General features: G+C 45.1%; 3 protein-coding genes and 1 long non-coding RNA gene across 5 annotated transcripts in view; 3 read left to right on the top strand and 1 right to left on the bottom strand.

The window, feature by feature from the left end:
• FAM149A (family with sequence similarity 149 member A) overlaps positions 1-27069 on the top strand; it is a 37559-nt gene extending 10490 nt beyond the window's left edge. The window contains exons 5-14 of the mRNA XM_054990507.1: positions 583-708; positions 5167-5343; positions 13794-13984; positions 14424-14578; positions 18186-18289; positions 18535-18759; positions 20020-20140; positions 23589-23717; positions 25260-25338; positions 26682-27069. Coding sequence (XP_054846482.1) covers positions 583-708; positions 5167-5343; positions 13794-13984; positions 14424-14578; positions 18186-18289; positions 18535-18759; positions 20020-20140; positions 23589-23717; positions 25260-25338; positions 26682-26755 — 1381 coding nt within the window. The 3' untranslated portion in view covers positions 26756-27069. The remainder of the gene's footprint in view (positions 1-582; positions 709-5166; positions 5344-13793; positions 13985-14423; positions 14579-18185; positions 18290-18534; positions 18760-20019; positions 20141-23588; positions 23718-25259; positions 25339-26681) is intronic.
• A 6083-nt stretch (positions 27070-33152) lies between these two features.
• LOC129337111 (uncharacterized) lies at positions 33153-46461 on the bottom strand. The gene is made up of 3 exons (XR_008597775.1): positions 46416-46461; positions 40297-40369; positions 33153-33471 (listed from the first exon to the last, which is right to left on the bottom strand). It is a non-coding gene; the product is annotated as an uncharacterized LOC129337111 (long non-coding RNA).
• Positions 46462-49921: 3460 nt separating this feature from the next.
• LOC129336663 (cytochrome P450 4V2) lies at positions 49922-85634 on the top strand. The gene is made up of 11 exons (XM_054989930.1): positions 49922-50168; positions 59968-60080; positions 65398-65483; positions 67184-67374; positions 68358-68427; positions 76136-76262; positions 76478-76657; positions 77252-77354; positions 80453-80587; positions 80676-80855; positions 84316-85634. Exons 1-11 carry the CDS (start codon positions 49958-49960, stop codon positions 84486-84488), a joined length of 1569 nt encoding a protein of 522 aa, XP_054845905.1. The 5' UTR covers positions 49922-49957; the 3' UTR covers positions 84489-85634.
• A 4534-nt stretch (positions 85635-90168) lies between these two features.
• Positions 90169-129870, top strand: KLKB1 (kallikrein B1). Of its 2 annotated transcripts, XM_054989933.1 has the most exons (15): positions 90327-90413; positions 91752-91810; positions 106892-107054; positions 107895-107998; positions 110891-111053; positions 113919-114028; positions 115218-115377; positions 118800-118909; positions 119490-119649; positions 119753-119868; positions 122680-122854; positions 125501-125676; positions 125857-125958; positions 127721-127860; positions 128766-129870. In XM_054989933.1, exons 2-15 carry the CDS (start codon positions 91753-91755, stop codon positions 128919-128921), a joined length of 1893 nt encoding a protein of 630 aa, XP_054845908.1. In that variant the 5' UTR covers positions 90327-90413; position 91752; the 3' UTR covers positions 128922-129870. The 2 variants fall into 2 exon arrangements, with proteins under 2 accessions (XP_054845907.1, XP_054845908.1); XM_054989932.1 differs by lacking the exon at positions 91752-91810 and having other exon boundaries at positions 90169-90413.
• Positions 129871-144179: the final 14309 nt, after the last annotated feature.

Here is a 144179-nt window from a genome sequence, read left to right as displayed (position 1 = left end):
TTATTTTACCTATTTTGTTGTGTGGACTGTTACTTTCTAAAGGTATTTACCCTCAAACATGTAGGTAGCTTGCTTGTTTGTTCATGGACTGAGACAGTGAGCATCATAGTCACTGAACTGAATTCCAGTAAAAATCCTAGTCAACCAATTGAATTCCAGCATTCAAATTCTTGGCTTGTATCTACCTTGGGCAGATTCCCTGGAGAGGCCGCAATAAACATTTCTAAATAAAGAAATAATTCTGTGTTGCTGCGTGTTAATATATATATGTCTGCATCAGGGCTTTTTTTCAGCTGGAACACGGTGGGACGGAGTTCCGGCACCTCTTGAAAATGGTCACATGGCTGGTGGCCCCGCCCCCTGATCTCCAGACAGAGGGGAGTTGAGATTGCCCTCCGCGCCGCTGAGCGGCGCGGAGGGCCATCTAAACTCCCCTCTGTCTGGAGATCAGGGGGTGGGGCCACCAGCCATGTGACCATTTTCTCCGAGGGCAACCCACTGAGTTCCACCACCTCTTTTCCCAGAAAAAAAGCCCTGATCTGCATATATCCCATCATTAATCCTTAATTGCGTCTTTTGCAGGGTCTTGGGAAAGCAGCTCCTTCTTCCTAACGAGGAGGGCTTTCAGCATTACCAGAGAAGAAATGCCAACTCTGTATGTTCCAAATCCTTACCTAGCTTGAGTGAAATGACCAGCGGTATGAAAGAGTAGGTTGACCTTTTGATTTGAACTGTTGCTTAATCCTTATTATGCTTGGAAGTGACATAAGTTTTAACAGGGCTTTTTTCTGGGAAAAGAGGTGGTGGAAATCAGTGGGTTGCCCTTGGAGAAAATGGTCACATGACTGGTGGCCCCACCCCCTGATCTCCAGACAGAGGGGAGTTGAGATTGTCCTCCGCGCCGCTGAGAGGCACGGAGAGCAATCTTAACTCCCCTCTGTCTGGAGATCAGGGGGCGGGGCCACCAACCATGTGACCATTTTCAAGAGGTTTCAGAACTCCATTCCACTGCGTTCCTGCTGAAAAAAAGCCCTGAGTTTTAAGCATAGAAGTATGAAATGTAGTGCAGTGAACAAATGCATAGTGAAGCAACTCATTTCTCCTAATATTGTACAAGTAATCAAAAGTTAATAGTACTGATAGACAGATGATAATCTGGAGATTCCTTAAGGAACATAGAAAGAAGTAGTTAGTTAATTAATAATTATTATAATAACAACTGTGTTTATCTATCACCCTTCTGGACAGATTAGAGCGGTGAACAAAGTCAGTGTTATTATTATTCCCCCACCATGCATTTGGGGAGGTGGGGCTGAGAAAAGTGGCTTACCCAAGGCCACCTGCAGAGCTCATGGCAGTAGTGGGATTCGAACTAGCAGAGTCCTTATTTGCAGCCCAACTATTTAACCACTATGCTACAGTAGTTCTGATAAACAGTAAATATGGGCAGTTTATAAAAGTAATGGTACAGAATTTATTATTATTACTGAAACAATGAGGCTGATGTGGAAAAATAAATAGTGTTTCTTGTAGATGAAGTATTAATAGAAAGTATATATATTCTTGGTTAAATAACATGTTGGGTGCAGAGTTTTGAGAATCAGGGCCGGATGTCCATTGGGCATCTATCCTAGTGAATCAGAATAATGTTTATTGCAGGCAGCCAAAGGCCATCACAGTTCAGCAAATAAAACATGTAAGCAAAACATGAATGATAAACGATAAAACTATCATGTGAAAAGCACATAAAAGTACATTAAAGCACATTAGTACCTTTGTTATACTCACGTGAAAGAGTGTCAACTGTTAAGCACAGCTCGAACCCAGATTTTCTTAGCTGACAGAACAAACTATACTACTCTATACAAGACATATATATCCAAATTGAAAAGAAGAGGGTTGGTTTTTCTACTACAGGTGAAGAATTTATGTCTTTTAAGCATAGCATGAAGTGAGAGTTGGGAAATCATAGAACTAGAGTGTCAAGAGTAATGGACAGAATATCCCAAACATTTTCTGTGCTTTGGGGTTTTAAGAGTTTAAGTGGAATGTAAACATTAATACAAAGGAGAGAACCAATATTTTGGCCTTGGGTCAATAGGACCAGCATATAATCCCGAGGCCCACCTTTCAGGGTCTGTACATCAACATTAAGATCGGCAGATACGAACAGTACTAGACTTCCGCTTCCTCATCCCTCGACACAAGTTTTGACAGCTGTTACTGCAGTGGCACGGTAACTCTGAAGAGCAGGGGGATTGGACCATGGCCCTCCCCCTGCCGAAACGTCGCGCGTCAAATGCAAAATATCGCGTTTTCTCGCGCGAGTTTTGTGCGACATTGCGCAAAACTCGCATGAGAAAACGCGATATTTCGCGTTTTCCGCACAACGACGCGCGACGTTTCGGCGGGCGGAGGGCCGTCTGGAATTGGCCCATGTTTCCTGCAGACATCGTATATCAAACTAATACAGGCATGAGAAAAATTCAGGGCCATGGAGTTTATTCCCTCACCCTCAGAGGTTCCAAGACAGCAGGTGTAATTGTCAAATGGACCTCTCTGTTCCATCCAGCTCCTCCTGAAGACTGCAGCTGTTTTTGAGGGAAGACACCTGATGTGGATCAGGGGATTTAACAACTACATTCTGAGCCAGAGTCTCTATTATTCCCAGCTCAGAGGAAACGGTTAGGTATCACCTCATTACCCTCACCTCTATTGGGGGATGGGTATAGATGTATTCTTTGGGAGAGGGAAGCACACTGTCTACAAGCCCTGCTTCCAGGTGAATCACTTGTTCCCTGGGTAATTCCACTCCTGTAACCCTGGTAGGGATCCTAGCTTGTGTCAGTGCTGCCTCCGCAGTGCCGAGCCCACACCGTCTGGCAGGGTCTTTATGGTAGGTTGTTAGGTCCCCTGGGTCATTGGGGTTTCCCCATGGTCGAATAACTCACCATTGTGCAAGTGGTCTCGTTCGTGGTTCCAGTCCCAGAGGAAAATAGGACTTCTGCCAAAATGTCAGTCCCTGGCAGTTAGGTCCCCAAGTTCTCCACAGTTGACATGCAGGTGTTCCAGTTGAAGTAACTTTATTAGAGATCCATTCAGTACAAGGTGCATCGACAGTTGAAATTGGCAGAAGTGACGTATATGGGGCTAGCAGTGTTAGATATAGGGACTCTTTCCGCCAAGGGAAAGTGTGTATTGAGACGTTGTTTTAGAGCAGACAGTGAAAAAATGAACTTATCTTTGGTTCTCAGAAGGAGCGCCCTATGAGCCATTTTCGGCTGGCTGTCAAGGACACTGGCTCTGCGAGTGAGAAAGAGAAAGTAAACATTTGTAACATTTGTAAGATAATCCACTGACATGGAGCAATAAAGAACTTCCTACACTTTCAGAATCTAGAGGCTGAACTCATACACATTCATGGCAGGTATATGGGCGGCATACGTGACAGGTGCCTCCATAAATCAAAGGAAGGTTGGGCTACAGCTGGCTTTATCAGAACCACCTTAGTACCTACCACTCTGCGGAGGAGGTCTGAGGCATTCATAATGGTCATCCCTCTTTCATTTCCAAAAGTCTAGACCTCAATTGTTCCAATCTGTTGGGGATTACCGTCTGCTCTGAAGCTGGGAGAGCAGTCAAAGAATTTATTAAATCCTCCTCCAGAGCATCATTAAGAGGAGAGCTCTCTGCCTTAGTTTCTGCGTTGGTCTCTGAGCAAGCAGGACGGTCGTTCCAGTTGATCAGGGCCGATTCCAGATGGGCACAAATAGAGCGAGTGCTTTCGCTTTTTCAGCAACCTCACTCGTAAAAACCCGCAATTTCCCGTCCCAGCTTACCTGTGGTCCATGGCGCTCAGTTGCGCTCTATAAGCGGACGGTGTGAACGCAGTATTGCGGGTTTGCACACTTCTGGATGCTTCATCGCCGCGGAGAGGCCCTCCCCTTTCCCTTCTTCCTTTGCTGGCCAGCTGGCAACAATATTCCCTTAATTTTTTTTTTAAAACCGGGCGCCATTTGCGCAGTCGCACATTTGTGCACATCGAACTGCGCAAATGTGCACAAACGCACAAAAGCGCACAAAAGTCAATGCATATTCGCATACTTGCACATTTGCGCATTTGCACAAAACACATAAAAAAATTTTTTAAAAAAACCGAAATGCGAACCAATGAAGGCCCCCAACGTCAACTGTGACGGGGAGGAAACAACCAATCCCGGGTACCTCAGTTGGCCGTGTGAACATCCGGAAGCAGGACGGCACGGCACGCTACGAGACAAAGCGGATGGAGACGAAAGTGAACGCGTGGCCGATAAGCGATTATTTCCGCAGAAAAACCGCAATTTCTGGCCATCTGGAATCGGCCCAGGTCATAGTGTGAAGCGCTGACCAGTCCTCCCTTCAGGTGCTTATCTTCAGCTGGGGAGCTAATGAGGTGTGGTGTTTTCCAGTTGAAAAGTGGAGATTGTATTGTGTTCATAAAAACCTGTGTTGGGAGCATTCCTTGTGATTTTAGGAAAGTCTTTCTGACAAATTAATAATGAAGGGGCAGCTGGGATATCGAATGTTAGTAATACTTTACAGCCTGGTGAGAGTGATTAGGCAGCTCAACTGAGAAGACCACATTCTGTGGCTAAACGAATTTCTCAGGTGCTGCTGGGCATGGAATTTTGTATTCCAAAGTGGGGTTGTAGCCACTGATTTGGCAGATGTTCAAGCAAACCTTGTGAGGCTGGAGAACTAAATGTCACAAACCTCCCCTACTATCAGATAGAGAAAAGCTGGAATAGCTCCCACAATCTTTTGGTACTTCCCCTTGGTGTCTCTCCACCTGTTGTCTGCTCAGTACTCCTCGATTACTATCCAGTGTATGTTGATGCTTAGGAGTGTTGCACCTATAAGTCTCTTCCCCCCAGACTCTTAGAGCTGGCAAAGTTATGACTCATCCTCTTGGAGCAACTGTAAAAGGTATATGTGGCAAGAGAGGCAAGTAAATTAAGGTATTCACCATTCAGAGTACACTAATAGAGAGGAAAGAACAGGCTTCATTACTTTGTCATTCTTCCTTTTGGGTCACAAATCACAACGTAAGTTGCTCATTCTGAACAACATCTCATTCACGTCTGATATGGCAGTTTTTTCTTGTATCTGTTAAAATGTATTTAGGCTATGCATTTCGGGCTCTAAACTGATCCCGGCAGCTTCTCCAGCACACAAGGCATTCCACTCTGATATACCAGGGATTCCTGTAGCTGAGTCATCTGTATATTCATTTCTGGAAGAAGAAATCTATGATGCGGAGGGCAAAATCGAAGAGTATCTTGCATTTGACAACAAGGAACTGTAAGTACTCACTTTTCAAAAGGAATTTAATGAAAAACAATTGTGATATGTTTAGGAAAAAGTCAAGCTTCTCTGTACAAGCTGTTTTGTTTATTCAGGGCTTTTTCTGGGAAAAGAGGTGGTGGAACTCAGTGGGCTGCCCTCGGAGAAAATGGTCACATGGCTGGTGGCCCCGCCCCCTGATCTCCAGACAGAGGGGAGTTGAGATTGCCCTATGCGCCGCTGAGCAGCACGGAGGGCAATCTCAACTCCCCTCTGTCTGGAGATCAGGGGGCGGGGCCACCAGCCATGTGACCATTTTCAAGAGGTTCCGGAACTCCGTTCCCCTTGAAAAAAAGCCCTGTGTTTATTGCAAGGCCACTGTGTGTATCGATGTAAAGGAGTTGAAGTCAGTTTCTATGATACATGTAGACAGAAAAACATTTGCAGAAAAATATTTGCCATGCTCATACAGTTCTACAGGCTCATACAAGTAAAATACTTGGATGTAAGTATAACAAGGTAATGTCTGAAGGATTGCTACGTCTCAGTAGGATTTAAATATGAAATAGTTGCTCAGTTTTAGGCAAATCCATTAGGACAATATGATGTCCCTCCCCTTCACTCCCCAGTGTGATGTAGATTTTCCCGCCAAAATACAGTTCTACATTGCCTGAGCAGCCCCAAGTAGCGTGTTATTATTTGAGTTTTTTAAAAAATTATTTATTTAAAACACCAATAGAAACAAAATGGCTATCTTACAGGGCATATTACCATACTTCCGTATACAAATCTTAATCGTTAAGTTAACAAAATGTAATTGAAGTAACGATGATTGTGGAAGGAATACGGAGAAGCTTCGTTCTTTAAAAGTTTTTCCAGTACCGAGTACCATTTATTTAGGAAATTTGGTTCTGACGTAAGATACTCGTATGACCTCCTAACATCTGCTATTTTGTTAAAAATTATATAGTCCCACAGGCACATGTACAACTCCTTTATCTCTGGCAATTGGGAGCCTTCCAATGAGAGGCAATTACTTTTTGAAAGTCTATTTGTTCCACCCTGATAAGCAGTTATAATTTTTGCCCAGAGTGAGTGCGTGCACCCCAGACTGCGTGATGACATCACTGCGTGTGACATCATTACGCAGCAAGCCAGCCCCATTGTTGAGGCAGGCAGCTGGGATGGTGAGGGGAGGCGGCTCGCACTCCCAGTTGGACGCAGCGGATGGCTGGGGAGGTGCACGTGTGTCTTCCCAGCCCTCCCGCTCCGTTGTTCTGCACGCCAGCCTGGATGCCTGCTGTGCCTGGCCCACAGCTGCTGCGGCCAGCTGGGGGGGGGTGTTGGCAGTGGCAGCAGCACGGGGTGGGAGGGCTGGCAGACTGCAGCACCTGTAGGCCAGACTTGGTAGGCGGCCGGGGCAGCACGCGGGCCACTTCCCCTCCCTCCCACTCAGCAGCCAGTGCTGCCGTCGCCAGCTCCGTGGCACGCGCCCCTGCGGCCGGCGCCCCATCCGGCGCCCCCTTTGGTGCCTCAGCACTCAAGGCGGGGCCCAGACCTGCCTCAGTGGGCACGCTGGCCCTGATTTCAATGGACTTAAATTGACGCAACTCTCCTTAGGATTGTACTGTTAGTTACAGCAACAGTGATTCTTCACAAAGTTTCCTATGACAGATTAGGTTTCCTGGAGTTAGATTAAAAATGTTTTTTCTTCACAACAGACGTGGAGTTCTCCTCAGAGCTGAACTCCATTCAGAAGATATAACCCTCCTTCTTTTGGTTTGAAAGGGAGTCTCAACCCACTACCCAATCGTTTGCCAAAACATAATTCCAGTTCTCTCATGTATGTGTAAAATGGGCTTCAACTTATGCTAACATTTATACTTTGAATTCCTAAATAAAATTCTTCCACAGAACAGTAATGTTACAGTTAAGACAAAAGATTTATCTTCCCATACTCCAGAGAGGAACCTGTCTGACCTTCCCTGTCAGATTCTCACACACTCTCTGAACAATCCTGTCAGAAAATCAACCGACTGCCTTCAGCTTGGTTCTAACTGACGAATCAGAGAGGAGGGAGTGGCCTTCCATTCAAGCTCTCCATTCCAGACACTATGTGAGGCCCCGCCCCGCCCCCAACCGCACCCTCCTCGTGCTCCGCCGTCCCTTCCTTTGCCTCCAGGGGGAGGGGTGAGTTCCCTCTGCCTCAGACTGGGCTGGGACCGTGGCTGCTCCAGCAGCCTCTGTCTCCAGCTAGCTGTCTCCGAGAACTTCTCCTTCCCTCTCTCTGTGCCACCTCTCAGTCAGCTACTCCTCCTCCTCGGCGTCATCGGGACCTCCCCCTTTATAGCGGCTCTCCTCCCCGCCTCTGGACCCGTCACCAATCCCTGTGCGTGCCACCTCCACCCTCTGCTCTCCCTCGGTTTCCCCCCCCCTTCCCTTTGGTCACCGTGCCCGTCCATCATCCTCCCTCCTCACTTCTTCCTTGTCCCGCCAGCTGTCTCCTCTTCCCCGTTGATGGCTCGCCGGTGCTGGCCCTGCGCCAATCCCTGCCCGTGGCTCACACCGGCGAGCCCTCCCAGGAGCCGTCCAGCCAGTCAGGGGATGGCGTGGCTGGCTCTCCGTCCCGCCCCCTCGCCCCGCTGCCGGCCAGGCCCACTCCTGCGCCTCCGACCCGGACGGTGCGGGCGGCCGCCTCGGCGTTTCCTGGGCCGCAGCCCTTCCCCTCGTCGGAGCGGCTTCCCTCGGCGCGGCGGCCGTCCATGCCGGCCCGTGCGGCTCTGCTGACAGGGGCGGCGGCGCGGGTGAGCGCTTCCTTGTTTCGGCCCGGCTCGCCGTGCGCCCCGTCCATGCTCCCCGCAGGTAGGGGGTCCCCGAGGGGTGTGGGGGGTGTGTGGGGGGTGCGCGGGATTGGGGAGGGGAGTTCCGTGGGTGGGGAGGGGAGCTTCGCAGGTGGGGGGGAGCTCCGCGGGCGGCAGGGAGGCCGGCGTGCGCGCCCAGTCCGGGGCAGGAGGAGCCTGCTCCGGACACACCCCCTCCCTGGGGTTGGGCGCCTCCTGGTCCGCTGTCTCCTCGTGGACCCGCGACATGTAATCCGCATTCAGATGGAGACGCCCTGGCCGGTGCCGTAGTTGGAAGCTGAAAGGGAGCAGAGAGAGATACCATCTGAGGATCCGTGGGTTATGGTCCTTCATGCGGGCCATCCAGAGCAGGGGAGCGTGGTCCGTGACCAGGGTGAAGGGGTTGTTGGAGAGGTAGAATTGGAGGGCCCCCACGGCCCACTTCACCGCCAGGGCCTCCTTCTCCACCGTGGCGTATTTGACCTCGGCTGGTTGCAGCTTCCTACTGATGAACAACACTGGATGTTCTTGGCCCTCTACTTCTTGGGACAGGACTGCTCCAAGCCCCACGTCCGATGCGTCCGTTTGGACGAGGAAGGGTCGGTTGAAGTCGGGGTTCCTGAGGACGGGGGCCGCGGACAAGGCTTTGCGCAGAGCCTCGAAGGCTTGTACTCGTTCGGGGCGCCATTGGATTGTGGAGGGCTGGTCCTTCCGCAGGCAGTCGGAAAGGGGGCTGGCTTGGCTGGCAAAATGGGGGATGAATTTGCTGTAGTAGCCAACCAGCCCCAGGAAGCGCCTCATCTGGCGCTTGGTCCGGGGTCGCGGGCTTTGTTCTAGCGTGGTCACCTTGTCGGGCACTGGGCGGAGCACCCCATGCCCCACTTGGTACCCGAGGTAGGTGAGCTCCCGGAACCCGATCCGGCTCTTGCTCGGGTTGGCTCGCAAGCCTGCTGCCGCCAACGCCTTCAACACCGTGTCCAGGTGCCGGAGGTGGGACGACCAATCGGGGCTGAATATGATGATGTCGTCAATATAGGCACGGGCGAATCCCTGGCAATGGGCCAACACGTGGTCGACGAGCCGCTGGAAGGTCGCTGCGGCCCCATGGAGACCGAATGGCATGACTCGGAACTGGAATAACCCCTGTGGGGTGGCGAAGGCTGTCTTCTCCCGGTCTTCTGGAACCATGGGGATCTGCCAGTACCCCTTTGTGAGGTCCAGGGCAGATAGGTACTGGGCGGTTCCCAGCTGATCTACCAGCACGTCGGCCCGCGGCATAGGGTAGGCGTCAAAACTTGCGATCGCATTGACCTGGCGGTAGTCCACGCAGAAGCGGACAGAGCCATCTGGCTTGCCCACTAGCACAATAGGACTCCGCCAGGCGCTGCGGGACGGCTCTATCACCCCGAGGCGGAGCATGTCGTCTACCTCCCGGGCCACGATTTCCCAGCGCTTCAGAGGTAGTGGCCTCCAGGGCGCACGGGCCACCTGCCCTGGCGGGGTGGAGATGGAATGGGTGATCACCGTGGTCTGCCCCGGCTGCCGAGAGAAAAGGCCCGGGTTCTCCTGGAGCACCTGCCGCACTTGGGCCCGCTGGTCCCCCGTGAGCGCGGGGTCAAGGACCGGTTCCTCATCCGGGGGTCCGGCTGGGGTCCAAGGCAGCTCCCCGGCTGGGAGCTCGAGAGGTTCGGGGGACAGGTTGCACTGAAGGGGCTCTGCCTCGTGCCAGGCTTTCAAGTCATTAACATGGAGGCGTTTCCGCTGCCGGGGCGTCGCGCCGCACTGGACCTCGTAGGACCAAGGCCCCCGAACCTTGGTAATGCGATAGGGACCTCGCCAGGGGTCCCCCGGGCCCGGCCCCATGACTCGGTGGTGGACCAAGACCTTTTCTCCGACCTGGAACCTTCGGGCCGCTGTTCCCCGGTCGTAATAAGCCTTCTGGGATTGTTGGGCTGCCTGGAGCCTCTGCCGGGCCTCGGCCCGACAGGCCTCGAGGCGCGCTCGGAGCTCCTGCACGTATGTGGGGACCGGGCGGGCCTCCGAGGCGGTCGGGGGGGCCCATTGTTCCTCCACCAGCCCCAGTATCCCGCGGGGGCGCCGGCCATACAGGAGCTCAAAGGGGGCGAATCCCGTGGAGGCCTGGGGTGTCTCGCGTACTGCGAACAGTAGGGGGTCAACATACAGGTCCCACTGCTTGGGCCGGTCGTGGGCCATCTTATGGAGCATGGTCTTCAGGGTCTGGTTGAACCTCTCCACCAGGCCGTCGGTCTGGGGGTGGTAGATGCTAGTGAAGATCTGTCGGACGTGCAGCGTTCGGCATAGGTGTCGGGTGATCTGGGCCGTGAAGGGTTTCCCACAATCCGACAGCAGTTCCCTGGGTAGCCCCACCTGTGCAAAGAACCTTACCAGCGCCCGGGCTACCCCTGGGGCCTTCATGTCGCGGAGAGGGACGGCCTCCGGGTACCGTGTGGCATAGTCCATCAGGACCAGGAGGTAGCGTGCCCCGCGGGGGGTGCGGGGTAAAGGTCCTACGAAGTCCATGGCCACCCGGGAGAAGGGTTCCTCGATGACCGGCAGGGGAGCCAAGGGGGCCCTGGCGGGACGGCGGCCGACCAGCCGCTGGCACAGGGGGCAGGCTTGGCAATAGCGCTTGGCCTCCTTAACTAAGCCTGGCCAGAAGAAGTGGGCCTCGATCCGGGCGGTCGTGCCCCGGGCTCCCTGGTGCCCGGCCCACGGGTGGTCGTGGGCGGCCTTCAAGACCTCCGGTCGGAAGGCGGTGGGGACTAGGAGTTGACGGATCTCTCTGCCTCTCTCCTTCACCAGGCGATACCAACGGCCCCCCTCCTGGATGACCCGTGGCCACCGGTTGGCTCGGCGGGGATCTAAGACTCGCCCGTTACTTACTGCGGTCGCCCGTCGCAAGCTCTCCAACGAGGGGTCTTCCGTCTGGGCAGTGGCAAACCGTGGCTCCCTATTCCATCCCTGGAGTAGCTGCATCGAGGCCCCTTCTGCCCCCTCTCCCTCGTCTGGTTCCGATGGGTCGCTCACCGACGCTCCGGCCAGTGTCTCATCGCCGTCCACCGGCTCCGGGGGAAGGGCGGTCCGCATGGCTAGCCGGAAGTGGGGGGCGTCCCTCCCCAAGAGGACGGGGTAGGGCAGGGCGTTCACTCGAGCCAAGTGCGTCTCAAGGGTTTGGCCACGGTAGGTCACGGGCACCTGGACCACTGGGCACTCCTCGACGTGGTGATGCACGCAGGCAATGGTGGCTTGGCGGACTACGGGCAGGTCGGGCGGCAGGAGATGGGTCCTGACCATAGACACCGAACTCCCGCTATCAAGCAAGGCGGTCAATCGCCTCCCGGCCAGTGACACCAAGATCAGCATGGGTGGCGGCCTAGAGGACCGGGCGGTGGTTGGCAGGGCGGTGTCCCAACCCAAGTCGCACTCCATAAGGGGGCACTCCCTCTTCCAGTGTCCGCGCTGCCCACAGGTGAAGCAGGGCCCCTTGTCGCTGGGGTCCCGGCTCGCTCCGGCCGGCTTGGTAGGTGGGGTGGTGGGCGGAGGGAAGGTCCACCGAGGTCCCTGGGGAGGCCCGGCGGCTGGCCGACCGGCGTTGAGCGGGGTGGGTGGGCGAGGCCCGGACCGGGCCCGGCCACCCCTCCCGCCGGGACCTTGGCCCCCTTCGCCACCCAGACGAGCTTCTGCCTTCGGGGGGTCTCGAGCCTCCACGGCCATCACGTTTTCCCAGAGGGTGGTGGCCTCCTTCAGGGTGCCGGGCTTATTGTAGGCCACCCAGTTTCTGGCTCGGGCGGGAATCACCTGCAGCAGCTGCTCGAGGACCACCTGGTCCACAATCCTCCGCCCCTCGTCTGTGGTGGGCCTTAGCCATCGGTACGCCGTATCTTGGAGGGCGGTTACCAGCGTGCGGGGGCGGTCTGACTTTTGGAAGGTGATGGCCCGAAACCTCTGGCGGTAGGTTTCCGGCGTTATCTCATAGCGGTCGAGGACCGCCTCTTTGAGTTTGACGTAGTCGGCACTCTCGGCCTTGGGGAGGGCCTTCAGGGCGGCTTGGGCCTCTCCGGTCAAGTAAGGGCCAATGATGAAGGCCCACTGGGCCTGCGGCCAGCCTGCCGCCTCCGCCGTGCGTTCAAAGGCCTCCAAAAAGGCATCTACGTCGTCTTCTGGCCCTAACTTGGCCAGGTGAAAGGGCGGGCGGGGGTTGGCGCCTCCCCCGCCCCCGCCGGCACCGGCCCCTGCCTGGGCCAGGGTCTGTTGGAGTCCCCGGATCAGGGCCGCCTGAGCGTCTTGCTGCTGGCGGGCGAGAGCGGCCTGGGCATCCAGCTGCTGCTGGGCCACCTCCTTCAGCAGCTGGCCCTGATGCTCCGTGAGCCACTGCCCGAACTGGGTGAGATCCATGGCAGGGCTGGCCGGGGGTGTCTCTCCGCTCGGCTTCTGCAGCACTGCCGGGCGTATAAGGGTACGGGAGCTGCTCCAGCCTGCGGGGGTGGGTAGGTGCGGAAGCGGGTGCCTCACGGGTCCGCCGGTGCCTGCTTTCTCCACCAGTTTGTGAGGCCCCGCCCCGCCCCCAACCGCACCCTCCTCGTGCTCCGCCGTCCCTTCCTTTGCCTCCAGGGGGAGGGGTGAGTTCCCTCTGCCTCAGACTGGGCTGGGACCGTGGCTGCTCCAGCAGCCTCTGTCTCCAGCTAGCTGTCTCCGAGAACTTCTCCTTCCCTCTCTCTGTGCCACCTCTCAGTCAGCTACTCCTCCTCCTCGGCGTCATCGGGACCTCCCCCTTTATAGCGGCTCTCCTCCCCGCCTCTGGACCCGTCACCAATCCCTGTGCGTGCCACCTCCACCCTCTGCTCTCCCTCGGTTTCCCCCCCCTTCCCTTTGGTCACCGTGCCCGTCCATCATCCTCCCTCCTCACTTCTTCCTTGTCCCGCCAGCTGTCTCCTCTTCCCCGTTGATGGCTCGCCGGTGCTGGCCCTGCGCCAATCCCTGCCCGTGGCTCACACCGGCGAGCCCTCCCAGGAGCCGTCCAGCCAGTCAGGGGATGGCGTGGCTGGCTCTCCGTCCCGCCCCCTCGCCCCGCTGCCGGCCAGGCCCACTCCTGCGCCTCCGACCCGGACGGTGCGGGCGGCCGCCTCGGCGTTTCCTGGGCCGCAGCCCTTCCCCTCGTCGGAGCGGCTTCCCTCGGCGCGGCGGCCGTCCATGCCGGCCCGTGCGGCTCTGCTGACAGGGGCGGCGGCGCAGGTGAGCGCTTCCTTGTTTCGGCCCGGCTCGCCGTGCGCCCCGTCCATGCTCCCCGCAGGTAGGGGGTCCCCGAGGGGTGTGGGGGGGTGTGTGGGGGGTGCGCGGGATTGGGGAGGGGAGTTCCGTGGGTGGGGAGGGGAGCTTCGCAGGTGGGGGGGGAGCTCCGCGGGCGGCAGGGAGGCCGGCGTGCGCGCCCAGTCCGGGGCAGGAGGAGCCTGCTCCGGACACACTAGTTAACTTTCTCTCCCAGCTCTCTGATGTTGCTGCACTTAGGAAACCTGCTTTTAAACAGCAGTTCAATCACAGATCCAATAGGCAGTTTATTAATAAAAACGGATAATGTTTGTTAATAAAGATATAATTTTCTTGAATTAGTGATGATGAGAGTTTGGAACAAAAGAAATCTCAGCTTATTCAAAAGAGGACTAAGAATGGCATTCCTCCTGTTTCCCCCAACGCCTGTATCAAAGAGACCGTCACTGCGGAGATATTTGATCAAGTCTGGAAGAGCATAATTAAAGTACTAGAAGAACTCATAAGAAAAAACTGGGAATCATCTATTGCAGGTAATTGGAATGTTTATGGAAAAAACAGTTCTAGAAGTATTCTTAAAGCTATTACTTAATTTCTGTATGTGACCCGAAATTCAGACCATTCTAATTGTGGTTGAGAAATAAACAGTTAGTCTTTGCTAAAATATCCTTCTGAATCACTCAGGCCTTGCTTCTGTATGTTTGTGGTCCAGTGCAGATATAAGGCTGGCGACTGTGGCTTGAATTAGCTCTGGTTTGTACTGGTGCATATGCAAAACAAAATCACAGTTAAAACTGGGAAGTGAGAGAGAGAGAAATTGTTCTGGAGGTGAGGTGGAAAAGGGAACATGAAATCCTGAGGCTGGATTTGGTTTACCAGGAGTCAGAGTTACTTTTAGTCTGGTCCTGTAATGTTGCACATCACTGCTAATTCATATATATGTCTGATTCATTTTTTAAAATGATGGTCTAGAGAATGACAAACAGATGGAGAAACTGAAAGCAAGTGGGAACAAATTGCCTCATCTGCCGGTATCTCGTGTTACAATAGATGTGTCAAGCGTACCCCCATCAAGAGGGTTAGACTCTCGAGGATCATCTTTTGGCTTTCACTTTGTCCCATCACAGGTAAATAAATTCAGAATATGTAGTTCAGCCTATAAAGTCCAGCTGTTTTCGCCAGCAGTAGACAGCTACTTGTGTCCTTATATCTCTCACATTCCCCGTCTTCTTGAGTTCGTCAGCTGCTTCTCCCTGTCTCTCTACTTAGGTACTTCTGAGATACAAAGCAGTTCTCAGCTGGCCTTTCCTTTTCAGGATTTAGGTTTACCGACAGGTTAATGGATATTTTTTGTAAAACATGCGTCTACATGTGTGTTTTCATTACGTGCACACAAACACACAGATACACAAGGCAAACAAAACTCTGATTCCACTTAGCCTCTGCTCTGACAGGGAAGCAAAACTATGCGATGCTCTGTATTTTAAGTGAGCTTAGTCGTACATGTACGCACACCCTTAATGGTTTAGCAAGCTTGTAGAATCCAGGACTGAAGCCAGTGGTTGGCAGCATATGATTAACAGGCAACCATGAAAGCTAACTGCAAGCAGTCAAGGAATTGTCAGAAATAATTAATGCTGTGTGTGTGTGTGTGTGTGTGTGTGTGTGTGTGTGTGTGTGTGTGTGTTTAGTAAAGTGCAAGGAGGAATAAATATATTTGTTTTAAATAAATATGTATGATTTTTGTACAATAATTTCATTAGTCACAATACTCAGTTCCACAGATCTCATTTACAATAGAAAATAGACAGATACAAATCAGTGCTAAATAACAGAAAACCTCAAGCTTCTATAAATATCCCAACTGTAGCAGGGAATTTTTACTTTATTTAAAGTGTTAGTGCCAGTGAATCCATTCATAACTTAATTTCAAAAACCATTAACAAAATCCTGCTATGTAAGAAATAATCCAAAGGGCCCAAGAGTGACTTGAAGGCGATCCAGTCCATCTGTGACTATGACAGGAATCCAGCCGTTGTCCCGTTTCCACAGAGCTTTTTCAGAATAGTCAAGACAATGGATTATCTCATGTTCAGATTAATTCCTTCCTTCTAAGTCATGACAAAGAGGTTGATAGCACAGCAAAGAGGCGCCTTGAGGCGCTGGGTTGATTTGTTATTTCCCAATGGGAAAAATACCTGGTGAAATTTTTTTTTAAAAAAAGATTTTGTGTTCTTCTGAAAGCTTTCAGGGACACAAAGAAATGCTTAGTCTTTTTTCGAGCAAACTGAGATTTCTTCTGCTCCAAAATCTCCTCATCACAAATTGAAGCAAAATGAATTTTCTTACCAAACATTATCAGCTTTACTGCAGGCATCCCTCCCTGCTGGCCCAGAGTGTCTGGAGGGATACTCTCGTTTCCTGGAGGGAAAAGTGCTAGAGCCAGCAGAGCAACAACTCTTTCCTGTTCCTCTTAGATATGCTGGCACTGATGAGGCTGAGGGCCAAGCTACAAGTGACAAATGACACTTGAACAGCAAGTGAACAGACTCACGTGTATTCCTCCCTGCTTACTTGCGCTTCACTTGCGCTCTACTTGATCACATAGTGGAGTGCAAGTGAAGCGCAAGTGAATGGAGGAATACACGTGACTCTGTTCACTTGTCGTTCAAGTGTCATTCTTCACTTGTAGCTTGGCCCTCATTATGTGATCAAGTGGAGCGCAAGTGAACAGGGAGGAATACACGTGAGCCTGTTCACTTGCCATTCAACTGTCATTCGTCACTTGTAGCTTGGCCCTCACTACGTGATCAAGTGGAGCACAAGTGAACAGGGAGGAATACACTTGAGTCTGTTCACTTGCCGTTCAAGTGTCATTCGTCCCTTGTAGCTTGGCTCTAAAATGTGAGTAAGGCAAATCATACTCCCTCCAGTGTAACTAGGATTGGGTGGGGAGAAGTGGAGGGTCCGTAAGAATTGCATCTGGTCTTGCAGAAGCCCATATTTAAGAAAGAACAGCATTTGATTTCCCTCTGCATCCCTTCCACAGCCTGCATACTCCTTTTGAGTTTGTTGCTAAATCAGTTTGCTCTGTTGGTGAATTCCCCAACCTAATGGAAGCTTTTACTGGTTTAGTTGGGAATTCATTAGATATGTTCACGCAGCTGACATGGCATGGCATTCTACAGGGTCTTAACGAAATTACATACAATGTATTAAAAACTAGTATTGCTTGATGGGCAAGAGAAGACCTTCTATAGATCATACTTTTGTACAGAGATTGGTTAAAAAGTTAAGGAGAAATAACTCCCATAAATGTTGCTAAAATCTTTAAGACTAACCAACTTTATTGTAGCTTAAGCTTTTGAGAACCACCACTCTCTTTGTCCGATGCATCTGACGAAGCGAACTGTGATTCTCGAAAGCTTATGCTACAATAAAGTTGGTTAGTCTTAAAGGTGCTACTGGACTCTTTTTGATTTTAATTTATTATTATTATATTTATATTCCGCCCTCCCCGCTTTCGCAGGTTCAGACTAACACGGCTAACTCCTCTGCAGCTAAAACCTTTATGACATCTAAAATACAGTTGTTTTCATAAAGTACAACAAAAATAGGTGTTTGTTTGATGTCTTTATTTATGTTTACAACATTTATATTTATTTGATTTATGTCATTAATAGTTTGCCTTTCTCATTGACACTCAAGGCGGATTACATAGTGTGATATTAGTACAGTCAATATCAAGGACATTTCGATAAACAATGCCCTAGGATAAATAAATGCAAGTTTATAAAGACATAAGAGTAGCAAAAATCCAAGACAGAGTTGTAGAAATGCTGAAACAGAGCATCAGCAATTCTAGAACTCGCAGTAGACAACAGAACTACACAATAGGGTCATACTTAAAACAACAGGTAGTACATAGGAGCACATACTTAAAGCAACCGATAGCAACATATTTGTTGCCTTTCCACCCACCCTATGTAGTGGGCAATTAGATGGTTTACTTCATTTATACCCTGCTTTTCTCCCCATTGGAGACCCCATCGCAGCTTACATCATTCTCGTCTCTTCTGTTTAATCGTCACAACAACCCTGTGGGGTAGAGTAGGCAGAGTGTGAGTGACTGGCCCAAGGTAACCTAGCAAGGTTCCACGACAGAGTGGGAATTTGAACCTGGGTCTCCCAGCTACTGGTCCAGCACTCTAACCACTGTACAACACTACACTAAAATCACAGGTATGTTGCCCTGGTCCCAGAGGCACCTCAATGCAAGCACCACTGTCCTATCTGCTGCCATGTGTGGGAAGCACCTCTGAGATCCAGGTAACTCTCATCATGCAGCCTGTAGTCAACCAGAGGGGAACTACATTATAAAAATAATGTGCATACTGGACTTCAGAGAGGTCAGTAAAATCTTAGAATATTTATTTGTAAAAATGCCTCAACCATTAAACAATGTACATGTGGATAATTCTTTAAACAGGGAAGTATTCTTTAAACATCAGTTACTAAATGAATTCCTGCTCTTCAAAAATGTTAATATGAACACTTTTTTAACACGTATTTTTAATGTGGGATGGAATTCCCTTCAAAATCTGTATGGGATTCTTTTAGGCATAATCTATTTTTTTAGCTGTGCGGGTTTTTCCAAATATTCTGCACGTATTTTCTGTCTTTCTGGCATGACCCTGAAGAGGTTAATACAGTCGCTTCTATTGCTTTTGTTAGCTGCATCGCCTTCCCAGCAGTTTGTACAGCGATCTAAATGGTGTCATGACAATTCAAGCTAAACCACTGCAACAGAGGCACGCAGGCTTGGCCGAAAAGACTCAGTAAGTGTTGGAAAGACTTACGAAATCATGTTTCACTCTGGCAGCAAAGGATTTTATTTTAAAAAATTATCCTGCCGCATGGTTCCATGGATTCTTTATGGTGCTACATTTTGTAATTTTGCCTGTGCAAAAATTGTATTTTCTTTGAAAGATATCATCAGTGCATCATATTCTGTTTTGGAGTAGTGGTAAACTAGTCCTAAGCAGGCGGCAGTCAGCTTTCTGAAGTGGCCTCTCCTTTTCAGGAATGAACATGAAGACAAGCCACAGCCTCTTGGTACCAGCGTTAACTCGGTGCGAAATCGGCTGGGGCGGATTACTGACAGCAGTGTTCTTTCATCCTCTCGGGTGTTGCAAGGATCCTCTAGGAAAACAACAAGCCATCGTAGGCTACCATCTGTCATCCCCGATCCACTGCGCTCAAAACCCACCAATGTTTACAGCGATGAAGTCCTTAGGGGCACAAAACTGTAAGGCATCGTTTCCTTTCGTTGCTAGTACTATGTCTTATCAGTCTGCTTAGCCTAAGGGATATGGGGCTTAATCTGGGCTATTCCGCTATTTTGATACAGTATCATAAAAGTACACAAAACTGGCAGTAGGAGCAGAATTCTGCATTCTGAGAATCACCGAGATTTTTGTGTTACGTTGTGTTATCATGAAAGCTGTCACGGTGAAAATATGTCTGCAGTGCCTGGTAACCAATTTAGAAGTCAGAGGAGGATAATATCAGGTGCAAATTTAGCCATTCTGGCACTGAAGTATGATTTATTTATTTAGAATATTTATATCCCACGTTATCTCTGTAGACTCCAGGTGGCTTACAGGGCAACAACAAGTTGCAGGACACAAAATAACCAGCATAACAATCTATCAACAAGATCAAAATAACACATAGGCCAAAATTACACAGATTTGATTTGAAGCAGATATATTTATTTTCTAGCTCCTAGCGTATACAGTTCTGCTTTGGCGCCTTATTGCCGATGACTTGAGATATAATCATTAGATGTTTGAAAGGGTTTACCTGAGAATTAGACGGAAATAAAATATACACAGTCAATAGCCAGTGTGAGTAGCGGGTCTAGCCCTGTGAGCAGTCAGTAGATGCGTTCAAGTGCATTGTCAAATGGTATATGAGTATTTATTTATTTATTTTATTTTACTTATATCCCGCTCTCCCCACGAGTGGGCTCAGGGCGGCTCACATCATCATTAAAACACAATAAATTAATAGTCAACTTTAAAAACAGATTTAAAAACTTATATTAAAATACTCCAGCGCCATTATACATAGGCTACTTTGGATACTAATAAAAGACCTGCGTAGGTCATAGCTGTGGGTAAAACGCATAACCGAGGGCAGTCATAGAAGAGGCAGCGATCTTAGATAGGATAAGGGGGGGACACCCGCTGGTCCTCAACCAAAGGCCTGGTGGAACATCTCTGTTTTACAGGCCCTGTGGAACTGTAATAGGTCCTGCAGGGCCCGGATCTCCAGCGGGAGAGTGTCCCACCAGGCTGGGGCCAGGGCAGAAAAAGCCCTGGCCCTGGTTGAGGCCAAACGGATGTTCCTCGGGCCGGGGACCACCAGGAGTTGTATCTTGCAAATAGACGAAATAGATATTCTATCACTTGTGTATTACCTTAGATTAAGGAGAACAATTCCTGCAGTAAGTGAAGGAACTGAAAAATGCATAATTGTGCTGATCCACATTGCTTTCCCCCAGGTGTACCGCCTTAGATCGCGTGTCCTCTCCACTACCACCTGCAACCCGGAACAAGTTGCCACCCATACATTCAGAAGTTGTTGATCAATATTTTTCCGTTTCAGGATCCCGGCAAGGCTTTGTAAGAAAAGTCATTCACTTTTTTATAGCGTTATACCTTCAGCTGAAATTTAGAAAGAACTGTGTTGTCGCTATTTTAAGCATAAATGAGTCTTTGAAGGCTTTGCAGTGGTTAGAGCACCCAGCTTGGATCTGAGTAATCAACAGTGCCGTCCTAAACAGTTACACTTTTGCAAGCTCATATACTTTGGTGGACTTAGAATGGTGCAACTCTGCTTCAGGTGCAGCTGTAAGGCTCAAGTCTCTGTTCGGTTATGAAGCTGAACTGAAAGCTCTTTTCTCTGCCTAGCTGTCAGGGTTGTTCTGTGACTAAAGCAGATGTAACAAATACATATATGTGCACTAGATCCAGGGGAGTCCAGGAGCACCTTTAAGACTAACCAACTTTATTGTAGCAGAAGCTTTCGAGAATCACAGTTCTCTTTGTCAGATGCATGGAGGGCAAGAAGAAACTGGTCAGATATATAGGTGGAGAGGGGAGGGCGGAGTAGATGCTAACAGTAGCTTCTGATATGGAGATCAGTTTGCTTCTGTTAAGGAACTCAGTTACTTCTGATAATGAGATAACCATTCATAGTCTCTAGATCCAGGGGAGTTAGCCGTGTTAGTCTGTAGTAGCAAAACAGTAAAGAGTCCAGGAGCACCTTTAAGACTAACCAACTTTATTGTAGCGCAAACTTTCAAGAACCATTTGTCAGATGCATCAGACGATGCATCTGACAAAGAGAGCTGTGGTTCTTGAAAGTTTGTTACAATAAAGTTGCATCTGACAAAGAGAGCTGTGGCTCTCAAAAGATTATGCTACAATAAAGTTGGTTAGTCTTAAAGGTGCTACTGGACTCTTTACTATATATATGCACTGTCAAAGGACAAGAAGCGGATATTTTGGAAAGGTGTTTTCTTCAGTAACCTGTTTATTTCTGTAACTTTGAAAGGAACTTGTTTCAGTTCACAGCTGCATCGGCACCTTCCCACTTTTACTTGTAGTTACTACATCGGATTCTGTTCCCTTTTATTTTAGCAATTTCACTTCTGTACCTGCTGCATGTGCCTTGTTTTAGCAATTTGTGTGGGGTTTTTTCTTCCTCTTTAATTTTCTGTAGGAGGCGGGGGGGGGGGGGGTAAGGTAGAGGTTTGCATTTCCTGCACTGGTTTCATATCACCAAATATTAGAAGACTTGACAAGCACCACGGATATGATAAGTCTTGATCATCACTACAGATGTGAGGTTACTTAGTTTGGCTATGGGGCATCTAACAAGGCAAGCAAAGAGCTGCCCAGCTTCATGATCTTAGAAGGGCGGGGGGGGGGGGGCACAGAAGAGCCTGGCATTGCTCACTTTTCAATTTCACATGGGGAAAAGGGTACCAAAAAAAGTGCAGGAAGAAGCATATCCACTTCAGTCTATTATATAAAGTTCACAAATTTTCTGGAGAATAAAAAAATAAAGTGCCAAAAGAGACGATTTCTCCCCAACACAGATGGTCCGCATTAGGAATAGCCTAGTGTGAGCTGGACAGAAATGAAATAATACGGTCTTCTTTTTGGAGAGGTGGAATAAAAATGCGTAGATAAGGCAGACCCTTGCCATTTGTCTCTTTGGGATGCACAGTTTCACTTCAGAGCCGTGTTAAGTCTGTTCGTCAGATGCATCTGACGAAGAGTGCTGTGGTTCTCGAAAGCTTTATGCTACAAATAAGCTGGTTAGTCTCAAAGATGCTCCTGGACTCTTTACAGTTTCACTTACTTCCAACCTGTGATGCCGTTTCCAGCCCACCTGTTTTTGCTTCCATGGCACCATCGTGGTAATCATTGCATCGTTCTGTGGAATACTTGGCTGTTTTGGTATTGGGCGGCCACAGCTCCTGGCCATTCACAGATACCCCAGTATGGTAAAGGTCTCCTGTGTTCCTTCCAAAAATTGCAGTGAAGAACAGGTGATAGGTGGTCTTCCAAAAATAGGTCAGTTGCTCACCAACCAGTGGACCTCCCGTCTATTTTCTACACCTGCTTGGTCTAATATTACAGTTGCCAGGAGCTGGTAAGGCTCTGCCTTCATTTTGCCTCCCTTTCTGCTTCTGCCTCCTGTCTGAATTCATTACAAGCTTGTGTGTTTGACTTTAGCAGTGGGCAGTGCTCTAAAGGTGGCCTTTAATATGGCGACCTCTTCACAATGTTTCTCAAGTCTGTTGCAGCAAAAACAAAAAGGAATCTTGGGACATGAAACAATTTCTATTGTAGCATTTAACTTTTGAGGACTGGAGTGTTCTTCATTGTCAAGTCTTTAGCTGGAGAAATAAACACACACAACGGACAGAGAAACGGAAATAACAACATTCAGTTTATATACCATTCTGCAGGACAACTTAACACCCACTCAGAGTGGTTTACAAAGTGTGTTATTATTATCCCCACAACAATCACCCTGTAAGGTGGGTGGGGCTGAGAGAGCTCCGAGAGAGCTGTGACTGACCCAAGGTCACCCAGCTGGCTTCAAGCAGAGGAGTGGGGAATCGAACCCGGCCTGCCACTCCTAACTACTACACCAAACTGTAAACAGTGTGATCAAAAGGCAGTGAAATGCTCTGAATAGAGCCGGCAATGTATTGATGCCAGGCACAATGCTTGTAAGATATGATCAGGGTTAAGGTTAGATAAGAAGTACAAGTATGCACATTTATGACTCACCTGAGATTTAAGCCAGGGAAGAAGTCCAGACACCATCTTAGTCCCCACAGCCATTCAGGCAACACTATATAATAGATGTTTAGCACAGAGGAAATCTATTACAAACATAATGAAAACATAATTATGATAAATTGTTAAGGAAATGGTTTCATAAAGGAGGATACATTTATTTACCGGGCTTTTTTTCAGCTGGAACGCAGTGGAACAGAGTTCCGGAACCTCTTGAAAGTGGTCCCATGGCTGGTGGCCCCTGATCTCCAGACAGAGGGGAGTTTAGAGTGCCCTCCGCATCGCTGAGTGGCACGGAGGGCAATCTAAGCTCCCCTCTGCCTGAAGATCAGGGGGCAGGGCCACCAGCCATGTGACCATTTTCAAGAGGTTCCAGAACTCTGTTTCACCGCATTCCAGCTGAAAAAAAGCCCTGGTTAGGAGTATCCCAGCATCTGGGAGCCCCAGTTGCGAATCTTTTCTGTGCCATGGAAGTTTACTTGGTGACCGGGGGCCAGTCACACACTCTCAGCCTAACCTACCTCACAGGGTTGTTGTGAGGGCAAAATGGAAGAGAATGGTGTATGACACTTTGATTCCCCTTCGGGGAGAAAATGTGTAATTTTAGAAGCTCTTATCTCAGTGCTTGTAGTCTAGCTGAAAGTTAGCTCTATTTTTCAAGTGGATCCATTAAAGCTAAAGCATTCTTATTTTAACCTAGTAATTGCAGTATTCCAGTGAACTAACGGGTTCCCCCCTCTTATCTTTTCAGCACAGAGGAAGATATCCTAACAGCAGAATATCCAGTGCAGTGCCTGACGCTGCTGAACGGCGGCCTCTTCGAGAGCGCACGGTCGTAATAGACCAATTTTCAAGACCTAATACTACTCACACATTCCGAGTAAGTATTTGAAACTCTGCAAACTTCAGAAAAAGAAAACAAAACTGGAAGCAGAGTATGGAAGAAACTACTTTAGCACAAACTGTGCAACTGTGGAAGCTTACTCTTGTGTGATCAGTCCTGCCGGTTTGGGATCGTAGCGGCTGTTTCTCCTTCCAGAGACTGTAGTATCAGAAGCATAACTTGGTAGAGTGGGCCATGCTTAATGCTATATCTTTTTTCTACTATGTCCTGTGCTGTGAACCCATGGCTTTGGTTTCTAAGACGTTTTGATGGCTTACGTGTAGCACAGTGCAGTCCTAAGAACACTTTTCTGGGAGTAAGCCCCATAGAATAGCCCTGAGTAGGACTCCGAAGACATCTACTTAGGATTGCTCTTACATTGTCCCCAATACCAGCTGCTGTCAATATGGCTGCCAGCTCAATTTCCCCATTATGGCTTATTTTATTTATTTATGTCATTTATAGTCCGCCTTTCTCACTGAGACTCAAGGCGGATTACACAGTGTGAGATTAGTACAGTCAATTTCAAGGACATTTCCATAAATAATGCCATAGGGTAAATAAACACAAGTTTACAAAGACAGAGCATTAGCAAGAATCCAATACAGAGTTGGAGAAATGTTGAAACAGAACATAAACAATTCTAGGGCTGACGTTAGACCACATGAAGCACAGGTAGCTCATAGGAGCATATATTTAACATACAGATAGTACATAAGGCAACAGAGTGGTGAAGTCCGTGGTCCTTAACTCATTAACAAAGCATCTGACAGCCCCTCCCTACAATACAAAAGCCTTTTTGAATAATTCGGTTTTGCATCGTTTGCAGAAAGCTAGGAATTAAAAAAACAACAATACAAGAACCTCTACTGCTGTACCTTGTTTCACAGGGTGACCATCCAGGGTACAGAGACTACATGTTAGTCTGTGTACCCTGGTTGCTTCCTAGTGCTGGTTAAGCCAGTTTGGTGTAGTGGTTAAGACCGTGGGACTCTAATCTGGAGAACCGGGTTTAATTCCTCACTCCTCCGCTTGAAGCCAGCTGGGTGACCTTGGGTCAGTCACGGCTTCTTGAGCTCTCTCAGCCCCACCCACCTCACAGGGTGTTTTGTTGTGGGGATAATAACAACATACTTTGTAAACCACTCTGAGTGAGTGTTAAGTCATCCTGAAGGGCAGTATATAAATTGAATGTTGTTGTTGTTATTATTTAGAAGGATTGTTGCCACTGAGTATGTCATTCTGGTTAATAACTAGTAAAGGAAATTTTATGTGGAAAACCAAATCTCCCTTTAAAGCCAACTAAACTTACTGCCACCATTACTTTCTGTGGCAGTGAAGTCCACAAATTAATGACCTCTTGGGTAAACTACACATGTATTGCTACACTTGAAAGTGGTTTTGACCACTCTTCAGATGTTTCTTATGAAACAGTTATATCCCCATAACTTGCGGTTCATGTCCTAGTCAACGTCTAGCCTTGATTTACTTTTTTTTTATACAACCTGTAATGGATAAAAATCTGTGTATCTCTTTCAGTTGGATACTGTTCATAAAAGGTCATTTACTTCTATGGACTTTGCTAATCACATGTGGACAGGCCAGGGAGTATTGACAGGTAAGATTTTGATTTTATTCAGAAAAAAGAGAGAGAACTGTCATCCCCATCGAAATGCCCAATTGACCCAAGCATCGTATAGAATGATGACTTTCATGTCGTCTGCGTTCACAGCACATTTCTGTTTGTGATGGGTGCAGGCATGGGTTGTGTGACAGGCCTGAGCAAGTTGGAGTCTGTCTGACTTCCCACAAGCTGGGATTCTAAACTGGGCTTAAATGATGATGTAGAACTCCAGTTTATGGGGTGAAGCAAACTCCAGGTGCCAGCATTCAGATGTAAGGGAAGACTGGAACTTGACTGAAGGTTTCTCGAGTGACAAAACTTTCTGTTGTGCTTCATGCATGAGGAAAGAGGGGAAAGAAGTGTGCAGGGATGGAAAACAAGTGGTATCTTTTCCTGTTGGGAACAAACAGAGGATCGTCATGACATCTGAATGCTGCCACTAAATTGATGGGGTTTCATGTATTCTCTAGATGCCATGCCACCTAAACCCATTGAAATAAATGGGCTTAGACTGGATTATCTCAGCATCAGATTGCATGATAGTAGTCTTCACTCATTTGAGATGTAATAATCTAGATATAGTTTCTATTGTGCTAATGTGTGTCCATTTGCACAGGGGCATTTGTGCAATAAGGAGGAACAAAAGGTGGTTTCTTATCATTGGTGCTTGTAGAAACGTTCCTGCAATGTCACGAAGGAACCAGCAGAGGGCAGCCCTCTCAACAGAAAGCATCAATGAAGCGCTTTGCTTTCTCCCCACAAAATTCTCCATTGCTTTTTAAAAATCTCATAAACTCAGTCACGTGTCATTCTATACTTTATAGGGCAGGCGCATTGTCATCAGTTGCCCCATTGTTAATGAAATGTATATCCAAAAGTGTTATTCAAAGTAAAAAAAGGGGGGGGGAGGAAATAAAAGAAGCTGGGATAGTTTGGCAATGGAGGTCACACAGGCTGAATGGAGGTCAGCAGGAGGCTGAATTTTGCATAGTGATCTGAAACACTGACAGGCTTATCAAAAGTGTATGAGGAGTTCTTTCCAAATTTTAGCATAATCAGATAGCAGAGTCAGGTTTAGTCAGGCAAAGTCAGAGATTGCACTCTTGCTCCCAAGGCTAAAGAGCAGATAATTTCTGCTCAATATGCAACCTTTATTACTGGCTCCACCTTATATAGCATTTTCTCGGCCTCCTGTGATGTAAAATAGCATTGCTCCCATTTTATAAAGGAGGAATTGAGACTGAAAACAAGGCTGTCCATTGAAAGGATTTCAGCATATGTTTTCCTTGTGCACATAAACTGTATTGCTGGAAGCTCAATGCTGTTTTTGCTTACAGGTTCACAATTCCATGTCAGATCATTTCAGAGAAATTCATCCATCTCTCGGAAGAGATTTCAGGTTGCTTCCTAACTTGGCAGAGGACAACAAGCTGATCAGTACTTGGTGGAAAAATACAATAATCAGCCTAAAGTCAAGAAGAATGAAGAACAAGTCCTGGGATTTTGTGAATTAGTATTCTGAGCCTCTGCATATGGACTTACTTTAAAAGTTGCTTCATCAAAGCATAAAGAACATTAACAAAAGCAAATGAAGGCAGTGGCTTATGTCTGAAATGCAGAATAAATGTTAGTGATACATGCTTTCTAAGGGCATGTGCTAACTTCTGTAGGAAAGTGCCTTCCTGGTTTTGATGTGGACCAATACCAGTAAAAAACTAGAACTGAGCCAAATTTTCCCCATGAGCTTTGGTTTTCATCTCAAAACTTGTAGATTCAAGTTTCACCTTTCGTTTAACTGTTTAAGCAGATTGCATGGAAATGAAAAAAATGTTTCCTTGCTTTTCATCCAAATGTTTTGCCTGTGTCAAAGATCAGATAAAGCTTGCAAAGTTTTGTCCAGCCATCTGTGCTAATCCACATGAAACAGGTCAGAAAGGTCCTGAGCCTCAGCAGCAAAGGAGTTGTGTAATTCCTTATCTTATTTGACTAAGCTCAGGAAAGAACCTGCCTAAGTTAAAGATAATGCAGTGTGCTTTTAACCAGGGCTTTTTTTCAGCGGGAACGCAGTGGAACGGAGTTCCGGAACCTCTTGAAAATGGTCACATGGCCAGTGGCCCCGCCCCCTGATCTCCAGACAGAGGGGAGTTGAGATTGCTGGCGCGGAGTGCAATCTAAACTCCCCTCTGTCTGGAGATCGGGGGCGGGGCCACCAGCCATGTGACCATTTTCTCCGCGAGCAGCCCACTGAGTTCCACCACCTATTTTCCCAGAAAAAAAAGCCCTGCCTTTAACTATACCCTCTCTTCCCTCTCTTTGCCTCATGTGACATGTAACAGGCCTATACCAATCATGCCTCTCGTGTTCACGTTAAAGGACTTAAAAGCCAGCTTTTTGAATACATATAGTATCCAAGATTACAATGAAAAACAGAACGAAAGAAACTGAAGCAAAGAGCCAAACTATATATAATGATAGAAGATCTGTGGTTGTGTTTCTTGCTGTTTTATAAAGCTTATGTTGGACTCAGAGGAAGGAAGCAGTTTAACTCCCATATCGCCTTTTTTGTAATCTAAATCATCCCTAGGGCTGCCATTGTGTCCACTGGGGAAAACAGGCACGTATATCTGTTTGTTTCTTTCCCTTTTTGTACAGTGTTTTACTTATTACGCATCAATGTGTACAGGGGACCTGTAAAGAAGAAGGTATAAATTGACAGGTGCATCAAAATTGTGTGCATGTGGGAAAGCAATCCTAAGCAGTCTATTTGGAAGTAAGTCCAGTTTTATTCAGCCTTACTCCCAGGAAAGCGTTTTTTTAGGATTGCAGCTTACATCTTCTAAATCAAGTCAAGATATCTAAAGCAGAAGAACAGTATATAGTTATTCATCAATACCACTTTCCAAATAAGATGAGGTACCTTAGAATCCAAACGTCCATAGAGGGGTTTGGATGGGGAGAATTTTGTAAATATCCTTAGCTGGCACTTCCCCAGAGTAGTCCACATATGTCCAACGTTTCAGGCAGTATGCTTATTGATTAAGTACAGATTAGGGGTGTGTATAATGGGAAAAAATGAGCTTAAATTACAGATCTCACTGGTTTGGCTTGTTAAAGCAGCTTCCAGAATGCCGAACAAAACTAGTAAATTAAATTGAAATGAGTACCTCCCACTAAAAAGTCTGGGTGTTTTGTTTCGTTTAATACCTTTGGCACTGGGCAAGCTCACCTCCCAGGGCAGTGCAGCATCTTATTTTCCTAAACAGCATCAATCAGATCCCACGGGGGGGGGGGGATGTTACATTATTGACTCTGTTGGCAGAAAAGAGAATGAGACCCATGTGCTTGAATGCATCGCCAATTGAGTCCTTGCAAGGGGAGGCCCCTCCCCTCCTATCAGCCTTGAAAACGTTTGGAAGGGAAACTTCAATCATAGGCTGCAATTTGAAAGACACTTCCCTGGGAGTAAGCATCATTGAATAACATGGGACTTGCATTTGAGTAGACCTGTTTAGGATTGTCGTAACCCCCTCCCCCGTGAGCCATTCGACTACTCTGCCCTTTCAAAAACAATCCCGCTCGCCAATCCCCCACACCAAAAGGAAAACTAATGGGGGAAACATAGGTAAGTTTGTGTGTGTGGGGGGGGGGGATTCAGCCAATCAATCTGCCTACCTGTGTGTGGGTGGTGGAGATGATCGGTAGCGAGGACGCCCTGTTTTACAGAGGAACGTTGCGCTCCAGAAGGAAGGTTTTGGATTCAGCCATCATTGTGGGAATAAAGCACAAGGATGCATGAAACCAACAGGCAACAGCCAAATGCAAAGGTAACAGGTTATTGGGACTTTAGAAAAAGAAACAACTGAACATGAAGCAGGACACTCACTTTGTACAAGTCCATCATGTGTGTGAGCCAAGCTACAAGTGACACCTTACACAGGTTGGACACTTGTCAGCTTCCCTCAAGTTTTGATGGGAAATGTAGGCGTCCTGGTTTTACAGCTTGGCTCTCCATTACAGCTGCAAGACCAGGATGCCTACATTTCCCATCAAAACTTGAGGGAAGCTGACAAGTGTCCAACCTGTGTCAGGCGTCACTTGTAGCTTGGCTCTCAGTGTGTTACTTTCCTTGAGGAAAAACTCAGAGCCAAGCTGCAAGTGACGAATTATCCTTGAATGGCAAGTGAACAGACTCACATGTGTTCCTCCCTGTTCACTTGTGTGCCACTCGATCACACAGCTCTCCATCCCGTGTCTGTGCTTGAACGGGTTCTATGTGATCGCGTGGAGTGCAAGTGAACAGGGAGGAACACACGCGAGTCTGTTCAAGGGTAATTTGTCACTTGCCGCTTGGCTCTCAGTGAATCAGTAGTTTAGGAGGGCGACTAATAGTTGATGCTGTTTTGGGTTACGCACAAAAAACAGCTGCCCCAGAGCCTTGTTTTCCCACCCCACCCTGAAAAAAACCCCTCTGCGCTTGCACATGTACAACCAAAGTGCGCACAACGAACAGAAACAAAACAAAAAACCCCAAATGGATTAATTCCAAGCCAGCTGGAACAAACTAGTAATGAAACGGGATTGTTCTGCAGCCCCCAGAACGGAAACGGAAACTTTCTAGACGCACACCCCCAGTACAGATTTCACATTCTTATGCCCTTCTCCTTTGTTTAAAAAGTATTGTCTTGCCTTTCCCTGGCTTCACTTAGCGTCACTTCTTTGGAGTGTGATTAGAGGTCCGGACTTCATTCTTTGCCAGTAATTAATGCACCATGTGCTCCATAACAGCTCCAGTAGATTTATTCTGTGGAAAAGAAGATGGCTCCCTCCAGCAGAATTATAGTTGTCAGGATCTGAGCCTGCTTTCTGGATTATGCATAATAGTCCCAAGTATGGAATTTTTCCAGCACTTTTAGAAACATCACATGCTAATATAATCCGTTCTTTTCAACTACCATTTTAGCAAATTGATTAAAGTGTTTGCTTCACAAGCCAAAGCATCATTTCATACTGTTGGCACTGCAGAAATTTGTCTAGAATTGTTTTGAAAATTCTGCTGTTTCTATTACATTAGAGACCTCAATAGACCACTCAGCCAAACTACAGCCTTGAGTCTGGGTACAGAATACAACTGGAAAGATTATTCTTTTCTTAAAGAACTATGGACTGACAATACAAAAGCCTCATTTGAAAGGAACACCTAAATGGATCATAGACCAGGACAGCAAAAAGATAGTTTGGCAGTCGGGCCTGCCTCTTCCTCCAAGGAGTCCAAAGCCGCGTTCACAGGGCTTGCCTCTTCCTCTGTTGATAGCAGCCCAGTAAGGCTGAGAAATAGTGGCTGACCCACGGTCACCAGGGTGTTTCATGATTAAACAGGGATGTGAAACTGGTGTGCTGAAACCATAGCCGTGGCCTAGAATAGCAGCATCTCCTTGCTCACAAGCCACTGCCTTCGCAAGCAGACTTGCACCCTTCCAAGTCCATTGAAACCACTGGGTTTCGAAGGGTGTAACTCTACTTAGGATGACATCATGTCAATTTGGTTTGGATCCAATGTAAAAGTTCTACTAGCAGAAGGACAGGAGTGGTTTTTGCTGTTTCTCCTCTTCCGCTGCAGAGTCTGACCCTCTTGCCATTTCTGGGTATCCACTGTCCCCCGGAAGGAGCATTTCAGGGTGGATTTTGGGCTGCATCTCGAGGGGGTGGTGACAAAGTCCCACTCCACTGATGGAAATCCCTTCCAGCAGGACAGATTTTCCACAGGATTCAAGCCACTATCTCAAACATGTATATTCTTTCCCCTTCCACTGCTCATATTTCAAAGTTTTTGGTACCTTGTATCAAGTGGGAAGTGGGGCTTGGAATGTTATCACCAGGGCTTTTTTTCAGCTGCAGTGCAGTGGAACAGAGTTTCGGAACCTCTTGAAAATGGTCACATGGCTGGTGGCCCCGCCCCCTGATCTCCAGACAGCGGAGGGCAATCTAAACTCCCCTCTGGAGATCAGGGGTCAGGGCCACCAGCCATGTGACCATTTTCTCTGAGGGCAACCCACTGAGTTCCACCACCACTTTTCCCAGAAAAAAAGCCCTGGTTATCACTGTCAGTGGACATCCGGTTGTGCCCTGTAGTCTTTGATTGCTGAACAAAATACTTACCTAAAATGGTCGCCAATGTACACCATTTAAAATAAACATTTCAGTATGCACATCGGTAAAATTCTCAGGTGCGTTCTTTAAAATGTTTCACTTGTGCGCTAAGTACTGTTCAAATAACTTCATCCAGCTCTTCTGCTATGATTGAGATTGAATTGTAAAGTTTGGAAACTTAATCGTGGTTCCCTGAATGGCCTTTATTGTTTCTGGTCTGAAATTATGCAACCAGGTTTTATTGGATACTTTATTAGCTCTGAAAAATGCTCTGCCCTTCTTTTGGTTCTTCAGCACAGTATGTCCTGTCAAAAGCACTTAACACGCCTGCTTAGCTCAAGGCTGTGTACAGAAGCCAGGCAGCAACTGAGAGGAAAGGGCAAAACTTGTTTGATTTCCTAACCAATGTGTTAGATAAGCTACAATAATAACCGGCCAGGTGCCAGTTGAATTCTTTTGCAGCACCATTGCAGCCAGGCTTACTGTTTTCTGCAAAGTCTGTATTTTCAGAGCAAATAATTCTTGATTAATCCTCAACAGGTGTATGAGGGTGGGAAGAAGGACAGGGAACATGTTCGAAGGACTGGCGATTACTGTGTGGAAGTGATGATGAGACATTAGACCTTGGCTATGAGCCGTCTTTTCACAACAACAGAAAATAAAAACGATAAGGCAGGTTTGACTATGGATTCAGAGATCAGCCTGGTCGTGGCAGCAATAATCCATGCATTTCATAATCATCACACTCTGCTTTTTTCAAATGTCTGTGGGGAAACAGCAGAATGCTCGGACATGTAGAGGAGAATCCCTGCACATTAGCACCATACCAGTTTCAATTCTCCTGCCAAGTTTCTTTCCCTGTCATGTCCGTACCCCTGCCATAGTAAACATTACGCGTATGAATCCTTGCAGTCATAAAAGTCCAAGGTGCATAGCTGCTTTGTTTATACTTCCGTGATCAGAATGCTGAAAATGGGTTCTTCTCCTTTTGTGCGCAGAACACTATGCAAAGCTTTTTTCCTACCTTAATCTGTTGCCCTGCTGATAGTTTACAATTTGTTTAGATTTTCAGAATAAATCACACCCAGCAGATGTGGGGGCGGGGAAGCACTTTATTAGCTTTAAAGCTGAATTGGATCAGTTCAAGAGTCATTGTCATGCAGTGGTTAGACCCTCCGTAACCTACTAACTACTCCAGTCTAAGAGCCAAAACACACGTTAAGAAATACCTAGGTTCTCTTACCTCAAGGTTTGCCGGGATCTGTAGGCGTCCTGGAAGCTTAAAGTTTAGCATTTACAGAGCAGCAGAGAGGGAAATACAGGCGCCTGTATTTCCCTTCCCCTTTCTGCTGCTCTGTAAATGCTAAACTTTAAGCTTCCAGGACGCCTACAGATCCAAGCAAACTTTGAGGTAAGAGAACAAGTTTAGCATTTACAGAGCAGCAGAGAGGGAAATACAGGCACCTGTATTTCCCTTCCCCTTTCTGCTGCTCTGTAAATGCTAAACTTTAAGCTTCCAGGACGCCTACAGATCCCGGCAAACCTTGAGGTAAGAGAACACGTGCTGAACCTAGGTATTTCTTAACGTGTGTTTTGGCTCTAAGACACAAGAGTGTAGTATATGAGTAAAAATTACAATATACAGTCCAAAGAATCTGGAGCAAGCCATACCATTATATAACAATTATAGCATTTATAGAATAATTGTATGAACCACAAACATTTCCACTGATGCACAAACAAAAAGTAATGTACAACTAAAGAATCACTGAGTTAAGACACGGTTCCATACATATTAAAAATCACAATATGGCTAGAATATAAAGAGGTTTCAGGAAAGTCCAGTAAGCTGTCTAGTGCAATCAATATCTTCAGTGCTGTTGATTCAAGAAATCTCTGTAAGAATGTGTTGTGTAAAGGCTCACCCTCCAAAAAGTGTATTGTTCATGCCATAGATCCAGAGGAGTCAGCCGTGTTAGTCTGTAGTTGCAAAATAATATATAATATGTTTATTGCTTTTCCGGCCAAAGCCATAAGCCATACAAACACCAACAAAATATGAACTGTACACTTGAACATACCCAATTCACATAGACATAACTCATCATTATCACTTTAAACTATCTAAACTCATGAAAATCTTGTTTCTTTATCACTGTGGCTAAAAAGGAAGCCGCTATAGCAGAGGTTTGATTGTCAGGAAAGTTATCAGACAATAACACTGAGATTGCCCAAGGAAGGAAGGGAAGCTTTTCTTTTAACGTAATAGGAATAATAAATCTCTTTCGTTACTCCACTTAGGGCAAAAAACTATTATATGATCCAAGGTCTCTAACTTTCCTTGTCCACAGTCACAAACTCGTTCAGAATAAGGGAGTCCAGAGAAATGACCAGAAAGCACTTTAGAGGGGAAGGAGTTAAGTCTAGCCAATGTGAAGGCTCTGCGTTGAGCTGGAATCTTTAAAGAATAGCAATAAGATGGAATAGCCTCTGGGGGTGAAAGTCCCAGGGATAAGCTTGAACATGTACGTCTGGCTCCCTGGAGAGTACTGCTGTAATCGAGATGCTTTAGTTTTAATTTTATAACTCTGAGGGCCTCATTTGTCTGTAAAGATGTTATATCAATATCCAGAATTTTTAGCTTCTGGTTAATTAAATTAGCTCGGCTACTCTTATAGGTATCCTGTGAGATCAAATGTGCAAAACCTACTTTCCCTGAATTGTCCTTGTAAATTTCCTTGTTCAAGAACAACTTAAAGGCTGTAATCCATGCTCTCTTCTCAATTGAGGGTTGGGCGAATTCCACCCTAAGTGCAGTGCCTGCTACGCATCTCAGGACTGCCGCTATCTCCCTCAAAAATGTGTGTAGAGGGGTGTCAAGGTTGTCGGATACACCTTCAATCCACACTCCACACCCATGAAGTATCTGTGGGATAACCTTAGCATTAAAAATCCTAATGGCTGCTGGTATATGTTTTGCTCCTTTGGAGTAAAAGAATTTTTAAATTGCCATTGATGAGATGTTTGCAGCCTTCAGAGCAGCCTGAATATGTGGTTTCCATGATAGATTGTAATTAAAAGTGATACCAAGATAACTAAGGGAGGGGACTCTCTCCAAAGCCCCTCCCAGTACTCTTATCGATTTGGAGCCATTATGGAAGGACCGGGAAAATCTCAGGACTTTTGATTTAGCATAATTAACTTTAAGTTCCTCATTATTACAATATGTGATAAATGTGTTAATTAGTGATTTTAAACCTAATTCTGTTTTGGAGATAAGGAGAGCATTGTCTGCGTATAAAAGAATCAAAATTGGAGTATTTGCTAGATAAGGGGGGTGTCTGGTATGTGATTTCACAAATGGAATCATATCATTAATGAATAGATTAAATAAGGATGGAGCCAGCAAACAACCTTGTTTCACACCTTTATCGGTTTGAAAACTTGGAGTTAATTGACCCTGCCAGTTGTACCTAATTTGGGCGGAAGTGTCAGTATATAAGTTCATAATTAAATATAAAAGTCTTTTATCTATTGTAGATTCTGACAATTTACGCCACAATCTACAACGATTAATAGAATCAAATGCGGTCTTCAAATCCATGAAGGCCACATAGAGTTTACCGCCGGGGGGTGCCAAATATTTGCTTGCTAGATGATGTAAAACCAAACAATGATCCATAGTCGAGGCCCCTGTACGGAAGCCTGTTTGTTCAGGGTAGAGTACTGCTTCTCGATCCATCCAATCCGTTAACCTATCAAGAAGTTGTGCTGCAAAGATTTTCCCTGGAATAGAAAGTAGACTTATAGGACGATAGTTATAAGGGTCGGACCTATTACCTTTCTTATAAATTGGGATTATAATTGAACACTTCCAGTAGTTGCAAAATAGTAGAGTCCAGTAGCATCTTTAAGACTAACCAACTTTATTGTAGCATAAGCTTTTGAGAACCACAACTCTCTTCTCATCTGATGATACATCTGACGAAGAGATCTGTGGCTCTCGAAAGCTTATGCTACAATAAATTTGGTTAGTCTTAAAGGTGCTACTGGACTCTTTACTATGCATTCTATAAGCACAGATGATTCGTACATGCAATCTTTTCCAATAAGACCACCTTGGAGAAAAGCACTTTATTAATTTAAAGCTGAAATGAATCAATTCAAGAGCCATTGTGTAGTGGTTAGAGGCAGAACAGCATCTGGGAGAAGGAGTTTCAAATCCCCACCCTGCCACGAAGTTCAGTGGCTGACCTGTGGCCAATCACTATCTAGCATAACCTGCCTTACAGGGTTGTGAGAATAAAATGGAGGAGTGGAGAGCAATATGAGCTTCTTGGGGAAAGGGGGGGGTATAAATAAATAAGAGGCATCCTATGATCAGTCCAATATGTTGGCTTTCATTGTCAAAGACAGTTTGTGTTCTCTGCGTTGTCAGACATGACTGGGATGGTGGGAAACTAGATGGGGTAAACAGGGTTGATTCCAGACGGCCCTCCGCCTCCCGAAACGTCGCGCGTCATCGCACGGAAAATGCAAAATATCGTGTTTTCTTGCACGAGTTTTGCACGAGGTCGCGCAAAAGTCACATGAGAAAACGTGATATTTCACGTTTTCCACGCGACGATGCGTGACGTTTCGGGAGGCAGAGGGCCGTCTGGAATTGGCCCAGGTCTGAAAAAAAACCCTGTTCTTGGGGGAGAAAAGGCTTATAGGAGTAATCTTGCTTCCTTTTTCAGAACCTTTGTCAACAAATGAAGTCTGAGGTTTGGGTGTTTTACTGCAGAATGAGCAATGCAGAAAACAATAATGTAAGACTAAAAGGTCAGGATTAAACCAAAGACTCAACTAATCTAACAACTGCCCACAATGTCTGCGTTTCAGAATCTCATAAGATAGAGTCCCCAGTATGTAGTAAACAGTCTCAAAAACTAGACATTAACTTTTGTTATGGAAACCTAAAGCTCGTTTACCATCAGTGCCTAAATTATTATTAAATATGTATCTGTGCTAACAATGGAGAGCCAGTTTGGTAAAGTGGTTAAGACTGGCAGAACTCTAATCTGGAGAACCGGGTTTGTTTCCCCACTCCTCCCCTTGAAGCCAGCTGGGTGACCTTGGGTCAATCAAGCTCCCTCAGAGCTCTCTCAGCCCCACCCACCTCACAGGGTGATTGTTGTGAGGATAATAATATCTCTGAGTAGGCGTTGTCTTGAAGGGCAGTATATGAATCAAATGTTATTATCTATCAGGGTAATTTGTGGCAGTTAATCCCATAATCATTTGTGTGTTATGCAAGCGATACTTTCTTTTGATTATTATGGGCCTCCTGCCAATCAGTTTTGCAGAAAGGTATGGCATACAAGTGTTTTCAGAGTGATGGAGATAATTCCCACTTGTTCTCTCCATCCTGTACATACAATGTTTTTACAGGTATTTGGAGCCAGGGTTTTGCTAGAGGTGCGAGCTCTTGTCTCGTAGCCTGTGGAACTGTGTAAGCTGAGCCAGTGGACACCAGCCCTGGATACCCTTGAGGTTCATCACCCACTTCTACATCATATTGGAAGCCGGTTGGGTTATACACTTCTGTTACATATTTTCAAGAGAGCCAGTTTGGTATAGTGGTTAAGAGCGGTGGGACTCTAATCTGGAGAGCCGAGTTTGATTCCCCACTCCTCCACTTGAAGCCAGCTGGGTGACCTTGGGTCAGTCCCAGCTCTCTCAGAGCTCTTTCAGCCCCACCCACCTCACAGGATGTTTTGTTGTGGGGAATAACACACTTTGTAAACCGCTCTGAGTAGGTGTTAAGTTGACCTGAAGGGTGGTATATAAACAATGTTATTATTTGGGCTTGGCAGCATCTTAAAAACCAACCAGATTTCCAGGGAATCCCATATCTAGTAGGTCTTTGAGGTGCTACAGGACCTGAATCTTGCTCTTCGGCAACAGACAATAAAAAAATTAATGCACATTTTGTTTTTGAGTCCCGTGTGGAAGAAAAACAGGCTCAGATATCAAAGTAAAATAGCATGTTAATTTTGGGGTGTATGTCAATGAAAGGGTCAGTCAGTGTGTGAGCGTGGCTTGAAGGGAAATCGGATGGACTGCATTGCCATACCTAAAATCCATACAAGCCTCAGTGGAGATGTTGCCTAAGGGACTCAGCGTATTACACAATTTTTAGATGGAATTGAATACATGTCTGCTTGTAGGTTTCTTGCACGTAGGTTGTCACAATTCCGCATGTGAAGGCTTTCTACCAAGAAACGGTGTGTGCATCCATCCTGCAGGGTAATCGACATGCAGATAGCTGTAATGCAGAATTCTTTTAACTTTGTTCTTTCTTTGTTGTAAGTGGATAACTTGAATTGCTGCTATATGCCAATAAAGGCTAATTTGAACTTGAACTTGACATGAAGATAGCACATTAATCCCCGTACAGGAATGTTTTCATGTGAAGCGTCTCTCAATCAAGCATTACCTAATTGTTTTGCCACTTTTTCAAATTGTAAAGTTTCTGTTGCTCTTTAACAGCAACCAAATATTATTTATGGAACATTAAATGAATACCTCCGCTGCTTAGTTAACCTTATGACACATAAGACTTAAAAGCTATGCGGGGGAACGTATTGATGCTAAAATAGACTACTGTGAGCTTCTAAAAATGTGAAGCAAAGTAGAGGTTAAAAAAAAGATCCTATTAACTGTATTGTCGAAGGCTTTCACGGCCGGAGAACGATGGTGGTTGTGGGTTTTCCGGGCTGTATTACCGTGGTCTTGGCATTGTAGTTTCTGACGTTTCACCAGCAGCTGTGGCTGGCATCTTCAGAGGTGTAGCACCTTTTCCACACTGTGACACTGAGAGATCTCTGTCTTTTGGTGCTACACCTCTGAAGATGCCAGCCACAGCTGCTGGCGAAACGTCAGAAACTACAATGCCAAGACCACGGCAATACAGCCCGGAAAACCCACAACCACCATCCTATTAACTGTTAATTATACTATATTTATAGTGTTTACAGATTCTAAAACCAAATTTGGGTGGGCACTTAACTGATAGCAATGTTGAAAAATCAAAAGCAATATAATACCTTTTTATTCAAAAAGGCTTTTTACTCAGGAGGGCTGCCTTGTAGGGAGGGGGTCTCATATGCTTCGCTAATGAGTTAGGGACCTTAAACTTCACCACTATGTTGCCTTGCATATTATCTGTTGCTTTGAATATGTACTCCTATGAATCTGTTCTTCATGTTTTCTAATGTCAGTTTCAGTATTTCTTCAACTCTGTATTGGATCCTTGCTAATGCTACATCTTTGTAAACTTAGATTTATTTAATCTTTGTCGTTGTTTATGGAAATGTCCTTGACACTGATTGAACTAATCTCACACTATGTAATCCATGAGTCTCAGTGAGAAAGGTGGACTATAAATAAATAAATAGATAAATAAGACCAACTAAAAACAAACAACACAATGTTAAATCTTTCAAGCTCTTCATTACACTGGACTTTAAACAAAAATGAGGAGGAAAAATATGTTCAGGCCATAATCTTAAGGCTTCTTACTTGAATCTGTATAGGATGCTCTGCCGACTTCAGTGTGTGCAAGGTAGCCTACTGGGAAGAAGCAAAAAATGGAAGCTATCCAATTGACAGCATCTTTTGGCAGCGCACAGCAAAGGGCGGGGGGGGGGGGCGTTGCATAAGCTTTGGCTTGACTGTCCTTAGTCATCACCTCCAAAACGTGTCATTTAAATGCAAACACCTAAATTAGAGATGTATCTTTGAAAGAAATTACTTGGCTGCTTTACACTATTGTAAGAACACAGCTAATACTTTGATCCTGATCTATCAAGGTCAGTATTGTGTGTTCTACTGGCAGTAGCTATCTAGGGTGGTGGAGATATTTCACATGACCTGATTCATTTAACGAGATGCTGAGGGCAGAACCTGAGCCATTCTCTTTGCAGAAGAGAATGCTACTGAACTATGGTCCTTCCATGACTACGCTAGGATTCTTTTATTCTGTGCGCAGCACTCCTGGTTACGTGTAGTTTTATAATTATTTTCCAGAATTTTTTTTTTTACAAATTATAGCCAGGGGCTGCAATTTAAAGGAAAGTCCATTGCTGGGGGGAAAGGAACTATTTAAACCTTTCTCCTCATGTCTTTCTCCCATCAAAAATTGTCATACAATTCGGAAATGAACTAACAAGGTCCTTGTAAAGGACAGTGTATTCGTCTCTCTTTTGGGGGATATTCCCGATTTTTACCATGTTATGAAAGAAATTCTCCTAGAGACACTGTTTGGAAAAGATGAGAAGGAAAATATTTTGTGCCTATTAACTGGACATAACTCTCACATGTGAGAAGTTTCAAAAGTAGGAGAGATGAACGAAGCGATTGATTCCTAGAAAGACTGTAGGAGCGACTGTATACTTCACAACCATGAAATTATCAGCATTTTTGTATTGAGCGATATGGGTTGCTGCCTGGATTATACATTGTCTGAATTTTATGTTGTTAATGTGATTTTATTGTTGAATATATTTATATGATGTGATCCACTCTGAGCCCACTTGCAGACTATAAATCTAACAAACGAATAAATAAATAATATTTTTGTAATTTTCCAATAGGAAAAAATATTAAACAACATCTACAAGAAAAGAACACAGATATGAAGCCCATATGCCAATTAGTTATTTAAAGGAGAGAAGGATATTTAAATATCATTAATGCAAGATGCAATTGCTGTTAGACATTATTTAATCAAAACTTGAACTGAATTCATCTTTTCCTTACCGCTTACATCTAATAGTCAGCGACGGTCCCTCATAGCGGTAAGCGGATCTTCATGACCGGGTCAGCCTTAGCTCTGATAGAGGGTTCCACAAATCCAGAGCAACCACAGATAGGAGGGGAAACAGGGTGGATAAAAATCAATGATTTTTTTTAAAAAATCAAAAAAATCAGATTTTTAAAATTTAAATTGGATTTTTTTAAATAAAATGCTTTTTGAGGAAAATATATTACCATCCAAAGGTTATTCCATCATGAAATAAAGATTAGTTTTTAATCATGTAGAATAAGGCTGTATATGTTTAATTTTTTTGGTAAATAAATTCCATTAATCCATTCACAATGTCATGCTCTTCCAGAGGTTTTTGTAAGATTATTGGGCAGTTTCTCTGCCTACAAGATATTATCACAGATGCTTGGTTTTGCAGTTCTCAAAACTGAATTTGTGTCAGCTCAGCAGAGATCACATGCCTCTTCTTCACAGCAAAAATGTTATAACATGAACAGAGTTGAGAAAAAGACCTTAATCCTATTGTTCTACAAACCTATGAAAACAGAATCAACCCCTCCAGTGCTAAGTTTCAAGAAGTTCAGTGAATAGAAACAATATTTTTCTGATTGTTTGGAGTGGAATAGATCTGCACAAGAAGAAACTAAGTGTGAGAAGGGAGGGGCAAGCAGTACAAAATGAAAGTGAAACTTTTTGAGCACAATACTACACAAGTCTTTGGATCTTTTGTGTGTATGACCTGAGGTTTATCACATTCTTTCCTTGGAGGAAAAAACCTATAATGGCAGCAGGCCGTAAAAGAGACCCAGTTTGGGAATACTTTAATGAAGTTTCTTTACCTATCGGTAAAGCAGGCATCTACTTGCATATTAAAGTTATACCAGCAAGAATTAGTCTTTATGTAGACAACTATGATTTAAATCAAGCCTTAATGACTAGTGATTTAAATTGTGATTTAAATCAGTTTGATTTAAATCAAATCCACCCTGAGGGGAAATCTTTTTTTTTTTAAAATTGAGTGTCAGTCCCTGGCAGGTAGATCCCTCAAGCTCATCTGTAGTGAACACACATTGGTTCCATAAGAAGTAGCTTTATTAGAATCCACACAGTTCAGGTCTGCTGCACTCCATCGCAGAGTTTGACAGAAGTGGCAATTCAAATCAGGTAATTTGTTGTACTTCATTTTCCCGCACTTCAAACAACAGTTTTGGCGTGCATCTTACACAGGTTCCGTGAGAATCAACTTAGTTATGACCAGGGCTTTTTTTCAGTGGGAATGCAGTGGAAAGGAGTTCCGGCACCTCTTGAAAATGGTCACATGGCTGGTGGCCCCGCCCCCTGATCTCCAGACAGAGGGGAGTTTAGATTGCCCTCTGCGCTGAAGAGCGGCAAAGAGGGCAATTTAAACTCCCCTCTGTCTGGAGATCAGGGGGGCGGGGCCACCAGCCATGTGACCATTTTCACCGAAAGCGATTTAAACTTTAAAAAAATTCCCCCTTGTTCCAGCTGACCCAAAGTGACGTCATTGTGTGGTCCTGAGTTCCACCACTGAGTTCCACCACCTCTTTCCCCAGAAAAAAAGCCCTGGTTATGACTATGAATCAGATAGTCAATAACTTATTACCAGCATTTGGGGTTAGTAGCTGAGGTTGGCATTTAGACATTTCAAGGTTACTTCTAGCATATTTCTCTAAGATAAGGGAGAGGCCCTTGCTTGAGTCTTTAGCAACATCTGCACTACAATTATGCAGGAAGAGAGAGTGTGTGCATATTAATTAATATACATTAATACAGTAACACGACTTTAGCATAATGTCAGCAGTAGTAATATCAGTATCAGTAAAACAATCATGGTATGTATGTAGACAGTCAGACATGACATTGAGAGTAACTCCCCCTAACCTATTAGCAGCATCTATGCATGTGCAGACAACGGCAAACCATCCCTGCAGCACTTGGATAGCTTTTGGATTGCCAACACACACACACACACACACAATAATGATAATCTCCATGAGGAGAAATAGCTGAAGGGTGGTGAGTTAGAGCTGGCAGCAGGATGCAGAAGTTGGAACTGGAGGAGGCAAGCTGATCGTGAGTGGGCAGTAAGCCAGGGCTGACAGAGACAAGCAGTCAGTGAAAGGGGGGAGAGAAATAAAATGGAGGGCAGGAGAATGATATGAGCCATTTTGGGTACCCATTGGGAAGACAGGCAGGGTACAAAAAAAGTAAATAACATTCCATTCACCTGCAAGGCCTTGTTAAATCAAGTTACCAGTATTTCAAATTAATTAGGAAAAGTTGTTTAATATTCGTGTTCTGCTACTTCAACGACAGAGGAAAGGTTTCAGAGTGAAGCAACGGACAATATAAGTGCAGGCACCTTCTCCGAACAGCAGAGTGCATAACCAAAGTAGAGGGTCTCACAGGTGCACCACATTTCCACCAAATATTGCTCTGTCTTGCTGCTGCGTGCTTTCTGGATTTCATTCAAGTTTTTTTCCCCAAATGCAACTGCTTGTTCTTCATCTCCATTTTTAGCCATGCATCTTCAGACGCATCCTTTAAATTATTGACATCGGATAGAATGCACTGCCTACTTTTTGCACCTGTGAAGTCAGTGGCATGCAGTTGAAATGATTAGTGTGTTTCTAGTTTTGGATCTTCTTGACACTGAATGCTTGACTATTATGTATTTTGCCTGCTTCATATTTACAAATTCCTCAGCCCAGACAGTTGTATTATCCTCCATTATTACTTTTATGTCTGGGTTTTATGCTATCTGGCAAGGGTCATTTCGTAGAAAAAGAGCTGGAGGAACTAATTAGCATAACTCATTAGCATATGCCACGCCCCTTGACACCACTGGAAGTATGTCATTAGCATAACTGGTTTGCATATGCCACACTCCCTGACATCACCTATCCTGGCTGTTTTGGACCCAATCCTGGCCATTCAGGGCTGAAATTGGGCCCAAAATGGCAAAAAGGGGCTGGAAATGGCTGGAAAAGGGTCCAAAATGGTCAGGATCAGGCCACTGCTGAGTGGGAAAGTGATCCACCACCCGTCAGAGGCCCAATCCAGGCCGTTTTGGCCCCAATCCAGGCCAAAATGGGCCCAAAAAGGCTGTCAGGTGGGCGGGGCCACCTGTCATATGATCTCTTTGGGGAACTGCTGGAACTGCGTTCCTGTGCGTTCCCCCTCAAAATGAGGCCTGCTATCTGGAGCTCAGCCTTCCTTCCAACCTTGTAGAGACACATCTAACCATTTAGTCATAGGTACCTTATTTTATAGGTCACCAGAGCTACCTGTTTCTCAAATCTAGGTGTGGAACTTGAGCTTATAATTAAGCTCCTCAAGCTTGGCGTGAGACGTAACAGAAGGAAGATGGCTTCCTTACCTTCAAGCTGTTTAGTATGGATTTATTTATTTGGATTTCTGAACCACTCTCCCCCGTAACCGGGCTCAGGGCGGTGTACAACATGCCAATACAGTTCCAGCAGCATAATTAAATTGCATAATGAAATATATAAATAGTTATAAATCAAAACAGTCAATCAAGGCAGAAACCATTGAAATAATACAATCTGAACTATAGAGGGTGTTAAACAGTATATAGTCTTCCCTCTACGAAGGGACAGAATGGGGATGGATATGGTAGTAAGAGTTGCTGTCCTCAGCCATAAACCCAGTGGAACAGCTCTTTCTTATGCAGCCTGCAGAACTGTGTTAGGTCTCGCAGGGTGCAGATGTCGGCAGGCAACAGGGCTTTTTTTCTGGGAAAAGAGGTGGTGGAACTCGGTGGGTTGCCCTCGTAGAAAATGGTCACATGGCTGGTGGCCCTGCCCCCTGATCTCCAGACAGAGGGGAGTTTAGATTGCCCTCCGCGCCACTGGCGCGGAGGGCAATCTAAACTCCCCTCTGTCTGGAGATCAGGGAGCGGGACCACCAGCCATGTGACCATTTTCAAGAGGTTCGGGAACTCCGTCCCACCGCGTTCCTGTTGAAAAAAAGCCCTGCGAGGCAGAGAGTTCCACCAGGCAGGCACCAGGTCAGAGAAGCCCTGGCTCTGGTCAAGGACAGCCGGACACCTTTTGGGCCAGGGATCACCAGAAAATTCTGATCTTCTGAGTGTAACACTCTTCAGGGGACGTACCAGGAGAGATGGTCCTGCAGAAACATTGGATCCCAGACTGTGAAGAGCCTTAAAGGTTCATACCGTAACCTTGAAACATATCCGGTGCTCAACCTGGAGCTAGTGCAGCTGGCGAAGCACTGGTTGAATATGTGCTATCACTGGGGTACCTGTAAGGACCTGCACCACTGCATTCTGGACCAGCTGTAATTTCTGGGTCAGATTCAAGGGCAGCCTGGCACAGAACGAGTTGTAGTAGTCTAGCCTGGAGGTGACCATTGAATGGATCACTGTGGCTAGATCTGGGTGAGAGAGGAAGGGAGCCAGTTGCCTGATCTGTTGTAGTTGGAGAAACGCCAGTCTGGCAACATTCATGATCTGGGCCTCCATTGATAAGGAGGCATCCAGAACCAAACCCAGGCTCTTGATGGTTGATGCCGGTATTAAAGGCACACCAGTATTTATTGAAAATATTTATATCCCTCCTTTTCACAATGCCTAAGGCAGCTTACAAAATATAAATGTACACAACACAAATAGAAACGTAATTAAAATACATCAAATTAAAGTAGGGCAGCTTGCCTCTTTTCTTTGTTTTTATTGTCTCTTTAAAGCAGGTCTCCCAACTAAGTTAACTAGGAGGCCCAACTAAGTTAACTAGGAGGCTCCAATTAGTGCGAAATGCTGCAGCTCGACTGTTATCAGGAGCAAGCAGGAGCATGAACATCACTCCCATCCTACAGTCGCTCTATTGGCTACCTATCAGCTACTGCGCTCAATTCAAGGTATTAGTTATTACATACAAAGCTCTTCACGGCTTTGGTCCAGCATACCTACAGGACCGCCTCCCTATGTTCCTCCACGACAGCTTTGCTCATCTGAACAGGGTCTCCTGCAGGTGCCAGCCTGCACACAGGTGAAGTCAGCAGCAGCCCATACACAGGCTTTCTCTGTGGTGGCCCCTACCCTGTGGAATGACCTGCCTGAGGAAGTCAGAAGAGCCCCCACTCTCGTGGCCTTTCGTAAACGATGCAAAACCGAACTATTCAAAAAGGCTTTTTACTTAGATGGGAGGGCTGTATTGTAGGGAAGATGCTTTGCTAATGAGTTAGGGACCATAGACTTCATCACTATATTGCCTCACATATTATCTGCTGCTTCAAATATGTACTCCTATATACCACCAGTGCTCCATGTTGTCTAATGTTAGTCCTAGAATTAATTATGTTCTGCTTTAGTATTTTTTCTATTCTGTATTGGATTCTTGCTAATAATATGTATTTTAAACTTGTATCTATTTACCCTATGGTACGGTTTATGAAATGTACTTGATACTGTATTGAAATGTACTTGATACTGATTGTACTAATCTCATACTATATAATCCGCCTTGAGTCTCAGTGAGAAAGGCAGACTATAAATGACACAAGCCAGTTTGGTGTAGTGGTTAAGAGCACGGGACTCTAATCTGGAGAGCCAGGTTTGATTCCCCACTCCTCCACTTGAAGCCAGCTGGGTGACCTTGGGCTAGTCACAGCTCTCTGGAGCTCTCTCAGCCCCACCCACCTCACAGGGTGTTTTGTTGTGGGGAATAACACACTTTGTAAACTGCTCTGAATGGGTGTTAAGTTGTCCTGAAGGGTGGTGTATAAATCAAATGTTGTTGTTGTTGTTATAAATAAATATAAATAAATAAATATGGATTGTGTGATTATAGTATGCCTTTGTAACTTCTGCTTTTCTCTTCTATGGGTTATTTTTAAGTTTAGGAAGTCATTTGTCCTTGTGGAGCTGTGCCTGTACTGCTGTTGTTTAGGGAAAAAAGAAAAAACTCCTGAGAGCTTTGATCACAGACCTCTCAGCATCATAGGTAGTTTGACCCTGAGACCTCAAGGCCGCACCCCTTGAGAGGCTTGCCATTGGTCCCTGCACATATTCTTTGGAATTCTCATATCAAACTTACTAATTAATATTTACCTTGAATAATCCTGAATTCCTGATCTCTTCCTTTTTTACTCTTTCCTATGGCACAAAAAACAGATATAGGTGAAAAAGAATAAAAACCATTACTTTATACTTAAATATTTCCATCAGCATAAATATGAGAGAGAAAACCCACCATCCATGGGAGTATCACAAAACTGATCAAGATTACAACCAGAGAAGCGGGTAGAGGTGTAGCCACTTGCAATGGGTTGGCTAATTCCATTCAGAGACTGGTTGCATCTAGAGCTCCATCCACCCATTTCTTAGAAATCATTTCTTTTCAAACATGTTCATTGTGTTATGTTCTTTTAAAAGCATGTTCATTTGAATGTTCAATGTGCTATGCATAACCTGCCATATCAATACGGCACATCACTTCCACGCCAGCCGTTGTTCCCTGAGTTACTTTTGACAACGTGTGGTGCGCAACAGAGCTGTCATGTACGGGGTAAGTCTGACTCTCCTACCACATCATGCTCTTACATCCACTCCTTGCCTCAATGCTGTATGTCCCGGCTCTTGATTTCTCACATCCTCGGTATTTTAAAAAATCCTCCCTCCCCGCCACCCTCATAATCCTACATTGCAATCTGTGCTTTTTATATTTGTAGCTGTCACAAATCCTCAGGCAATTGCTACAGTAGTGAGTGCTTCAGTTTGTGTGTGCCTGTGTGTCTTTTCTTTCTGGGCCATCGATGCTAAGCACATATAGTTGCCGGGTGTGTGTGTATGGAGGGGGACAGTAGGCCCCTCAATAGGCTATAGTGCCAGGAGTCCACCTTTCCAAGTAGCCATTTTCTTCAGGGCAACTGATCTCTGTGGTCTGGAGATCATCTGCAATTCCTGGAGATCTCCAGCCACCACCTGGAAGCTGGCAACCCTAGTGCAGCTTTTGTGCTGGGGAGCAGTCCACTTATCTTTGGACCTTCTCCTGCTGACAGACTCCTTCTCCCTGACAAAAGAGCAGCAACAGCAGACAGAAAGGAATGCATCTGAACTAATTGCAGCCTCAATCATATAAATAATAATTGCTTCTCATCACATGTGGAGTAGATTTCTTAACGCCTTTAAGGAGCTTGGTAAAATGGATGGCAAAAGTGTTTGTGCCCGGCACAACCACGGCCCTCCCCTGTGATGCCAGCTTGGAATCAGGAGGTAAATTTTTGCTTTCTCACCCATGCCGTCTAATAGCCTCACCACCAACAACTGTGTGTCATACATTTTGGACAAGGCGGCTGCCATCGTGCAAAAGCTAATACCCCTCCCCCGCATTCGAATGGCTTCTCTTAGAATAATAGAACATCATTTTATAATCCCAATACCAGTCCAGCCCAATTTGGCAATGCAAAGCATCCAGAAGAAGGGAGGAGGCATGTAACAGCCGCGCTTGATATAAATCAGTGCTACTGAAGAACAAGTAGCAAACCACAAAGCTTGTTATTGTTCTAATGCAATATATATAACATCCAGGCTGTCTTAAGCCCCGTCGCCTCTCACTACAAAAAACCATCACTAGACCTCCACCCTCGCTGCTCCTGCTATGTGAATGGTTTTTATCATATTTTGTAATCCGCCTTGAGTGAGAAAGGTGGACTATAAATAACAGGGTTGTCCTTTAATAAATGTCTGTGGCCCTGACCTGGAGAGCCTTGATCTCATCAGATCTCAGAAGCTAAGCAGGGTCAGCCTTGGTGAGTAATTGGATGGGGCACCTCCAATGAAGACGAGGGTTGCGGAGGCAGGCAATGGCAAACCACCTCTGTTTGTCTCTTGCCAGAAAAACCCTGCCAGGGGTCGCCATAAAAGCTATGGCTTGAGGGCAGGATTTCATTTAAGCCCTGACCTGGATAGGCCAGGAGGGCCTGATCAGATCTCAGAAGCTAAGCAGGGTTGGCCTTGGTTAGTAGTCCTTGGTTAGTAATCAGATGGGAGACATCCAGGGCTTTTTTTCAGCAGGAACGTGGTGGAATGGAGTTCCGGAACCTCTTGAAAATGGTCACATGGCTGGTGGCCCCGCCCCCTGACCTCCAGACAGAGGGGAGTTGAGATTGCCCTCCGCGCAGTGGCACAGAGGGCAATCTAAACTCCCCTGTCTGGAGATCAGGGGGCAGGGCCACCGACCATGTGACCATTTTTGCAGAGGGCGATTTAAACTTTTAAAAACTCCCCCCTTGATTCAAAGTGACATCATTGTGCGGTCCTGAGTTCCACCACTGAGTTCCACCACCTCTTTTCCCAGAAAAAAAGCCCTGAAGACCTCCAACAAAGACAAGGGTTGAAGGGGCAGGCAATGGCAAACCACCTCTGTTCAACTCTTGCCCTGAACCCCACCCCCAGGGTTGCTATAAATCAGCTATGACTTAAGGGCAGTATTTTGTAAGCCCTTACCTGGATAGCCTGATCTAGTCAGATTTCAAAAGCTAAACAGGGTCAGCATTGGTTAGTAATTGGATGGGAGACCTCCAACAAACACCAGGGTGGGCTGCAGAGGTGGGCAATGGTCTCTTGCCAGGAAAACCCTGCTAGTTTGGTGTAGTGGTTAAGAGTGCTGGGACTCTAATCTGGAGTACCCGATTTGATTCCCCACTACTCCACTTGAAGCCTGCTGGGTGACCTTGAGTCAGTCACAGCTTCTAGCTCTCTCAACCCCACCCAACTCACAGGGTGTTTTCTTGTAGGGATAAGAAGAAGAAACTTTGTAAACCACTCTGAGTGGGCATTAAGTTGTCCTGAAGGGCGGTATATAAATCGAATGCTGTGATTATTATTGTGTATTTTTTTTTATTTACCTTCAATTTCTATTCCGCCCTCCCTGAACTGGCAGGCTCCGGGCTGATTACATTCTATAAAACAGCACATTAATAACAACGGATTTAAAATTTTAAAATTGAACAACAATATAAAAACAGCACAAGAGGAGTATTTAAAAGTACAAGGAGTAATCAGTGTATCAATTTCAGTCCGCCCCCAACCCACCATATTAAGATTCCTTGGGCAGCTGGTTAAAAGAAAGGTCGGCGGTGGCTGCCTCTAGCCGGGAGGGCCTCCGCCTCTGTTTGGCCGGGGGCTTTATTGCCCTAAGTCAGCTCTGACTTGAGGGCAGGGCTTCCTTTCCCAACCGTCTAGGAAATGCAAACGTGTCTCTTCCCCTTTAAAAGACGGACGAGAGGAAGTCAAAAGCGAAACCAAGCGGCGGCTGAAAAAGGCCAGTTTCCTCTTCGTTGCCGCCGGGAGGCGACTCTCGGCCGCGCTTCGCCTTTGCAAGCAGCGAGCGCTGCGAGGGTCGCCGGCCAGGACGGGCCTCGGGGGACGCGGCCGCCGCCCGCCCTTCGCGCGCTTCCCTCGCCCGTGCAGCCCGAGAAGGCGCGCCGGACCCCGCCGCCCCCCGGGCCGCCCGCCCCCTCGCGCCCGCCCGCGGGCCAGCCCCCTCGCGCCGGTCCCTGCCTCCTCTCGCGGTCTCCGCCCTCGCCGGCGGCCCAAGCCCAGCGCTCCCGGGAGGCGCGCCTGCCGCGCTCCTGGGCGCCCCGTCCGCGATGGAGCTCCTGCGGCAGGTCTCGGCGGGCGGCCGCCTGGTCTACTGGGGCGCGGGCGCGGCCGCCTTGCTGGCCACGCTGCTGGCCGCCTCCGCCTGCCGCCTGCTGCTCCGCTACTTTCGGAAGTGGCAGGACCTGAAGCCCGTCCCGGGGATCAGCCCCTGCTACCCCTTGCTGGGCAACGTCCTGCTCTTCGAGCGCGCCGGGGAAGGTAAAGCCGGCCGGCCGCGCGTCTCCGGTGCTCCCTTCGCACCCGTCGCGGCCTCAGATACGCGCCCGTTTAATGCTTCGCAGAGAGGGGCGGGCGGGTTGCCAACTTTCCAAGGAGCGGACTGTGCCTGTGCATTGGGGCGTGGGGGGTGGGGGGGGAGAAGAGGCAGCCCTTTCCCCCCATGGACTTGTTCCTATACGCAAAGCGACTTGATGCTCCAAATCCGGGATTCTCTGTGAAAGGCGTAAGAAGGAAGCGAGTCTCCCCAAACTTTAGCTTCCCCGGGCGCTTCTGAGGCCGGCGAGATTCTGCGGCTTTGCAGGTGGAAGAGCTGGGGCCAAGGCGCGGGAGAGCCCCCAGACCCGAGACACTTTGTGTTCTTTGGCCCAGAAACCAGCTTAAAACTGTCATTTGGCAATTTCCCCCGTGGTGTTTGACACCTCTGCATCATAATTATAGTGTAAGAGGCAGCGGACCCACAAGCATTCAGTTTGGTGTGGTGGGTAAATCTGGAGAGCCTGGTTTGAATCCCGGCTCCTCCACTTGAAGCCAGCTGGGTGACCTTGGATCAGTTGCAGCTCTCTCAGAGCTCTCTCAGTCCCTCCCACTTCACAGGGTGATTGTTGTAAGGATAATAATGACATACTTTGTAAACCACTCTGAGTGGTTACTAAGTTGTCCTGAAGGGTGGTATATAAATCAAATGTTATTATTAAGGACATTTTCTCTCCCCCCCCCCATTCTATTCCTTCCCTGAAAGGCCCCATAATCTCTCCCCTTTTCGTGCTTCGTTCTTACCTTTCCACCCAACCTAAGTTTATCCCCCTCCCTCCAGCTCCTTCCCTCCTGCAGCAGCCGGCTCCTGGACAAATTCTGCATAGTTCCTGTTGCTGGGCTGGGCCCAATTAGATGGTGCTGGCTGCCAGGCCCAGTTGTGCAGTGGGGAACCAGCAAGGAGGTGGGGGGGCTCACTTTCCCCTATATCTGTCTCCCCACACTATTTCCCCTTTTCTTCATACGGACAGCCCCAATATCCTCACCTTTCCCTGCTTTTTCTCCATTCTACCCACCAACCTACCATTTATTTACCCCCATCTTTGGCTATATGTATTGCCTGTTTATTTCGTTTATACCCTGCCTTTCTCCCCAGTGTGGAACCAAAGCTGCTTACACCATTCTCCTCTCCATTTTATTCTCATGACAACTCCGTCAGGTAGGTTAGGCTGAGAGTATGTGACTTGTCCAAGGTCACCCAGTAAGTTTCAAGAGCAGAATGGGGATTTGAACCTGGACCTCCCAGATACTAGTCTGAAACTCTAACCACCACCCTTCTGGCTTTCATAGGGTGGCTGCTGTTGAACAGTGGCAAGCAGCCATGTCCAGGTGACATAGAAGGTCACCGGGTGGTTGATGGCGGGCCTGGCTTCAATGGGTCCCATCTTAATAGCTAAAACAACCCTAGAAAGGCCTTTCTCCCTTGCCTTTTACTGATATAATTGAATTCTTGAAGGCTGGCAATATTATTGTGGTTGCCAAGCAACAACCACTGAGAAAATTAGTTTCTTAAAGTCATAGGTGCTGCTTCTAGTATATTGGGGGTGGTCACCACATTTTTTTATTTTTTGTTTACATTTCAGATTTTTGTGAAACGGGGGGCTTTTCACAAGTTTGTGGAAATATATGGCTTGTCTGTTCATAGTTGTAGTCTTCCAATTTAAGTGTTCACCAATGGGGCCATGTTGAAGATTAGATATATTAATAAAATAATATTGGTGTGTATAGTTAATAAAGTTTAAATAGTTAACTCTATTATAGTGTGTATAGTTAAGCAGAGTTAATAATCTGAGCACTCCAATGTGGGTAATTAAGGGGCTGTGACCTACCGCATCTTTTTGTGTGAATGTTTGAATGCGTACTTCAGATTGTTTACCATTCACCTCCTTTTAACCTCACCCCCATCATACTTTCCAAAGATCTGTTGGGTGAAGTGGGGCCTCCTAACCAGTTAGGATCAACATATTATTTGGTATGCTTCTATTATAATCTTTGATTTTGGGATATCCATTTAAAAGTACATCGTAGCCACTAAAAAGTGTATACACCATAACTGTGCTGCCATTGACTGCCTCCAGTCATAGACTGAAATACTTTACCGTCACTCCTTTACCTACCTTCCTTGGTGGCTACAAATGCCAGTTATTGCTTCAAAAGCTTCAGGAATATAACATTTATTTCTGAAATGTTAGAACAATAAAGAGAATTCAGTGGTAAAGCTTTTATTGAACTGTATTTTAGGTGCTGTACATGAGAGTATACTCCCCCATGTTAAAACACCCACACCTCCTTATATGTTCAAAACTAGCATAACCCGGGCTTTCCCCTGGTAGGGTATTTTTGGATGTACAGGGCAGTTTTTATTTCCTTTGCTGGAGAGAAATCCAGACTTGCAAACTGCAGTACTGGAAAACTATTTTTTTAATACTGATTTTTTTTTCTGGTCTTGAACTTTGGCTTTTGAGAAACAGATTGTTTTCCTCACTTGCGGCATATCTGATCAACTGCACTTAGTTCACTCTTGCTGTCGGATTATGGAATAAATTCATGCTGATGAAAGAACACCTGCTTACCTCAAATAATATGATCTTGAAGAACAGCACTGTGAAGGTAGATTCGAATCCCTCAGTCTAGCCATAAATGTAGAGGAGGGAGAGAAACTGTCCGTCATCATGTTTAGTCTCCTTGGTTCTGAGAATCATAGAATCACAGGGTTGAAAGGTACCTCTAGGGTCATCTAGCCCAACCTGTGCAAAATTTAGGAAATTCCCAAATACCACCCCCCCTCCCTACACACACAGTGACCCTTACTCCATGCCCAGAAGATGGCAGTACTCCATCAGGATCCCTAGCCAAACTAGCCTGGGGAAAGTTGCTACCTGACCCCAAGGTTGCGATCAGCATTACCCTAGGCATGTAAGAAGGACCACAAGAACTAAGTACTGATGTAACCCATTCTGCCCTCCCACAAATGATCTGCCTAGGTTCATAGAATCAGCATTGCTGTCAGATGGCCATCTAGCCTCTGCTTAAAAACCTCCAAAGAAGGAGAGCCCCCTACTTGGGCTCAGGATTCTGAAAAGCTTTGTAACACCTAACAGTGGGAGGGGTAAGATCGTTTTCCGATAAGATACAGAAAAAGAGGAACAGGAAGCACCGTCCCGTTGCCCATCCGGTGCCCAATTTTAATAATGTCCCATATGGCTCCTAGTTGCCAAGTTCAATATGTGTTTATGCAGAACATAAAGCCCCACAGTGTTCAGTGTAGCCAGGGGTGGTGCCAGGGTTTCTGGCACCTGCAGCTGCTCCTACATGCGCATGGATGGAGTGTGCGCACGCCCCTGGACTGCATGATGACATCACTGCGTGTGACATCACAGACACATAGGTCTGTGTTCTTAGTTCTTTATGACTATAAAATGCCTGCAGACACAAATTACTATGATGAGCTGTGACCAGTGATTAATAGAATGACACAGGAAGTTGTGGGTTTAAATCTCATTTTGGCCCAGACTAACTAACTGTCCTTAATCCAGTCAGTATTGCCATTTCCTCCATCTGCAATACCAGGATAATCATCCATTAGGTTTGTTGTGCTAATAGAGGTTACACGATAGTTACGTGAAGATCTCTCTGGGGAATGAGAAGAGTTTCAAAACAGAAGCTGCAGAAGTCACTTGAGGAAAAGGAAAGCACCTACGTGAAGTACTTTGAGAGTGAGGCAAATTGTTATGGCCAGAATCCTTAAAAGGATATTTACCTAATCCTCAAAAATAAAACAGGAGTCCAGTGGCACCTTAGAGACTAACACGTAAGCTGTTGTGATCTAGAACTCACTTCAACATATCTATGAAGTGTACATTTATGCAGTTGATATATTTTATTAAAGACTGCAAACAAGACAAGGGGAATGTTTCAAAAGGAGGCAAGTTGAAAACAAGATCCAGTCAAGGGAGAGATCAGAGTAGGTAAGGACCACACCCAAATGCTGATAAGTATGCAAAGTAGGATTAATATAAAATCTAAGCTAGGAAATGTGGGATGAAGGCTAAGATCCAATTAGAAAGTTATAACAACAACATTCAATGTATATACCGCCCTTATGACTTAACACCCACTCAGAGCGGTTTAGAAAGTATGTTATTATTACCCCCACAACAATCACCCTGTAAGGTTGGTGGAGCTGAGAAAGCTCTGAGAGAGCTGTGACTGACCCAAGGTCACCCAGCTGGCTTCAAGTGGAGGAGTGGGGAATCAAACCCGGCTCTCCAGATTAGAGTCCTGCGCTCTTAACCACCACATCAGAGCGTAGTGTAGTTACAAAGGAATAGATTAACATTTGTACAGAATGCGAATGTGAGAAATTTGCACCTATAGTGAGTGAGAAATCTGCCATCCTTGTTCGGATGGGAGATACTATTTACTTTATTCATAAATCCTAGTTCATAATTTTTGTGTGTGTGTGTGTGTGTGTAGATTTTTCTGCAGCAGAATAACATGGCCACTCGCCTGCAACTACCATCTCTAACATAAGTTGCATAATTTCTTTTTCACCTGATAAACTTTTTCTGCAGGGTTGAATGATACAAGGTTATAATATGCTACTGTGTTGCTTAGGCTTATTAGAAGTCTGAGACACAGTCCCTTCGTAAAGTTCATTATAGCCGTTATAGTTCCAAAGACTCAAAATGCAAATTATTCCCTTTTCATTATACTTCAAAGCTTCATGATTCCAGGGTAAGCTCACTGTTTTTAATGGCTACTTTTTCACTGGCCGTTAGAAACCTCAAAGTAACAATTCATTATCTTTGTCTGGAAAGAGTTGGGCGGTCAGAGAGCTGTCTAAAACTTCCCATCATGGCAGAAAAAAAGGTTGCAGAGATTGAAATCAGTAAGGACGGGGGACTGCTGTACAGAAAAGCTGCAGGTCAACTAAGATAGTAAAAAAAAAATCAACTCTGAAGTTTTAGCAATATTTTAGACTAGACATAGGCTGCTTCCACACACGTTGGATAATCCACTTTCAATACTCTTTAGTGAACATTTGAAACTGATTTTCCATGTGTGGAACAAAAAATCCACTTCAAAAGGATTGCAAAAGTGCATTGAAAGTGCATTATTCAACGTGTGTGGAAATGGCCACTGACATACAACTGTTTTAACATCCGTGATTTGTAACCATTTATTTTTAAAATTCATTTAAGAGTGTGAACTGAACTTTCAGTTTAAAAAATTCTTCCTCTCACACACTCTAAGACATGTATTGTATACCCACTGGTACAACTGAATGTCACCGTATGGGTTGAAGAATAAACATATAATCAGTGTGTTATGCTACTGTTCCATTAGTGCCAATAGATGTAATCTTCCAAGATTAGCATGTCAAAGAGATTTCCCTTCATCATTTGGAGAGGTTTGATCTTGCAGAAACCAGAGACTGATAGGTTTCGACCTCTTCCTCAGTAATTTCTGATGAAAGGAAATGTCCGTCTATCAGAGATACGGAAAGAAGTTCCTCTCTTGTTCCCCAGGATCTTCCAACAGACTGCATGATGGGGATCTGGTGCCCATAAGACAAATATGGGGTGAGAAAGCTGTACATCACCCAGTGTGTTCCAGCATGCCTCTGTTGATTGAAGTGAGCCAGTTGCAACTCCAGGAGTTTTTAGGATGCTGGGCAAGAATCTCTTAAGGAGGTTCCCTCAAAATGGAAGAGGTGTAGCACACAAAATGAGAATTCTGTCCTGCTGCACTGACCTTTCTGAATGCACCTTGCAAATGGAGAAAGGCAGAGCTTTGGGGGCAGTGGGCCATTGTCTGTGTAGGGACGCAGGAAAATGCCCATGTTACTCACTTTTGGCAGCAGTACAAAGTTTGTAATAGACTGAGCTCTCTGGATTACCTGCAACACTTAGAACCAGGGCTTTTTTTCAGCTGGAACGCGGGGGAACAGAGTTCCGGAACCTCTTGAAAATGGTCACATGGCTGGTGGCCCCGCCCCCTGATCTCCAGACAGAGGGGAGTTTAGATTGCCCTCAGCTGAGTAGCGCGGAGGGCAATCTAAACTCCCCTCTGTCTGGAGATCAGGGGGCGGGGCCACCAACCATGTGACCATTTTCTCCGAGGGCAACCCACTGAGTTCTACCACCTCTTTTCCCAGAAAAAAGCCCTGCTTAGAACCTTATTATATATGTAGGCCTGCCGTATTCTAGTCTCGACTCTCTTATCTACATGGTATGAAGTTTATGTTTATCATTACCTTAATCAGCTACAGTGATCTCTTAGGTAAGCATGGTGAATGTCACAGTGCCAATAAACACAATCTGAAGTTTATTCATGATATATTACAAATAACTGTGAGGTCATCTCTGAAGGCTCTCCCTTCTCCATTATCGTACTCGATATAGCCACTGTGCAGATGTTCACTTGGAAGTATGAAGTTATGTATTTATTTCCATCGTTTATAGTCTGCCTTTCTCACAGTGACTCAAGACAGGTTACACAGCGTAAGTTAGTACAGTCAGTTGCAAGAATGTTTCAATAAACAAAGTAATAGTGTATTTTATAAATACAAATTTGCAAAGATTTAAAACTAGCAGAAATCCAATACAGAGAGATGAAGAAACAGAGCATTAGCAATTCTAATTCTGACTTATTAAACAACATAGAACTAGCCTGTAGGATCATACTTAAAGCAACAGGTAGTACATAATAGTAGAGTCCAATAGCACCTTTAAGACTAACCAACCTTATTGTAGCATACACTTTCGAGAACCACAGGCCTCCATGCATCTGATGAAGAGAGCTGTGGTTCTCGAAAGCTTAAGCTACAATAAAGTTGGTTAGTCTTAAAGGTGCTACTGGACACTTTACTAATTTGCAACTACAGACTAACACGGCTAACTCCTCTGGAGGTAGTACATAGTAGTAAAGTCTATGGTCCGTATCTCTTTACTGATGTGTCCCTCTGAGACCACTTCCTTACAGTATAGCCCTCCTATCTGAGTAAGAAGCCTTCTTGAATAATACAAGTTTGCGTCATTTGTGGAAGGCCAGGAGCTTTCTGGACCTCTTCAGGTAGGCTGTTCCAGAGGGCAGAGGACACCATGGAGAATGCATAGGTATGGGCAGCTGTTCATTTTGCCCATGTGCAAGGTGGCATCTGTAGAAGGCCCTGTTCAGATGAGTGAAGTTGCTGTGGTGGAACAGAGGGTGAGAGGTGGTCCCATAGATATGCTGGACCAAGGAGAGCTTGGTATGTGATAGCCAATACCTTGAATTGAGCGCAGCAACTTATAGGTAGCTAGTGGCGTGACCAGAGAATGGGAATAATATTTATGCTTCTCCTACATTCTGATAATTGAGCTGCAGCATTCTGCACCGCTGGAGTCTCTGAGTTAACCAGGAGGGGAGACCCGTGTACCGTGCATTACAGTAGTCAAGCCTCAATGATACCATTAGGTGTGGAAAGGAGATCAGGCTTGCTTCTGTTGTCTCCAGCTTCCAAGTGTTCAAGCTGTCAGTTGTGATCACGTCAGTTCATTACTCACAAACGGTATCTTCTGCGCAAATGAAGCCTTTGTGTGATTTATATTCCATCCATCAACTAGATGGTGACTAATTTAAAATCAGATCCAAATCACTACAGAATATCAATAAAATAAAATATTAGCATGGGGGGGTCAAACATGGCACCCTCCCTCCACAATTAACAATTAAGACAACCATTAACTCCAGTAAAACACAGGACAAAGAAAAAAATGTACAAGTCGAGATAAAAAAAACATGCAAGACCTATTTAATCCACCTGGAGTCTCAGTGAGAAAGGCGCACTATAAATGACATAAATAAATAAAAATAGGACAGCATTTACAAACAAAGTATCAATGCTCAGAGTTCCTCAAATGATATACAACAAAGGGCAGGAGAAGAGGGGGGGGGAATCAAATGCCTGATAAATGTGTTTACAAGATTTGAAAGGTTTGAGGCCGGGCATAGTTGAGCGAATTCCACACAAGGATTACTGGGACAGAGAAGGCCCCGCTCCTCATGCTGATATTTCAATTTGTGCATTTTAAGGCCACTTTTCTTCCAGGAGAGAACTAAAAAAGTTCCAAATTACTTATTTACCCAGAGAACTAGTGTCAGTCCCTGGCAGGTAGACCCCTCAAGCCCATCCACAGTGAACACACGATGGTTCCAGCAGAAATAGCTTTATTAGAATCTGTGCAGTTCAGGTCTGTACTCCATCATGGAGTCTGGCAGAAGTGACAATTCAATCAAGCAGTCTCTGTTATAGATGATTTTCCCACGCTCCAAATGACAGTTAAAGTTTTGGCGCGCAAGTCTGCAAGAGTCTTGTGAGAATCTATTTAGTTATGACTAAATAACTAAACTTGGTACGGCAAGGCTACAAGTGACGAATGACACAGGTTGGACACTTGCCAGCTTCCCTCAAGTTTTGATGGGAAATGTAGGCAGCTTGGTGGAATGTTGGACAAGTGACAGTTGAAAAGTCCATTGGACAGCAGTCGGAGAGCCAAGCTGCAAGACCAGGATGCCTACATTTCCCATCAAAACTTGAGGGAGGCTGACAAGTGTCCAACCTGTGTCATTTTTCACTTGTAGCCTGGCCCGTAGGGATGTATACATCTCAGGTATACAATAGAATGTTCCCAGCATCTGGGAATAGCAGTGAAGGCTGGCATCTAGACACACCAAGGTCATGGCTAGCCGAGACTTGCATATTTCTCAAAGATAACTGAGGAGGCCCGTTCTGGGTCCTAAAGAAGAAACATCTGCAATATGGTTATGAATGAGCAGAGAAAGTACACATCACTAGTAGTTAGTAATCAATCAGTATAGCTTCAGCATATTGTGGCACAAGCAATACAACAAACAAACAAAGAACTATGGCATGGATGCACACAGACATGACAACCAGCAGGTATGGGCAGCCTGATCCCCTCCTTGCGAATATTTCTGTGTATTCGCAAGTAAGTGTCTGTATAGGACAACAGAAAAGTAGCAAAATACATACTTGAGAGGTAATAGAACCAAGACATGACTCTTAGGAATGGAACTATGAGAATGGCCAGATTGGTGTAGTGGTTAAGAGTGTGGGACTCTAATCTGGAGAGCCGAGTTTGATTCCCCACTCCTCCACTTGAAGCCAGCTGGGTGAGAGAGCTCTCTGGAGTTCTTTCAGCCCCACCCACCTCACAGGGTGATTGTTATGGGGATAATAATAACATACCTTGTAAACCACTCTGAGTGGGCATTAAGTTGTCCTGAAGGGTGGTATATAAATCGAATGTTGTTGTTGTTGTTATAGGACTAAAACGAGATAGAAACAAATCAATACATGTTTTCTGGTACTGTGACACTCTTTATGAATAATCAGTATGCAATAATCATGTCTTCATCTGGAAAAGGAGATAAAAAACATTACCTTAATATCTACAGTTAATTTATATTTTCTGACTGCAAGCTTGAAATGGTTATCAGGCAGCCTTCAGGCTGTCAAACTACGTAGAGATTGTATGTTAAAGTATATTGTATGTATGTTTGTATGTTAAGGTATGCGTTTGGACAAAGGCATGTTAAGGTATGCGTTTGGACAAAGGCATGTTAAGGTATGCGTTTGGACAAAGGCATGTTAAGGTATGCGTTTGGACAAAGTAGCTGTTTTGAGGTCCTTGGGTTTCTCGTTTGGATTCATTTAGATAGCGTGTATGTCTTCCAGCTTTCTACAAACAACTGCTGCACTTCTCTAATGAATTCCGGAATATCCCACTGATGAAGCTGTGGATAGGACCATTGCCATTTCTGGTCTTATATCATGCAGAAACTGTCGAGGTGAGTTTCTCTGTCAGTCCTTAATAGATATGCAGTGGGGTTCTAAACGTGTTTACTTATAAGAAAGCCCAATTAAAAGAATTTAGTATTAAAGCCTTAACTGCGCAAAGCACAAGAATATCATAAAATGTGTGAGCCCTTGGTATAGCAACCAACATCTGTGATTTTCTTTTCCCTGTAGTTGTATATAAAAATTATTTCCATCTCTTTCATTCAACTGGTTTGGGCCTCTCCCAGCAGTTTGGATAACAAAGTACCACATTAAAAAAGAAAAGAAAGAAATCTCAATGAGAATTCAGCCAGCTGCTCTTTCAAGACAGGTTTCTTGCACCCATGGTGGGGCTGAGATTATTTAGTGGGTCACACAGCATGATTTCCATTTTTGTTTTCTTATGAAAAAGCTTTGCATAATACATTAAGGCCAACCTTTTTCAGCCTGCAGGCACCTTTAAAATTCTGACTCAGGGTGGTGGGCACAAAATGGCTGCCACGAGAGGCAGAGTCAACCACAAAATGGCTGTCAAAGGAAGTGGAGCCAACCGCAAAATGTCAGAGAGTAAGGTTATTAATAACTGATAGTGGCTTTTCAACATTTCAGGCAAAAGCTCTGCTTTTTAAAATGAACATGTTGTTTAAAATATTTTTTGAACTCACAAAATAAGTATACATATCGAGATAGCTAAGATACCCTCATCTGGCAGTGGCAGTCTATGTCTTCATTTTGCAGGCATCTACTGCACTTATGCAAAGGGGAAAAAATGCTACTTTTCTCTCATGAGCTTACCATTTTTAACCTGCACTATTACTTGTAACAACACAGTTGGTGCTGAAGGGCTGGTGGGTTCCTTGTGGGAACTCCATTTAAAAGTGCCACAGGACCTGCTTCAGATCAGAACCATGGTGTGTGTGTGTGTAGGGGGGGGATTTCTGCCCTTATCACAAAATGAAATGGTACCCATGGGCACTAATGTTGCCATTGTCTACCCCATCATCACCATGTTTCAGAATAGACCTTTCCTCTCGCATGCCTTATTTTGCTTACTGCAGATAGGTCTTGACCACCAGTCGCTATGCATTTCTTAGAACAGAATATGACCACCAGTTCAGGGCAGAGAACTTCTCCTAGGTGCTCTTTGGGCTTGGAAAAATGAAGCAGGGAGAAGGCAGGAGCCCCTTCTCCTCCTAACCCAAACAGGCCACCCCAGCACTTTTAAATGGAGTTCCCGCTGGGAACTCACATCTGCGCTATGGCTGCAGGTCTTATGGTGGACTTGTGTAAGTTGGCCCGAAGAGGTAAACAAGTTGAACAACTATACGGGAAAGCTAGGACACTAGACACTGTTCTTCTCACTATTAGGGAACTGCATAATCCCAAGTAAGCAGTTTGACTTAAGTACAGTATTAAAAAGGGGGGGGGGGAAAGTCATTAGGGTAAAAATCCAATGAGAGGTAGAGGCTGTTCAGCACACAGAGACCTGCATTGTGATTTTTGGTCTGCCAGTTAGAAGATGTGGGTGTGTGCTTGGTTTAGTGAAGCCCGTGGCTCTCAGTGAACGAGTTTCCACCCTTGAGGCGAAGGTTGCCAACTTGGAGGAGTTGAAAGGAGCAGAAAAGTATGCTGATGAGACTTTGAGTGATTTATTAGAGGCATCCTGCTCACCTGGTGAGAGCTCCTCTGTTGTCCAGGAGAATGAGGGTGAGGGAGTGAGGAAAGTGTCAGGCTGAATAGAGAGAAAATGATTCCCCGTAAGACATCTATTTGTGACATAGCAGGCCAGCATCCTCTCAAGTTGATACCCCTGTGGGGATCGGGGGTGGGGGGAGCTATTGGTAGTGGGGATTCAACCCCATTAGGAACTTGAAGAGATTATTCTGTGATGGGTGTTCTGAATGGCACCGGGGCTGGTTGTGACAAAGGTTGCAAAGATGACACCGTCCTTGGACAGACTGATACATGGTGCATGAAAAGGTCCAAGGAGTATCAAATGTGTCAGCAACGGTTATATCGGGACATGTGGTCATAGAGTCCTGGCGGAAAAATTCAAGATTAAAGTCTACTGGGAGCAGTGGTTACGGTCTTATCAAATAGAGCTTTTTATGTGAGTGGGAGATTTTCCTAAAAGTCAAACTCAACCACATTTAATTTTAGGAAAGGAAATTTCTAAAAAAATGAGGAGATGAACATGATAAGCATATGGATAAAACAGTAAGACAAAAAATAAGATTTTTTTTAATATACTGGGAGCAGGAAGCCAGCCATGGAGATGGTAGGGCCTATACCTGACAAAGGGGTGAGATTTCTAAAAGAAGATGGAATAATTGGGGCAGAACTGAATCAATTCTTTGCTTTGCTTGATGCAAGATAAAGTTTGTTGTTGTAGATTTTGGCAATGTATCAAGATGAAGTTCTTGGACTGATTAGAATTAAAAATGAACAAATAACTGACTTGAATGACATCTAGCCAAGGGTTCTTAAGGAAATCAAATATGAAGTGGTTAATCTTTGAGCAACGATACTCAACTTGCTGCTAGCATTCCCGGAGAACTGAAAAATAATTATTACAGGACAGTCAGCCTAATTTATGTTTCAGGGAGATTGATGCACACTGTTACTAAAAATAAAATTACTGAGTACATGGAGAAATAAGCCCTGCAGAGAAAGAGTAAGCATGGCTCCATGACGACTAGCCTTCAGATGTAGAATACCAGGGCACTGTTTCACTGTGATACAGTGCTCTCAGGGATAACCCAGGATGTTGTAGCCATTTTACTGCAAGGTATTCTCTTGTTCTAAAAAATGCTGCGGGGACCCAGTTCTGCTCACGACTGTGGCAGTAGGAGGGGTTCCTGTTTGTCCCTGTCTTTCAAGAGCCAGGGGGTCGGGCTCTTGAAAAATGGAGCAGAGGGAGACATGAGCTCCTCCCCCTACACCATGGTCCTGAGCAGGATTGGGCCCTTGTGACCTTTTCAGAGCTAGAGAATTGCTGTGGTAATATGGTAGTGGCGTTCCCAGGGGCACTGTGGAGCCCTCGGCATTGATGGGAAGGCTTTGCCTCCATGTCTGTCCTGCTTGTAGGCCTTTTCGGTTACATCTGGTTGGCACTGTGTGAAACTGGATGCTGGAGTAGACAGGTTGTTGATCAGATCCGGAGCAGCTGCTTTTATTTATACCCTGGAAACGTCCACTTGAGCCCCAGAACCGCAAATAACAGGCAACAATCCTAGGCATGTTCTCCTAGGCGTAAGTCTTCTGAAACTCGTTTGCGCATGAGTGAATATGCTGATAATTGGGCTGTTAATTGGTGCTGGGTAACCTGGATTGTTTGGATAAGGCTCCCCCCTTTTCTTGGAACGGATTCCATATTTAAATAATTTTGCTGTATCTGAACCCGTATCCTGCTGATATACACGTATTTTCAAAGAAAAAGAGACAGACATGGTTTATCCTGTGCTTGTGCTGTATAAAACTTTGAACTTCAGTTCGTGTTATCAGCATAACAGTTGCCCTTAATGCAGATGTCATGTCATGTTAATGATCCACTAGTTTCAAAGCTTCAGTTTAGTGCTATTTGAGTGTGTGTGTAATTGTCAAGAATTCAATCAATTTGCATTGATTGCATTTTAATAATAAAAAAGCAGGTAGAATTCTGTGCTGGATTTTGACATGCACGATTGCTTTTTTACAAATGACTGAAGTCACTTGAAAAAAGCCAGGATGCTTCCGCTGCAAACAGATCTTTAAACCTGCAGTGCAGCAGGCATTTAATTCTTAACTTCTTTTATAGTTTGCCTTCCTCACTGAAACTCAAGATGGATTGTACACTTAATGATGGTGTAGTAAGAGCAATAGAATAGATATGAGAAATAAAAAACTGGTTTATAAAATTAGCGAATGTACTAGAAACAGTAATACATACAAAAAGCAGATTTACAAAACTGAAGAATGATGCAACAAAAAGAGTAAAATATATACAACAAGCATGCAGTTCTTCTGCTTATTCATTCCACAGTCCTGTCACATGTCCCTTTCTTACCTGCCGTGTGAATTTATCTAGTGATCACCTTGCTGTTGAAGGTGAGACATGGATGACAGGACTTGGGAATGAGTAAGAAGGAGAAGCTGTTCAGCCCCTAAGCAGAGGTGGTGCTGATATTATATGAGTTGTTTCCAGTGCTTTCCAGGGATCAGCCCCCAGTGATTTCTAGCATTAGTGATGTAATAAAAAAAGAAGGATGCTTCTGAGATGTGTAACATACTTTTCTAGAAACATAGTGTTGGAAGGAATCCCCAAGGGTCATCTAGTCCAACCTCCTGTACAATACAGGAAATTCCCCCTCACCCCTATCTTTCCCCTCACCTTCCCCAGTGATCCCTGCTCTATGCCCAGAAGAAGGCAAAAAACTTCCAGGATCCCTTCCTAACCCCAAAGTGGTGATTGGCATTAACCTGGGCATATAAGAAAGGGCTGCAAGAGTCCAGCCCTGGCTAATCCCTTCATGCCCTCCCTCTCCTGATCTGCCTACATTTATACTGAGTCATAGTATCATGATTGCTGTCAGGTGGCCATCTAGCCTCTTCTTGAGTACCTCCAGGGAAGGAGAGCCCAACACCTCCCAAGGAACTGAGGAACATTGTCAGGATTCGTCCTGGGCGCAGCTGTGCCAGATGCCGGGGTGCCTGACTCTGGCTCTGGGGTGTTTTCTGGGATACTGCGGGATCCCGCTTTGTGGAAGGAGGGGAGGTATACCTCACCCTTACCCCCTCTCAGTCCATGTCAGGGAGGAATACACGTGAGTCTGTTCACTTGCCAGGCAAGTGTAATTCGTCACTTGTAGCTTGGCTCTAACAGAACATAATATATAGTTTTAAAAACAGTGAATAAATTAAGGAAAAAGTTATACAGATTGTAGAATTACAGTTCTGTTGCCAGTGCAGAATATTGTGGAGTGGGGGGGAGGGGGTTTGCACAGCATACTTACTTATTTAGGAGATTTCTGTGCTACCTTTCTGGAGCCCTGCTCGAGGCAGCTTACAATTAAAACAATAAATTATCAGTATAAAAACAGACACCTATCATTGTATCCATTGTCGAGATTCTGAAGAGATGGTAAAGGAATGCTAAATAATATATCTTTGTATTTTTCTCTTTTAAAGTCACTTTGAAGAATTAATGGTCTGCTAATCTTAAAAAAAGCTCCTTGAAATAAAAACCAGTGTGTTTAGTTAGCAGGCTGTTAATGCAAAATGGAATGGATAGTGAAGAAACGGCTAATGCCTCCTTCGCTCAGATGTTATGTTGTTTTCATCCACTGGCAGGTGGTTCTGAGCAGCTCGAAACATATTGACAAATCCTATCCCTACAAGTTTCTCCACCCCTGGCTGGGCACAGGACTTCTAACAAGGTAATATTACATGTTAATGATAATGATAATGATAAACAACTGAAACAAAGGCTGAATACAAGAAGAAACAGTTTGAGAATAGATTAAATGGCTGGAAGAACAAACCCTTACATGGACAACATCTAAAGAACATTGAAGGAAAAAATGGCAACAGCCTAACTTGGGCATGGCTGAAGATGGGTACAGTCAAGAAAGAAACTGAAGGTCTGATCTTTGCAGCACAAGAACAAGCATTGCAAACGAATGTTATGAGAGCCAAAATTCAGAAAATCAATGAAAATCCAAAATGCTGACTTTGCCAGGAAAAAGATGAAACTGTGCCCCATCTTATTTGTGAACGCAGCAAAATTGCACAGACGGATTACAAAGCTAGACATGCCAGGGTTGCAAAGTGGATTAATTGATTATTGAGTAAAAAGTATAATCTGTCAATATCTAAGAATTCATGGGAACATCAGGTGGAAAAGGTGCTAGAAAATGATCAAGTCAAGATCTTGTGGGATTTTAGAATCCAAACTGATTGACACCTTTAATACAATACACCAGACATAACAGTTGTGGAAAATCGTAAAGTTTGGATAATAGACATTGCAATTCTGGGGGATGCCAGAGTCAAAGAAAAAGAACAAGAAAAAATGATTAAATATAGAGATCTGGAAATAGAAACTACCTGACTATGGATGAAGAATACAACAGTAGTCCCCATTATCAGGGCACTGGGAACTATTTTGAAAAATTTCGCAACTTAAATGGAAAAACTGCAGCTTTCTGATGTAACACCTACAGAACTGCAAAAGACAGCGTTACTTGGAACAGCGTTCCTATTACACCGATACCTGGCTGATACATAGGTCTCTGGTGGAAACTTGTATCAGCTTAGTAAGACCAATCAATGATAACATGCAATCTTTATTTATTATTGATTATGTTGCGTGTAACTCAAATAACAACAACCTCCTACTTGTTTACTGCCCTTCAGGGCAACTTAATGCGACACTCAGAGCGGTTTACAAAATGTGTTATTCTCCTCACTACAATCACCCTGTGAGGTGGGTGGGACTGAGAGAGCTCTGAGAGAGCTGTGACTGACCCAAGGTCATCCAGCTGTCTTCATGTGGAGGAGTGGGGAATCAAACCCGGCTCTCCAAATTAGAGTCCTGCTGCTCTTAACCACTACACCAAACTAGAACTTGGGCAGCCAGCGTGCACTGTCCTCAAAGTGAAATAGAAGGGAGTGGACATGAGAATGCTGGCCGTGCCCCCATCTACGTGTGACTACCAGCTCACAAGTCTACGTGTGTAGGAAGTGTATGCATATCAGATCCCTCCTTGTAATGAGGAATATTTGGGAAAATGAGGTTCCAAATCAAATGGAGAGAGCCTATATGTTCCATGTATACAGTCTGTAAGGAGAAGATACAGGGGTAAAAGCCAGGATGCTGAGCTTTGGACTGGATGTTCTGGGCTGAAAGCTGTAGCAGTAAATAGGTTGGAGGTTAGATAAATGTGATCTGTTGCTGGCCAATCCAGTAAGCCGAAAATCCATGGGTTATAAAGTTGGTAAATAGACCTGAGACAGACAGAATAATGTGTCTCGCAGTTATTAGTCAGGTTTCTTGAAGACCAGATCTATTATATCACAGTAATCTTTACCAGTCGCATCAAATCTCAGGGATTATTTTAAAATCTCTCTTTTGCAGTTCTGGAAGCAAATGGCGGACCAGAAGAAAGATGTTAACTCCCACCTTCCATTTCACCATCTTAGCAGACTTCCTAGAAGTGATGAATGAACAAGCCAGTATTCTTGTTGAGAAACTTGAAAAACATGTGGACAAAGAGCCCTTTGATTGCTTTTTATACATTACTTTGTGCACTCTTGATATAATCTGTGGTAAATACTGCTCAATTCTTATTAGTTGCTATGGAAATGATGTAATAATAAAATATCTAAACATTTTTAGCTCATGTTATAATAGAGAATAATAACATTCAATTTATAGATGCAGAGGAGTTAGCTGTGTTAGTCTGTGGTAGCAAAATCAAAAAGAGTCCAGTAGCACCTTTAAGACTAACCAATTTTATTGTAGCATAAGCTTTCGAGAATCAAGTTCTCTTGATATAATATAATATAATATAATATAATATAATATAATATAATATAATATAATATAATATAATATAATATAATATAATATAATATAATATAATATAATATAATATAATATAATATAATATAATATAATATAATATAATAGAATCAAGAGAACTTGATTCTCGAAAGCTTATGCTACAATAAAATTGGTTAGTCTTAAAGGTGCTACTGGACTGTTTTTGATTCAATTTATATTCCACCTTCAGGACAACTTAACGCCAACTCAGAGAGGTTTTACAAAGTATGTTATTATTATCCTCACAACAATCACTCTGTGAAGTGGGTGGGGCTGAGGGAGCTCTGAGAGAGCTGGGACCGACCCAAGGTCACCCAGCTGGCTTCAAGCGGAGGAGTGGGGAATCAAACTTGGCTCTCCAGATTAGAGTCCTGCTGCTCTTAACACTACACCAAAAGATGTTACTTTTCATTGATCTATTTTGTTTCTGTTCAGCGATTCCTTTTGGCCATGGTATGTACAAGAAATTTTAAATCTGATCTGAGAATGGGGGAAAGAATCAGCTACATTCAGACCAGAATGTGGAAATAGATCAGAGAAAAAGAAGTGGCTAATTCTTGAATATGTGTGTGGCTTCTGCAATTTAACCAGCAGTTAGAAAAAGAAGCAGTCACCTATAAACAAATGGATAGGAACAGCTCATTTTCAGTGTATAGGTAGGTGATTATTTTGCTAATTTGTCTCTCTTTCTCTTTCCTATTTCTAGAAACTGCTATGGGAAAGAACGTAGGCGCCCAAAACAATAAGGACTCAGAATATGTTCAGTCTGTCTATAGGTATGTAGAACTATGAATATTTGTTCCTCTGAAATCCTAGGCCCATGTCCTATGGGGAGCAGGATTTTCCTACCTCCTCCTCTTCTGCAGCCCTCTGTGTTTGCTGTAATTTCGTTCCTGAGGGTCACTGGACCTTCATGAAGAGCATGGAGGCAAAAGAAGGACCTGCAGTGGCAGGGAAGAATAGATAGAAATTCCTCTTCCCCATCATTGTAGTCAGGACAGAAGACATAAGTTAGAACACAAGCTGCTATAATAATAATAATAATAATAATAATAATAATAATAATAATAATAATAATAGATTTATATACCGCCCTTCAGGACAACTTAATGCCCACTCAGAGCAGTTTACAAAGTATGCCATTATTATCCCCACAACAAAACACCCTGTGAGGTGGGTGGGGCTGAGAGAGCTCCAGAGAGCTGTGACTAGTCCAAGGTCACCCAGCTGGCTTCAAGTGGAGGAGTGGGGAATCAAACCCAGCTCTCCAGATTAGAGTCTCGCACTCTTAACGACTACACCAAACTGGCTCTCTGGTCAGTTGTGCTGAAGAGCCACTTGGAAAGGAGCGGGAGTAGTTGTGCAAGCTAAATGTTCTTCTCATCTCACAAGACACCAGCCAGCAATCTTCTTTCTACACACCGCTTTCACTATTGTGTTGGCAACTATGCATTTAAGTCCATGTGCCCGAATGAGCTTTGGGCCTGTCTTGCAAGCAGTTTCTCAAGTCTCTTGCCTTGAAAACACCAGAAGTGGTTGTCATAAGTCAGCTTTGACTTGATGGCACCTTCCTCCACCACCTTCTTTCCAAAGGTAGTTACGGGTGCTGGGAATGTGGGGAGGTGGGTGGGGGGTGGATAGGGTGTTTTTTACAGGTCTACTAGGCTACAAGTTATGTTTTCCCCAGGGGGTGAGGCCTTGTCAGCAATGTAATGAAGTTGCCAGCAATGCGCTGACATAATTCCCAGTGTGCAAGAAGAGTGACATGAGTGAGACAAGATGCTTCCTGCTCCCCCACATTCTCTAACAAAAACTATGGGAAAGACTGTAGAAAACCATTGCCAAGAGGGTCTCCCCAAAAATTTAAACTGTATACAAAATCCAATAGTGTCTGCTTACTGCTAAATCACCCTTCTAACATCATATATAAATCACTGCCACTTGAAAAAATTGTTTTTATCTATCACAGTGAATACTTTAACCAATACACAGTCTACTTAAACCAATACACAGTCAATGAATGTAGAACTACATGTGGAATTACATATGTACAAATCAATACAAAACAATGTCTCTCTGTCTACATCCACCAGTAGTCCATAATACGTTCTCAACTCCAAAGAATGTTCCAACCTGATAGTAAACATTCAAGACGGAGAGAATTGCCGTCACACTGGCTCCAGACTAGTTCTATGCCTAGAAATGAATTGAAACACAAAGCCCCTGAGAAAGCTTTATCACGTGAAACAAAAATTGCTAGCGTTTTGTTGGGCTGGGAACAGCGTCCTCCTTGTTACTCCAGGGGAGAGATTGCAACTTGGAACACATCGACTATTGTGGAGGCAAGGACGCGGATTTGCACAGCACAACAGCACTTTCATTACTTCTTCCCCACCTGAAGGAGGACTTCCCCACATTCCCTGCCATTTCCCCCTATATTTCTCCATTTTCAGTGGGGATGGGAAGTGCGCACTGGTCACAGGGGATCCCCTTCCACTAGCAGGAACTTAGTAAGCTTGATATGAGCCTTACTTTGCACCATGCAGGATAACCCCAAGTGTGAACTGGGCCTCTCCGTGAGTGGGATAAAGATGTGAAGGCCCAGAGAAATTCAGGGGAAATCCCCCCGTAAGACTTTTTAAAAAAACTGTTGATTTACAAATTTTATTTAAGCTATAAACAGTAAACATAAAAGATAAAAAACACAACAATCTAAAAAAACCACACTAATGATACATAGAAACATGAAATAACAAACAAGACAAGCAGCTAATGATAATAAAAAGAAAATACAGTTTAGAAAGATAAGAAAAAGACAAAAACTAAACTACAAAGAGTTCTGATTTTCTCCACAACAACTATATATTATTTTCAAAGTTTTGCTTATTCTCTTTTTTCTATTTTTCATGATTCTTACTCTATGAATCCAGATATCATCAAATCATTATTATCTATTTCATTTCTTTCTTTCTTTCTTTCTTGCTCTACTCTTCTGACCTATAAGTCTTAAGTAGCAACAGAAAATATGAGGAAGAAAGTAAGAATTCAGGCCAGAGAAAGTTAGTCCACAAACTACAAAAGGAGTGATTTCTTATAAGTTGTCCGAATTCCCATGGCCTGAACTAAAAAGTTAGCTAAAATGAGTAAATTTTCCACTCTTGAGTCTGTTAGTAACTTAGGGAGTAAAATATTGGGTGTAAAATCTGCCCAATGTAATGTCAGGGGTTTGATCCATTTCTGTCTCACCTTGTTGTACCATGGGCGTTCAAATAAAACATGGGTTACAGTTTCGATAACACCCAGACCACAGCCACAATATTTGTTTGGAAAAGCTACACCCAGAATGCGGTCTTTAGAGACTGCAGAGGGTAGCGCTTTTAGACTTAAAAGCATAATTGCTCATCTATATTTAGGGACTGTTAAGCCAAACAAATATGTTGGAGTTGTAAAACTTCCCATATAAAGGGAAGAACAAACTCTCCTAGCTCTATAGATGGTGCTGTTCATATCTATCTTCAAAATTAATTCCTTAATGGTTTTACAAGCTGAAGACCATCCTAGAGCAGTGATTACATCCTCTGTACATTATAAAATATTCAGTTTTCCTTCAATTGCTTGGCTCCATGCACTAGAATAGTTCTCATGCTTTAAGTAAAACAATAAGCTATTGTTCTCTGAGAACATTACTTTAAGTTTCATGTTCAGAGCCAAAATCCAAGCTCTGGCTTCAGTAGAATGCTGGCCCAATTCTAGTCTGAGGGCGGGACCCGCCACAAACTTCGGTATTCCACAGATCTGGTGTAAAAAGTGGATTAGTGGTCGATCTATAGTTATTATCTATTTCATATAAAAAGTCAATAAATTGTTTCCATTCAGCCAAAAATGTAGATGTCTTTTCTCTCATCATCAGTGAAGTAAGTTTTGCCATCGCCATTGCAAACTCAAGTTTGGTCCCAGAAGACTTTTTAAAGTTTTTCTGATGGAATAGTTGGGACAATTAGGAGAGTACTGGAAAAACCTATGAAATGTTTTCTCTTTTAGAATGAGTAAAATGCTTCTCAAAACAAGTTTTTTCACCTGCAAAATGTACAGGATGAAAAAGGTCCAAGGGCTTTTTCAATTTTTCCAGTGGGGGAACGTTGGGAAAACCTCCTGATTTTTTCCCCGTTGGGAATTATTGAAATGAAAAACTGCTTTTACTCAAATTATGTTGTATGAAAAATTTTATGTAACACAATCTACAGCTTTAGCTGTGTATACTGTAAACAAATAACATTTTCAAGGTTTTGGGGGGTTTAAATGTAAATAATTTTGGCAACAATGTGCTATACTGTATTTAACGAAAATACATTGTTAAAGAGTTCAATGTTTTTAATATTAATAAGTTAATATCCAGATATTCTGGTACTTTGGCCTATTGTAACAGTATGAGAGTGTTTCTGTCCAAATAGTACACTTTCTTCTGTTTATTGCTGAATTCATTTTCTACTTTCTACTTCTATTTTTTCCTACATAGATAGCAAAAAATTAAGATACATGCAGGTTTTCTCAAGTATGTGTGTATACTTGCATTTTTTCTTATAGAAAATGAAAACATTGATACTTTTATGTTCCATAAATAGGTCAAATAATGCCATTTTATATTTATTTATGTCATTTATAGTCCACTTTTCTCACTGAGCCCTGTGGCGCAGAGTGGTAAGCTGCAGTACTGCAGCCCAAGCTCTGCTCACGACCTGAGTTCGATCCTGGTGGAAGCCGGGTTCAGGTAGCCGGCTCAAGGTTGACTCAGCCTTCCATCCTTCTGAGGTCAGTAAAACGAGTACCCAGTTTCCTGGGGGTAAAGTGTAGATGACTGGGGAAGGCAATGGCAAACCACCCCATAACAAAAAGTCTGCCAAGAATATGTGATGCGACGTCCCCCCATGGGTCAGTAATGACTCGGTGCTTGCACAGGGGACTGCCTTTACCTTTTTTTCTCACTGAGACTCAAGGCAGATTACACAGTGTGAGATTAGTACGGTCAACTAACTAAGTAAGTTTAAAATAAACTAAGTTTAAAATGATGCATTTCATATTGCTAAATCAATTAAAGAAGTTTAGGTTTGACAGGAAAGCAGGTATTGCATATATTTTAGTTTCCCCCTAAATTTCTATTTTTTCCCAGAAATTCTTTTTTCTTTCCCATGGCTTCAAAACTTCTGTAAACTTCTGTAGAGGATGCTCAGATGTCCAGAGAGGTGCAGGCCACTTCATATTTTTGAGGTCCCTAGCCCTAATAAAAAATTTTAAATGATGGTACATGAAAATAAAATAAAGTGCTAAAGAGAGTGACAGAATGTTTATTAGTTAATGTTTGCCAAGTCACGACTCTTACTGGCTGCCATGATTTGCATGGAGAGCCTGGTTCACAGTGATGAAGATCTGCAAGTCCCCCCCCCCCCCCGCCCCGGCACATTTGCAGTCTGAAGTAAGTATAAAGAGAATTTTCCACATGGATACCCATTTAATCAGAAGTTTAGTTTGCATGATTTCCTTTCCATTCTTTAAAAAAAATTAATTTTTAAACAATGAAATAAAGGCAAAAAAAATCAGAATAATGAAACTACATGTTTCCCTTCTCCATCCCTAAACATACTTAAGATACTTTATGTTTTGTATTTTATAGTCAACATTATATTCAATCTTATTATGTTTAGCATGTTAGCATGCAACTTAACTATTTAGCTCAGCAATTGATCTATTTTAATATTACTTATATTAAGTTCTCTTTAGTTTATAGCTGCATTTTCAAAAAGAATTTTCCATTTTTCTTGAAATTATTGATTTGGTCTTTTATGCATATAAGAATTTTGCCATTAAGGCACATTCATACAATTTATTCATCCAATCAGTTATATCTGGACAGGATTCTACCTTCCATTTTGTTGCATACACTACTCTCGCCACTGTCACCGTATATTTAAAAAGTTTGCTATGCTCTTTCATTATGTTGCTTGGTAAAATATTTAATAACTAGAAATAAAGCCCGTTGTGGGGGAAAGTACAATGGGCTCTAGAAAGGGGAGAGCAGGCAGGCAGGCATTCCCTCCTCCTCCATCATTGATCCCAGCTGGTGAAGGAGGGGGGTGGGCATTGCCACCTGATCAAGACCTGATCTCAGCAACATGAAGGGGTGGTGGGCTTTGCTACCTGCTGCACAGCTGATACAGGCTGGGTAAAGGGGGGCAGGCATTGCCACCTGCTCCACTCCTGATCCCAGCCGGGTGAAGGGAAAACGGGCATTGCCTTCTGCTCTGCGCCTGATTATGGCTGGGTGAAGGGGGGCAGGAATTGCTGCCTGCTCCTGATCCCAGCTGGGTGAAGGGGGGTGGGCATTGCCATCTGTTCCCTGCTGGGTGAAGGGAGGAGTGAACACTGCCTCCTGCTCCTTGCCTGATCCTGACAGGATGCTCTGCTCCTGATCCCAACTGGGTGAAGGGGGTGTGGGCATTGCCACCTTCTCTGCTCCTGATTCTGGCAGGTTGAAGGGGGGCGGAGATTGCTGCCTGCTTGGTGCCTGATTCCAACAGGGTGAAGATGGGGTGGGCAGAGCCACTTGCTCCATGCCTTATTCCAGAAAGTTGAAGAAGGTGGGCATTGTGACCTGCTCCAATTCTTGTCCCGGCTGGGGGAAGGGAAGAAGGGAATTGCCTTCTGCTCTGTGCCTGATACCACCCAGGTGAAGGTGCTGGGCAGGCACTGGCACCTGCTCCGCTCCTAATACTAACTGGGTTAAGGCAGAGAATGGGCATAGCCACCTGCTCCACTCCTGATCCCAGTTGGGTGAAAGAGGATGGGCATTGCCACCTGCTCTGCTCCTAATACCAGCTGGGTTAAGGAAGGGGTGGGCATTGCCACCTGCTCCACTCCTAATGCCACCTGGGTTAAGGTGAGGATGGGCATTGCCACCACTTCCACTCTTAATACCAGCTGGGTTAAGGTGGGGGTGGGCACTGTCACCTGCTCTGCTCCTAATACCAGCTGGGTTAAGGTGAGGGTGAGCACTGCCACCTGCTTCACTCCTAATACCAGCTGGGTGAAGGCAGAGAGTGGGCATATTTACCTGCTCTCTTCCTTATCCAAGCTGGGGGAAGGGGGGAAGGGCATTGCCATCTGCTCTGCCCCTGATCCCAGCTGGCTGAAGGGGGGGGGCGAGTATTGCCACCTGCTTCACTCCTAATATCAGCTGGTTTAAAGCAGAGGGTGGGCATTGCCTCCTGCTCCACTCCTAATACCAGCTGCCTGAAAGGGCTGGCCATTGCTACCTGTTCCACTTCTAATACCAGCTGGCTGAAGGGGGGTGGGCATTGCCACCTGCTCTGTACCTAATACCAGCTGGGTTAAGGCACAGGGAGGGCATTGCCACCTGCTCCGCTCCTGTTCCCTGCCTGGGTTTCCCACCACAGCATGTTTCTGGAGCAATATGGTGAGTTACCTGGGCTTTCCTCTGCAGCAGCGCCTTCTGGTAGTGCACCAGGGTATAAAGTGAGTTGTCTGAAACACGCTTACTCAATTATATAGTAAGATATACTTTTAGGGTTCAGTGCAAAGCAAAACTTCAATATCTTTTGCATCTTTATACGGTGCCCTGACCTGGATAGCCCAGGTGAGCCTGATCTCATCAGATCTCAGAAGCTAAGCAGGGTTGGCCTTGGTTAGTAACTAGATGGGAGACCTCCAGTGAAGACCAGAGCTGCAGAAGCAGGCAATGGCAAACCACCTCTGATAGTCTCTTGCCATGAAAACCCCGCTAGGGGTTGCCAAAAGTCAGCTATGACTTAAGGGCGCCACACATACTGTATACTGTATCTGTATACTTGCCATTTTACATGACCACCACATATGATAGAAAGTTGCATCCATACATTGGCATTTCCAATACTTTTTGCTATAATCCTTACAAGCTTTTGCAATATTTGGTCTGTTATGCATATAAGAAGTTAATTTTGCCATTGGCACGTATTCATACATTCATAGGTGTGATATACCATCTAAAAACATTTTGTACCAATTTTCTCTTAACATTTGGCAAGCTGTAAATTTAATTTCTTTAGTCCATAAATTTTCCCATTGACTCACTGAGATATTTTCACCAGAGTTTGATTTCCTTTCCATTCAGTTTTTTGGGAAGGAAGAGAAGTTTTATACAAACCACGACTGTGGTCAGGTATTCCTGCAGAGGCCCTGTTCACACTGGAGTTCTCTGTTTGTTGGGAAGGAGAGGTCGCCATGCCGTTCCGGCACGTTGTTTTAACTCTGCTCCCTCTTTTCAAATACTTAAACTGGGGCCATGTGAATCTGTTGCAACGACATGTCACGGCTGCCTTTTTACATGATTCTCTGTTGTTCAGCCCACTACCGAGAAAAGCAGGTTATTCTTTGTACTTTAGAACTTAATCTGTAGAACAAGATACATCTTAATGCTGTCATGTGTTACTCTAGGATGAGTGAGTTGGTTCATCAGAGACAGAGAACTCCATGGAAATGGGCTGATCTTTTGTATCTCTTGTTCAAAGATGGAAGAGAACACTACAAGAAGCTAAAGATCCTTCACAATTTTACTGATAATGTAAGTTGCTGAATGTTCCCTGCATAATCAGAAATAGCAAAGTCCCCTCATCAAGATTCACTGTTATAGTTCTCAAAGATTTGCCGATTAAACCTTTTGTGACTTCAGAATACAGTATGTAGGGCACAGAGGCTACTGATTTTTATATGGAATTGCATGGGGTACGCACAGGAGTATGTAATCGAAGATGTGATTTTTAAAAATATCTATTAAAGGTTATTGCAGAAAAAGCTCGTGAACTAGAAAATCAAAGTGATGCAATCAGCACTGGAGAGCAAAGTGGGCGCAAAGTGCGGAGAGCTTTCCTTGATCTGCTTCTTAATGCCACTGACGATGATGGGAAGAAGCTGAGCTACCGGGATATTCGAGAAGAAGTGGACACATTCATGTTTGAGGTAGGGGTTGTGAGCTTTAGAGTCTTGTTGTTGCATAAGAAACTGGTCGAAGGCATTGCATAGTGGATCCAGCCGTACAAAGGACAACTTTCTAAAATTATACCATTGTCATTTCTTCTACTGTTTTGCTTTTTCCTGTTCTGCAGTTTCCTTCTCTGAGTCACTCTTGCATATAAAAAAAATTATTGGGTATTGTTCAAGCTAAGATATGCTCTTTGAAAGTCTATTAACTCCAGTGTGAAAATTAAGCATTATGTGTTTAATTCTTCCCATTGGTTTTGACTGGACAGGATGGATTCCAGAAGTAAAGCTGCAGTTCAAATCTGTATCAACCTCTGACAAATCTCTTGATTTCATTGGATTCAGAAGGACTTAATTCCAGCTTAGGGCTGCACTGATAGCCACTTTAAGAAAGAATTCTCACACGCTAGAGAAATTCAGAACAGTGTCTGTCTGTCTTTTTGTTGAAATGTAGGAAATTACTAAACTTCAAAAACATTGAAACTCCTTAAAATGTAACATACCCATTATCCCTCTGTGGAAGTGGTGCCCGAGAACATGCATATTCACTCCAGTAAAAATCTGCCCTCCTAGGGCCACGATACGACAGCTGCTGCTGTGAACTGGTCTATCTACTTGCTTGCCCGCTATCCGGAAGCACAACGAAAGGTTCACCGTGAACTGGACGAAGTTTTTGGTATGTTTCTCTCTCCTCGGGGCATGCAGGTGTCAACTGGGGACAGTGAGATGTAAAGTAATATTACCCAGAACTCTGCATAGAAAGCACTTAAAGAGATGCAGACTCTCGGGGTGGGATGGCTTGCACAGGCTTTGCATATTCATTAAGGAATAGATACCGTTTTACAATTACTCAAAAGGATGCATGGACATTCTTTTCTAACACATGGAAATGTTATTTGTTTAAAATATTTATTTCCCCATTTTACCTTCTCAGACTCATGGTAGCTAACTAAGCATCCAGCGACAAATTAAGAACAATATGCAATGAAAAGGCAGTTAAAAACCAATATGCGCAGTTTAAAATGGAGCCAAATCTACCCAAACGGTTTATCTTCCACCAGATGTCCTCTGGAATAAAAACATTGTACACACCTTGAATGCAGCTAGTGAAGGTGCCCTCCATACTCTGGTAGGCCTTTCCAGAGAAATGGACCTACCACAGGGAAAGCCTGTGACCTAGCTGCTGCCAAACAGATAATCCTAGACCTTTCCAAATGGGTCACGTGCTCTAGATTTAATGCTGTTGAAAAACATTCCCTCCCCTTCCCCACAACATCATGGTGCAATCATGCACCCACCTGGGTTTCCCTGGCCTTCCTTCACTCTTCCCAAAACATACTTTACTGCACAGTTTTGGGAAAGATGGCAGCAAAGCCTGGATGTGGGCTGGTAAGTTCAGATTTTCTTTGTCCCATCAACACCGCAGCCGTTTTCCCAGTCAGTGTCCCTACAGCAGCCATTTTCCCTTCCACTAGGCTTGGGGGGGGGAGCTTTTTAATTGTATTAATTAATTATTAATTAATACAATCTGTGTATCAGGGCCTCTGAATGTCCAGCTTTTGTAAGACCTGTTCATTGCAGAGATACGCTGTTCCCTTTTTACTTTTCCAGGTAAAAAGAGTATTGGGCTGCTGCTGGTGAATGTTTGAAAGGCATTCTGACTGACGGCTTCCTAATAATTGGAGAAATTAATCATGCCTGTATTTGGACTTGACCCACAACGTCTCTCCTCTCTTGTTAGAAAAAGCAGTTTAGAATAACTATTGTTATCAGACTTAAAATCTTTAAAATGAGTTCTTTTTTAGTTTGACACTCCTTCACAAATTAGGTGCTTCAGTTTTGCACACACACAGTACGTCTTCCCTTTTTCTGCAGACCTCAGGCTGTTCCACTGAATCAAAACCCTTTTCAGATACTGGGCAGGAGTTACAGTTATACCAAAGCTATAACCCTGTTCCTTTGGCTGAAGGGGAGACTCCTTTCTACTCACTTCCTTGGCCCACTACAAGTTTCCCAGATCTCTTGTGTCTCAACAAAAGTAAGTGCAGTCTTTCCCACTTTAGTCCAAGGACTAACAGTATTTCATGAACTTAATATTTTTCCCTTTCTTCCTCATACAGAGGACTCTCTGGCTGACCCTCTCTGGTCAGATGCCAGGCTCCCATACTATGCTCTTCAGTTTGTTCCAACTCTCAGTCCCTCATCCTATGAATACCAACTGTCAGCTTATCATTCTAAAACCAGCTGCCATTTCCAGCTCGCCATGGAAGGGGGAAGGGACATGTCAATCATCCTCCCCTCCTTGCTGCTGTTTCAAGCATCCACTGGCTTCCTGCCGGATGCAGTACCTGGCAATCTCAGCATTTTTAAGCCGAATCCAAATCCGTCACATCCAGGAACAGAATTTTGTAGAGATCAGTTGGCTGCTGTGGAACAGGGAATCACAAAGAAAAGAGAAGTGCCCTTAGAAACAAAGCAAAGCTACCCAAGTGGAAACTCACATGTAAGGGAACAAACCAGTGTAACAATCAAGAATCTTACCGAAAGTATGCTATGAAAATATTAAATTTAGTGATTTAAAGAGAAAGCAAGAAGATAATATCTACCTAAAATTTAATTCTATAACTTACATTTAACAGGAACGAGGGTTTCTCATGGTTTGTCCGGCTCTTTTGTCATCTCCTTTGTGAACTCTTAAGCACCACCGCTGAAACAAGGACATTTTCTATATTTAGCCGACTATCGAGTTATGCTGTTGTCCTTTGAATTTTGTATGTGTAGCAAGCCTCAAGGAAAATGTTTTATATTATATTGATTATTAACTAATAAGTGTTATAATATTGTTCTGATTAACTAACATTTAGAAAGATTAAATAAAATCCTTCTTCAGAGTAAAATATAGCTGTCAAGTCAGCTAGATACTGTTGGAACAGGAAACTTGTAGCCTGAGAAAAGAAGAAGTATATTGCATTGTATATCTCAGAATAGACTGCTTAAAAGCTAAAGAAACTGCTGAATTAAAGAGAAATGTCTGATTTATGCCGTGTAAAGAAAAGGTCATGTCTGGGGCAATGATCTTGATGATGAGGCTAAAATATTGTAAACTTGTAATCAACTATGTACCACATGCTATGTGATGTAAGCAAGCTTGACTATTTCAGCATCTGAACTCTCTCTATTCGGGGCTCAGAGATTTTGAAGTGATATGATATCACATCTGAGCCAGCCGGCTTAATAAATTTTCCTTCTTGAGATTCTGTTTGGTTTCAAGTCCTTGGGCAAATCCCTAGTCCTGCTACATATGAACTTGCTTGAATTGTATAAATTATTTATATAATTGTTGATGTTAATATATGCACTGCACCACTTTACATCACTAGATTTAATATTTTCATAGCATTTTTTCAGTAAGATTCCTGATTGTTACATTGGTTTGTTCCCTTAGATGTGGGTTTCCACTCGTGTAGTTGTGGAACAGGGAATGGCAGAAGAGTTCCATTCTACTGATGGAAGACTTAGCCAAGCTAGACATGACGAATGACACTTGAATGGCAAGTGAACAGACTCACATGTATCCCTCCCTGTTCACTTGCGCTCCATGCAATTGCATGGAGCGCAAGTGGAGTGCAAGTGAACAAGGAGGGATACATGTGAGTCTGTTCACTTGCCATTCAAGTGTCATTCGTCACTTCTAGCTTGGCTCTCAGTCTGGATTCAGCTGTTTGTCAGTCCTCCCAGATGTATGTCTCTCACTGCCTTTGTTTACCTTATTAGGTGACTCCAACCGTCATGTCACCTCTGATGATTTGAAGAAACTGCGATACCTGGAATGTGTTATAAAAGAAGCGCTTCGACTTTTCCCGTCTGTTCCATTTTTTGCCCGTACTTTAAATGAGGAATATTATATTAGTAAGTGGATTGCTGCCCTTTGATTATAAGTGAATCCAGTTCATCTTATGAGGAGGTGCTTTCATGAATGGAATTTTTTCTCTGGCAGGAGGATATAAGATACCAAAGGGGACAGATGTCCTAATCGGGGTTTTTGCGCTGCACAGAGATCCTGAGGTCTTCCCAGAGCCTGAGGAATTCCGACCTGAGCGGTTTTCTGCGGAGAATTCAGCTGGACGGCATTCATATGCTTATGTGCCTTTCTCTGCTGGTCCCAGAAACTGCATTGGTATGTACAAGAGCATATTTGTATGGTACTGTGGATTTTTAGGACACAAGATCCTTCTTAAAAAACAATCTTGTCATATTACTAAGGTCTGAAAAAAAGCTGTTTTTATGGGAAATTCCAAAGACCCTGTAGAGCACAGCATGCTAGAGGTGTGGAGGGAAACGGGGTTTGGCATCAGTGTTTTTAGACATTAAAAAAAATGTACTTCCTTCCTCCAAGATGCTTGATGAGGGTAGTTCATCAGGGTTCATCCTGACGGTAATTACATTGTCAGGTTCCACTGGGATTGATCTCATGCCCGATGCTTTATAATATATATATGGGCCCTCGACACTTTTATTATGCCAATAAAGGTTACTGGAACTGGAAACTGGATATATATGGGCCCTCTAGCAGAAGTTGTTAGGCGATTTGGAGTTGGTTGTCACCCGTATGCTGAGGACACCCAACTCTATCTTCTACTTGATAAGCAACTAGAAGAAGATATCTCTTCCCTGGCCCAGTTCCTTGATGCAATGACTTCGGTTGTGGGGAGTTTGTCACTCCCATTATTTGCCAGATACCAGCTTTCCATTGTGGACTCCATGAAGAGTTGGGGGGGGGGCGTTATCCATCCATCTATCTACCTATTTTATCAGATTTTTAGTCCACTCTCCCCACCAGGTGGGCTTAGGCCGGAGTACATTTCAATTTACATAAATAACAGCCAAAACCAGATAAAACATTATACAAATAACATTAAAACTACTTTATACAATAAATATACAACAGCTTCTCTTCAGATGGCAACAATAAAAAACTACATTTCAGGGTTTAGCTCACATATAAGCTCATATATAGGGTGGTAGACAGATCTTTACTGTGGCCAGTGGGGGCCCAACCTAGCCTCCACCATATGCCTGGCGGAATACCTCTGTCACGGTGGAGAGACAAGATTTTGTCAGCAAAAAAGCTCCCCAAAGCCTCACAGCTGACATCTGAATGCAGAATTTGATGGTCTCCTCCTGATAGGGAGACCAGCAACTGAACCACATTAAACAATTTTGCTGGGTGTGAGCTAGCTGACGCAATGGAAGCTGAGTAGAAACCTTTCTTTGCAGCCTTCACCACCATCTCATAGGCTTTTATAAATGTCCTATAAGATGAACTTTCTCTCGAGATTGCCACCACACTCGCTCAAGCCGTCTCAGCTCCCCCTTCATCCATCATAGCTCCTCTGTATACCAGGGAGCCAATCTGGTGCAGAGACGAAGAGGGTGACGGGGGCGATTTTGTCGATGGCTTCGGAAAGACGGACTTGCCAGTCTTCCACCAACTCATTCAACAAACCGTCAGGGAGTATCGGATCCTGCAGAGCATTCCAGAAACCAATTGGATCCATAAGTGGGCGAGCATTCAAGTCAAGCTTAGAATCAAGCTTGGCTTGATTCTAAGTCTTCCATGGACAAACAGGTGTCCATGGTGGCTAGAACGGTGTTTTTCCATCTTTACCAGGCCTGACAACTTTCTCCATATTTGTCTTAATCTGACCATGCCACATAGATCCATGCAACTACTTCAACTCGCTCTACATTGGGCTTCCCTTGAAGACGCTCCAGAGACTTCTTAAGCTGTTGACCAAGTCACCATGGTCAGCTCATTTAACATTGATTTTGAAGCAGCTGCACTGGTTACCAGTTTGTCTCTGAATTCAATTCAAGGGGTTATTTCTCATCTTTAAGACCTTCACAGTCTAGGACCTTCAAATCTTCAGGCCTGCCTCTCCTTTTATGAACCCCCCTCCCCAGCCTGCTTCATTCATCTTCACGGGCTTGCTAGTGGTTCCCGATCCCAGGTGGCATGACTTTCTTCCACCTCCCTTGTGGTACCCTCCCTTTGGAATGCACTGTAGGAAGACACGTGCCCCCAGCAGGACCTGTTGATGATTCAGAAACTCTGCAAGGCAGAACTGTTTCGGTGTGCTTTGGGCATTGAATAGCCTTATTGTGAGATAGAGCTGATTGCTGTGTGTTATATCTACATGTAATTTTGTGTTATCTGTAGGGTTTTATAGTCTGAAGTTGGAACTAGAGCAGTTTTAAGAATTCGTACTGTGTTGTTGTTTTATTGTGATTTTAATGACTATATTATGTTCTGTATTGGTTTTAAATTGATGTAATTGTTGTGAACTGCTTCAAGCTCTTAATTGAAAAGAATCGGTACAACAGTCAAATAAGTAATAATAATAATAAAAACCATGGCAGGATTTACAATTCCTGGCTACTCCCCATAGGTTTTGTTGAGTCACCCCCCCCAGGCCCTCTCCATCCCCGCCCCCCTTCTTTACATATGAACAGGCAGTTGCTTGACTTTTTCCAGTACCAGAGTTAATAGTAAGGGGGGGCAGTTTGTATGTGACAATGGTGTGGCTGAATGCTCTTTTTTGTTCTTACGTGCCCTGAGCCTGCTTTCATGGAGGGAGGGCTAAATATCAAATAAACCAAACTAAACTTTTTTGTATGTGAAATTCAAGAGCTATTGAAACTAAGACTGATTCCGCACACATTGGATAATGCACTTCCAATTCTCTTTATAGATCATTTGGAACGGATTTTTTCATGTGTGGAACAAAAAATCCAGCTCAAACGATTGATAAAGTGCATTGAAAGTGCATTATCCAATGTGTGTGGAATCAGCCTAAGAGAGCCAGTTTGGGGTAGTACTTAAGAGTGGTGGGACTCTAATCTGGAGAACCAGGTTTGATTCCCCACTCCTCCACTTGAAGCCAGCTGGGTGCCCTTGGGTCAGTCACGGCTTCTTGAGCTCTCTCATCCCCACCCACTTCACAGGGCAATTGTTGTGGGAATAATCATAACATACTTTGTAAATTGCTCTGAGTGGGTGTTAAATTGCCCTGAAGGGCAATATATAAATTGAATGTTGTTGTTGTTGTTAACAATCAAGTAATTTGATCTTTATCTTTGATCCCTCACACCTCTTCTATCCCATTTCATCTGGCCCTGCCTTTTGGGGGGAAGGAAGCTCTTGTCCGAAGCCCCCTCTCTCCCCAAGTATACAGGGGGAGACAACATCTCTCCCCTGCAGGCACACTTACTGTCCTTAATTTAGCATGGTGTAGGGAACTGTACTGTGGCTCACCTTTGCTTCCAGAACCCTCCAGTACTTGTCTGTTCTCTGCTGTTTGTTCCCATGTCACCATAGGCAGAGAATGTCAACGGGCTAATCTGCCTTTACTCCCCCCCCCCCCGAATGCAAAGCAGGTGCTTTGCAGTGGGGGGTGAAAGGGAAGAGACCCTGATTTGTGTCTGTCTGTCCGTCCGTCCATCCATCCATCCATCCATCCATCCATCCATCCAAGAATCTTGTCTGAGACACAACCAGTGGATATAGTCCATTATGAATAATAATGTTTGAATATCACAATAAACTTTAACTACCTTTTCTTTCAATTTGTATACAGGTCAGCGTTTTGCACAGATGGAAGAAAAGACTATATTAGCCACCATCCTGCGTAACTTTTGGATTGAAACCCGACAGAAGTATGAAGACCTTGAGCCTGTACCAGAACTAATTCTTCGTCCAAACAACGGTATCTGGATTCAGTTGAAAAGGAGACAAACTTCCATTTCCTAAAATAATTCAGCTCAGGAAAATTTACTATCCCAATATAAAATCTAAATTGTTATAACAGGTCTTTTCAAGCCTACTACATTTTAAAAACCAAAGTCTAAGAAGAACACCTAAAAGCCAGAAGCTGAAACTTTTTTTCAGGTTGTGTAAAAGTTCAAAATTGCTTCGGAGTTATCAGTTTTTATTGTTAAATTGGAGTGGCTGGATGAAACTTATAGCTGGTTTTTATTTTTTAAAAATGTTTATTTTAATACTTACATATATTTTGAAAACTAGCAACAATATATAAAGACCAATTATGGATTTAATTTATAATTAAAAACAGGGCGAGTTAGGCACGATATATATGATCCGTATGAATGAGCAGCGCACTGTCCTTTTGTGTATGGCTGATACAAAGATCATAAGCTCTTAAACATTACGCCATAGAACTTTTCCATTCTCTCTGTGTTTAGCTTAAAAGATCACATCAGTGACCTGCTGCATATATTTTGTTACATATCTACACATTACATTACTGCCTTGTGCCAAATCAGACTATTGGCCTCTCAAGGCCGGTTTTGTACTCGCTGACTGGCAATGGCTGGCTCTCCAGGGTTGCAGGGAGAGCTCGGGCTCCACCTTTAATTTCTGGTTAATAAGCACAAGTCACCAGAAGATGTTCACATCCAACTTGGCATTAACATTTGGCTCGATTCATTTATCCCTCCAGCATCATGGTTGCTGGTGAACCCATTGGGGGTTGGCTGGTATACCTTTGCCTCTTCTGAAAACTGACTGCTTGTTTACCACAGTGCTCCATCCCTATCACAGATCTAGGCAATTTCAGTGGCATCCGGTAAATGTGCCAGCTTGGGATATTCCAGGTGGAAGAACATTGTAATCAATACATATATTTCTGGGAGTGATGTAGAGTCCATGCTGTTTCCATGCACTTCGGGGACCCTGGCATGCCCATGCAGGGGTGTGTGAAATGGGTCTTGCGCTTCATAACAATACAGAGTGAGGTGGGGGAGGGGCTGTGTTTTTGCTTGGCTTGTAAACCAATATAGAAGGTAGCAGGGCTTTTTTTCAGGAGGAATGCAGGGGAACAGAATTCCAGAACCTCTTGAAAATGGTCACATGGCTGGTGGCCCCGCCCCCCTGATCTCCAGACAAAGAGGAGTTGAGATTGCCCTCCACGCCGCTGAGCGGTGCGGAGGGCAATCTCAACTCCCCTTTGTCTGGAGATCAGGGGGGCGGGGCTACCAGCCATGTGACCATTTTCTCTGAGGGCAACCCACTGAGTTCCACCACCTCTTTTCCCCGAAAAAAAGCCCTGGAAGGTAGTATACCTCCCCCCCTTCATTGTAGATGTAGTGCCATTCCGGAAGAACCCCCAAGGAAGATTAGCGAATGGTGTTTTCAGGTGATCCCATTCTGGCTTCAAGCATACCAGAACTAGATACCCATAGCCATAAGTAGTTGCAGGATCACCTCCTCCTTTTGACCTTCTAAGGAAGGATTAAAGGATCTGCCAGAGTGCCAGGTGCAGATAGTAGCCCCAGGGCATGACCTAACAGATTACCAGGTGTTGCTGGTCCTAGAAGCTGTGCCTGGTAAGCAGAGGCCCGGTGTATAACATCACAAGGAAGAGACCTAGTCAGGCTCCCTGCACTGGAGCCACTCAGGGATGTGCTGGGCACTGTAAGTTAAAGGGATTACTGTTTCCCCTAAGTTAAGGGACTACTGTTTTGTTTCCTCTGTGGCAAGGGTGTGCTGTATGCCTGGTTTCACCCTCTCAATTAAAGGCCTATTTATCTTCTCAAAGTCTCTTGCCTCAAGTGAGGTTCCTTGACCTCCCAAATCTTTGGAAGAATCCCTCCTCGGGCAGAACAGTAGATCATCTCTATTGGTTTAGACTAGGGATCAAGATCTAGTTTTGAATCCATAGGTTCATCTCAGTCACTCTAGTTATTATAAGGGGAAAATATGGCTGATGGCACTGAAAATCTGGCAAGGAAATCTGCTGTAGGAATGAAATCTAATGCCTCTTCAGTTAGTCCAGTAACACTTGATGAAGGGAAAGATATTGTTAATTGAATCTTACCTTCTGTTATTACATAAGGTTTTGTGCACCATAAGCATGCTAGAGGTTTTGCATGTTGAATTAAAATACATTGCCTTAACGTGTTGAAGAAATGCTATTACATAAAGCTGAATATATTACGTTGAAAAAGTAATGATTTTCCCACTGAATGTTCAGAGCAGAAAGTTGTGCTTAAACAAGCTGAAGGAACATTGCTTTATTTTTGTTGTTGTGAAGGATGAAGGATTTACCTATGCATTACCTGTGGCTGAATTCCAGCAAGGTGGCCGTGTTAATCTGATGGAGCAAATACCAAAGAAAATCTTTAAAATGTATTCCTGCTTCCTATATTCCACAATAAATGTATTTAAACTGCCACAAAACTTTATATTTTTATTTCTTAATTCTTAATCCTGAACACGTTTTGTTTAAGAACCAAAGAGCCAATCCAAGCTGTGGCTTACATTCTATTTCCCGCAAATCAGATGCCTCTGGAAGCTCCCAGACACTGGCTTGTAGCCGCTCTAGACTGACAATTCTCACTGATTCCCCCTGTGCCACTGCAAACTTTTTGGGAAAATAAGCAAACACCCTTTGCCAATTATAGCTTTCCCCCTTTCACTATTAGTCTGAGAAATAACTCAAAGGCATTTAAACTTGGTGATCAAGTAAAAAGGTTTATTTAGCAATAAGCCTTGATGCAGTTAGTTTATTAACTGAACGCATACAGGAAAGCATCAGTACCTGTATTTTATACCTTTCAATCAACAGAAAAAAATTGTATACAGTTTATAAGATCTCATACAGTTCTGTAAACAAAGAACCAATCAAATCGAAGTACATGATCTTCTGAACAGTGTAGATTGACAGGTCATAGCCAGGAATTAAAAGGAACACAGTAAGAATAACGTTCTCGGATGGCACCATTAATTTCAAAACATAACTGGGAAAGGAAACCCAAGGCTGAAGCTAAATATCTCTGCATATATAAACAATTTTTAGCCTTCAGTATATAGTGGAATCAAACTCGCTGTGTTTTTTCTCATAACCTCCATGTTATAATGTTACAATAAAAATTGAAGGAACAGAAATGCAAAACGTGTAGAAGGATTTTCTCTCAAGCATTGAACAGTCCAGACCAAAGAGTTTTAATTGGAAATAAAGGGGCTACCTCAAAATTAGATGCAGTAGACCTTTCACAAAGTTGGACAGTCGTGATCAAAGGTGAAAAGGTCTCCAAATCTACCCTTAGCAGGTGGCTAAGGGAATGTACAGCACCTGCGTTTGCCTACAAGTAACAGAGGGTGTTAGCACACATTCTATGTGGAACGTAGCTATTTCAGCAGTTTTCCACACAAATGCCTCTACTGTTGACATCTGCAAGGTTAGTATCCACTGCCTCAGATGATAAAATGTTTGGGTAGTAGCTCTTACAACAGATGGTGGAACTTTAAAGGACAAGGTTGGGTCTTGGTTCTTTCTCCGCGCTGCTTGGCAAGATCCAGAATGTCACAACAATTTACTGTTTCTTCTGTTTTGTGGTTATTTATGTATGATCCAGCTTTATCTGGTTCACATGTTTGTTAGCTGAATAATATTTTTTTCTGGAATAAAGACCAAGGATTGCGATACACAGTCAATGGCTGAGCTGCGGAAGTGTCTTCCTTTACCTCAAGTAAAAGGAAATGTCATTGTTCAGTTTTTACTTAAATGTAATTTAGGGGCATGAAGAACTTTGAAGATGAAATGGAATACAGAACTTTTCTAAGCTGTTCTTTTAAGGACAATCACAGGAAAGGAGAATAAATTGGGCCAGTGAGGTGTAACGGTTAGAGCAACACAAATTCGTTGGTGATTTTGGGTGATTTATTTGTACCCAGCCTAACCTGTTTCACAAGGTTCTTGTGAGGATAAAAAGGAGTTCCCCCTTCAACTCTTACTCAGAAAAAATGAGGATTTTCTTATCAGGAAGTATTTCTTAAAGACTGATTCAAATATAGAATAACAACAACAACATTTGATTTCTATACCGCCCTTCAGGACAACTTAACACCCACTTGGAGCAGTTTACAATGTTGTTATCCCCACAACAATCACCCTGTGAGGTGGGCGGGAGAGCTCTGGAAGAGCTGTGACTGACCCAAAGTCACCCAGCTGGCTTCAAGCCGAGGAGTGAGGAATCAAACCTGGTTCCAAGGGAAGGTCTTGGCTTCTATGCCTTGTTGTTAGCCCCTCACTGGTTAGTTGGCCACTGTGTGAGAAGGGTGCCGGACTAGATGGATCTCTGGTGTGATCTAACAAAACTTCTTATGGACGCAGCTTATATCATGTGAAAACCACTTCACACAGTGTACCATGTAGAATAGTGTTCATGCTGATTGCCTCTGCGTCTATGTCACAAGTGTACCCAAGGCATAAATTCACATGACATATCTGTGCCAGAGCTAGTGTGTGTCACAGCCACTCGAGTCCATAGAATAAAATTCATTTGTCACTACTAGAGCAAGATACTCTATGTCATCTGAACATTAGAATAATAAAATGGGATCTAAGAAGATTTAATGTACCTTGAAGCAGGGCTTTTTTTCAGCTGGAATGCGAGGGAACGGAGTTCCGGAACCTCTTGAAAATGGACACATGGCTGGTGACCACGCCCCCTGATCTCCAGGCAGAGGGGAGTTGAGATTGCCCTCCGCACCAATCTCAACTCCCCTCTGCCTGGAGATCAGGGGTCGGGGCCACCAGCCATGTGTCCATTTTCTCGGAGGGCAACCCACTAAGTTCCACCGAGTTCCACCACCTCTTTTCCCAGAAAAAAAGCCCTTCCTTGAATAAATCTTGTACCTTGAATAAATACTGTCCACACTCCAAAAGACACTAGATATATTCCATCTGAGTGTATTCTTGTGCAAATAATTTGCAATTATAGGGGGGAAAGTGAGGGGCATCTAATTTTTCCTTCTCCCAACATGCCCTCTTTCCCTTCCCTGCCTCCCATAGCCTCTTCCCCCTTCCCCTGCTTCCTTCTTCCTATCCACATTTGTCTGCCTCCCTGTCTTCACCTTTCCCTCTTCCCCCTCCCAGCAGTCTCTCACCTATGGCCCAGTTGTGTGGTACTAGCTGAGCTGGGCCCAGTTGCATGCTGGGGAACCTGCAAGGACTTTCCGGGGTGGGGTGGGGGGACTTCACTTTTTCCTGTATCCCCCTCTCTGCACTATTTCCTCTTTCCCCCTGCTGGCACCTTCCATATGTTCACCTTTCCTTATATCCTCCTCTTCTTCAAACCCACTAAACAATGTACCTTTTATCTGCCCCATCTTCATCTGCATTTCTTCATTTACTTCATTTATATACTGCCTTTTTCCACAAAGTTGTAATTCCTGGATATCTCCAGCCACCACTTGGAGGCTGGCAACCCTACCCAGAGCTTACTCTGAAACTCTAACCACTACACCACAGTGGCTGGGGGGGGGGGCAGCTGCTGTTGAACTGTAGCAAGCAGCCAGGCCTGGGTGTGTCATGCAAGTTATGTGTGCTCTCAAGTCACCTGGTAGTTGCTGCCTGGCCTGACCCTGAGAGTCCTCCCTCAAAGGCCAAAACAGCCCTGGAAAATGCTCTACTTTAAAAAAAACAACTGTCTGTTAATTTCGGGTAATTGCCCATCATTTTCCAAAGGCAGGAACAATATTGACAGTGCAAGCTTTCATCAAAAGTAAATAGAGCAGGTGGGTAAATACTGCCATGACCAGCACTACCGAGCAAAACTGGAATGAGTTTTTCTTCTTTATTTAAATTTTTGACAGAGTACTTTTCAAGACTTCAGGGAGAAAAAGGTTATAATATACAGAAACTGACTCCAGGTAATGTATTTCCTTTATTTATTTGGCATAATATTTTCAAATTAGAGAGACAGAGACAGAGATCAGAATTTACTGTATGACTTCTTATTTTTTAAAAAATATCTTTTCCTGTTATCCAGTATTAACACTTATTTAATGTTTGTTAAAGTTTCCTGTATAACTTAAAATGGATTAGAATGTTAAAATTCTTCACAGGAAAGAATTAGATGAATTAGAAATAACAAGTCAGATAACTAAGGCAAGAAGGAGAAAATTAAAATATTAATGCTAACATGTACAATGAAGTGAGACAAAGTGGCCTTTTCCTGCTTATACCAGAAGAATTCCAGATTAAATCTACTGCCGTACACAGCAGAATTTATACTGAAACAATTCACTCATACACCTGGTTGTGACACCTAAATAACTAATAGTAGGGTATAGTGGATAGAGCATTGGACTAAAGGGGTTAACATTGCCAGCCATAAAACTCACTGGGTGACCTTAGAAACATATTTTCTTTCGCTACTCTGCCCGAAATTTTAGAGAGTTTGTATGGTGTCCTGAGCAACTTTGAACAAAGATCAAATTAAAAATGTAACAGAGCCATCCTCAGCAGTAGTTCAGGAGATAAATCTAAACATTTTAAACTGAAATCCATGTGATTTTTATTTAATTCAGTTAATAGGGTCCAAGTTTTGAAGCCACGTTGATCTTTTTTAAAAAAAGGGACCTAATTTAGCCAGTGCTGAGCGTCTAAAACCATTGCGCAATGCATGCAGTTTAGAGTGCAATCTTAATGACGATTTCCTGGGAGTAAGCCTCATCAAATACCATGCAGACATGTTTAAGATTGCTTTCATAATCCTGTATTTATTTACTATAGAGTAAAAGTCCAGTAGCACCTATAAGACTAACAAAATTTGTGGTAGGGTACGAGCTTTTGTGAGCCACAGCTCACTTCTTCAGAGCAAGATACTCTCGCTCTTTTCTACATATTAGACAGACTAACATGGCTACCCATCTCGATCTACTATACAGTAAGTTCTGTTGAACTAAGAATTTACTTCTGAGTAAGCATACACAGGATTAGAAGTGTCAAAATAAGCAAATAATGACTTAAAGCTTCTTTTTAACAGTTACTCTAGCTGTATTGTGTATGTATGATCAATAGTTTCATCACCATTCTGGAAAAACGAATTATCAATTTATTCATAACTACAAGGTCCATGTAGTTACAGTTACATACATAATTCTGAAAATGCTAGCCCCAGAGAAGTTCCACTATGGCCAGTTTAATTATCATGCACAACATGTTCAAAATAGGGATTAAAACTTCTTTCTTGTATGCCTTTTTAGGATGGCTTGGATTTTTCAAACTGTTCTTGTCATTGTGTTATTTACTTCAGTATGTAGTGGTAAGTATCTAACTGATAAATAACAACGTCTTATATACGATGTTCATACTTCAGTGTTACTTTCTTCCAGAAAAGATAGGAAGATGTTCTGAGGGATCTTCCTCTAAATGTCTGTTCAGCTTGAATCCTGTCCAGATTTTCCACTGATTCCCCGTCCTGCAGTAGACCAAAACAATGTGTGAAAATTACCCCTCCTCAGGGCCATATTAGCTATAAGGCTAACTAGTAGGGTTGCCAACTCCAAGTTGGGAAATTCCTGGAGATCTGGGGGGTGAAACCTGGAGAAACCTGGAGAAAGTAGGATTTGGGGAGGGAAAGGACCTTGGCATGGCATAATTCCATAGCGAACTGATCTCTGTGGCCTGGAGACCAGTTGTAATTCCAGGAGATCTCCATCCACTACCTGGAGGCTGGCAACCCTGCTAACTAGGCCGAAGCCTAGGGGCCATGCAGGGATGTGGGGCCTGCCAATTTTTTTTGCTGAAATATAGGTCCTAAGACCAACGGGAAAACAATTATTTATCAATCATATATTACATATACATAATCATTATTTTTTTAATATAGCATATTACAATATTGCAGCCAATTTTTATCTTAGTTTTACAAGTTTCAGCATATATTTTATATTACATGTATCATTCAAGAATCCTCCCCAGGAGGATCAAGGGGTGCAGCGGCAAATTAATGACTTGTACTATATCAAAGTCCTTTCAGGAGCTGGTTAAACAAGTTCATGGTTTGTTCCAAGATGAAAAGTGGAACCTTCAATGGTGCCCGGAACTAAGGCCGGCAATTTCCAACTAGTTCTTCGTCCCCACGGACTTCCTCAGGAGCAACCATTTACAACTACATAAAAATGAATAAATATTACATAAATTCATTTTAGCTCATTTATATATTCTCTAATAGTACTGTGATTGATTATTTTATATATTACACATTACCAATAGCCTTGCTAAAACATCTACATGTGCTCACCCATCCAAAGTCATTTAAGAGGCACACTGTCAGTTCACCCAATGACGTGGAAAATTCCTACGTGATGCAGTTCCTAGCGTTCACATTTTTATACAAAAAAAGATTTACAATACAGGGAGGTACCAATAACATCCATGATCTCATCACAAATCGGTGACACCTGCAAGTTACAACCTCAATTTCTCAGTATATCCTGAAATAACTTACAATCTGTAATGACAAAATGCCTATACGGGTTACTAAAGACAATGTGGATTCCATTCTACAAAGGCACTGCACTCAAACCAGAAAGCTTTTCAGTGGTAATTCATTATTAAGTCCCCGTGGTGATAAGGTTTTTAGCATATGAATCCACCTCGCCTCCTTTCTCAATAGAGTTAGTTGCGAGTCAGATTCCTTGATGGTAGTAAAGAGTCCTGCTACTTTTATCTCCTCTGCCTTATGCTTCTCATCTAAAAAATGTTGTGTTAAAGGGGCTTCCTTCACCCCATTGCGTATTCTGGATACGTGTTCCAGAATACGCACTCTCAGAGGTCGGGTTGTGCTGCCCACATATAGTTTTGGGCAAGGGCATATTATTAAGTACACCACTCCCACAGTTTGACACGTTATGAATTGTTTCAAATTAATTACAATTCTTTTACTTGGTAAATCCACTGTCTCCCCCTGCAGCATGAATTTACAAGCTGCACAATGAGCGCAGTTAAAAGTTCCCCTAGGGGGTGGTAGCCTACCCAACGAATAATCCTCACTTTCAATCTCCTGTAACCCAGAGTGGACCAACATATCCCTAATGTTTTTTGTACGTTTGTATCCAATGTTTGGTGTCATTTCACATCCTGGGATGTCATTAATGATGGGCCAATGTTTATTAATTATTCTCCTAATTTGCCTTGATAGTGGAGTATAATCCATTGCCCATGTGAGCCGGTCTGTTAAATCCCCACTTTTCCTACAAAAGAGTGAGTCCCTAGGAGTATCACTAGATCTTTGTACAGCTTCATTAATAATTCTAAGTGGATATCCCCTCTGGCTGAAACGTTCTATAATCTATAATTATCTAGATGTAATCTATAATTATCTAGATGTAGTTGTGTATAGGAATCATTACAATAAGTTAAATGTACGACCCTTTAGTAAACCCACAGATTGTCATCCTTACCTGGAATATCATTCCTTCCATCCGCCCCACCTAATCAGAAACATTCCCTACAGCCAGATGCTGAGGATCAAGAGGAATTCCACTTCCTTGGAGGAGTTTCATAAAGGTTGTGCAGGGATGGCAGAACGTTTCAGCCAGAGGGGATATCCACTTAGAATTATTAATGAAGCTGTACAAAGATCTAGTGATACTCCTAGGGACTCACTCTTTTGTAGGAAAAGTGGGGATTTAACAGACCGGCTCACATGGGCAATGGATTATACTCCACTATCAAGGCAAATTAGGAGAATAATTAATAAACATTGGCCCATCATTAATGACATCCCAGGATGTGAAATGACACCAAACATTGGATACAAACGTACAAAAAACATTAGGGATATGTTGGTCCACTCTGGGTTACAGGAGATTGAAAGTGAGGATTATTCGTTGGGTAGGCTACCACCCCCTAGGGGAACTTTTAACTGCGCTCATTGTGCAGCTTGTAAATTCATGCTGCAGGGGGAGACAGTGGATTTACCAAGTAAAAGAATTGTAATTAATTTGAAACAATTCATAACGTGTCAAACTGTGGGAGTGGTGTACTTAATAATATGCCCTTGCCCAAAACTATATGTGGGCAGCACAACCCGACCTCTGAGAGTGCGTATTCTGGAACACGTATCCAGAATACGCAATGGGGTGAAGGAAGCCCCTTTAACACAACATTTTTTAGATGAGAAGCATAAGGCAGAGGAGATAAAAGTAGCAGGACTCTTTACTACCATCAAGGAATCTGACTCGCAACTAACTCTATTGAGAAAGGAGGCGAGGTGGATTCATATGCTAAAAACCTTATCACCACGGGGACTTAATAATGAATTACCACTGAAAAGCTTTCTGGTTTGAGTGCAGTGCCTTTGTAGAATGGAATCCACATTGTCTTTAGTAACCCGTATAGGCATTTTGTCATTACAGATTGTAAGTTATTTCAGGATATACTGAGAAATTGAGGTTGTAACTTGCAGGTGTCACCGATTTGTGATGAGATCATGGATGTTATTGGTACCTCCCTGTATTGTAAATCTTTTTTTGTATAAAAATGTGAACGCTAGGAACTGCATCACGTAGGAATTTTCCACGTCATTGGGTGAACTGACAGTGTGCCTCTTAAATGACTTTGGATGGGTGAGCACATGTAGATGTTTTAGCAAGGCTATTGGTAATGTGTAATATATAAAATAATCAATCACAGTACTATTAGAGAATATATAAATGAGCTAAAATGAATTTATGTAATATTTATTCATTTTTATGTAGTTGTAAATGGTTGCTCCTGAGGAAGTCCGTGGGGACGAAGAACTAGTTGGAAATTGCCGGCCTTAGTTCCGGGCACCATTGAAGGTTCCACTTTTCATCTTGGAACAAACCATGAACTTGTTTAACCAGCTCCTGAAAGGACTTTGATATAGTACAAGTCATTAATTTGCCGCTGCACCCCTTGATCCTCCTGGGGAGGATTCTTGAATGATACATGTAATATAAAATATATGCTGAAACTTGTAAAACTAAGATAAAAATTGGCTGCAATATTGTAATATGCTATATTAAAAAAATAATGATTATGTATATGTAATATATGATTGATAAATAATTGTTTTCCCGTTGGTCTTAGGACCTATATTTCTGGAAGTGTTACATCGGGAAAAGCCAGTTTATTCCACAATTTTTTTTGCTGAGGCACAGCCCCACATAAATTACAATTAATTGATTTTCTTATATAACTAACTGCATCCTTATTGAAGTGAAACAAATTGTCTCTTATATTAAACCAATTATCTATAAATTATATATTTAATAAATAATAACAATTTTATTCACTTCAAAATATTACAGTTCTGCTCGTGCAATAAAAATATTTTTAAAATTGTGAATATGATTCTTCAGGAAACCCTCAAAACGGATATAGTGCAATGTACTGTGGTCTAGTACCTGCCGTTCCAGGGTCAGGCTGTCAGCTGTAGTGGGGTGAAAGATTGAAGTGCCAGAGGCGGCCTGAAAGCCGTGGGTGAGCATGGACCTGCCCCTCACACCCATGCGTATTATAGGTGGGATCCAAGCCAACATTTTTATCCTTCAATGTATTTTTCAAAACCAGACTCTCAATGGAGAAGTTCATGGCTTCAGTGAATCCTTGGCAGAAGTTTGGGGGGGGGGGTAGGGGTAGAGTTTACAATAATTGGCAATACCTTCCTTCTAAATTTGAAAAGCTTTATTTTTTTTTAAAAGTAAATCTTTCATCATATGTCACATTGGATAGTATTATTAACTTTCACGAATGTACATGCATAAATTTTTAGAGCATTAAAAGAATAATATTAGTGTTAGAATTATGAAATCCAGATTCTAACTAGGGCCGTTTCCAAATGGCTTACCTGCACCCGGGACGTCGCGCCACATTGTGGGGAAAACACAAAATATCGCGTTTTCTCATGCGAGTTTTGCGCGACGTCGCATGATGTCATGCAAAACTCGTGCAAGAAAACATGAAATTTCGTGTTTTTCCCGCAACGTGGCGCGACGTCCCGGGTGCAGGTAAGCCGTCTGGAAACGGCCAAGATCTGGAAGCAGGGAATCTATGAATCGATCTCATGCTGCTTTAAAAAAAAAAACACCTGCAAATAGCAGCTGCAAAGATTGTGAATCTGAGCCATGGCACCAGCAGGAGTGGGGTTTAACCCTTCTTCTCCATGCTATTTTCCTGGTCTCGATTTCCCCCAGCAGAGTAGCTTTTTGCTCATGTAAAAAGCAAGAGGGTATCAAAGGGCAGTTCTCCCTGGAAGGAAAATAGCAGCTGGTTTGTGATTGAGTCAATACAGCATGAGGCTCAAAGGGTTAACTTCTCTTTCCTTTCTGTGTCATGATGACGTCGGTTTGAATTGAGATCCCAAGTTCGGGATTCGGTTTCGTTTTCTCAGCCATGTCGGACGCTCCTCTCCACGGGTCCGGGAGGAAGCGCCCGAGCCCCCTGACTGGGCGGCTGATCTGCAAGGATTAGCCCCCAGGACTCCCAGTTAGGGAGGCAGGGTCCGGGACGCTGCGGGAAGAACCCCCCGAAATCTATGCGGGGGGGAATTGCCCGTTTGTCCCTATGGAGGCCGGCAGAGGTGCACGGCACCTTGAGTGCCGCCGGGCAACGAGAAACGGCAAATAAAAGAAACAGGAGGAAGCCTGTAAACAAGCGAATCCCTTCTGTTCTACAAGCGTTTGTGAAGGAGCGGTGGATCTGAAGAAGACTCGCTCTTCCCCTTCGGTGAGTTCCAGAATTTGGCTGGCGCCCCCCCCCCCCCTAAAATGGCTGCAAAGAAGCAAAGTCCCGCTCTGGGTAAGTCAATCTCGGCTACCTTGCAGAAGGGAGAGTCGCTCGAAGAATTGGTGCGCAGGGCGGTGGTGGAAGCCATAAAACCCTTTGTTGACAAGCTGAACGAAACTGATCAAAGGGTGGGCTTAATTGAAAGCGAAGTGAAAACCATTAAGGAAGCAGCGGGGGGGGGGCAGAGAAGTCTGCTCTGGAAAGTGCGTCACTTGTGAAGGCTACGAAAAAAGAGCTGAAGTTGGTGGAGAACCAGCTGATCGGGCTACAGGTGGAACGAACGCAGACAATTTTGCGCCTCCAAAACGTGAAAGAGGAGGAAAATGAGGATCTGTGGGGTTTGGTCTCGGAACTACTGGCGACACCCGCGAGGACAACTAAAGAAGAGGTCAAAAGCGCCATTTTGGAGGTCCGTCGGGCTTCTTCAAAATATGCAATAAAGCGACAGCTGCCTCGCGAGATCATCATTGACTTTTCATTTAAAAAGATTCGGGACACTATCCTATATAACTCATACAATGCGGATTTGGACTTTATGGGCAATAAAGTCAAGATTTTGAAGGACGTTCCATTTCTAGTCCGGAAAAGACGTTTTAAGTACAAAAAGTTCGTAGCTCTTCTGAGGGACCGCGGAATAAAGTACAAATGGTTACTTCCGGAAGGAATATGGTTTGGACATAAAGATCAAGCCTATAAGATATTATCAGAAGATCAACTAAGGGATTTTGAGGAGAAAAACCCGGAATTCCAGTGCACCAAGCAGGAAGAAAGGGAGAAGTCTGAGGGGGGGGGGAGACGAGCACCGCAGTTGCGGCTGCTCAGAGAGAATTGCGTCCGGGACCCAGAAGGGGGAGGAAAGTTTAATTAGAATTTGGAATGTGTATTCTGTATGATTAACCACTCCATCATTATCTTATTGAGCTTTTTTTTTTATTATGGCAGTATGAAGGGAAAACATTGAAGTGTAGTGTTGATTGTAGGTTATCTTCCCTTTTTTTTCCTATTCTCCCCGCCCCTTTCCCTTTTCTCCATCTTTTCCCGTCCCTTGTGATAGTCTTGTGTAGTGTTTTGTATACTGAAAAATAAAAAAATTATTAAAAAAAAAAAGAGATCCCAAGTTCGGCTACATGAGCTTTTTCTTTAAAAGGAAACTATTAATTCATGGATCTCCATCATAACACCTAGTTAAGCCTTTACTCTTAGGGCCAAAGAATGTAAAGGAGATCAATGCTCAGATCTGTCTAGGATGGTTTCATACGGAAGACTTTTCCCGCTGCTCTGACATTCCTTGTCTGTATTCATCTCTTTGTGGCTCCATTGAAGTCAGTCATCTTGCTAGGATTTCCCTGCATTTACAGTGAGTGGTGCCGCTCTACCCTGTCCCACTGTTCACTGACATCAGTAGAAATATCCCTCCATTACCTTCTTATAACAAGGAATTGAACTGATGGGCACTGGTAGGGGGTGTTCTCTCCCCTCTCCCCAGGCTGTTCTTAGAAGGAAAAAAAATACAACTCAACATGGGCCCTGACACGTGAGGGATCCACAAGGGCATGTGGGGGGTATCTCATTTTCCTCCCCCCATTTTCCTTTTCCCTTCCCTAGCAACCCCAATAGTTTGTCCCCTTTTCCTGCTTCCTTCTCTCCAGGGCCAGATCTAGGTTTGCCGGTGCCCGGTGCAACCCTTGTCCAGCCCTATGCACACGCGTACTCCCGGCACTGTGTGTTGACATCACTTCCATGATGTCATCACGCAGGGATGGGAGGCGTGCCACCTGTCCGGGGTGGGCCCTCCCCCCCGGACTGGACCCGACCCCCCACCCCCTCGGGAGCCCACCACCAGCCACCCGAGCCCCGCCCAGCCCCCCAACCTACCTGGGAGCCCACGGCACAGGGTTCGGAGTATATTCCAGAGCGCCAGATAGGAGGCAGAGCTTGGTGCTTGAACCACTGCCCCTATCCAGTCTGAGGCCGAGGGAGCACCTTCAACCTCCCCCTGGTGGTCACCCCCGGGACGGCAGGACGCGGGGAAGGCGCGGCCGGCGGGGCCTCACAAACTGGTGGAGAATGCAGGCACTGGCAGCCCCGTGAGGCACCCGCGCCCGCACCTGCCCACTCCAGCCGGCTGGAGCAGCCCCCGACCCCTCCTGCGCCCGGCGGTGTTGAAAGCGGCGAGTGTGGAGACCCCTGCCGAGACTGCAGGCTCCACGATGGATCTCACGCAGTTTGGCCAGTGGCTAGCCGAGCACCAGGGGCAACTATTGAAGGAGGTGGCCCAACAGCAACTGGATGCGCAAGCCGCTCTCGCGCGTCAGCAGCAGGACGCCCAGGCAAACCTCATCCAGAACCTTCAACAGGCGTTGGCTGGCGCCGGGGCCGGGGCCGCCGGAGGCGCCGGACCCAACCCCAGGCCGCCGTTCCACCTCGCTAAGCTAGGCCCGGAGGATGACGTGGATGCGTTCTTGGAGGCCTTCGAGCGTACCGCCGAGGCGGCAGGGTGGGCACCGGGCCAGTGGGCCTTCATCATCGGGCCTTACCTTACGGGGGAGGCGCAGGCCGCCCTGAAGGCCCTTCCCAAGGCCGAAAGCGCGGACTACGCGAGGCTTAAGGAGGCGATATTGGATCGCTACGAAATCACCCCGGAGACTTACCGGCAGAAGTTCCGGTCCATCGCCTTCCAGAAGACTGACCGGCCTCGCACCCTGGTGGCTAATCTCCAGGATGCCGCCTACCGCTGGCTGAAGCCCACCTCGGATGACGGCCGGAGGATTGCTGACCAAGTGGTCCTCTAGCAGCTGCTCCAGGTGATTCTGACGCGGGCTCGAAACTGGGTGGCCTATAATAAGCCCGCCACCCTGAAAGAAGCCACCACGCTGTGGGAAAACGTGATGGCCGTGGAGCCCCGGGAGCCTGGGAAGCTGGAGCCCCGCCCCGGCAGCGACGGGAGCCGCAGCACAGGTGAAAAGGGGGGACGGGCGCGGGCGGGACCCCGGCACCCCGCCCCTGCCCCGCTGAATCGAGCAACCGGAGGACCCTCGGCCGGGCCCCGACTAGCTCTCCCGCCGCCCGTAACCCCCGCTACGCCTAAGCCCGGCAGCTCAGCTAGGGAGCCGGGAGACAAAGGGCCGTGCTTCACCTGCGGGCAACGGGGGCACTGGAAAAGAGAATGCCCCCTCATGGAGTGCGACCTGGGCTGGGACACGGCCCTGCCCGCAACGAGCCGGGCCCCCCGGCCTCCCCCTATGCTTGTCTTGGTCTCGGTGATGGGTAGGAAGTTGACGGCACTCCTCGACAGCGGGAGCTCCGTGTCAATGATCCGCTCCCACCTCCTGCCCGCAGACCTCCCGGTGGTCCGTCAGGCCGTCATCGCCTGTGTCCACAACCATGTGGAGGAATGCCCCGTCGTCTTGGCCCCAGTGACGTACCGGGGCCAGACCTGCGAGACGCCCTTGGCCCGGGTGCAGGCTCTCCCCTACCCAGTCTTGCTGGGGAGGGATTCCCCCCCACTTCCGCCCCGCCATGAAGACGGCCCTTCCCCCGGATCTGGAGGAAGTTGGGGAGGTCATGGTCGGGGACGACGAAGGAGACGCCGAGGGACACCCGGAGGAGAATGGAATCGGGGATGTCCCAGCCCAACTCCGCCGGGGATGGGGAACCGAGCCCCGATTCGCCGCCGCCCAGGCCGAGGATCCCTCACTGGAAAGCCTACGCCGGATGACCGCGGTAAGTGAGGGACGGGTCCTTGACCCCCGCCGAGCAGGACGGCTACCGCGGGTCATCCAAGTAGGAGGGCGCTGGTACCACTTAGTGAAAGGAGGACCAGGGGAAGTGGCCCAGCTGTTGGTCCCAGCTGCCTACCGCCCAGAGGTCCTCAAGGCCGCCCACGACCACCCCTGGGGCGAAGCACTGCGGCCCGGATTGAAGCCCACTTCTTCTGGCCGGGGCTAGCCAAGGAGGTCAAACGCTACTGTCAGGCTTGCCCGCTGTGCCAGCAGCAAGCCAGCCGCCGTCCAGCCCGGGCCCCGTTGGCCCCGCTACCCATCATCGAGGAGCCCTTCTCCAGAGTGGCCATGGATTTTGTCGGCCCGTTGCCACGGACGCCACGGGGAGCCCGTTACATCCTGGTCCTGATGGACTATGCTACCCGGTACCCTGAAGCCATTCCCCTGCGCGACATGAAGGCCCCGGGGGTCGCCCGGGTGCTGCTGCGATTCTTCGCTCAGGTAGGATTGCCCCGGGAGCTGCTGTCGGACTGCGGGAAGCCTTTCACGGCCCAGCTCACCAGACATCTGTGCCGTACGCTGCAAGTACGACAAATCTTCACCAGTGTCTACCACCCCCAAACCGACGGGCTGGTGGAGAGGTTCAACCAGACCCTGAAGGCGATGATCCGCAAGTTAGCCCATGGCCGCCCCCGCCAGTGGGATTTGTACATAGACCCCTTGCTCTTCGCGGTCCGCGAGACACCCCAGGCCTCTACGGGATATGCCCCCTTCGAGCTCCTGTATGGGCGGCGACCCCGGGGGATACTGGGACTGGTGGGGGAGCAGTGGGCCCCGAGGGCCGACCCCGAGGGACGACCCGCCCCCGAGTATGTTCAGGACCTCCAAGACCGGCTGGAGACCTGTCGGGCCGCCGCCCGGGAACATCTACGGGAAGCCCAGCGGGCCCAGAAGGCCTACTACGACCGGGGAGCCAAAGCTCGGACATTCCAGGTGGGGGCGAAGGTCCTTGTCCACCATCGGGTCATGGGGCCGGGCCCAGGGGCCCCGTGGCGGGGACCCTACCCCGTCACCAAAGTGCGGGGGCCCCTGTCGTATGAAGTCCAGTGCGGGCCGAGCCCCCGACACCAGAAGAGACTGCACATTAATGACCTGAAAGCCTGGCACGAGGCGGAGGCGCACCAGTGCAACCTGTTGCCCGACCCCCTAGAACTCCCCGCTGGCGAGTTGCCGTGGACCCCGAGCGGACTCGCCAAAGAGGAGCCCGTCCTGGACACGGACCTCCAGGACGATCAACGGGTGCAGGCAAGGGCAGTGATCCGACAGAACCCAGGTCTTTTCTCCTGCCGACCGGGCCGGACCACTATGCTGTCTCACCACATACCTACACCCCCGGGGCAAGTGGCAAGGACCCCCTGGAGGCCACTCCCCCTAAAACGGTGGGAAGTCGTGGCCAAGGAAGTGGAGGACATGCTCCGCCTCGACGTCATCGAGCCCTCTCGTAGTGCGTGGCGGAGCCCCATTGTGCTAGTGGGGAAACCGGACGGCTCCGTACGCTTCTGTGTGGACTACCGGCAGGTCAATGCCATCGCCACCTTCGATGCCTATCCCATGCCCCGGGCTGACGTACTGATCGACCAACTCGGAACGGCGCGCTACCTGTCAGCCCTGGACCTCACGAAGGGGTATTGGCAAATACCCATGGCACCCGAAGACCGGGAGAAAACGGCCTTCGCGACCCCCCAAGGCCTGTTCCAATTCAAAGTCATGCCCTTCGGGCTGCATGGGGCCGCCGCCACCTTTCAACGCCTCGTGGACCAGGTGCTGGCCCACTGCCAGGGGTTCGCCCGAGCCTATATAGATGACATCATCATCTTTAGCCCGGACTGGACGTCACATCTACAGCACCTGAGTGCGGTCCTGGCAGCCCTAGCCGGGACCGGCTTGCGAGTCAACCCGCGCAAGAGCCGGATCGGGTTCCAGGAACTCACGTACTTGGGATTCCAGGTGGGTCGCAGGGTCTTACGCCCCGTACCCGACAAAGTCACGACGTTGGAGCAGAGCCCCCGTCCTCGAACCAAGCGGCAGATGCGGCGCTTCTTGGGGCTGGTGGGCTACTACAGTAAATTCATACCCCACTTCGCCAGCCAGGCCAGCCCACTCTCCAACTGCCTGCGCAAGGACCAACCGGCTACCATACACTGGGACCCCGACCGGCTCCGTGCCTTTGAAGCCCTACGCCGGGCCCTGTCAGGGGCCCCCGTGTTGCGGAACCCCGACTTTGAGCAACCGTTCCTCGTACACACGGACGCCTCCGACGTGGGGCTGGGGGCGGTCCTCTCCCAGGAAGTCGACGGTCAAGAGCACCCCGTGTTGTTTATCAGCCGGAAGCTGCAACCGGCAGAAGTCAGATACGCTACCGTAGAGAAAGAGGCCCTGGCGGTGAAGTGGGCAGTGGGGGCACTTCAGTTTTACCTTGCCAACAACCCCTTCACCCTGGTCACGGACCACGCCCCCCTGCTATGGATGGCCCGCATGAAGGACCACAACCCACGGGTTCTCAGGTGGTACCTCTCTCTGCTCCCTTTCAGCTTCCAGCTCCGACACCGTCCGGGACGGCTCCATGCGAATGCGGACTACATGTCGCGAATCCCAGAACATTCCACGGACCAGGAGGCTCCCGACCCCCAGGGGGTGTGTGTGTCCGGGGTGGGCCCTCCCCCCCCGGACTGGACCCAACCCCCCACCCCCTCGGGAGCCCACCACCAGCCACCCGAGCCCCGCCCAGCCCCCCAACCTACCTGGGAGCCCACGGCACAGGGTTCGGAGAGGACGTCGACCCTCGGCTTCCCGGCCGCGCTCCCGCTTGCGCCCCCGCCGCCGCGGGAGCCGCGAGACCTGCCGCCACCGACGCAGCCTTCACAGGGGCAGCGGGGCCCGCCGCCGCCGCTGCGAGAACCGCCGGGTCTGCCGCCGCCGCCGCCGGGAGAGTTGAGCCCGGCGCCGCCGTTGCCGCGGCGGGGCCGGCTGCGGCCGCGGCCGCCTCTCACGACTGCGGAGCGGCCGGAGCCGGGCGGGCTGCCCGGCGGGACGACGGCCGCGCGGCAGAGAAGCGGGAGCGGCGGATGGAGGAGGGTAGCTCCGCCGCCGCCGCAGCCACCCGGGGAGGTGGCTCCGGGGCGAGCGCGGCCCAGCGCGGGGAGGGGGAAAGCCCGGATGGGGCGGGCGGAAGGAGGGACGCCCAGCGAGACATCCCCGCTCTGGGTTGGCTGGATGGCTCCTGGGAGGGCTCCCCGGTCTGAAGCGGCACCGGGGATTGGTGAAGGGTGGTGGAGGGAAGAAACAGGCACTAGAGAGAGGGCAGGGGGAGGAAGGGTGATGGAAGGGCAGGGGAACCAACCAGGCGGGAGTAGCCAGGTGTTAGCGACTAGGGCAGATGGGCCAGGGGAGAGGGTTGGTGGAAAGCCAGGGGGCAGAGCCAGGAGGGACTATAAGAAGGGAGCTCCCAGTGACGCCGAGGAGGAGACGGCTAGTTGGAAGGTTGGACACACAGAGAGAGCGAGTATATTCCAGAGCGCCAGATAGGAGGCAGAGCTTGGTGCTTGAACCACTGCCCCTATCCAGTCTGAGGCCGAGGGAGCACCTTCAACCTCCCCCTGGTGGTCACCCCCGGGACGGCAGGACGCGGGGAAGGCGCGGCCGGCGGGGCGGGGCCTCACACCACCCACGCAGCAAGCTGGCCGCCCAAGCGCCTGGTGCACCACAGAGCTGGCGGCAGCAGCGACGCAGATAGCTGAGTGCAGGGCTGGGAGGTCCTGCGCACGTGGCAAGCCAGCTGCCCCATTGGCAGGGCAGGTGAGGGCCTCCCAACCCTGTGCTCAGCCTGCTGTGTGGCAAGCCGTGGCACGCTCCCAGCGGCTGGCAACCATGCCCAGCACCCCCTATTGGGCAGCGCTGGGGGCAGGCTACCCCCCCTGCCCCCCTCAATCCGGCCCTGCTGCTCTCCTTTCCACCCTCCTACCTATGTTTATCTGCTCCTACTGTTTTCAGTTTTTGCTCCAGAACCAGTCTTTGGAGTTTGCACCAGCGCATGTCTTTTTGTAGGGGACAGTCTCTGGAGTGCAGGACTGTGTGATTTGGCGTGATCCAAAGATTGTTTGGGGGGTGCAGCTCCCCCCCTTTCTGCTTGTGCATTTGTCCTAGGGATAGCCCACATTGAAGCCGTTAATACAAGAACTGGGCTTTGGGGAAGGACCCTTGGAGGGTAGAGCCCCCTGAACATGGAGGTGTATGACGTGTACTCCTCCAAAGTTTATTTTGGGGTGCAGAGCTATTCAATTTCCCCCAATATTTGTGTCTGGATTTGCAAATAAGGAACTAGAAACTGCAAAACAGGAACTGGGATCCAACTTCAGCTTTGTCTCTGGTTAGCTGTTATAGAAAATCAGCCCAAGGGGTGTAAAAGCCCAAGACTGAGAACCAGTATCAAGAGTCATATTAAGTATACAGCAGGATACAGCACCCCCCCCCTTTAAAGTGTTTCAGTCAACGGCCTTTGCCCTATTTATATGTTACACTTGTGTAAATAAACCAGACTATCCGGTACAGCAACAATCCTTTAACAGATTATTCTGTTTTTACTACTCTGCCCATGCATACTATACATTAGCTTTTTGTGGCCTGAAAGGAAATAAAGAGCTAACTGTAATAATAAAAAAATATAACAGGAGTCCACTGGCACTTTAAAGACTAAAAAAAATTATTTCAGTCAGAGCTCACATCACAGAAGTTTATACTGGAATAAATTTTGTTAGTCTTTAAGGTTCCACCAGACTCCAGTTTATTTTGCTGCTATAGATTAACATGCCTACAGTTCTGGGACTTTCATAAAAGCAGGGCTTTTTTTCAGCTGGAATATGGTGGAATGGAGCAGCTGCTGCTGCTTCCCTGCCACTTTGTTTCCAAATGGCTGTGCAAAAGGCTTGGGTTTTTTTGTCTTTGTAAAGCCTGAAACATGCCTTGGAGGAAGGGAAAAGCAGCTATTTAATCCTTTCCTGGCTTTTAAAACCAGGAGGAAAGTGCAGTAATATTACAATATTGCTATGTCACAATGTTACAACGTTGCTACACTTACTTGCCTTTGGGGGAAAAAAGTGTGTGCATACCCCAAAGGAGGAAGGGAAAGCCAGCCATTTAGCCCTTTCCTGGCTTTTAAAGCCAGCAGGAAATAAGCAAGCTTCTGCACACATGGGAAGCAGAACAGCCAGCAGCTTTTTTCAGATGTGGGGATTCCCCTCCCATCAGCTGAAAAGTGGCTGGCTTTTAAAAGGGGGAAACCGGAAGCTCGCACCCGTATTCTGCAGATCTTCTGCTGCCCCGGAAGTGACGTTTTCACAAACTGGTTTGGGAACCGGCGCAAGTTTGTGAAAGTTTGTGGTTCATGGATCGTGAAACTGTACAAACCTCAAACCTCCCAGTTTGTTTGTTTTTTTCAGTTCATGCCCGTGTCTAGTGGGGAATCAAACCTGGTTCTCCAGATCAGAGTCCTGCCTCTCTTAACCACTACACCAAACTAACTCTCAGGCACATTGGTTAAAATTGCAGTATCAAGTTAGATGCACAATCAATCCTTGTCAGCTTTCTGTTGGCACACTGAACAACAGTAAGCATCTTCTGAAGTCTTGTAGTGGTAGCTGGAAGGAAAGATAAAAATCAGCCTCTGCTCCCCCATTTACTCCATGTGTGACAAAAGGACCTTCGACTCTCAGAGACTGTGGAAATCTTGTTGGTCTTTATAGAGCTTCTGGACTCAAATCTTGCAAGATCAAATTTATAGGCTCACCCTTTGTATTATTCTTCCTTAGAATGTGTGCCTAAGATCTACGAAAATACATATTTCCGAGGAGGTGATATCGCTAAGGTCTTAACCCCAACTTTGGACTACTGCCAAATAGTGTGTACATATCACCCAAGATGTCTATTGTTCAGCTACCTGCCAGGAAACGGGACAGAAAATCCTGCAAACAGGTAACGCTCAGATTTGTGTTAGTGTATAATCCTATCAATGGAGCCAGGATATGGTAGAATAATGCAGGATACAACAGGATACAGCAGCTGAGGCTAAACAGATTTGGGTCTGGTCAGTGCCTGGATGGTAGACCACCTGGAAATCCTACGTGTCACTTTGATTTCCATAACACAAGAAAGGTTAGGTATAAATGCAGTAAATGTAGAAGTGGTTTTACAGTATAACCTGAGCAAACAAGAGAGATTCCTGTTACTAAAAATTCACTACATTTCAGCAGTAGGGCAGGACACTGTGTATTATTTGGGGACAGTCTCACTGCAGTTACAGAGTCAGAGATAAAATTAAAACAAAGAAATCTTTTCTCCCTGCTTGGAGAAAGGGGAAAGGGGGTCCAAGTGAACTATCTGGTGAGAAGAGAGGTGAAAGAGAAGAAGGTGAGAAGAGCATCCCCAGGAGAGAGTCTTCAGATACTGGTAATATTTCCAAATAAGGAACAGATGGAGGAAGGTCTTGAGTAGGAATAATGAAGGCAGCCTTAATTGCCTCACTGAGCTGGAATTTGTGGTAGGAAATTCCCTACTCCAAATTAGATTACCAGGAATGTCTTAAAATATTATTGATTAGGTACGAAGAGGTCCTGAGTAATGGTCTGAGGCGTAGGTAAGGAAGATGCTTGTTTCTGAGGCTACTGTTGTTTCCAGAGAATATGATGAGATTATGTGGAAGCATACCAGATCAGCTGGCCTTGGTTACCAAGGTGGAGAGGAAGAGACAAAGACTAAGAAAATGGAGGCTTGATGGTAATGGCAACTGTCCTCTTCCCCCCTCCTTCAAACCAGGTTTACATGCTTCCTGAAAGACCATGGTAATCAAGTGTTGCCAAAAATACATCTGGAAGGAATTACCTCAGGACATTCCCTGAAACAATGCCCTCAAATAACTGGTAAGAGCTGCTACTCAAAAGTTGTTGAAGGACTACCCTGTGAGGTAAATTTTGGTGGGATCCCAAACTACTATGTTTAACACACATCTGCTTCAAGAACTTATAGCCAGATGTCACCTGCGATGTTCCCACTGGGAGCTCAGTTCTCAAACATTTGGGACCCCAATTCAGAGCAGGGCTGTGGTACATAGGGTGAAGGTGCTCCTTCCTTCTTCTCTGTGCTCTTTCCTGAACTGAAACATCTCAGGTGGGCGTTTTATGCCCCAGTAGCAGTTGTATGTGTATGTATTGATAGAACCACTAACAGAGCAAATAGCACCCTGTCATGGAGCAGGGAGGCTTGTGGGGGCATAGCGTCCCCTCCCAGAAATACTCCAGCCCAGGGCTTTTTTTCTGGGAAAAGAGGTGGTGGAACTCAGTGGGTTGCCAGCACAGGGGACGACTGTTGCCAGGAGGTGGTGCCCCTGGTACCACACAATGACATCACTTTGGGTCAGCTGGAACAAGGGGGAAGTTTTTAAAAGTTTAAATCACCCTCAGCAAAAATGGTCACATGGCTGGTGGCCCTGCCCCCTGATCTTCAGACAAGAGGGGAGTTTAGATTGCCCTCTGTGCTGCATCTGGCGATCAGGGGGCGGGGCCACCAGCCATGTGACCATTTTCAAGAAGTGCCGGAACTCTGTTCCACTGCGTTCCAGCTGAAAAAAAGCCCTCCTCCAGCCCCACAGACACACCCCCTTCCCTCCTGCCAAGGCCTTAGAGTTTATTAAGAGTGCAGGTCTCAGCTATTGCCTTGTACCTGCTGTCTTCTTGCAGAATCTGTAGTACACTGCAGTGCCCATGAGTTCCAGGCCACCAATTCAAAGAAAAGATCTCAGGGGCTGTTTTCTCCCAGGGAGTAAGTTAGGGGCCAACCTCCTGTATAGGAAGTGAGTTCAGCAAAAAGAGGCCTAGAGAGAAGGCCCATACCAGAAGAAATGAGCTCAGCAGTGTATTTTAATCTCATTTTGTATGGAGTCTCTGTATTTAAAATTTTATATTTTATATATGCCAATAGAGGCTTGCTTGACTTGACTTGAGCTCAGCAGCAAAATCCTGAATGTGAGTCCCTTAGAACTTGCTCCTGCTTGAAGCCTCTTTAACTGAGGCCTTTCCAGGAATATAACAGTTGTCTGGAACAGGCACAAGGGCTTCCAAAAGGTTTCCTTTGCTCCCTCTTCCCTTTAAGCTCCACAGCCCACTAAGGGCCAAGCTACAAGTGACAAATGACACTTGAATGGCAAGTGTATTTCTCCCTGTTCACTTGCCCTCCACTCAGTACACTTGCCAGGCAAGTGTCTTTCGTCATGTGTAGCTTGGCCCTATGATTGCAGTGAACAAGAAGCTACATACACTCCTCCCAGCATGCGAATGAAGTAGTTGCTTTGCTCCACCCAGTAGTTTACATTCCCAAAGTTCTACACACACCTTTTTATTTTACAAGATGGGAAAATTGGGATGGGGGAGAACATCTGTGAGCAACAGTTTTAAAAGGGTTCCCCCCCAAACCCCTTTTAATACATGAAGGAGCCAGCAAGAAAACAATAGAGCCTCCTAATGCAGCTGACTGGTCCCTAAAAGACTTGGCCCTTCCTGGGTGAGAGATCCTCTTCTTCTGGTAGTTGCTTCTCTGCTATGCTGCTCCCGGGAGAGGAATACCATTCCCCTTCAAGAGCGAGGGGTAGGGTTGTCAGGTCCCCTGCCCTCGCCCCCCACCCACCCCGGTGGGAGATCCGGGGCCCATCTCCTACTGTGTTCTTTTCCTTTTTTGTGCATGTGCACAGTGCGCACGCTCCTGGCTTGCGCGATGATGTCACTTCCAGGAACAGACATAATCGTGTGGGACACAGGCCACCCTGGGAGTGCTCCTGCACTCCCCAGAAGTCTTAATCATGCCTGATTTAGCCCAATTTATGCCTGATTTGGCCCCAAATCGGGCTGAATCAGGCCACTGCAGAGCGCTATGCAGTGCTCCCATGCTCTGCAGTAACCGGATTTGCACCAATGCCACCCTCACCAGCCAGGTAAGCAGGGGCGGGGGGATGGAGGGTGGGAGCAGGGGACCCCCCCATCCCCAAGAGGGGACTGGCATCCCTAGCGAGGCTTATACTATGACTCAGCCTCCTTGGTGATAACTGGCTTTCCTTTTCTCTCCAATTTCCCTTACTCCAGTCCTAAAGCTGGGAAGGATCTTGGGAAATGTAGGCCAGCAGGAGAATTGGCAGTCAGACCTATTGGAATTTTATTCTAAGCCTCAGGCTTCCTTGAGGCCTACAACCGCAGGATCATGACGCATCCCTATGGGTTTTTCAGACAGGAAAAAAGCAAAGGGGGGGGGAGGAAGGAACCTCTTCTCCCCACAGTCCTGATCTCAACGGGCGCTTGCACGTTTGCGAATTAAGTCTGCAGTGGGCAACTCGCAGCTTATATCTAATTAAAAATTGTCGTGCTGGATACAGATAAAACATAATGTTTATCAGTGGTTAATGTTCCCAGCTCTGGCTTTTTCAAGGGATTTCTTCTGCTCCTTGCCTTGAGAGCTTCAGAAGAGACCCTTTTGCATGTGCTTCTGCCATCTGAAGCTGGGCGAATAACAATCCAATCCATGCCCTTTGCCGTCTTGTGGTATCCTTTCAGGATGGATGCTGGCATGAAGCTCTTTATTGGTCAATTCAAGCAGCATATTCCCTTGCAACCAGGTTATTTTTCTCCTCTGCAGCTACTGATGCGACGTTTGACAATGTTGCACACCACAGGCCTGCAATAAATATTTTAACAGGAACACTAACAATCCATGTGAGTCCATTTTCTTCCTCTCTTTGATACTGCGTCCCCCCCGCCCCCCCCCCCCAGCTTGCAGCCAGGAAGTCTATAAAGGACTGGACTTGCAGGGAGGAACAACTTACAACGTAACCATTGAAGACAGTTATCAACATTGCCAAAGAAGATGCACCAACGAGGTTCATTGTCAATTTTTCACATATGTTTCAGCATCAAATCAAAGAGCAAACTTTAGGTAAATGATGTTTGTACTCTTTCTTTTTAAACCAGAAGGGTAACAGTGGATGTTTTGACCCTATGGATCAGTTTTAACAAATCACAGCTTGCCTACAGAATTTGCCTACAGAATTTGCTGTGTTGGCTTAAAGCAACACAGCAAATGAGACCGGAATAGTCTGCTCTGATACTGTTGCCATAAAATCCCTTGTGGATCCCTCCTTCTGGCAAGTACAGGGGTCACAAGAGAGGGAGGTGTCCCCATTGTGAGACAGTTGGTGGCAGGAAGTAAGTTCTCTGCATGTACCAGAGAATCTGGAGAGGACAGAACCGGTCTCTCCCATGAAAGATGCGCAGTCAGAGCCTTTTCCACTGCTTTGCAGAGTGTGACAAACTTGGGGAAGGGGACATGAGTCTTTCACTTAGTGCTGGACAGCCAGGGACAGGTGGTTGTTAGTTTAGCCAGCAGTGACGTCTGTCACTTTCTGGCAATCACATTTGTGGACCATAGGCCTGAAAACACAAAACGTTGCATAATGAGTACCATGGAAGCTTTTCTTGACAGAGTAAACATATCATGTTTGAGGTAGCTTTCCAGAGTGTACAAGCTGACAAATGGTCTTATTTTCTAAGTCTTCTGTTTAATCCAGGGGTTGCCGTTGTTAGCCTTTCTCTTAATCAGAGCTACCTCCAAGTAATGAGAAATATCTTGATCTACTCCCCTGCAGGCATATTTCCAAGTTTTGTTCTGTCACAGAAATGGAACATGGACTAGGAAGAGCATTAGAAACGATCAGCTCTTCTGTATTTGATCACAATAAAACTGTTTAATTAAAAAAAGAAAGAAATGATCAGCCAAGCAGCAATGAGAAAATCCTATGAAATAAAAAGCATTTTAAAAAAAGCCTGGAGCAGAATCTTTTCCTGGGGTCTTTTAGAGCAAGGGTCTCCGATCTTGTTGAACCTGTGGGCACTTTTAAAATTTTGAGATGAGGGAATGGCTGCCACCACAAAATGGCTGCCGTGTGGTACAATGTCCAATCACATTGGCAAACTAAGCATCCTCCTGCTATGAAGTCAGTTGTTTCTGGGTTCTCTTGCTTCAGTAAGGAAAAGATAAGCCAGGATAGGCTCTTTGCTTGGGTAAGAGATGCTTTGGGGAAGAAACATGGGTACATGTTGGGGACCATTGCTCTAGAGGAACCAGAAGCTACTCTGCAACAACTGGCAAGCTACTGGGATCTCACAAGCTGCCTGTTAAAGATCCCTGATTTAAGCTAAACACGTCAGAACACTGAAAACATTGCAACAAATTTGACTTTCTACTCATAGGATGTCACTCTGTCAGTGAAAGCAGTGTAAGAACGCAAGATCCTTACTTGATCAGACCACAGGCCAATTCAGTCTAGCGTTTGCTGTCCCAATAGACACCACCCAGATGTTTCTGGTAATGTAGAGGTTCCCTCTAATTCCAGCATCTGGGGTTCAGAAACACATTGACTCCATTTAGTATCATGGCTGACATTCATTTTCTTCATAACCATGTGCAGCCCACCCACTAGGCAACTGCCCAGGGTGCCAGAGAACCAAGAGGCACCAGCAAGATCAAAAGCAGGCAGTCCCTTGGGGGGGGGGCCCTCGTCCAAGTGCAATCACATGGGTTGCCTGGCTGGCCACTGGCTCCAAGTGCATGTGGCCTGCTAGCTGGCCAGCCACCAACTTGGCTGGCCAGCCATTTCCAAGTTATCCATTATCCAAACCTCTCTCTATATTCGTAACTAATTAGCATGTACTAGCATGTACTAGGCCATACAGGTTCTCGCTTACTACTCAAAAGGAGATCATCAGCTTTCTTCATAGAGTTCTCTTGCCGGGGGCTTGTAGAGAAGCTGCCTGGCTTCCTTAGATCCACCACTATTGGCATAAGGAGAGCTGGGAGAGTTGCCATCTCTGAGCAGCTCTCATACACATTGGGCACATTTGACACTGAAGGGGGATCTGATTCTTGCTGTATTGGTTGGCTGTCCACCAACCTGGACAGCCAACAGCTCTGAACCTATGCATGCCCACCAGTTGGCTGACTGGTATCTTGGGGAGCATGCATGCCTGGTGGCTGGCCAGTCAGTGGCTTGGGCACCCACCTGATGAGCCTGCAGGTCAGGGCATGCATCTGTCCACTGGCTGGTCTGCAGTTTGGGGTTTGTGTATGCCTGCCAGCTGGCATCTTAGGGTACATGCGCACCTGACCCTGATGGTGGGGAGTGTGGCTAGCAAACGGCACCCAAAGCCCTCAGGCCAGCCCTGGCCATGAATTACCTAATCCCAGGGCTTTTTTTCAGGGGGAATGCGATGGAACAGAGTTCTGGAACCACTTGGAAATGGTCACATGGCTGGTGGCCCCGCCCCTGATCTCCAGACGGAGGGGCTCAGCAGTGTGGAGAGCAATCTCAACCCCCCTCTGTGTGGAGATCAGGGGGTGGGGCCACCAGCCATGTGACCATTTTCTCTGAGGGCAACCCATTGAGTTCCACCACCTCTTTTCCCAGAAAAAAGCCCTGCCTAATCCTGTTCTGAAACAATTTAAGTACCAAGAAGGATCCAGTCCAAGAAGACCATGTTCCTTCTTGGTACTGCTATTTGGTACTGCAAATTGAAGACCATTCCCCCATTATATAGCCGTTCTGATTGAAACCATTGAAGCCAGTGTCCATTACCAGATCTTGCAGAAGTTCATTATGGATTGGACGAAGAAGTAATTCTTTTTGTCCATCCGCCAATCAGTTTCACGGGATGAGCTTGAGTTCTAGTCTTATGACAGAAGGAGGAAGTTTCTACTTTTTGTTCCATTGCATTTCTAAATATTGTTCTTCCTCTCATTATTCAGAAAAAAATGCTTCCGGAGGTATAGCACCACAGGAACACCGACCCAAATAGAAGTGCTCAACGATGTTACGTCAGGATTCTCATTAAAACCTTGTCAACTTGCTGAAACAGGTAAACGTGCAAATTTTAAAGGAAACTAAGTGGATGGTATATGTTAGGATATTTTAATGCAATGCAAGGTGTGAACATATATCACATATAGCAGGCAATACAAAATGCTGCAGGTCTCCAGTGTACATAAGTGAATAAAATTATAATTATTTTAAATATTATTCTCAATCACTGGTGTTTTATAAATTTTACTGCATTTCATTAAATTATTTTCACAAGAATCCTGCAAGGTAGGTTAGGCTGAGAAACAAGGCCTCTGAATAGTTTCTTGGCTGAGTTGAAATAGGACATGATCAGTCCTTCAGAACTATTGTGGCATACCAGTATGATAAATAAACAATATTGTAATCTTCTTCAGAAACCACCATTTTCTACAAGAAGTCTGAGAGTAGGCAAATTCGGAAAGAGCCCAGGAGAATCTCAGGCGCTACAGCTCACGGGCTGAAGTGCATATGTATTTATTTACTTACATCATTTACTGGCCATTTTGCTCGATAAGACTCAAGGAACAGGCTTGTGTGGTTCCCTGTTAGTGCTTCTGCAGTGTCCAATACAAGACAGTGGCAACAGAGCTTCCAAATGACTGGTTTCCTCATATATTCCCTACGCCAGCCCCCTGGCAGTGGCCCCTCCCTGTGCCACCAGGGCAGTGAAATAGATATAATCAGGGCTTTTTTTCAGGGGGAACGTGGGGGAACAGAGTTCCGGGACCTCTTGAAAATGGTCACATGGCTTGTGGTGCCGCCCCCTGATCTCCAGACAGAGGGGAGTTGAGATTGCCCTCCGCACTGCTGAGCGGCGCGGAGGGCAATCTAAACCCCCCTCTGTCTGGAGATCAGGGGGCGGGGCCACCAGCCATGCGACCATTTTCTCTGAGGGCAACTCACTGAGTTCCACCACTTCTTTCCCCAGAAAAAAAACCCCTGGATATAATAATGCCTTAATGTTCACTTACCTTAACTAAAACCTTATCCACTTTATAAGAATGCCCTTCTGAGTAATTCTGTTTTATACATTTTGTGGGATGGTAGGAGTGGAGTGAGTCTCCCTGGCTGGGATGGGAGCCACAACAAAGCACGCTCAGGTGTGGGCTGCTCTTATTTGAATAACCTGAATATTTGAATAGTAAACTTTATACCGTGAAGACTGTTTGGACTGCTGTAACTTTGTATGCTCCTTTTATGTGCAGATTGCCTGTTGGACATTTTTCAACATACCCACTTTTCTGGAACTTTAGTTGCGAGAGTTTTTGCACCTGATGCCTTTGTATGTCGAACAATTTGCACATATCAACCCAACTGCATATTTTTTACCTTTTACAGCAGTGAATGGCAGACAAAAACCGAAAAGTGAGTATGACCACTTGAGTTTAAAGATGCTATCAAAATTAACATTCGGCAATTTACAAAGCAGATAAAAATTGTAGGCAGTTGCGTTGGTCCAGTATGAAACAACAGAAATTATGTCAGAGAAAAATTACGAAAGTAACAATGTGTGTCCTGGTGTCACCTAAAAAGTCACAAAGAAATGACTTTCTTTACTAGTGTTTGGAAGGCACAATGATTTATCCTAGAGTCAAATCCCTGCCATTGGATGGTAGAAGATCATCTGTCTCCATTTCTAGCAAGGAGGAGGAGAAAGTAGATGAATAAGGTGGAAGGTACTTGAAAAATGAGTTACTGTTTTTTCAAATTTATATACACCTGTTGGTACTTATTATAGTCAGGGCTTTTTTTCAGCGGGAACACGGTGGAACGGAGTTCCAGCACCTCTTAAAAATGGTCACATGGCCGGTGGCCCCACCCCCTGATCTCCAGACAGAAGAGAGTTTAGATTGCCCTCTGCGCCGCGGCACGGAGGGCAATCTAAACTCCCCTCTGTCTGGAGATCAGGGGGCGGGGCCACCGGCCATGTGACCATTTTTGCCAAGGGCGATTTAAACTTTAAAAAACTACCCCCTTGTTCCAGCTGACCCAAAGTGACATCATTGTGCGGTCTTGAGTTCCACCACCTCTTTTCCCAAAAAAAAAGCCCTGATTAGAGCTATTCACTGGTGATCCAAATCACATGCCATACAGTCAGAGGCCCCAGTTTAATGCCATTGCTTACTTCTGAGATGTTTCTCTCAGTTGGCCTCATGTTTGCAATGTTTCCCGGCCATGACCCGTGTAACATTAGCACTCTGACATGACATCCACGAGCGCCACAAGTCCCTACAAGAATTTTATTGTTAGATGCTGCAGATACTCTTGCATACTGCTGTAAACCTAAAGGGCTTTGTGTCCTTTGCTGTGAAGCAAGATTGCAATTTTTATAATTCTCAGGATCTTATCCAGCCTTTGTGATTGCTAGGTATAGCTTCAGTTTCTGTTCCCATCATCTCCAGTTCTCCCCCCCACACCCGTGTGCGTGTTATGTGCCATCAAGTTTCCTTCGACCCATGGCGACCCTATGAATGGAAGACCTCCAAAATGTTCTATCATTAACAGACTTGCTCAGATCCTGCAAACTGGACAACATGGCTTCCTTTATTGAGTCAAGCTATAATCTTGTTTTAGGTCTTCCTCTTTGCCTAGCATTATTGGCTTCTCAAGATGCGACCAAAGTACGATAGCCTTAGAGCGGAACCACAAGTGACAAAAGGCACAGGTTGGACACTTGTCAGCTTCCCTCAAGTTTTGATGGGAAATGTAGGCGTCCTGGTCTTGCAGCTTGGCTCTCCAACTGCTGTCCAATGGACTTTTCAACTGTCACTTGTCTAACATTCTGCCAAGCTGCCTACATTTCCCATCAAAACTTGAGGGAAGCTGACAAGTGTCCAACCTGTGTCAGGCGTCATTTGTGGTTCCGCTCTAAGAGCTTGTAGCTTCTAGGGAGAATTCAGGCTTGATTTGATCGAGTATCCACTTATTTGACTTTTGGGCTGTCCATGGTATCTGCAAAACTCTCCTCCAGCACCACATTTCAAACGAATCAATTTTCCTCCTGTCCGCTGTCTTCACAGTCCAACTTTCACACCCATACATAGTAATGGGAAATACCATAGTTTGGATTATCTTGATCTTGGTCCCCAGAGAGACATCTTTATCTTTATCCCACACATACATAAACAAGCAAAAGATAAATCTGAGGGAGGCTTGAAATGTTCAATTATTGGCTAGAAGGATACAATTTGGAATCTTCTGCTACAGTGCTGTATCGTGTCTGACACCATGTGATATTCTCTTTTACTTGTAGCTCAGATTAGGGTCTTCAAATGGGTTTCCGCTCTTGGGTTCATGCAGCAGAGACAGGTGTGCTCAAAATGACATCCAGGGCTTTTTTGCTGGGAAAAGAGGTGGTGGAACTCAGTGGGTTGCCCTCGGAGAAAATGGTCACATGGCTGGTGGCCCCGCCCCCTGATCTCCAGACAGAGGGGAGTTGAGATTGCCCTCCGCGCCACAATCTCAACTCCCCTCTGTCTGGAGATCAGGGGGCGGGGCCACCAGCCATGTGACCATTTTCAAGAGGTTCCAGAACACTGTTCCCCCGCGTTCCCGCTGAAAAAAAGCCCTGATAACATCTATTTATTATCAAGGAGATACAGGAATAGGAGCAAATGGTTTCAGAACAAGGGAGCTCATGCAGTCTATACTTCTAGCCAACCAACCATACTACTTAAGCAGGGACTCAACCCCATGAGACAAATGGTAGATGCAGAGCATTACCGTTCTTTGGTAATGTATACAATAAATATACCACACCTAGCTTGCTAGGTGCTAGAAAAAGTGGAAGACAGTAGGAAAAGAGGAAGACCTAGAACGAGATGGCTCGACTGAATAAAAGAAGCCACATCCTCCAGTTTGCAGTATCTGAGCAAGTCTGTTAATGATAGGACATTTTGGAAGTCTTTCATTCATAGGGTTGCCATAGGTCGGAGGCAACTTGACAGTATATAATACACACACACAGCTTGCTAAAGTTATAAACTTGCACAAAGCATCACTTTTAAATCAGGGCAAAGTTGCAAAGGCACCAAGGCATATAGACCACAGTGCTATGAGACAAGAACCACTGTCCATAGACCAAGGAGGGAATAAATGCCCCATGGAAGGCTTTGGCAAACAAACAGATGCCCTAAACAAAGTTACATGCTATACACAGGGCAAAATACAGGCAGATAAACAAAATCTATATCCGCAGGGCCATATTATTCATAAGGTTGACTAGCCTGAAGCCTAGGGGCCCCCGTAGAGATTAAAGGCCCATCAATTTTTTTTGCTGAGTCACACCCCCACATAAATTACAATTAATTGATTCTCTTATATAACCTCTATTAATAAGATAATTAACTGCTTCCTTATCAAAGTGAAACAAATTGTCTTATATTAAAACAATTACCCAATTATTATTTAGAAAATTGTACCAATTTAATTCACTTCAAAATATTACAGTCTTGAACAATTATATCCCCCAAATGTGCCTTCCTGAAGAGTTCTACTCACGCAATAAAAATATTTTTAAAATAGTAAATAGAATTCTTCAGGAGACCCTCAAAATGGATATAGGGCTATGTACTGCGGTCTAGTACCTACTCTACCATGGTCAGGATTTCAGCTGTAGTGGGGTGAAAGATTGAAGTGCTGGAGGGGCCCCCAAACACCTGAAAGCCTAGGGGCCCAGCCATGGGTAATACGGCCCTGTATACCAGCCAGACTTTCCAGGAAGAAAGAGATGTGAGCCACTCTCAGTTTGTAACCAGGGTTATTTTTGATTATTTTTGTTGTTTTAGGTATATTTGTCTCATGATGACATCAGAAAGTGGAATGCCTGATGCTATTGTAGAGTCAAAAAATGTTTTGTCTGGCTTCAGTCTTCTGAACTGCCGAAAAACTATACCTGGTACTTACGGGTTGGATTTATTCATCTCTATCAACAGAAGCAGGGTGGGTCGGTGGGGTGGATTTTTTGCCAATTCTTCTTCCTGCTTCAGACCTCTCTGACACCCCCATTACACTATCCCTGAAGGTTGCCCACCTGTCACGGGTAGGGTTTGGGGGAGAATTTTAAGAGGGGGCAGGTGAGGAAGCCCTGCTCTACTGATGGACATTCTCTCCATCCGCAGAGATTTACTGTTCAGATCCGAGCCTCCCCATATAAAATGACACTACCACCACAATGTCGCACTTGATCAATTTCTTATTTTAAAAAAATCTCAAGGGCATGCATGATAATAATGTGTGTGTGTGTGTGAGTGGTAAGTCATAGGTGGGGCTTTCATGGCAAGAGACCATCAGAGGTGGTTTGCCATTGCCTGGTTCTGCAACCCTGGTCTTCATTGGAGGTCTCCCATCCAATTACTAACCAAAGTCAACGCTGCTTAGCTTCTGAGATCTGACAAGATCAGGCTTGTCTGAGCTATCTAGGTCAGGGTATGATAATAATATATTGGTCTTTTTTCAATGTTTACAACATATTACAGCCTGTTCTTCTCAGACTTATCCCAATTTAAATTTTCTGGGGATGGACCTGAATGAGGAGTATGTCGATGGGCCCAAGGCGTGTCAGCAGCTTTGTACAGATATTGTCCGCTGCCAGTTTTTTACTTATTCTCCAAACCAAGCTTCCTGTAACAGAGAGGGGTAAGGAGATTTTTTTTTTTACATTAGTGCTAGAAATTACTAAGCAGTTTTGTATAGCAGATCATGTACCTAAGCTTGAATTCTTAATTTTTTTACTGTACAGAAAATGCAAATGCAACTTAAGAATGTCTACCCAAGGGTCTCCACACAAAATAGTCTTCGAAAATGAAAAGATTTCTGGCTATTCATTAAGACTTTGTCAAATGAAAGTCAGCCCTGGTGAGTAAAACTGAGTAGTCTCTAAATCCGCATTTAAGCATGCTTAGTTTTGGTTAATAGCAGTACCAATTACAACTGGACTGTATACTCCCAATTAAATATTTAAATATCTAGATACCCTACCAACATAGGTTACATTCTGGAACCTCATAATCAGAATGGGTATGGGGTAACAGGAGATATTACTCAGAAGTGATGGTTACAGGACAGTTACATTTCCTTGGAAGGGAAATGCAACTGAATATCAACATCTCTCTGGTTTAAGCAATGAAGCCATTTCCAAAATTAACTCTGTCCACCTTTCATTTCCTCTGAAGCCATATGCTATCCACCCATTCAAACTAAGCCTTGCTTACAATGTCGCAAAGTCATTTCATGGCAGGACAGTCAATCCCAGCTCCCCAATAAACAGAGTAGCGTTCCTGTCTGGGTCACTTGACTACAAACATTTGACACCTTTACACTTTACACTTAAGATTGCTTTTTAGGCTAGAACAGAAGCAGAACGGTTTTCAATGGGCAAAGGTTTCAGAAAAGGATGGGTATTATCTCCCTATCTGTTCAACCTTTACGCAGAACATATCATAAGGAAAGCTGGATTAGATTTAGATGAAAGTGGAGTGAAAATTGGTGGAAGGAACATTAACAATTTGAGGTATGCAGATGAAACCATGGCCGATTCCAGACGGCCCTCCCCATGTCGAAACGTCGCGCGTCGTCACGCGGAAAACGCGAAATATCGCGTTTCCTCACGCGCGTTTTGTGCGACGTCGCGTGATGTCACGCAAAACTCATGCAAGAAAACGCGATATTTCACGTTTTTCTCGTGACAACGCGCAACGTTTCGACATGGGGAGGGCCGTCTGGAATCGGCCCATGTTACTGGCAGAAAATAGAGAAGACCTGAAATGACTGAAGGTTAAGGGGAAATGCGCCAAAGAAGGATCACGGCTGAACATCAATGAGACAAAAGCAATTACTACCGAGGAATTACACAATTTTAAGGTTGCCAATGAAGAAATTGTTAAAGATTTTCTATTCCTTGGCTCAATCATCAACCAAAAAGGAGACTGCAACTGAGAAATCATCAGGAGATTGAGACTTGAAGGAACTAGAAAAGATCCTTAAGGATAAGGGTTGCTAGGAATCAAGATCAAGATAATTCATACTATGGTATTCCCCATTACTATGTATGACTATGAATGTTGGACAATTAAGAAAGCTGACAGGAAGAAAGTTGATTCATTTAAATACACTGCTAGAGAAGAGTTTTACGGATTCCATGGATGGCCAAAAAGGCTAACAAATGGGTTTTAGGTCAAATCAAGCCTGAATTCCCCCATGAAAATAAAATGATGACATTGACGCTATCGTGCTTTGGTCACATCACGAGAAGACTGGAATAGACAAAAATGCTAAGAAAAGTGGAAGGCAGTAGGAAAAGAGGAAGACTCAAAATGAGATGGCTTGACTTAATAAAAGAAGCCACAGCCTCCAGTTTGCAAGATCTGAGCAAGGCTGTTAATGATAAGACGTTTTGGAGTTTGTTGGTTCACAGGGCTGCCATAAGTCAGAAGGAACCTGATGGCACATCACACACAGAGACACTTAAGAAGTCATCTTCAGTGTATATCTTACAAAATGTAATGTGTTCAGTGGCTCACAGAATAGATGAGAGGCGGTAGAAATTTTGTACAGAAACTGCACAAAAGCTACTTTGCACTTAGTAGGAAGAATTGAAACACAAATTCCCTTTAGAAACTAAAAAGCTTTTCTGCATTGAATTGCCTGGCTCCCTCCCTCCTTCCCCTTCCCTACTCTGGGTGGCAGCATTGCACTGGCTGCGCATTTGGGTCTAGCCAGGGCTTTTTTTCTGGGGAAAGAGGTGATGGAACTCAGTGGGTTGCCCTCAGAGAAAATGGTCACATGGCTGATGGCCCCGCCCCCTGATCTCCAGATAGAGGGGAGTTGAGATTGCCCTCTACACCACTGAGCGCAGGGAAGGCAATCTCAACTCCCCTCTGTCTTGAGATCAGGGGGCGGGGCCATCAGCCATGTGACCATTTTCAAGAGGTTCTGGAACTCTGTTCCCCCGCGTTCCCCCTGAAAAAAGCCCTGGGTCTAGCGCTGATGTGAACCACTGCCACGTCCTCCTGCCTTTGCTCCCTCTGGAACTGTGGGTGTACAGCCACCCAGAGCGGGGAGGAGACAAGGAACCAGCTGGGCCTCTGGCAGAGGTGACCAGGCAGAGGGCAGCTTTGAAAACTAAAGCTCCCAGGTAAAATTGCATCACTGGCCACTGAAATGAACCTGTGCCTAGTGTCTTATTTAATTTGACCCTTCGTTTAACCTCAACACAGAGAGCAAGCACAAGTGAAATTCATTTACCTAACCTGTGCACTGAAGTTGTAATAAGCTCCAAAGAAACACCTGTTTGCAGGACTTTTCTTCTGGGAAAAGAGGTGGGGGAACTCAGGACCGCACAATGATGTCACTTTGGGTCAGCTGGAACAAGGGGGGAGTTTTTTAAAGTTCAAATTGCCCTTGGCAAAAATGGTCACATGGCCGGTGGCCCCACCCCCTGATCTCCAGACAGAGGGGAGTTTAGATTGCCCTCCGCACCACATGGCGCGGAGGGCAAGCTAAACTCCCCTCTGTCTGGAGATCAGGGGGCGGGGCCACCGGCCATGTGACCATTTTCAAGAGGTGCCGGAACTCCGTTCCACCACGTTCCTGCTGAAAAAAAGCCCTGCCTGTTTGCATTAAAACGCTACATCAAACTTGGTAATATACATTTAAGAATTCTCTTAGTATGTGTGCAGAAACCTTTATTGGATTCGAGAGTTGTTGGAGGAACAAATGCATCCCTTGGAGAATGGCCCTGGCAAGTGAGCTTGCATGTGAAGCTCTCAGTCCAGAAGCATCATTGTGGTGGTTCGATTATCAGCGACCAATGGATATTGACTGCTGCTCACTGCATGGGAGAGTAAGTAAAATGCTCATCTGAGTATCTTCTAAGTAGCAAAACCTGAACCTTCTAAACAGTGGATTGTATCCAACTGCTCTGCTCAGTTCACAGTGGGCCCTTCCTCTGGTGCAAGAAGGCTTCCTCTAATGGAAGGGCTTTTCTGACTTACAGCTTTTTACCTGGAGGAATGTGCCACCACTAGCTCAACAGAATGATAGGATACAACTCACTAACATTAACAAAAGTTGTCTGGTTGCAGGTGAGAGCTAAGTGGGGGAGGAGAGCGGAAAGGGAGCACGGCGACAAAACACACAGACACAGTGCTGGAGGAAAGAAGGCCACAACTTTATTGAGATTACAGCTCAGGAGCAAAGGCGCACATAGGGCACGGATCCAAACATCGTCTGACCTGCCTGCCAAGCCGATGACCCACACGCCCCCTCAGACCCCTGCTGAGGGGGGGGGACCATGGGATGACAGTCAGTGGGATGCCACATGGGCATACACCCCTGTGTGAAACCTCCCTACCACCTGGGAGTGAGGCGAACTGACAGCCCCCGACTGGGCATGCACCAACCATTCCTTACTCCCCAGACCCCTTATGGGGACCCCCATAATAGGGAAACTGAGCCTGAGGACCCTGTTTTCCCCCAAACAGATCGGTGCCCAAAGCCAATATGCAGCCTACTAACCCAAAAGTTGTGACGAAAGGGAGGGCTGGGCAGGATGCTGCCACGGGCCAAGCGCTGAGGGCCAGGGGCCAGCTTCCCAGACCAGGGGGCCTGCACCGGATGTGCCTGGGCATGCTCCCCTGGCCCCTGGTCATTCTCCACCCCTCCACAACATGGCGGCCGCCATATCATCTCCCCGCCCGCCTCCCCTTCATCACCCACAACCTGGGGCCCCAGATAAGTCTGGGAGCCATTGTTTTCAAAAGATGAGGCTGAACCTGAGCTTTTTTGATTGATGATTAAACACTTCAGGACTGCCTTCAAGTGTGTGGAAAATGGTTGTCTGAAAAGAAGGAACACTGAGGCCCTGTGTTGTGAGGTATTCAACCCATCGTTCTTTCAAATGGACTGGGCCAGATGGACTTATTCACGGGATAATCTGAAGACACATGTGGGCGTCCTGTTAAAGATAGGCAGGTCTTATCCTACATCATTCTGAGCACTGAATGAGGTAATAGGTATTGGGATTGTATATATTAGTTTAGTTTAGGCAGTTACAGTCAGCAAAGCTGGTAGCCACATGCAGTAAAATCCACTCTCGGGCAAAAGGTAAAATCTATGTTTATTGAGGTAGTTTCCAATTCACAGCATTCTTATAGAAGAAAGGAGAGAAAAAGCCTAACCTGAAAAGGGTACTTTCCCTATCACATAGCCAACTTGTCTGGCATTATGCGTATGTGTAGGTATGAGATCATGGCCGTTTCCACACGGCTCCCCGCTGCTCATAACAACCCGGAATATCGCAAAAAAATGCAGAAGATCACGTTTTCTCACACGAGATTTGCGCAACATCATGTGACGTCGCGCAAATCTCGCGCGAGAAAATGCGATCTTCTGCGGATTTTTCGCAATATTCCAGGTTGTTACGAGCAGCAGGGAGCCATGTTGAAACGGCCCCTGGCTCCATAGAGAGAGGAGTGGAGATGCATCTTGCTCCTTTGAGAGCCAGAAAACAAGAAAAATCAAAAAGAGTCCAGTAGCACCTTTAAGACTAACCAATTTTATTGTAGCATAAGCTTTCGAGAATCACGTTCTCTTCGTCAGATGCATGGAGGGCAGGAAGAAACTGATCAAATATAGAGGAGGAGAGGGGGGGAAGGAGGAGAGGGGGGGATGTAAACAACTCCTTTGATATGGAGATGCAGACAGCTCCTTTTGGTGTGGGGATCAGTTTGCTTGTGTAAAGATTCAAAGGAGTTTGCCGTGTTAGTCTGTAGTAGCAAAATCAAAGAGAGTTCAGCAGCACTGCAGCACAAGCCCTCGATAACCACAGTCCTCCCCGCCAGATGCATCTGACAAAGAGAACCGTGGTCCTCGAAAGCCCACGCCAGGTGCCACTGGACTCCCCCTGACCCCGCCTCTGTAAAGGAAATCAGTTACCTGTGATAATGAGATAACCATTCATAGTCCCTATTCAGTCCCAGCTTGACAGAGTCAAATTTGCATATGAATTCCAATTCAGCAGCTTCCCGTTGGAACAAGAACACAGGAAGAGAAGAAGGACTTAGAAAGACGTTTCAGCCTTAGAGAAAGAAACGCTTCTTGTTCATTAGGAAGATAATCCAAAGAAAAATATAGAGGCCCCCCCCCTCAAAGTTCCAAGCATGCTGAGTCTCCTCTGTTCCAACAACAGGAAGAGCAGGGATAGGTGTAGTAAAATAAAATAATTCTACCTTCCTTCCTTCATAATCTTTGCTTAATATGTAGCAATAGAATAGAGGGGAGGTTGCAGGGATTCCTGGAACATAGAACAGGGGATAGTAGTCATGAATTCACAACCAGGGATAAAATGTTTCAATTAAAACCTCAACAGAATGAGAAGAACTGGACTTTTAATTACATGGGACATTAGGGTACCTTGCATAAGGGCCAGAGAAATGCCCACTAGTTCAAAGTGATTAAGTTTGGACTTTTTTGTTGTTTCATTACTTAGCCTTCTCCCACCTGATGTTTGGCGGGTTTATACTGGAATTCTGAAACAATCACAGATCAGTGAAGATACCCCCTTCTTCAAAGTGCAAGAGGTTATTGTTCACCCTGACTATGAGATTTCAGAAGAAGGATATGACATTGCTTTAATGAAACTTGACAGACCCATGAATTTCAGTGGTATGTAAGTTTATTTTCACATCTTTACCTTAAGGAATTCAGTATTGCCATCTCTAAAGGAAGCTGACTTTACTAGCATTAGCCAATTATTATTCCATCCAAGAAGGAAGCAGAATTATTTTTTTTAAAATGAATTCCTTTCCCTCTTAACCAACCTAATTCTTTTAAATGGAAATTTAGATTTACAGCAAGCCCTCTGCCTGCCAGCCAATGAAGATACAAAGGAGAATACAGGATATACCAACTGTTGGGTGACTGGATGGGGTTACACAAAGGAGAGAGGTATTATAAGATGACACTTAGCTATATATAATATCTTTTTAAATTATAGCATAATGTTAAAGATAGCTTTGACTCTTGAAAGTTTATACTCTAAAAATCTTGTTGGTGTCTAAGATCCAGTTTGGTGTAGTGGTTAAGAGCAGTGGGACTCTAATATGGAGAAACAGGTTTGATTCCCCACTCCTCCACTTGAAGCCAGCTGGGTGACCTTGGGTCACTCACGGCTCTCTCAGAGCGGAACTACAAGTGACAAAAGGCACAGATTGGACACTTGTCAGCTTCCCTCAAGTTTTGATGGGAAATGTAGGCAGCTTGGTGGAATGTTGGACAAGTGACAGTTGGAAAGTCCGTTGGACAGCAGTCGGAGAGCCAAGCTGCAAGACCAGGATGCCTACATTTCCCATCAAAACTTGAGGGAAGCTGACAAGTGTCCAACCTGTGCCTTTTGTCACTTGTAGTTCCGCTCTTTAGAGCTCTCTCAGCCCCACCAACCTTACAAGGTGATTATTGTAGGGATAATAATAACATACGTTGTAAACTGCTCTGAGTGGGTGTTAAGTTGTCCTGAAAGGTGGTCTATAAATTGAATGTTGTTGTTGTTATTCAGGTAGCATCGGTCTCAAATCCTGCTGGGATGTTAAATGTTATAGTTTTCTTTAGTATGAAAAATCTTTAAACCATGCTTCTTTGCCACTTTCTAACAAACGATAGGAGAGGCTAAATGCAAAGTTTTTGTATGGGACTGCTTGGCCTGGCATGGCAACCAGTAGGAGACCAGGAGGGGGGGAATGATGGGCAGCCGACAATGAGGGTATGATTTCACTTCTGGAGAAAACCTGGAAGTGATGCCATGTCTCTCTAGGAGACACTGTAAACTAGATATACTAGAGTTTTTGGCTATTCCCAGAGAGGCATGAGGTCATTTTCAGGTTTCTCTCAGAAGTGACGTCACATCATTGGCCCAATGGCTAATTTTAAAACATTTTCTTCTGCTATTACTCTAAGCAGTGGTGGGAAACAAGAGGCAGGGTGGGGGATCTCCTGCTGTTGCTGGAGGACTGGCAACCTTACTTTAGTGATAGATCTAAGGTTCTCCTTGCTACAGTATCTGGCATATTCAAAAGCAGCATGGGGTGCGGCACACACACAGAGTTTGTGAATGATCTTACAGGGACATAGTTACCATATTAGCAACAGGCAAATCCAAACTGGGATTAATCATTAAAGTTATTGCCATCTTTTCTGGATTCAGCACGAACCACTCAATCACAAATTCATGAAGGGAACACAAACTCAGATATTCTATTAACCCTGCTCACATCTTTAAATCCTATGCACAGAGCCTAATTCCACAGCATCTCCTCTGTTATTGGGTTAGATCCAATGAGATGGAAGGAACACAGATTCTTGCCATCTTAAAAACACCTAGAAAGTAGGTAGAATCCCCATGAACTAACAGCCACACAGACATGGAGCTGAATCACTGGTTTCTTTTTATGTCATTTATATATTATTTACCATTTATATGCAATTATTGCCAAGAGTATGTTGGAAATATGTACATTTTAATGGGAAAGTTTTACATGAGGAAACAGAAAACAGCCCCAAAACAAAGTCTTTTAAGTTTGATTCACAAAAGGGAGAAGTGAAATGGGTAAAACCAGCAGATAGCATCCCAGCGTATAGTTGGGGAATTACTAAATGAAGGAATTGAACCCTCGGTCCACCCCGGTGATCTTATTTATGTCATATATCATTTAAGGCGAAATACAAGATGTTCTACAAAAGGTCAATATCCCTATAATAACAAATGCAGAATGTCAGTTGCGATACCGAGACTTCAGAATACACAATAAGATGGTATGTGCTGGTTACCCTGAAGGCGGAAAAGATGCTTGTAAGGTGAGGGCAACTTGTGATTGTGATTTCTTTATAGCATAGCCTTGCTACAACTTATTCTAGTTTAGCCATGAAGAATCCTGGTGACTGTCATTTGGGGAGGATGCTAAGAGTTGTTAGAAATCCCTCGTCTCTTCTCACTTTCCTCTTGACTACAGTCCCAATGCTTCCTTGGGGAGATGGTATTTAAAAGCAACCTCTGAATTCCATTGCTAGAAGGCAACATTGTGGAAGACATTGGCCTCCATGCCCTGTTTGATGGTCCTCTAGGACAACTGGCTGGCAACTAAGTGATACAGGATGCTGGAATGGATGGACCACAGGCATCTTGGTCCAGCACAAATGTTCGTATGCAGTCCAAGAGGCCGACAGATATCTCTCTGTAACAGCTCATGGAATCAGTCAGAAAGAAAGAATGTGTGAACAGACTGCCGGGATTTCTTTGGACACAATAGACGCATTGATCTCTGTCTTCATATTAAAACTAAGACAAATCTTTTTTGTGATTTATTTATACACACAGGCTTAGTTTCTATGCAGCATCAAACCATGATTTGACATAAGGAACATTGGACTCTCTCTGTATTTCCTCCATGGTCCTTTGTTCCAAGGCAGACCACAGTTTGCTGTGACATCTGAGCTCTGACAGATTTCGATTTGTACTTGCCCTTCAAACCAGATTTGGAAACTGAAATAAGAGCTCTGTTCCTTATTCTAATTTGGGGAGACAAAAACAAATAGCAATTTGCTACTTTGGGTGCAAATCATGAAGTCAGGGATCAGATCTTGAGTGCTGCATGTGAACCAAGTCTTGGTAGTAATGGAATTGCTTAACCTGAACATTACATCCTTAATCTACATTCACAGGTATACTGTCATTACATGCATGTTTTCTTTCTCTGCTATAGGGAGACTCAGGTGGACCTCTGTCATGTAAACACAAGGAAGCCTGGTATCTAGTTGGCATCACCAGCTGGGGTGAGGGATGTGCCCGTCCAGGCCACCCAGGAGTCTACACCAATGTGGCTGAATTTGTAGAGTGGATTCTAGAAAAAATTTCATAGAAGAAGGACTGTTCAGGGATATGACAGTACCATGATGTTATACAAACAACTGACTCTGAGATTCTCTGAGAAACATGTTAGAAGTTCCCTCTCGACTTAGAAAGGTTTATCTAAAAAGGGAAAAGGCTGGCAAACTGGTACACAGTCTCCAGAGGGGCTTACTTCTGTATAACTATCTAATTCAGTGCTGAATTAGGCCCACTTAAACTCACTGAAATCAGTTTTAGGTGGGTAGCCCTGTTGGTCTGCACTAGAACACCAGGATTTGATTCCAGGGGCAATTCAGAGATCAACAAGATTTTCAGAGTGTAAGCTTTCAAGAGTCAGAAGTCTGAAGAAGGGAGCTGTGACTCTCAAAAGCTTACACTCTGAAAATGTTGTTGGTCTCTAAGGTGCCACTGGATTCAAATCCTGCTGTTCGTTGAAATCAATGGTCTTACTTGGGTTTTAATTACACAGGAGGTTGTAAGTCAGAAAGGAAGACAAGAAAAATATTACACTTTGGAATAAAGAATCAGTCACATTAAAACGAAAATAGAACACGTGCATTTATCACGGACTATATTTTGGTCAACCCATTCCACAGATGTGCCCTACTGACTTTACTGTCATTACAACTATCTCACAGCACACTTTGCAAATGTCTTATGTCTTTCTTTGAAAGAGGTGGTGTTACGACAATTCTGGCTTTTATTGCCTTGCCTCCTATGATGCTACAGAAGGCTAAGCAGCTGTGAACTAGAAGAAACTTAGGAGATGCTACAATTCCAGAAGTGTCCTCCTCAGTAGAGTCACAGCCTTCCCATCCCATTGATTTCATTAGACTTGGCTTAGGGTAGCGCTGAAAGCCTTAAAGTGTTTTAAAAAGTTATTTTTCTTTCTGTGTAGTTCCATGTTTGTTTTTATTTCTATGAATGATAACAATAAACATAAACAATTGCTAAGTGTCTTACTGTCAACAATATATAACTTAAAACACTTCTGTGTAGCTCATACAAATGTAGCTAAACATCCAAAGTATCTCTCTGTACTAGTAGGGAGGCCAATTCTTAAAGGGCTTCATATAAGGCAAACCATGTCATACAGGATGCATATAAATAAACGAACAAAGTGCAAGGTGCTAAAGTGCTGGTCCCAAATGGGCTGACATATTGCACAAAATACGGCCCTCCCGGCCAGCAGCTTCCACTGATAAGGCAGGGGGGCGCTCTTTGCCTCCTTGGAAGGAGGAGGAGACAGAGCATTTCCATGGTATCTGGGTCTCAGGCCGGGAGGGCGGAGAAAGGAACTTTATTGGACTTTTACATTGAATGCTTCCGTAGACGTGCTCAGGCTGAGATAATTGACAAACAACAACACCTAAAGCAGAATCTCAGCCGTGGAGAAAGAGAGGCCATAAACAGCCTCCAAAATAATTCTGGCATCGTAATCAAGGAAGCTGACAAAGGCGGAGCAGTTGTCATCATGGACAAACAAAATTATATACAAGAAGCAGAAAGACAACTCTCCAACACAACATTCTATAAAATACTACCTTCTGACCCCACGGAGCAATACAAAAGGGAACTCAATAAAATATTAAAAACACTCCCCATGGACATACAAGAATGCATCCATATGGACACACCCCAGGAACCACGACCAGGAAGATTCTACCTACTACCCAAAATCCACAAACCAGGTAACCCAGGACGCCCAATTGTTTCAGGAAAATGCACCATCACAGTAGGAGTCTCGGGATACATGGACTCTATCCTCAGGCCCTATGCCACCAGCACACGCAGCTACTTACGGGACACCACTGACTTCCTCAGGAAAATACAGTCCATTGACAACCTACCAGATGACACCATCCTAGCAACCATGGATGTGGAGGCCCTGTACACCAATATCCCACATGCAGATGGACTGCAAGCCATACGGAATATTATCACGGACAAAACCACAGCACACCTCGCCACTGAACTTTGTCACTTCGTACTCACTCACAATTACTTCGAATTTGGTGACAACTTATATCTACAGGTTAATGGCACAGCCATGGGCACACGCATGGCACCACAATATGCTAACATATTCATGGCAGACTTGGAGCAACGCTTCCTCAGCTCCCATCCACTGGAACCACTCCTGTACTTAAGATTCCTGGATGACATCTTCATCATTTGGACCCATGGGAAGGAAGCCCTTGAGAGATTTCATCAGGACTTCAATAACTTTCACCCTACTATCAACCTAAGCCTGGACCACTCTACACAACAGGTACACTTCCTGGACACCACTGTACAACTACATAATGGACGAATAAATACCACCTTATACCGGAAACCAACAGACCGATACTCATATCTACATGCCTCCAGCTTCCACCCTAAACATACCACTCGGTCTATTGTCTACAGCCAAGCCTTACGTTACAACCATATCTGCTCCGATGCTCTCGACCGAGACTCACACTTAAGAGATTTACAACAAGCATTTTTTAGACTACAGTACCCACCAAATGAAGTGAAGAAACAAATCAACAGGGCCAGACTAGTACCCAGAAACAGTCTGCTCCAGGACATACCTAAAGGAACTAACAACAGAACACCACTGGTTGTCACCTATTGCTCCCAGCTCAAACCCATCCAACGTATCATCAGGGAGCTACAACCCATCCTGGAAAATGATACCTCTCTCTCAGAAGTCCTGGGTGGAAGACCTTTCCTTGCCTACAGACAGCCCCCAATCTTAAATGACTTCTCACTTACAATCATGAATCGGCCAGCAGGGTCACCAGCACAGGTACCAGGCCCTGCAACAGACCCAGATGCCAGCTCTGCCCCTATATCTACCCAGGGAATACAATTACAGCACCCAATGGCATCAACTACACTGTCTCTGGCTCTTACAGCTGCTCATCCTCCAATCTGATATATGCCCTCATGTGCCAACAATGTCCTTCTGCTCTGTACATTGGACAAACCAGCCAACCTCTACGCAAAAGAATAAATGGACACAAATCTGACATTAGAAATGGAAACGTCCAAAAACCAGTGGGAGAACACTTCAATCTACCAGGACATTCCACCAAAGACTTAAAAGTCGCTGTGGTTCAACAGAAACCCTTCAAAAACAAAATCCAACGGGAGGCTGCTGAATTGGAATTCATATGCAAATTTGACTCTGTCAAGCTGGGACTGAATAGAGACTATGAATGGTTATCACATTATCACAGGTAACAGATTTCCTTTACAGAGGCGTGGTCTGGGGGAGCCCAGAGACGCCTGGTGTGGGCTTTGTTTGTCAATTATCTCAGCCTGGGTACGTGTGGGCTTTCGGGGACCACAGTTCTCTTTGTCAGATGCAGCTGGCAGGGAGAGCTGTGGTTATCGAGGGCTTATACTACATAGGAATTGTATACCTTCACTGCGGCAAACTAACACGGCAAACTGACTCCACACCAAAAGGAGATGTTTACATTTACAAGCAAAGGAATGTTTTGATTCCCTTCACACTAATTGCATCCTGTCGTCTTGTGATATATATGTCCCCTTCTTTCCCCTCCCCTCCTCTTCTGTATTTGACCAGTTCGGATCAGGCATCTGATGAAGAGAACTTGATTCTCGAAAGCTTATGCTACAATAAAATAAAATTGGTTAGTCTTAAAGGTGCTACTGGACTCTTTTTGATTTTGCTACTACAGACTAACACGGCTAACTCCTCTGGAACTTTATGAGGTAACTCTGACCAGCCGGCTGGCAGTTGGTCTGCATGCTCAGCCTGAGCAGAGCACATCTCAAACTGTAGTAACGACACGAGACAGGGTCTGGATGCAAAGTCTGACCCTCCAAAGATGGAGGCGAGAGTTTTATTAACTTGTATTCAGGAAGTCCCGGATGCCCAAATATGGTTATAGCAACAGTTACAAGTTACACATTCCATTCTCAGACAACTAAGCAAAATATTGCTGTGATCAGACTTTTGTCTTATCTAGGAAGTTTAACAGAAAGAAAGGTACATCATGAGCCTCTGAGCATAGGAGAATGTTACTTAGAGTGTATGAGAATGTTGTGCTCTGTGAATGGTGAGAGACTTAATGTTACACATTTAAACTACTCCCTGAGTCTTCCCGTGTGGCATGCCAACTGACCAGGAGATCAGGAATGTAGAAATGTAAAGAGCAATTAATGGAGGCTGTGTGGCATGCCTACTCTGGCCTACATCAAACTCTCTCAGCCAAGCTCCTCTGAGGCTGTTTTCTGAAGGCTCTCATGGTTATGCAGGGATAGCTGCCTGGGAGAAGCTGTGATATCCCCCTGCTTGCTATCTTCAAACTCCAGGAGGAGAGCCAGGTAGGGTTTCCAGCTCCAAGTTGGGAAATTCCTGGAGATCTGGGGGGTGAAACCTAGAGAAACTGGGGTTTGGGGAGGGAAAGGACCTTGGCATGGCATAATTCCATAGAACCCACCCCCCAAAGTAGCCATTTTCTCCAGGTGAACTGATCTCTCCAGCCACTACCTGGAGGCTGGCAACCCTAAGAGCCAGGGCCCAGCGCCAGGCTCATTGGTTTGGCAGAGACTTTCTTATTTACATTGAGGACCTGTTGTCTATCAGTCAGGAGGGGTTAAGCAGGCTTATACCAGCCCTTGCAGGCTTCTGGCCTACCTAGGCAACTCTCTCCTCCCCCCGCCCATTTTACTTTGTTGGGAGAGCATCATCAATAGGCTTGGCTGTAGGCCACAGGGGTGAGATGCAGCCATCTGAAGGGTGGATTAATTCATATTTTATTGCTACTGGCCTAGCAGGGTGGATGCTGGTAGCCCCCCTCCCCCCGTCTAGGCGTTTCCTTCCCCTGCTGTTACACTTACTTGGGTGGGAGTATTACCAGCAGCAATAGCTCAGCCTAAGGCCTCCAGGCAGCAGGGGTCATTTTGTGGGAGGGCTTGGCAGTTTATTCAGTTGGGTGTGGCCATTTTGAGAGTGGCACCCGAAGGCCTGCTTAGCCTCCTGGCAGTAGCAGCCATGTTGTGAAGGCATCTACAATATGCACAGCTCTGGGGGTGGACATTTTGAGTGTGGCATTTGTGTGGCCTGATTTACCTCCTGCTTACTGGCAGTAGCAGCCATTTTAGTGGGGCTTTTGCAGCTTATCCTGTGCTAGGGTGGCCATTTTGAGAGTGGCACCCAGTGGTCTGCTTAGCTTCCTGGCAATGGCAGCCATGTTGTGAAGGCATCTGCAATATGCACAGCTCTGGGGGTGGCCATTTTGAGTATGGGCTTGGTGTGGCCTGATTTGCCTCCTGCTTACTGGTAGTAGTGGCCATTTTTGTGAGTTGTTTGCAGCTTATCCTGTCCTGGGAGTGACCATTTTGAGTGTGTCTCATTGTGGCCTGCTTAGCCTCCTTGCTCTGACGGCCATTTTAGAGAGGCCCCTGCAGCCTTACGCAAAGTTTGGGCTGCCGTTTTGGGGGTCCTGTGTTCCTATTGGGCTTTGAAGTTCTAAAAACAGTCATTTTACAGTACATTACTTTACTGGACGTTTCCATCATGCCACCCAGAAAAGGGTAGTAGCCCTGCTCAGGGCAAGCAGCCAGCGAATAGGCCTCCTGCAAAGTGGCCCTGCAGACTTCCTTTGAGGATGATGAAGTGGCCAAGGGGAGGAGGGAAATACTGGGCTACCAGTGTCTCTCAGTCAGGAGGGCTGAAGCAGGGTAAGGCCCAGCCCCTGCAGGCCTCCAGTCTATCTAGGCTCCCTTGCTGTTTTCACTTTTTTGGAGAGAGTACTTACAGCAGCAGCAGTGAAGGCCTGGCTGAAGCTCGTGTGTGTGTGTGGGGGGGGGGGCTTGCAGTCATCTGAAGGGTGGTTTGCTGCACACATTTTTTTTATACTGGCTTAGCAAGGATCTACAATCCCAGGGTGGTGGCTGGTTAAACCCCTCCCCCTTTTCCCTGCTCAATTTGCAGCCTTTGTGGGCCTACAGAGCTGTTTTGTAGGTTTTGTCACTCAGGCCACCTGATGGTATGCTGAGTTATTGCATCAGCTGAAATTGGCAAAGCTGCCATGCGGGGCACCGAAGTCTAAAATGTGATCTGAACTTTCTACCAGATTAGCACAATTGATGGCCAGTAGTGGATCTGGCCTAGGCTGCTGTAATCCAGTCATGTTGAGGTGACAGTGGACCTAACTGACAAGGTAGGTAGGTCCACTGGGCCTCTAGTGCTTGGCTGTGGGGGCTCCAAGGGCAACAGTCTCCTAACTCCTATCTTTATTCAGTATCTCCTCTGTCCCCTGCTGCCAACTTCTTGTCCCCCCCCCATGTCCTACTCTTCTTCTCCATTGTCCCTACTGCTGTTGCCTCTCTCTTCTTCACTCTCCTGCTGCTGCTGCCTCCTTCCTTCCCTCTGTTGATTTATTACTGCTTCTTTGGTGACAATGGAAGCTGGCCACCTTCTTCCCCATCAATGGGGCAGTGTCAGCCAACTTCATCTCTACACCTTTCTCCCTCACCAACTCTCTCATTGTCACTGGCACTGCCTCCTCCTCCCTGCCGCTTCACCCCTTATAACAGCAGTGGAAGAAGTCTGTTGTCTTATGCCAGTGTTTCCTAACTTTTTTTTATATGGAGGAACCCCTAGATTAATTTTTTAAACCCTGAGGAACCCCCTACTTATGAAATGTTTACAGGCCAGAAAAAGTTGATGGCGGGGAGCACAATTCAAATACTGTTAAATTAGTGTTAAGAAAATTTATTTGTAAAGTTACACACACACACACACTTTAGTATATATATACGTATATGTGCTGTCAAGTTGCGTTCAGCTTGTGGTGACCCCATCAAGGGCATTTCAAGGCAAGTGAGAAGCTGAGGTGGCTTGCCATTGCCTTCTTCTTCAGAGTCTTTCTTGGTGGTCACCCATCCAAGTAGCGACCCTGCTTAGCTTCTGAGATCTGACAAGGTAAGGCTGTACCATGCCACCTTCTTTCTACATTTCAACATACCTGTGTGTATGAGCTTGCATAACCTTAATAACCACAGTATTTTGAGGGCTATTTGGGATTTTTCATGGTATTTCAACACTTCTATTTATTTATTCCATGACTTCTTGCACAATACCTGACGAAGTCCTTTGGACCTCAGGGTTCCATGGAACCTGGTTGAGAAATATGGCCTTATACTTTGGTTGTGGGCTTTGCAGAGACAGATGGATCTTTTGTTTAATCCAGCTGTACCCTTTTTTGCCCCTTTTATTTGTGATAAGTTACTACTCTACAATATGTTTGTTTTGTTTTTGCTAATTGAGAGGCATGAACTATATAATGAGACTCTGCCTATTAGTTTTAGATAGTTATAATGATTCAAGGTACTAAAGTTCAGCCCATTATCTTTTGGGGTCAGTAATACTATGCATTTTAATAAGGATGTGTGAGGGGCAAGAAATACAAATGAGGTGATGTAAGAAGCTGAGACCTCTTTAACTGTCTTTTTGGATTCAGTGTGGTTACCTTTTAATTTTCAAAAACATCTTCTAGAGGTTTTGTAGGGTTTCTTTTTAAAGTTCTAAGACATTGGAACCATAATTGTAAGACATTGGAACCATAATTGTAATACTGGTGGTAAATTAGACATTATTTCTCATAATAATTTTTACAATTAGTTTCGGCAGCTTTTCAAATATCAAAGAGGGACACACCAAGTTCAAAGCAAGAAACAAAAACATAGTGGTGCAGTGAAAAAAGATAGTTTTATTCCAATATACTGCCTCAATGAATTTCACTGATGCTTCTTCAGGGGAGTCTGTACAATTATCAACAAAACGTATGCCATTAAAATTTTTTTTTAAAAAAATTAAAAGACCATGAGAAGCAGAGGTGGTTTGTCATTGCCATCCTCTGCAGTCTTTCTTGGTGGTCATCAGGGCTTTTTTCTGGGAAAAGAGGTGGTGAAAAAAAGATAAATCTACCTTCTTTCCTTCTTTTACTGGCTGTAGTTCTATTATTCTTTACCTCTTTGCTGTTCTGCTTTTGCAAAAAGCACCCCACCTTGTATTCTATGTGAGATGTGAAGCTGTTTTAAAGAAATTAACTTCCAGTAAAGTACATCACTGATGACCAGTTTTCTAACAACATTTACGCCTTGACCTGGATTTCCCAGGTGAGCCTGATCTTGTCAGATCTCAGAAGCTAAGCAGGGTTGGCCTTGGTTAGTAATTGGATTGGAGACCTCAAACGAAGACCAGGGTTGCAGAGCCAGGCAATGGCAAACCACCTCCATTAGTCTCTTGCCTCGAAACCCCCACCAGGGGTCACCATAAGTCAACTCTGACTTGAGGGCACTGCACACACAAAGTACATCATCACTAGCTTATAACAGTGTAAATATTAAAGCCTGTGTAGCAAGGAAGGAAAGCAAATACAGCCATTGCAGAGTTGATATTGTTATGCTAGCAGGTATGTTAAAAAAAAACACAATCCAGATTAAATTTTCCAGTAATGGAAGGTGTGTCCAAGTAGAATGGTACTTTCATGCCTTTCTCTGCCTACTGAAACCAACTGATCCCCCTGAAATGTTGTACCTGCGGGACAAGGTAAACTCAGGAATAGCATGAATGGCAAATACGGGTCTGCAGCTGGAAAGGAGAATTCATGGAAATGTATTCCTCTTTGTGGAAATTTAAGTCTGGATCTGGCTCAAAGCCTGAGAAAGGAAAGCTTAACTTTAATATGGTAACTAGTGCTATTGGTGACCTCAGCAGCTCTTCAAAAAGAATCCCCTGCTCCAGGGCTTTTTTTCTGGGAAAAGAGGTGGTGGAACTCAGTAGGTTGCCCTCGGAGAAAATGGTCACATGGCTGGTGGCCCCACCCCCTGATCTCCAGACAGAGGGGAGTTTAGATTGCTGAGTGGTGTGGAGGGCAATCTCAGCTCCCCTCTGTCTGGAGATCAGGGGTGGGGCCACCAGCTATGTGACCATTTTCAAGAGGTTCCGGAACTCCGTTCCACCGCGTTCCTGCTGAAAAAAAAGCCCTGGTGGTCATATATCTAGAATCATAGAGGCATACAATGTACAGTTATATTACAGATGCAATACTAAGATGTTAACATAGATTTTAAAACAATATTATATGCAGAGCTCAATTCAACACTCATGAAGCACCAAAGTATATAATAGGAGAATTCCTACGGTAGGTTAAATTAGAGTCTTGAATTGCCATCTTTTAAGATAAAAGGCTGGGACAGATCAGCGCACTTCACTCTCAGAAAAACAGCTACTGTGGAAAGCATTTGATATTATTATACAGGTCAGTTGTGTATATGCTTGTACAACTTGCATACAATAATTTTAGTATTGCATATTTTTTTATGTCTATGCTAATGTCTTAGTATTGCACCTGTATTATAATTGTGCATTATGTGGCTCTGTGATATTTGATATACTCTGTGCATGCTCAGAATCTACTGTTTTTTATATTTTTATAAATTGTTTTTAATGGCATATGTTTTATTGATAATTTTACAGACCCTCCTCAAAAAGTGTCAGCAAAATGCACAGGGGGAAAATTTTGGGAATAAAGCTACTTTCCCCACTGCACCACTTTTGTTTGTTTGTTTCCTGCAGCTTTTCAAATAGACACTAGGGCTATGCCTTTAACAGCAATTTGGTGCATGGACATTTTCCTCCACGTAATGTAATGTAATGCTTTCTCTGCTGATCTTTGTACATCTAGCTTTTGTTCAAGCCCAAGAGTAGAGATGGGCTTTTCTTTTTTTCCTGTCTGTTGGCAATCTGATTTATAATATTGTTGGGACATAGTCTATGAAATCCAGGACTTGAATCCAGTGGCACCTTAGAGACCAACAAGATTTTCAGAGTATAAACTTTCAAGAGTCAGAGCTCCCTTCTTCAGACACAAGTAGGAGTGGTGATCCATAAACCTTTATATCCCAGCCAAAGGGTGGGTGTTACAAGGGAGAGCCTCAGGAGATCCTAGCTGATAAACCAAAACCACATATTCTATGCTAAAAAAGAGATATTTTCTACATGTAGCCACCAGGTGGCGTTTTTGTTCTAAATTTGCTTTTCTGCAGTTATGCTGTAGGAGCTGATAAAGGAAACATTTCCACATTTATTTGGCATTTGACAAATAGGATTATGTGGGTTAGCTCTGACTATCCTCATTTTTGCATTACTCTTGTTTAGAAACTCTTGGTTATTTAACATGGTAGATATTCTGTTGCCTGTTTCTCTCCCCCTCCCTCCCCCTTTAGACAGAAAATAATCAATATATTGCTCACCCTTCTGAGGTGACAGATTACACAATAAAATGCTATAGCGAAGAGAAAAGCTGAAATGATTCTCTTCCTTATAGCCTGCTTTCAAGGCTGCCACACAAACATGCAACCCGTATCCCAAATCCTCCTCTTGAAGCCAGCTGGGTGACCTTGGGTCAGTCACAGCTCTCCAGAGCGCTCTCAGCCCCACCCACCTCACAGGGTGATTGTTGTGAGGATAATAACACACTTTGTAAACTGCTCTGCGTGAGTGTTAAGATGTCCTGAAGGGTGGTACGTAAATTGAAGGTTATTCTTTTTATTATTATTATGTAAGCTTCTTCACCCATAATTGTATAGTTCTTTGGATCCAGGCATAAAGGCATACAAAGGTCATATATAAAAAGACTTGACTATAATGCTGAAAACTGAGAAGATTTTAACGTAAGGGTAAGAAATAGGCTTTTTGAAAAGATATGCACTATATTTTAGAGATGCATTATGTCTAGCACTTGCATAACCCATGTTTAATTACTACTGAACATTTTATATTCTTTGCAAATCCTTCCCATGTGTAAAAAGAGTCTCTGCACAAAGTATTTTGGTTGTTAAATTACCTTGTCCTTTCTGCTCTAATGCAATTGCTTCACTTTTAATAAAGGACGCAATCCAGGCTTCCCCTGTGAAAAACAGTCTTTTTTGAAAAAGTGAGATCAAATCTTATAGTTGTTAAAATCCCCCTTGAACAATTTGCTTCTCAGAAAAAAACCTGCTAGAACAGCTACATAAAACAGTCCTTGAAAATTAAAGATTGTGCTGAAAGGATAGCACCGGCAGCTCTTCTCCTCAATGTTTTATGCTTAAATAACTCCAAGCCATGTGCCCATTTGTTTCTGAAACAGAGAAATTCCAAAAGGAGCCATTCTGTTACCTGAATTGGTCTCCTTGCAAATAAGAGAATTGGTGGGGGGATTAGTGGCAAGGAAGACGGCTATGCGAGAGGGGTAACGATGGGATCTTTTCACCAGTTTTTATGGAGTCCCTTCCCCAAGATAGCAGATGAGGCTGGTGCTTTAGTTCGAAGAGCAATCTTTTATTAAAAGAGGAAAAACACACGCACACACAGGAATGAATTATAAAATGGTTGCACCCACAGAGTCCTAGGAAGCTAGCCAGAAGTTGGAATAGAGTGAGGGAGGGGAAGTATATCTACCTATCCTGGAGAGGAGTCAAGTCCATGGAGGAAGAGAGTAGCTTCAAACGTCCAGTGAGTGAGAGGCTCAGGGTAACCTCAAGGGAGCAACACTTTGGGACCAATAAGTGTGCACAGTTTGAATGGGGCAAGGGTCTCTATTCTTATAGGGCAAAACATGCCCTGAGGTGGGAGAGCCCTCCCAACCGTTGGAACAAAGACCCCAACGGTCAGTTCCTTGGAGTAACAAAGGTTTGATTACCTTGATTTCTTGCTGCCGGGGTGGGACAAAAGAGTAAAATTTTGCTCTCCTGATGAATCATAAAGAAGTATTTGCAAAAAAAGCAAATGGTATAAAAGAAAAAAAGAAAACTATGCTGGCTACAAAATACTATTGGAAAAACTATAAAACTAGCAACAAAGCGATTGTGGGAAAAAATACAACAGGTTCCAGAAAAGGGAGGGTGGGTAGGTGGGCATTCCCTCCTCCTCCATCACTGATCCTGGCTGGATAAAGGTGGGGGGAGGCGAACATGGTCACCTCCTCTGCACCTAATCCTGGCCAAGTGAAGGGGTGGGTGGGCATTGTCATCAGCTCTGCACCTGATTCCATCTGGGTAAGGGGGGGCGGGCATTGCCTCCTACTCTGTGTTGATTCCAGCAGGGTAAAGGGGGGGGCATTGCCACCTGCTCCACACCTGATTCTGGCAGGTTAAATGGGGGATGGGCATTGCCTCCTGCTCTGCACCTGATCCAGGCCACAAAGTGTGTTATTATTATCCCCACAACAATCACCCTGGGAGGTGGGTGGGGCTGAGAATGCTCCCAGAAGCTGTGACTGACCGAAGGTCACCCAGCTGGCTTCAAGTGGAGGAGTGGGAAATTAAACCCAGCTCTCCAGATTAGAGTCCTGACACTCTTAACCACTACACCAAACTATAGAAATCGAAGGTTAACATTTCTATCTAAAAAGAAATCCTTGATTGTTTTTGCTGTCTTTAATGTCCATAGTGCCCTGACCTGGATAGCTCAGGTGTGCCTGATCTTGTCAGATCTCAGAAGCTAAGCAGGGTTGGCCCTGGTCAGTAATTAGATGGGAGACTTCCAATAAAGACCAGGGTTGCAGAGGCCGGCAATGGCAAACCACCTTGGTTAGTCTCTTGCCATGAAACCCCACCAGCGGTTGCCATAAGTCAATTCTGACTTGAGGGCACTCTCCACCACCAATGTCCATAATAGCCTAGTTGGGGCCATGGGAGTGGCTATATTCCAAAAACAAAGGCATTTTTGTTTTCTAAGAGGGTGGTAGGGATTTCTGCTGATTGTCTCTACCCATTGCTACCCTCTCACACTATGCTGTTTCGGGGGGCGGGAGCAGTGTTACCCTCAGGAACAACATAGTAGAGATCCATAAGTAACGTTTCTGAGAGGTCAGTGGGCTGCGATGAGCATTAGAATCAGTAGAAATCACAGTACCTTCTTAATAAAGCTGAAGGGCACTTAATTTTTTATAATACAGTGTAGCTACCCATAAGTCTGATTTTTAAAAAAGAATTTTAAAATAGAGTTTAATTGGAAAAGATTCATGTTGATGTGGTAGGGTAGATCATACTGTTGTAGAGTTAAAGTATATGTAATTTGTGTGATGTTAAAGTGCCACAAGACTTGTGTTTATTATTGCTGCACCAGACTTAATGCAGCTGTGTGTGTAAAGTGCTATCAAGTAGCCGCTGACTTATGGTGACCTCCTCAATAATAATATAATAACTTTCGATTTATATACCACCCTTCAGGACAACTTAATGCCCACTCAGAGCAGTTGATGAAGTGTGTTATTATTATCCTCACGACAATCACCCTGTGTGGTGGGTGGAGCTGAGAGAGCTCCAAGAGGCTGTAACTGACCTAAGGTCACCCAGCTGGCTTCAGGCAAAGGACAGGGAAATAAAACCTGGCTCTCCGGATTAGAGTCCTGCTGCTCTTAACCACTACACCAAACTGGCTCTCAAGGGGTTTTCAAGGCAAGAGATGAACAGCGGTGGTTTGCCATTGCCTGCCTCTACACTGTCTATGTAGCATCCCTGGACTTCATTGGTGGTGGTGGTGGTGTCCCATTCAATTACTTTGGGCCAACACTGCTTAGCCTCCAACATCTAAGGAGATCAGGCTAGTCTGGACCATCTAGTTCAGAGCAACACAGCTACTCCTTCATTAAATAAGCCTATTTAGGCTCGTTTTACTTCCCTCCTCACAACAGTGTCTGTGTACTGATACTAACCACTCTTCAGGACGATTTAGATTGCCTAGCTCATGCATTAATTTAGGCTTTTTATTGGCCACGTATTGCTGGTGTCTGCTTAGAGCAGCTCCCGCGGTTTGGCAGTCTTTTTCATTAAAAGTGCCTCTGGGTCAATTGTGTAACACCAAAGAACTCTGAAACATCCTATGTGCCAGGCAGCTGGAGCAACTTGTATGTTAAAATTGTTTTGATGGATTCTCTAGATTAAGGAATGTCAAGCTTGGATGCTCCTGAACTGGCAGTGAAATTAGAAGTTATGGAAGAATGTTCCATCTGACCCCTTTCCTTGAAAGTAGGAATTAAAGTAGCTTCCCCTTTCTTTGTCCCCATTCTAATTATTACTCTAATAAGTAAAGGCCAGGAATGGGGAATTATTTGGTATCATGTGCTGTAAAATTAATTCTAGAAAAATATGACATGCAAAATAGGCAAAATCCATTGCTCTCTCTCTGTGCAAGTAATAGGGTACTTCATCAATCTCATATTGCAGTACTTTGCTGTCCTTTTGAATTGAGTTACCAAGTGACACAATCCTACCATTCTACTAATACTGAAAAAGTAATCCAACAGAATATTTCTAGGAATAAACGACATGATAAACATTGATTGATAACGGACTTGCTTGACATTTACAGTAACAATCATGTTGTGCTTCTTTCTTGCTTTCAGTGAGGTATAGAGTAGTGGATTGACAGACTAGAGTTTAGGAGACTTAACTTCAAATGTCTGTTCAGCTATGATATTCACTGGATGCCCTTGGACCACTCACTCTCAGGATAAAAGGGAGAGACCGAGGGAGGTTCTTAGTGAAAGGGTAGAATAAATATTCAACAATAATTTGTGTGATATTTGTACTTGGTTGTAGATATGAAATTGCAGCATAATGGCAAAATTGTCAGAGTCTCTGTTGAGACTAAGCCAGCCTTAGGTGAGTTATGCAAGTCACGTGGTATCCAATTGTCTGGTGGTTGCTTCTGGGCCTGGCGCTGAGTTCTTCCTCAAAGGCCGAAACAGCCCTCTCTGAGATGCACAGGTAACTTTTCTTCGTATGGGTTCTATGGGCCTTAGGAAGCAAACTTCCACACAAATTTTAGAAAGATTTTTTTTAACCTTTTAACAATTAATAAAATAGAACTATTTTTTAAACTAAACTCATAAGAACAACCATACAGAAACTTTAAACCAACAATGTCTTTGAAAAGGTAAAACAACTTGTCTGATTCCACCAAGTGATGAGTCCTTTGTCATTAATTCGAAGCAACTGTAGCCCAGCCTTCGATCCCCTTGTCAAGCTCCCCAGTGACCAGCTTCTTCCTCAGCTGCCTGGCTCTAGCTACTGACTCTGCCCTGCTGGGCTAAACCAATTAACTCATAGGGGTTACACACACAGAGACTGACCCAGGGACACACACACTTTGCTTGACTTGAGAGAATTTCTTAGAACTCTATGAAGATTCACTGAACTTGACAAAATAAACTATTTCCCTCAGCTCTCTGACTAAAAACTGTCATTC

Source organism: Eublepharis macularius, chromosome 10 (genome assembly GCF_028583425.1).
Source record: "Eublepharis macularius isolate TG4126 chromosome 10, MPM_Emac_v1.0, whole genome shotgun sequence".
NCBI classification, from domain to species: domain Eukaryota; kingdom Metazoa; phylum Chordata; class Lepidosauria; order Squamata; family Eublepharidae; genus Eublepharis; species Eublepharis macularius.
Note: the sequence above shows the minus strand (reverse complement) of the source record. Positions and strands in the feature narration are given on the sequence as shown.

Excerpts from the sequence above, each read along its gene's own strand:
- KLKB1 (XM_054989932.1), top strand. The coding sequence starts at position 90,323 with ATGAGTTTTTCTTCTTTATTTAAATTTTTGACAGAGTACTTTTCAAGA. Across the intron at positions 107,999-110,890 it reads ACAATGCCCTCAAATAACTG|CTTGCAGCCAGGAAGTCTAT; the intron begins GTAAGAGCTGCT and ends CCCCCCCCCCAG. Across the intron at positions 119,869-122,679 it reads TCAAATGAAAGTCAGCCCTG|TATGTGTGCAGAAACCTTTA; the intron begins GTGAGTAAAACT and ends GAATTCTCTTAG.
- LOC129336663 (XM_054989930.1), top strand. The coding sequence starts at position 49,958 with ATGGAGCTCCTGCGGCAGGTCTCGGCGGGCGGCCGCCTGGTCTACTGG. Across the intron at positions 80,588-80,675 it reads AAATGAGGAATATTATATTA|GAGGATATAAGATACCAAAG; the intron begins GTAAGTGGATTG and ends TTTCTCTGGCAG. Across the intron at positions 80,856-84,315 it reads TGGTCCCAGAAACTGCATTG|GTCAGCGTTTTGCACAGATG; the intron begins GTATGTACAAGA and ends ATTTGTATACAG.